At 41.0% G+C, this 100994-nt stretch overlaps 3 protein-coding genes and 1 long non-coding RNA gene across 6 annotated transcripts; 1 reads left to right on the top strand and 3 right to left on the bottom strand.

Annotated features, from left to right (window-relative positions):
- Window positions 1-11701: 11701 nt before the first annotated feature.
- On the bottom strand, window positions 11702-48329 carry SPATA6L (spermatogenesis associated 6 like). The gene is made up of 12 exons (XM_063293093.1): window positions 48291-48329; window positions 44692-44829; window positions 41114-41162; window positions 40245-40286; window positions 27872-27996; window positions 26103-26180; window positions 23247-23510; window positions 20319-20430; window positions 18137-18180; window positions 17424-17599; window positions 13583-13676; window positions 11702-11822 (listed from the first exon to the last, which is right to left on the bottom strand). Exons 1-12 carry the CDS (start codon window positions 48327-48329, stop codon window positions 11721-11723), a joined length of 1263 nt encoding a protein of 420 aa, XP_063149163.1. The 3' UTR covers window positions 11702-11720.
- A 1115-nt stretch (window positions 48330-49444) lies between these two features.
- Window positions 49445-64590, top strand: CDC37L1 (cell division cycle 37 like 1, HSP90 cochaperone). 2 transcript variants are annotated; one of them, XM_063295081.1, is made up of 7 exons: window positions 49445-49619; window positions 51323-51604; window positions 52602-52692; window positions 52997-53112; window positions 54092-54214; window positions 57883-58041; window positions 59375-64590. In XM_063295081.1, exons 1-7 carry the CDS (start codon window positions 49545-49547, stop codon window positions 59459-59461), a joined length of 933 nt encoding a protein of 310 aa, XP_063151151.1. In that variant the 5' UTR covers window positions 49445-49544; the 3' UTR covers window positions 59462-64590. The 2 variants fall into 2 exon arrangements, with proteins under 2 accessions (XP_063151151.1, XP_063151153.1); XM_063295083.1 differs by lacking the exon at window positions 57883-58041.
- On the bottom strand, window positions 51814-62582 carry LOC134491368 (uncharacterized). Its single transcript, XR_010067315.1, has 3 exons — window positions 62506-62582; window positions 59354-59438; window positions 51814-52163 (listed from the first exon to the last, which is right to left on the bottom strand). It is a non-coding gene; the product is annotated as an uncharacterized LOC134491368 (long non-coding RNA).
- A 7165-nt stretch (window positions 64591-71755) lies between the features above and the next one.
- AK3 (adenylate kinase 3) lies at window positions 71756-92720 on the bottom strand. Of its 2 annotated transcripts, none has more exons than XM_063295079.1 (5): window positions 92364-92712; window positions 87376-87495; window positions 75679-75851; window positions 74206-74324; window positions 71756-72154 (listed from the first exon to the last, which is right to left on the bottom strand). In XM_063295079.1, the coding sequence occupies exons 1-5, from the start codon at window positions 92512-92514 to the stop codon at window positions 72031-72033; spliced, it is 687 nt and encodes a 228-aa protein (XP_063151149.1). In that variant the 5' UTR covers window positions 92515-92712; the 3' UTR covers window positions 71756-72030. The 2 variants fall into 2 exon arrangements, with proteins under 2 accessions (XP_063151149.1, XP_063151150.1); XM_063295080.1 differs by lacking the exon at window positions 71756-72154 and adding an exon at window positions 72182-73348 and having other exon boundaries at window positions 92364-92720.
- Between the last annotated feature and the right edge of the window lie 8274 nt (window positions 92721-100994).

Genomic DNA, 100994 nt, shown 5'->3' with positions numbered 1-100994 from the left:
ATTTTTTTCTATTGGGAAAAAATCAGTGTAACCACAGTGTTGCCTTGTATATACACAGTATGTATCAATACTATATTAAAATATTAAAAAATATTTTAAAAACACTATGTGCATACAGCTTGATTTCTTTATAATATTAACTAATTTTACTTAAACAAGTTGCAGTTGGTAATTTTATAAACATGCCCAAAGCTGGCTTTCTCCCATTTTTGTGCCCCTAAAAGCATGAATTGTCTCTATGTTTATCAGCCTCTTATACCCTGCCCTTTTGAAAAACATTGAGCAATAAATAAGTTATCTGTGGTGTTCAATACTTCAGATGAATTCAGGCATTTCTAGGCAGGTTCTATCTCTTCTGCATGACTTCCCTCCAATCACTGTCAGTTAAGAGGCTTTGCTGAATAGGCTCACCTGTCAGAGAAAAGAAGAGAGTTCTGCAATGGGGCAGAAGCCCTTTTTGTGAGCAGACCACTTCTGGCTGATTCTCAGAGAACCTCCCTTCTCCCTGCTTCCTAGGCTACACCTTTCAACAGGGACACCCGCCACCTCATGAAATAGCATTTCAATAGCAATCGCTCCAATAGAAGATGCTATAGCAATAGCATCATGGGGAAGGGAGGCAGGAGGTTGGCTCAGGAAGTAAATCAGCATTTCTGCACAGAATCGTGTTCCTTGTTTAGTCATCTACACTCACATCCAGATGCTTCACCAATGTGTCCATAAAGAATTCATATCCCTGGGGTGATATTTTCAGGTCTAGGTGTCAGGCAGATTTTCTAGGGCTAGAAGAGCCAAAAAAAAAACAACAACCCATGAGTGCATCTCTTTACATTAGGGCAGTCTATGTTCTTTTGCCTGTTTTGTACCTACTGCAATTAGCTGGCTTAAATTTCTAGTGTTATTCCATTTATCTTTGTTGGATTTTTGAAACAAATGACCTTCATTTATACTACAGGTAGTCCTCACTTAATGGCCAGTCACAACGACCAGTCAAAGTTACGAACAGCCTTGGAAAGGGTGCTTTAAGGCCAATAAAGCATTTCCGACCATCGCAAAAGTCACACACACACCCTGCGGTCATGTGAGTGCTATCTGGGTGCTTGGAAACCGGCTTGCACTTACGACCAGTTGCCAAGTGCCCCATGATCATGTGATCGCCACTTGCAATCTTCTCTGCCGGCTTCCCCAGAAAGTCAATGGGGAAGCCAGCAGGGAAGGTTGCAAGCAGTTGCTGCTGCCTGCTGAGAGGACTCCCTCTTGTCTCTGGGGGCTGTTTCAAGAGCTCCCTGCTGAAGGATTCCTGCTCCGTGCAAGCAGGCACAAAGGATTTAGCTAAATCCTTCATGCCTGCTTGCACGGAGCTAGAATCTCAAAGGATTTCACCCATCCCCCAGAGGCACCCTGTGCTCCTTAGCTTACCACGCTGCCTCTCTGCTTGGGCTGAGAATCCTGCTTGGATCTTGGCTCCCTCTCATCTGTGGGGGCTGTTTCAAGAGCTCCGTGCCAAAGGATTCTCAGCCCCTGAGCTGAGAGGCAGCACAGTAAGCTAAGGAGCGTTGGGTGCCTCGGCAGGGGGGGGGGGTGTATCCTTCAGCAGGGAGCTCTTGAAACAGCCCCCAGAGATGAGAGGGAGCCAAGATCCAGGCAGGATTCTCTGCTCCTGAGCAGAGAAACACTTGTGCGCGGCCTGGGCCTGGCCTCCTCGGGTCTCCCAGACTCCCCCGAGGCACCCCGCACTCCTTAACTGGGACTCCATCTGCTCAACAACCCGCAAGATCACTTAACGACCCCAACCGGGAGTGCTGATATTGTGGATGTTGAGCGAAGCATTCATGTGCCATCTCGCTTAATGACAGCTTTGCTCAATGACTGAGATTCCGGTCTCAATTGTAGTCATTAATTGAGGACTACCTGTAATAGATTCTGTGAAATAAAGCAAACGCAGAGGAGGAATGGGTAGGATTTTCATGTAACAGAAAGTACTAGAAGGACCAAGCGAACCTCAGTAATAAAAAGAAGTGACTAATCGATGGTTTCTATTTATTCTGTTTGCAGTCATTAAACCATGAAACTATAATGTCACATCCCTTAATACAGCATTCAGAGACAGTAGCTTGATTAGAAACATCTCCTCCTCCATACAGTGCTCATTTCACAGTTAAGACCACTTCCTTGCCATTTGTATCATGTAGGATTTTTTTTTTTTAAATGTTAAATTATGTTAGTTAAAAATATGGTAGAGATGTTTAAGATGACCCCAGAATTCCTGTAAATCATTCAGTTGTTTGCACTCTTTTACTTCTATGCAGTTGAAAACCTACAAGTAAAAAAGGTTTTGCTACAGTTACAGTGCAAACATACATACCATATTTGATTCAATACAGTAGAATTTATTTCTGATTAAATAGAATTGCATGTAACTGGAATATTTTAATTGTCTTAAATTAATTAATGCCATTATTAATGTGGGATTGGAACTTGGATTAAGGAGAGAAAGTTAAAGTGAGATTTATGTGACTCCCTTTCTATAATGCAAAATATAGGAGAGGATAGAGAATTTATATCCAATTATTAAAGAAAGGGAAATCTGAAATAGAAAAGCATTTTTAAGATGAGATTTACTTTACTGAATTTGGGGGGGGGGGAAGGCTATAACCAGAAGAACTTCAGATATAATCAGAATATTGCACTGCCTTTTATCTGCATCTGTTCATTTTCTGTGTGTAGGATCATTATTACTGGTGACTACCAATCCCATCTGTATGTGGCAATATGCCCATCCAGAATGCTGGGGTGGCTTTGCCATATTTAAACCCTAACTCTTGGGCCTTTTATCTTTGTTCCTAGGCTTCAGATTGGAGCCCTGTGTAGTGTTGCTCAGCCCACTTCTGAATGTCTGCTGCAGCCCTTCCTTTGTGATTCACTTTGGGACCCTTCTAGAGATCAAAGACGACATGTTAATTTCACATTATCTGGCTGTGGGCATTTTTGAGAAATGGCTGACCTGAACAGGAACATGGTTGAAGTAGGTGGCATGTTGGTATCAGGAGAGAGGGCTAAGCAGGGATATCTGTGGAGTGTGGTAAAAACAGTCAAGATGAAGGCCACAACAGCATGATCAGAACTCTGTCCAAAAAATAGTGCACCGCACAAAAAAATAGGGCAGAGCTTCAACTGCATTATCACAGTGATCTTGACCACACCCTGTGGACACCAGTGGGGCTAAGGTTCATTTCCATGCATGGCAAAGAGCTGCCACAAGACTGGTTGTTTCTGGAGGAGCAGCCCACCCACCCCCTGCGCCCACGTCATGGTCTTGATCTGGCTCAGTTGGCCCTGCACCATTTATTTATTAAAAGCAACATAAATCTTGTTATGCCTGTTTTGACGTAGAGCATAAGAGTGTGGAAAGCTAACATTTACCTAACACAAAGATTTGGAGAAGGATCCTGCATGTGGCACACACTTGTTTGCCTGCCACCAAACCTGTATTTGGAATTGCAGGGAAGATAAGAAGGGGGCTGCTCCATGAGTTTTTAGGCCACACTCCCTTATGTGCTACCTCTTAGTCTATCAGGACTAAAATTAGGGAAAATCAGGAGTGATGCTTCTAAGGTTCATTAGGAGTGTTTCTTTCTTTCCTTCTATAATTTGAGCATAAACTGGGATGAGCAATAACTGCAGCAGCACATTTGGATCTGGTTATGATGCTGCTGAAATGCCTAAGGCCTCAGTCATAATGTCACCCAATGAAGATTAGGCAGGTATTGAGGAAAGGAGATATATAGATATACAGTAGATATAGATTGTGTCTCTCACACCTGCACATCCACATACTCATCTTCTGAGCAGGAAAATCTTCTTAACCTGTTATCTGCTACTGTTAAATCATAATTACATTACTGAACCAAGACAAAAGGATACTGAGCAGTATGAGTGCTAGTTAGCATTCAGTTTTGAGACAGAGAATATAAAACAGAAAGGAAGGTTCTTTTTCATTACCTCAGCAAAAAAAAACTATAGAAGAAAAGGCTTTGATCCACTTACTTTTACTTGCATGGAATGGGCATATAATAAAAGAAATCTGTTTATGCTCTTACAAGAGTTCCATACAAATAGGCAATTGTAGCTCAATTCTACACGGATTTACATAGAGGTAACATTCTTTTTTGCGAGCAGGGTGTATTCGCAGGTATAACGCATGATGCTGATTTCAGAAGTATGCCAATATTACTTTGTAATTCAGTTACAGGGCAGGGAGACGGTTTGCTATTATTTTCTTTTAATGCTTTCACAGCAGCATCTGAAGGACAATGACCGCATGCATGCAATGACATAGTGCCACAAATGCTGCAATGATATACTTGCATCAGGACATTTGACACAAGTTCATGAGTCATACGGCATTGGTGTGATTATATTGTCACATGCCTACCATATGCCACTGTGTTTGTAGTGAGCATGTGGAAGCACTTGACCATAACTGTAAGATAAAGTCAAAGCTCAATTCCTAATGATTACATAAACAGGTCCAAGTTGCTTTTTTAGCAACAACACACAAATACTTACCTATTGACTTTTTTTTCCTTTTAATTTTTAAGCTACCCAGAGTCACTATGGAGTTGCATGGCCTCAAAATCAAAAAAATAAATAAATAAACTTCAAAGCACAGACAAAGTTGGATAGGTACTACCATAGGATGAGACATCATGGCCATCACCTCCTTTTAAATCCAAAGCTTAGTTCCCATCCCGTGTGTGTGTTGTTCTTTGCCTTCACTTTTTCAGAGGATCCCCTCTATCACAACAGCAGAGCTTTTCTGAGTAGAACAAAATGGCTGATGGCACTGAAGCTGAGCCTGGGGATGGAAGCAGCTGATCATAATTAAACTTTGGAATTCACTACCATGAGATGTGGGCTACAAGCCTGGCTGGTTTCAAAAAAGTGTTGGACCTATTCACGGAAGTGGGGATCAATGGCTATTAGCCTTGATGGCAGTGTGTCTGCCTCTGAAGGCCATCTGCTTGAAGACTGCTGGGCTACCTTGGGCAGTTGATTGGCCACTGTGAGAACAGACTGCTGGAGTAGATGGGCCAGGGGTCCCAACCAGCCCCAAGGTACTGCTTATGTCCTTAATGCTATTAAGTGGATAATGTCTGTTCATCCAGTGGATGGGGCTGTATGGTACCAGTCTTCTTAAAGTCAAAATATCTCCCCAAATTTTGGTTTTTAAAAAAATCTCACTTAGTGGAAAATAGTGTTAAAATCTGTAGTAGCACAGCTAGGAAGGTATATCACTCCTTACCTACACCTACCCATTCCTTCCTTTTTTTAAACCTCCATGTAACCACAGGAGAGGAAAGCCAAAATGGCCCCAGAAGTGGAGTATATTGTCCCAGGGACAAATGTCAGAAAGGGCACTTAACTCTCCTGTAAGCAATTTGTTTGGTGGTAGAAGGAGTTAGTTGATCAGAGGTAGCTGTTCTAGTTAATCTAATTAAGCAGATCATTTGTGAGAGAAATTTCTCTCACAACCCCCATGACCTAATTGAATGAATCATGCAAACACAGCCACTGAAGTATAAGATAATGCACAATTTAGTAAGAACTATGATAGATGGATTTTCCTTTCACTATTCCTTTCACCACTGTGGCTGTTACTTCACAGTGACTTATCCAAATATACAAAAATTGTACCCTCAATTCACAGCCCCACAGATTAAATGGAATCATCAGTTAATGCTTTAATTGAATCACATATTGCTTAAAAAGATGTCACCCTAAAGAAACTCTTCTTTACAATATGGTATATAGTCTTGAAAGTCTAAGTCATTTTCTACTCCAGCTATTTGTCACCAATTTGTGAAAGAACATTCTTATATTAGCAAGCAAGAAAATAATTCTAATTCTTCCATGAACATATTCTAAAAATCTGGGAGTGCATCACGAGTTCAGCTTTGGATGTGGAATTTTACTCCTTCCAAGGTTAAGTAACTCAGCTGATTGAAATGAATTGGGGATGGCAATGTCTGTGCACTGTGAAGTATCAGAGCGGAAAGAAAGAGGCCTGCCATTCCATTAGGGTTTCAATTTGTATAAATCATTTCTTACAAGGTGGTAAGGGTGAACAATCGTTTAAAACAGCAATTTTAAGAGAAAATTACTTTGATCTTCTTCCAACTGTTGGGATGTAATTTTGACTTAGCAATTTGCTGTAAAGAATACATTTGTGTAGTTCAAGGTCATCTTTTGATTTCTGAGGAAAAACACTCCAAAATTGAAAGAGAATTGCTAATCCTCTCCTTAAAAAATTGCTTTGCGTTTCCAAATAGAATCAGGGGTTGTTTGTTTATTTGAAAAAACAAGATCTGCCTGGAAGTTGCACTTTCTGAATCTGGAAATCCTCCCACATAAATCCAGTTGTTGGGTAAACCATGGCTTCTTGACAATAAGGTAAAGGCCCTCCTTAGATATTTACAGAAACTATTGTCATGTTTCCAGCATGAGTAAAGCTGAACAAGTAGAATTCAAATTCTGAGTGAACTCCTCCATCTGTAGCCTAAATCTCAGAAGATACTGTTGTCACTGAGAGTTAAAATCCATTATTTCTAAAATTTGTCCCTTAATTGTTAACAGCAGCTGCAAGCTGATTTTGAAAGTTCCTTTAACCTATGTCCTACAGTACATAAAACATGCCTATATTCTATTAATAGGAAGTCTCATTCCCAATCAAAGAACATTGGGAACTGTACTTCTGTGAAAGGGTTCAGGGTACTTTCTTTAGAAAGGTCTGATCAGAAAGATCATGTATAAGTTGTAGCTTTTCAAGCTGAGTAAAGGTCACTGGAGAGTGGTCCTCCAGCGCTTTAGTGAACCTCCTTTTATTACCCTTCTGAACCTGCAAGAGCAGGGGATGATGACTGATATATAGCAGGCCACAAATATCATTGTTAGGCTGTGCAGACCTAACCTATCCATTTCAACCACTTCTGTTCCACATTCTTTGGCTCTGAGCTACAGCTGAGAGTGGTATAGCATTCATCTTCCATGGCAGTGGTACAGCATTCATTGTCCCTGGCAGTCCATCTCACAAAAGGAAATCATAGATGATAGTCTTGAAGGAGAATGACATGATGTACAGCTCAACGTTAGGCAACTAGATGTGCTTAAGCCTGTTAATTTCAACAGGATTTATACATGCCTCAGTCTGCAGTGGTTATAATTGTAAATCAATGATGTCAGAATGACTACTTTGGTCTACTCATAACATCTCATGGCTTGTTTTTTCAATTGAAATGTGATTCATTTTACATTTTAGGATTATAATGCCAAAGTGTAATCTGTTTTCCAAGCTACATTCAAACTGACTGAAAGTTGACAAACACTTAAGTCACTCTATCGTTCTCTGAAATGTCATAAAACTTTGCAGGTGTTTGGTTTAAAATATAAGACAATACCCTCAAGAATGAAGAGAGGGAAGAATCCAGACTTCAGGTGTTTGATTTTTATTTGGACACACTGCTTATCTATAACTGTGGTTCTTAGAATACTGACGCATCTCACCTTCTCAATTGGGCAAAAACTCATTTGGGTATGTTCTATAGAAAAGTGTAGGAAAGAAATCTGCCCTACAAATGGGCACAGGCAGAGGATAGGTTGTATAATTGCCCAGATTACTGCTTGAAGACCAAGGCTGGCTGTGGAACAGATCACAAACTGTCTAGTGGTTGAAGTGCTGGGCTAGAAACCAGGAGACTGAGAGTTCTAGTCCCACCTTAGGCATGAAAGCCGGCTGGGTGACCTTGGGCCAGTCACTCTCTCTCAGCCCAACCCACCTCACAGGGTTGTTGTTGTGGGGAAAATAGGAGGAGGAAGGAGTATTAGGTATGTTCACTGCCTTGAGTTATTTATAAAAATAATAAAGGTGGGATAAAAATTTTAAAAAAATGTTCAAGTTCCAAGTCAAGCTAAAGCAGAAGAACAAAACCAACCAGTTTTTACAACATGATCTTGAATACGTACCCATCATTTTCAAGGAGAACATTAGGAATTACTTTGAAGTCCTGAACCTGGTCGATAAGCAAAGAGAGCAATGAAATAAAGGAAGCTGGTAAGGATGTATTTAAAAAGAGACTTCCAAAGACCAAGAAGCAGAAAAGAGCAAACCAGATGATAGAACAATTGTGGAAATTCCAAGAAGAGGGAGCCAAAGCCAAGAAAGACAACAATTTTGGGAAGGAACTTAACAAAAAAATTCAGAAAACTGTTAGAAGAAAAAAGAAACAGGATTACAACAAAATTTGTAAACACAGTGAAGATGGAAACAGACATGAAAAAACAAGGGAAATCTTCCAAAAGATCTCTGAACTCAGGAGGGTCCAACCTCAAATTGGTATGCTAAAGGATGCCAATAGAGAGATAGAAATCATAGAATCATAGGCTTGGAAGGGATCTGGGAGGTCTTCTACAGTAGTCCAACCTCCTGCCCACTGCAGAAATCCTCATGCCATTCTGGACAAATGGCTGTCTAGTCTTTTCTTGAAAACCTCCAGTGATGGAACTCACAACTTCAGGAAGCAGGCTGTTCCACTGCTTCAGTCAGGAAATTCCTCAATTCAAATTTGGAGGAGAATAAATCCACACCCTCTGCCCTGTGACATCCTTCATGTATTGGAAGACTGCTGTCATGTTTTCCTTTTGCCTTTTCTTCTTTAAGCTAAACATTTAGCTGCTCTTTATAGGATTTAGCCTCCAAACCACATGCCATCTTTGTTGCTCTTCCCTGCAATCTTTCTAGTTCCTCAAGGATACTTTTTGTATTGTAGTGACCAGAACTTGGCTGCCTAATCTCCCCTTATTTATTCAAATTATATGTGGAACATATATTGAGGGAAGCTGGAAACATCAATAACTTGGGCTTTGCTGATGACACTACTCTAGATAGCTGAAAATGCCAAACAGCTGGAAAAATGAAAAAATAGGACTAAGATTAAATATAAAGAAGACCAAGCTTAAGACAACAGGGGCAGCAACCAGTCTTAGAACTGACAATGAAGATACTGTAGTGGTGGATAGTTTCTGCCTTTTACAATTGACTATCTTAAGTAAAGGAACCTGAAGTCAAGAAATATACCACAGACTACTAGGTAGAGTAGCAATTAAGGCCTTGGAAAAGACATTCAGAAGCTGTGATGTGTCTGTATCTTTAAATATGAGAATTGTGCAGGCAATGGTTTTTCCTACAACACTCTATGGAAGCAAAAGTTAGATTTTGAAGAAGCAGGATAGAAAGTGTATTGATTCTTTTGCACTTTGCAGTTAGAGAATTTTCCTGAGAATACCATGTACAGCCAAGAAAACAAATGGATTATCGAACAAATCAACCCAGAGTTCTCAGGGCACAAATGACCAGGCTCAAATTATCCTACTTTGGACCCATTATGCAAAGACCCAGCTCTCTGGAAAAGGCTCTAATGCTGGGAAGGGTAGGAGGAAAAAGAGGATGACCAGCACCAAGGTGGTTAGACTCAGTTACAGTGGTGATGGGTGCACCATTAGAAATCCTGAAGAACTAGGTTTGGGACAGATCATCCTGGAGAAAATCTATGTGATTGCTAAGGATTGATACTGACTTACTGGCTCTTAAATCATTGTCAATCAACTCTGTTCTTAAATGTTGAATGAATACTTGCAGAGATCAAGTCCAGTGAATGAAGCAAAAGACAGTATTGTCCCTTAAAATATGAAGTGAAGAATAAGAAATTTATGGTTGCCATTTGTAAGGTAGAGTCCAATATACAGATGTTCATGTCTTGCTGAACTTTCTTGTGCACTCTTAGTATTAGTGAAGTTGTAGGGCAAACATACAGCAGAGGCCTTATCTCTTTATAGAGGAACACATCCTCCAGAGATCTGGCAAAGCTCTCCTCCTGAACTTTCCAAAATTCAGGTTGGCTTTTGCTGCACCAAGAGTACCCTTATGCATTGAGGGAAAAAAGGCAACAAACAAAACAAAACATGGTAGATGTCTATCCTATTATTCCAGCTTTGGTTAATCATGCACATGCCTACTCAGAATTAAACCATTTAAACTTATTCTAAGTTATTTCCAAATTAAATGTACATAAGATTGTATCCAGATAGAACAATACTAGTGACACTGGAGAAGGTCTGTGGAACAGACACCACCACTTTCAAAGCCTATAAAGTTGGTGTGGTCATAGGGTAGATGGTAAGGGGCTTTTGCCAACTTGTTTTGTATATCTGTGATTTTAACTAATATGTAGGTGTGTTTGTATATTCACATAAAAAAATACAGATACATACACACGCATTCTTCCATCTGACTGATTTCAACAGGAAGGATAATAATTACTACAGCTCTGAGACTGATGTAATGTCTCTTTTGTCAATAGTGTGTTGAGTAGGAGCATAAGAACTTTAAATCAACTTAATTTAAGGTCTCCCCCAGTCATCTTCTACAGCAGGAGAAGCAACGGTGAAGTGACACTGGCAGCATTTCCACCACCATAATGAATAGGCTTCGAGCAATGGACTTTTCTCTGATTGAAATATCTGAGTTCTTCCAGCACCTTCTCCAGAAATGTAGAATTAATCTCCTAAGTCTGAATATATCTGAGACTGACTCTTTTAATATGTGGCAACTTCCTTAACACCTGACTAAAAATATCTGGCTATCAATCTTTACTAAACTGAGTAAGACATTTAATTTTAAATCCACTAAGTACTATCTTAAGGTAGCAATACACAACCTTACTGAAATGATGATTCAAAGTGCATGTGCATCTGCATTACTATATCTTCAACCTTAAATGAGCTGATATATTTACACTCCTTTCAAAATGTATAAATCATCCGTTTAATCAACACAACCATACAGCAGTAACTTGTGTTCAAATCAATGTTGACACAACTTCATGCTGAAAATGAACTATCCATCTTCTTCATTCTGCAGCGAAGATCTTGCCAGCAATAAGTCTTCCAGTCTATACCGCAAAGCCATGGCATTTTTTTCTGCAAAATTTTTTTTTACTAACAATTATTAGAGGAAGAAAAATAGAAAAATATTATACAAAACACTCCACTTTGAACAGATTTTGTTTTCCAAAAGACTGTGACATTATTGCTATGAATTATTATAATCTAAAGGCTGCAAGCTATGAATGACAGGATAAAAATGCTTAAAACAAAACTAATAGATAAAACATTTCACCTTTGATTATAATTTAGAACTTAAGGATCTTACCCAGTTATCTCAGCAACAGAACACACTAATCCAGACATATAACCCTAAACCTTGATGTTTTCCAGGAATGTATGTACCACCAGGATCCAGAGAAGTTAACACCACTGAACAAATTTAATTACGCACCCAAGGTCAAGTTCAGTTGACATCTGGACTTTAGACTAACTTTGCAGTATTAACCATTAGTGAGAAACAAGAGTGTTGCTATGCTTTTGTGGAAAGCAATGCCATTTTTCTACATAGAAGTGATTCCTTATTTACCAACTGTTTGGGGAGGGGGGGAAATTAAAAATATGTCTGGCTATAATATTACTCTAATGACTTACCTTATAGGTTATGTGCACAATTTTATAGCCTTGTGTATTTTTTTAAACTACCTGAAATATACTTATGCCACTGCCCCCTCACACCCCAAAGGCAAGATTGCTTAAGAAACTTACCTTGCCAACCATAACTACAAGCTGCATCTTTGTTCTGTTGAGTCACAGTAAGGGGAACTCCTCAAAGAGATGGACCTTCTTTCAAGGACATCATCAATCTCAAAATCAGTGGCTCCCTGCAAAATACTTGTCCCATTAACTTGGATCATTCATCGTGATCAGCAATGCTAAATGTTCCCAGCTAAAAACAAATATATCAGCTGTTCTAAGAAAATTAAAACAGCTTATCATTACATGTTCAGGAAGAACTGATGGATGACACTGTCCTCTGTACATGGTTGGTCAGAGTAACTTTTTATTAATGTTCATTACAAGGATGTATCATTTTAGAGAGACAACAGCAAGTAATGTCACTCTAGGTTAACTTACATGAATCTGTGCCTCCAACATAGGGCACTGGATACAAGCGCAAATAGCTTCTCTGATTCAAACAGAGCAATAAGAGGATTATGGAGGTGAGATAAAATATCTATACGATTTCTGAATTGAAAACAGCTGTGCCAAGTAGTGGGCACTCCAGTAGGAAGAAAAATCCCTTTTACATTATAAGAACCAGCAGATTTACAAACACAAATTATGTGGATTAATCCACAGCAAGTGGCTGTACCATTGCAACAATTAAGTTAGCCTTGGTCGACAGACATCTCATGAGCCTCTTTGCTACTAGGGGTAGTGGTGTCATTAGACTATGGTGGTTTTTTTGTTTTTAGCAAACAACTTATGGCAAAATTCAAAGATGTGAGTATTCTAAATAGCTGTGTTCCAAGCTATCAATCTAGGAAACAGGAATCAGATTAGCTTGCTGAAAAACACAAACCAACAAAAAACACAATGAGCTCTAGCATCTGCTGCTTTTGCTGGCTATTATTTTATTCAACGTCATCTGTCCCAAACGAGTTTTTTAAAATTTAAATGGGAAAAAGTAGCAACAGAAATTCAGAATTCCAGAAATCCAAGTAAATCCACTTCTAGGGTACTCCATTTCCTCTTTCTTCTGATTTTCTAGTTTCCTTGCTGCAACAGGGAGTTAGGATTTATGTACAGACAGCATGAGGTTTTGGAGAGGGGAAGGGGGTGTTGGTAAGAAAAGATATCTCTTCTTAGGATACTTTTTCTTTTCATTTTTTAAATTCCTACAATCTTTTTATTTCTCCCAAAAAAGCTCTTTGATGTGACCCACTGCATAGTTGATAAAATTCTGGCTATTGAGTATCCACATTCAAGGAATTCAGTTTGCCAATAGTACAGCCTACAGTCCATGGAGGAAAGGTATCATATAAATGCAACAAAGAAATAGCATTTGCCAGCCAAATGGTTGCAAAGTCTTAAGAAACAGCTGCTTAATAAATTACACATATAGTAAATCAGGACCCACCTCTTCCCTAATAGCTGATAATTTGAATGAAGTCCCAGATAAAACCAAAATTACTGTAAATTCTGTCCTTGAAAGCTACCATCATCTGCCTGCTCTAAATACATCACATGCTCCATTCTTTCTACTCCATATAAAGAGGAGATGATGGTGATGATGTACCTACAGCTAGGATAGAAGCTTGTTTTTGATTTTCCATGTGGAAGGAAATCTTCTCCTTCTCCACCACTACAGCATTCAGCCACTGGAAGGCCACCTATATCTTGCAATATGAAGTTATACAGCCTAGAGACAGATTTATCATCTCAGCAAAGGCCAATCTTGCCAAGGAGAAATTGCTCAATTTTTGAGAGGAGAACTGAAATGCAGTGCAGGGAGGTGTCATTACAACATAATCAAAGTGGGAGATTAGCTTTCTCCACAACTTTTTCATCTTCTTTTTGGGTGCCCTTTGCTACTCTGCAAAATGTCTAAGAGTACCCCAGTTAAGCACATTGTACTCACAATGGAAAGTCTTTGCCTGGCCTCATCGGAGGTAAGCAGATTCCTCACTCTCTCATTAATTTCCTCCCAGCTGGAATTGGGGCTGGAGTATATCCTGAAAAACATCAGACTAATCAAGTCACTCCATATCCATGCTGTTGTCTAGGCGATGGTCCTATCAGATAACACAAGAACTACTATGTGCTGGCATATATAATGTGTATATTGATCCTAAACTCATTCACTTGGATGTAAGATCTAATGCTATTACTGCAGTAAGATTTACTCCTGTTTAAATACGTAATCCATTAAACTGAATCCATTGCCCATATGTTCACAAACTGGATGGATTTTTTTCTACATTGTTTCCTTTTTTATAAGTTAAGAACAGAAGGATGTATGTAACAGTTGCAAACGATGTATGAAATAGCTTAGAGACAGAGGCTGTAATCTGCAAACAGAAGGTTTGGTTCTACTGGTGGCACTGTCTGGTAAAGAAGGATCACATACAAGCGATACGAAATTCCTCTCTTCGGCTGAACTGGAGTGCTGCTGCCAGCCACTGTGTCAGGTTCTCGGATCAAAGGTTCACAGAATCCTCTTATCGGAGCATCTTCCATCTTTCTCTCACTGGTGTGAACAGACTTCGTGTCGCCAGATGGGAGGGGGTGCCAGATCGGAGTGTGAACTGAATGTTATGGCTAAAGGCTTATTGCATTGGCCTCCCCAAGGCCGTGCAAGCAGGGAACATCAGAAGGGCCATCTGGCATGGGAAGCGGGGTAGCGTGCTTTAGTGGGAAGAGGGGTAGAGGGCAATTTAGAGAATGTAGTTTTAAATGTTAGTTTGAGCGGGAATTGGGCATTCGCAGCTTACTTCTTGTGCTGGTCATTTTGCTTCATTAAAGCAGTAGAAAAAGCCTTGTCTCCTGTCATTGAATGAATGCTTGAATGTGCCAGTGCTTACACACTGGGCCAACTGGACAAATAGATTAATTTATATGTCATGCCCTTAGGCAAATATAAGCAACCATATATAAACAACTGCAGACCAGTTTAATACAAGTCATTTTCTTATGACAAGGTAGGCAACCTGAGGCACTCAGGATATTGAATTCCATCTTCCATCATTCTTGTACCTTTACCTTTAATTTGGTTAAAATTGTCTGGAAGAATACTAATGTCTACAGGTACAGTAAATCCTCTTATTGGGGACTGGATCTAGGGTGCATTTGCCAAAAGGATTGTTTATCAAAACTTTAACTTACTTAACTTGTTTATCTGTATTATGGACATAAGAATTCCAAAAAGTGGTTTAATTTTCTCTTGTGAAAAAAGAGACACACAATGAAACCTGCTGCTTGAAGGATACATGAAGTCCAGGTGAATTCTTAGCAGCAGCTGTTCAGCTTTTACCCATAGTTCCTTATTCTGTTATGGTGAAACGAATGCCTTCTAGGTTCTCCTCTATAAAATATCAGAATAATGATACTACGTGGGATAAAATTGCCTTAAACTATTAAACTAGCTGAACTGTGCTAGGAAATGCTTAAAAAAAAAAGATAGGGGTGTTTCTCCATGGAGCATATTGTACATATGACTCCATCAACCCCTGCATTCAGAGTCCATTAGTAACAGATCTCCCTCACTACTAAATGTGACTGCAAAATATGTTCAACTTTGGTGTTCTGCAAATTAGGCTCACAGGTCACCAACACTTGAACAGTAAATGTCACTATTTTGCTGCAGAGATGAACGTATGCTAAAGTGCTGACTATGACCCTGAAGTACCTCTTTAACAAAGCAATTCAAATGTGTGAAATTCTCACAGATCTCTCTCTCTCTTTTTGCTATTTATACCACAAGGTCAGAATTGTTTATGGGACTTGCCTAGATCTTAGCTCATATTTTTCTTAATCTTAGCTGATCAGCATCACTGCATTGTATCGTCTAGTCAGCAGGAGGGAATAAAATGCAGAAGACTTTCATTTGGACTTTCACTTTAACTTGTCAATAGCAAAGTACTCCAAACATTGTCTCTTCCATCATATATGTTACATTGAGTCATTGGCACTATATAATTTTTTTTTCAATATTCCATTTTCCCCCAACAAAAATCTCCTGAAACAAAATTTTGATCTAAGTTTCACAGTGAGTATAAAAAAAATAGCTATACCAATTTGTAACACTGGCAAATCAAGTAAAAATATTAAAAATCCATCAGATATTGTACAAGGGACTTGGTAAATAAAATGTATTAATTGTTCTGTAAATTTTAAGAATGGTGGCACACTCTAATGAAAGGTAGACATGTGTTTTATGGTCTTGGAATCAATATAGAAAAGGCTGTATTCTGCCGGGGCTCACCACCTTGTCTCTGAGATCCTCAGATGATTATCAGAGTGAACAAGAAGGGCCATAAAGTCAAAGCTTTTCTCTTCCCTAAAGCTTTAAAGAACTTGGAATTGTGTCTGCAAAAAGATGGGCAGCAGTAAAAGTCCCTAAGCATTGGCAACAGTGTGGACAAATCTATGAGTCCAGATGAAGAGTCAAGCTATCTGAAGGACTGCCTATCTCCTAAGATCAGGCAGAGTTGGTGTACTTCAGATCCCATCAATCAGCCACACCATTTAATGGGATCTAGGAAGTGTGCTTTCTGTTGTGGCACCTGCTGTATGGAATGATATCCCTCAGAGATCCAGAACATCATCAGGGTGGAAGCCAAGTGTTTAAAGACTTGACTGTTCTCCCAGGCCTTGGGGTAGGATCCTAATGGAACCCTGTTGGTCAGGTTTTCTGTTACAACCACTGTGCTTGTCCAGACCCATGGAATTTTCTTTTTTCATTGTTTTCTGTTTTTAATGTAAGCCACCTAGAGTTATTCAAGTCAGGCAGCCTCTAAATCTCATAAAATAAATTAATAATCTGGTGGCTGAATTTCACACTAGCTGATGTTTCCAAGCAGACCTCAAAAATAGCCTCAATTATAGCATTCTGGAGGACTCTAACAAGAATGTTACTTTTAATTTTAACCTTAGCTTTCTGGACTACTAATCAACTTTATTTCTGCTGTTGAAGCAATCCTTTGATTGTTTTAATTTTTTCCATACATTTTTATCTGTACTATCTTAGCCACTGTGTAGCTGCTACTCTGGGAAGACTAATGCTAAATAAATATTTTACATTTCAATTTTAATAATTAATTTTCATATTTTTATAATGATTGTATTTTAATTGTTGTTTTTTATTTGATCGTTGTACACCACCCAAAGTCACTTCTTGTGAGATGAGTGGCTACACAAATATGATAAACAAACAAACAAACACATTTAAAAAATGAAATGAACTTTAAAAAACCTTAAAGAGATTCTGCTAGCAAATCAACTGATTGCTGAAAGGTGTTATCAGGACTAGAGAATATTAGAGTAGCTACACAGAAAGCTGGATCTGAATGCAATCAAAAGTTGCAGAGCTGGTCTTTCAAGGAGAGGTGAACAAGCATCCAAAACAGACTACATACAAACTTCCTGACCAAGAGACCTGCTGCCCTGGCTGAACTGAGCTCCAGATTACTGGCTCCTTTTGCAACTACAATGGCTCCTTGACACTTCTCCCCATATCTTATGCAATGATACGGAGGGAACAATAAGCCACTTTCCTGGTGATAGCTGCTGTCACCAGGCAGTGGCAATTTCAGGCTTCCTTGTCAGAGAGACGGAGCTTGATTACTCTAAGATTGTTACTAATATTGGTGAAGGCAAGAAACAGCAGCAACTACAGCTGTCAACAATTTCTGGGTGCAGGGACATGCTCTAGATATATGGGCTGTGGGTGCTACACTTAACATTTATCTAAGAGTGGTAACCTGTGCTGGGGAGATGCCCATCTTCCACTAGGATTGGATGATTCATAATGTTTTGGGGAAGAACTTCTGTAACAAAGATCAGGAGTGTTCCATGAATAGGTGGCAGCAGATGCCTTTGTTTCACTAGATGATGACTCGCAATCTGAACCATGGTCTTCGGCTGGCTCTCTGATAACCTATGAAGAAGGAAAGAATTTTCCAATAGTTAGGAAGCCTGATGTAGCCTGCTGTTTTTCGCACTACAGCTCCCCCAAATCCCAATCAGAATTCTGGCAATTGTAGACTCCCAACACATCTAGAGGGAAACAAGATGGAGGAGATGGAGTCAGAACAAGGAAAATTAATTGTGAAAAGAAAGAGATAGATTGATGTCACCTATTGACCATGGATGGAGTCAATGAAATCCCAGAACAAAGGCCTCCAGGGGGAAGTGGGCAAATATAACTTACTGATTTTCAGATACGTACCATAACATGTCCAGAATAAGCACTGCCTCACACAGGCCAAGTTTACAATATCAGGTTATGTTGATGCTTCACCCCTTTCCCATTCTGAATTCTAGCTGACCATTGCAGCATGTGGGGGGAAGCTCACAAAAATGAAGGCATTTTTATAAATAAAGCCATAAAATGGAATAGTTTGTCAAGTGATCCAGCATTCTGAATTCATAATTTATTAGTCATGTTTTTACAAACATTACCCCAAATATTTACCTTAGCAGATGGACATGCTGTTTTCCAGCTATCAAACGATAATGCTACAAGAAACAAAAAAATGCATTCTGATTAATGTAAATAATATTTATATTGCAGATATCATGTATGCAAAGATAGTTTAGGAAAGATCACATGATAGTTTATTATGGCTGGTTAGATCCATGTTCTGCAATACTTGGGATCCAGCTCTAACCAATCTTCAGGTACAAACTGGAATTTCAGCAGTAGATCCAGACTATGTTTACTAAAAGTGTATAAGAGAGCCAGTTTGGTCTAGTGGCTAAGCAATGGGCTAGGAACCAGGAGTCTGTGAGTTCTAGTCCCGCCTTAGGCATGAAAGCCGGCTGGGTGACCCTGGGCCAGTCTCTCAGCCCAACTCACCTCACAGGGTTGCTGTTGTGGGGAAAATAGGAGGAGGAAGGAGTATTAGGTATGTTCCCTGCCTTGAGTTATTTATAAAAATAATAAAGGCGGGATAGAAAATAAATTAAATAAATAATAAATAAATAATACAGGACAGGGTTACAGCTTCCTGCTGAATTAAAACTGCTGATTAACGCTTAGGAACAGAATAATCTATAGCTAAAGATCAAGAGTATAGCTGGTGATTGAAGCCCAGAAGTTTGGGGAAGGTCAGAGTATGGAGCTGGGTAATCTGGAACAAGTTAGGTATAGATAGCACAGAAGTTGTCTGTTTATCTGTGATATGCAGGTGTTTAGAATGACGCAATAATATGCAGGTGTTTAGAATGACACAATGATATGCAGGTGTTTAGAATGACACAATGATATGCAGGTGTTTAGCAAGACACAATGCTCTGTTCCTCTGAAATTCAGCCTGGAGTAGGAGTGCAGTATTTTTTTCCTGATCAGTAGGAAAAAGTAACATGTTGAGCCCAACAAAGGAAATACTAATGCATGAAAGGTTTTGCTCCTTTCTTTGCCAGAGTTTTGACAACAAACAATTGTGTTTTCAGGAAAAGAGACAATCTCACCTTTTTCTTTCTATCAGCAGTTGAGAAAATGACTGGGCAAGGAAGCAAACATTCCTGGGTCACACCTTACTTTGAAAACCAGGGAAAGAACAATATGTGATCTTGATGCTTATGATTAGTTACTAGCTGGCTAAATGCCACTGTTTATTCACAATTGAGTAACTCAGAAGTGCTTCCATCATCTATAGCGTCTTCTATAGTAAGGCTGATTATACATTTACAGTATCTATTTATACTGGCTTATAAAAGTATAAATTTATCTAATAAATTTAATATTTTCAATCATTACAAAAATAGTATGAGGATGGAAGAGGAATGTAATTCTATGGACACCTAAACAGTGTCTGGGACAACAATTTGCCTCTGTTACAAACAATGATTCTTTAAAGACAGATTTGGGTCAGGAGGAGAGGAGCAGATGGCAGTTTCCCAGGTATGGAATACTATGATTTGAAAAAATCCCTGTACTGGAAGACTTCTAATGAAATATACTTGCCTCTCTTCTGGGACTATGTAACAACTGCACCTTATTTCACTGATAATCCATTCCCGATTTCCTACATAATATTATCTTGCAAGCTGCAAGCTGCATGTCTTCAAGCCAGAGAGAAGACTCAGAAGATACAGGAACAAAACTTGATGCATGGGGAGCATTCTTCCTTAGCATGAACAGCATTATGAAGGGTTTGTCTTATGTGCCATGCTCTATCTTAATATTTATGCCATTAACAGAGATGTCAACCCAACTTCTCATATAGACAAGAAACAAGAGTACTAATGCACAGCTTTGCCTAAATCACAGATCTGGGTATCTTCTGGGCCATGGAGGTCATCATTAATTCCAATGACTCAACTAGTCCAGCCATGTGGTTTGTGGTTTCCTATGCACATTACTAATAGCAATCTTTGCTATAATATACAGAAAGTCTTTTATTTACTAAATAAAATTAGAGGTGCTATCTTTGCCCTAAAAGCACTCTCCTAATATATTTAGTAGCAAGTACATTGGAAAATGGTCATAAGGAGCATCTAGGTCAGTGGAGATCTGCAGAACATGTTCATCAGAAGATGTAAAAATGACAAAATTCAGCCTACATGGCATCAAAATATGACAAGGCCCTGGGATGTGAGCAGACACAGAAACAATTCACATTTTAAATCAATGCATAATAAATGACTAATACCTCGTTTCAACTGGTAATTGTGAGGATTTCTTGATGTGCTGGCACCCTGCCTTGCATTTCGATACAATAAGGGAGACAGGGCTTCATCAGCAAATGCTTTAGAAGCATCAACCTAAACATAATGAAGAAATAGTCTCAAGATAGAATTCTAAGCAAAACTGAAATAACTGAAATAAAGTTTCAGGGGAATGTGATACGTTTACTACTTATCCTCATTTGCTCCTAACATTCTTTAATACTTAGCTTTAATATCACTGCAGGTTAAAGATTAAAACAATTGGCTGTTTTAAAAACTTTAATTAAGTCCAAAAGTGTTGCAGATACTCAGGAAAAAAAATCACCTAACAAGTGGGCTGCTCTTAAGCTCAACATAAACATGTGTACGAGTCCAATGCAGGAATATTTAGGGTCATTATATGGTCCACTTCTGTGGTGTAGATAGGAAGGAGTGCCATTATTTATTTTTTTCCATTTCTTTTCAGACTCCATTTTTAACGCATTTCTTGGCTTTAATTATACTGTATATTATGGGCTGAAAACACTGTGATCCACCTATCCCCACTCCAAAGTACCCAACTGTGGCTGTTTCCTCATTGCTTACTATTCTAGTTTGTTGGTTTGGGTCAGTCTGCCCTACTGATTGTGATCACATTGTTTATTTATTCACAATTGCTTCAAAGAAGCAGCTCAGAGGAGGTTCCAATGCCTTTGGATGAATCAGTGCCCTGGCCTTGTCTCTTTCCAAGCGGGGGGGGGGGAAGCAGAATAATGGCATAGGTAAATGAACATATGCTTCCATGATCTAGTCTAGACTCTATCGGTCTCCAAATAATTGGTGACATACACTTTTATATTATCAAATGTAGAAAAGGATCATTCACTTGTTATATCTAAACTGTTGGCATTTGATTGTTTTTGCAAGGACCAAGCCATTAAGTTACTATGGTAACAAATCACTCTGGCAGAGTCAGAAGGTCAAACTTAAGTATCCTTAGTTTTGGGTGCGGAAAAGATGACCATATTAGGTAAAGCTTTTAATTGCCCTGGAAAGGTATTTGCCTGGGCTTGTTAGTTTCAGTTTCCTTTCTACACAGCCTTCCTCCCAGTCCTCTCTGAGCGTGTGTGAATGCACAAGCTTGTGAATACGTTTTTGTGCTTTCTGTAAATACATTTATTTTTATAGAAATGCCTGGTGTGTGATTTTTCTGATCTGTCGGGCCAAATGCTTTCCAGAAATCTCTGACATAAACCTATACTGTATAAATAGACCCAAGTGCATTAAGTCATTATGTGGCTTGCTGTTAATTAAATCCTGGAATTTCTTGAGTATAGAAGAAATAAACTAACGGGGTTTGATGACATCCCTGAGAATAGTATGAGTTTGTTTATAATGAATGCAGAGGAAAGGGGCAATAATCACTGCAGGGTCTGTGAACACTGAAACACTGGCTTATGAAAATCTCTAAAGAAGAAAGGAATCAATATAACTGTGTCTGTATGGGCAGGGAAGAGACAAGAAACAGAATTAATTGGGGGGGGGAAGTAAGGTGAAAATTATACTGGAGTTTTCTTGGAAAACAACACAATCAAGATCATCATACAAGATAATGGAGGTAGCTTTATACCACAATCCTTCACCTACTTACCTGGGCATAAATCTTCTTAAACTCAGTGGGAATCTCTTTGTAATAAAACATGCACTCTTCATCAGCAATCCTGACCGAATACACTTATTAGGCAAGAATTCCCACTGATAGATGTGGATCTTACATCTGAGTAAAGGCACACTGGATAGCTCTTGTAGACATTTGCAAGCGTCTTTATGTCAGTAAGAAATTCTGAGCTTCCCCAGTTTTTATTGTAACAGTGGGAAAAATGAAAGTCAGGACTTCTTCATCTTATGGCTGTATGCTAGTAAAAGGAATTGACTGAAAGTGTGCGTATGTATGTATGTACACACACACGCACACTTTCTGTACAATGCAAAAAAAACCATAGGAAGTTGAGACAAATCAAGGCTGTTTGCATGTCACTGGATGGAGCCTAGCATCAGGGAAAGGGAAAATGTGCCCTTATAACTCTCATCAGACCTAACATCATGGTCAATGGTGAGTATGATGGGAGCTGTGGTTCAGCAACAGAACCATATATTTCAACCTGAAATTCTAGGGTCTAACAACAGAAATAAAATTCCAGTGTGGACTGAATAAACACAGATAAAACCAGGATGAAATGGTTTTATTTATTTAAATAAATAAATCTATTTAAATCAGCCCAATTTGAATTTTGAATCAGCCAAATCCAGTGGGTGTTCTTTTCAAAAAATTATTATTATTTAGCCTTATAATAATTCTTTTGTTATTTAAAGCAAAGGTGTATTTCAAAAAAGTCATTATCTATGGAGGAACAAGTAATTACTGAAGTTAGACGAATGTTACTCAATGTATCATTTATTCTAGCAAATGATACCAAGCACAGTATATTTAGTTTTTATGATATATAAAAAAGTATACTTTTTTAACTTTAATGCCAAAATCTCCACTGTATTATTCTTTCTAAATGTTTAAAAAGCAGAAAAAAGAAAGAAGAACCTCCCCAAAAAGTAGTATAGGTAAACTTCTACCTTCCCCCTTCGTTGTGCTCCGATTTGTAGTACCTGCAGGCATGACCTTTAAAAACCAAACTCCCGATACGTGTTCTTAATTGTCAAACTGAAACCCACCATTCAATCAAACTTATTTTTATGAAGTGAAGCTGTGATAAGTTCCATCCATTTGTACTAGAGACTCTTTACATAGATCACCCAAAAACGAATATGCACTTTTTTTTTTTTGTACAGCTTTATGTTCATGAAGCTTTAATTTAAGAAAGGACTTTGAAAACTGCCAAGGAATATCTAAACATTCCCTTTATATTTTTGTGACTTACATGCCTCACTACAAAAGGTGGTCTGTGGTCCCCTTGGGTTTTGAACTTAACAGCTCTCAGGTTCAGGGGGGACGACTGCTGGTGGTTATCTCTGCAGAGTCCATGGCGATGCCTTCTTGGGGTTGGGGATGGTGAGCGGGACTGTAATGACCTTGTAAGTCTCTTACAGCTCCGACTCTTTGTTGCCTTACATGGCGCTGGCGAGATGCTCCTTCTTTGGGGTGTTGTTGAAGCCACCCTTTGTAACCTGGTTTTGTTGTGATCCTGCAAAAGATATCTACTTTGTAATCTCAAGAATTAGCTGGGAAGGCGATACATGATGGTACAGGGAATATCCCACTGGCAGCCGGTTACACATGTGGCTGGGTTGCACCCTCAATGCTTAAAAGAATTCTGGGCAAGATGAGAAACTTCTAAGTCAACAATGTGCTCAATGCATAGCCTACCATCTTCCCTGCTAATGATGGAAACAGGCTGGCAACCAGTGCGACTTAAAGCAGTGGCAACAAATAGACAGCAGGGCTGAACTGAATCTCTGCTTTTAGATTTGGCTAAGGCAGTGTTTCTCAACCTTGGCGACTTCAAGATGTGTGGACTTCAACTCCCAGAATTCCCCAGCCAGCAAAGCTGGCTAGGGAATTCTGGGAGTTGAAGTCCACACATCTTGAAGTCGCCAAGGTTAAGAAACACTGGGCTAAGGAGTTATATGAAGCCCTAACAACGGTCCATTAGAGCTACTGGCTGTGCAAAAACAACAGCAAGAACATGATAGGCAATCCTATTTCTCAAATATGGAGGAATGCTAACCACTTTGGTGTAGTGGTTAAGGTGCTGGCCTAGAAACCAGGAGACTGTGAGTTCTAGGCCTCCCTTAGGCATGGAAGCTGGCTGGATGACCTTGGACCAGTCCCTCTCTCTCAGCCCAACCCACCTCACAGGGTTGTTGTGGGGAAAAGAGGAGGCAGAAGCATGATGTACTTTGCCTTGAGTTGTACATAATAAAGGTGGGATATAAATACAACAACAATATACTCACAGATAAGCCAAGAATTTTAGGTTCCAAAATACATCAAAAAAATTGGGTTTGGCTTATATACGGTAATACTTTTTTAAAGTACCCATATATACGTGTGGATAAGCTGACCCTCGTATTTCTAACCCAAATGCCATGAAAAATGTGCCACCCCTGGATAAGCCAATTCTGAAAATTTAAAACGGAATCTGTTCTAGTAAACAACATTTATTGATACAAAATACGAAAACAAATGAAGTCCTTCAGAATATATTGAAAAAACATAGAAAAACTTTGAGGGTCAGCTTATCCAGGGGTGGCACATCTTTCATGGCATCTGGGTTAAAAAAATGAGGGTTAGGTTATCCACAGATGGACTTATCTGTGAGGATATACGGTAACAACAACAACAACAATATGCTCAGCAACTAAACACCTTCTGGAAATACTAATATTTGAGCTACTGGAATCTCAAATGCACACCTGAAGAGAAAACTGCATATTAACATGGGGAAACGTTTAGTTCTGAACTCTGACTGATCCCACTCATAAAACTTTTTAAAGTTTTTGAGGCCTGTGTCCTGAGTGAAAAAAACAAAAATTGTAAGTTGCTCCTTTGCTCCTTCATTTTTTGTCACAGGGCCAGAAAAGTAGCTTGTTCATACTGAGTTCTACCTGCAATCCAACATACAGAAGAAAATGATCAAGGGGTTGATTTCCAAAATTAAAAATAAATAAAAATTTCCATGGCAAACCATGGAACCAAATGACTGCACACGCCATTCTAAAGCACACAACATTCCTTTAACTTAATCCTGTTAAATCTATCAGCAGCTTCTTTGATAGTCCATTGTGAAGGACACTGTAGCAGTGAGGGGTGGGCCTTTGGCATTTCAGTGCCTCACTGACTCTGTGCCCCAAAGACAGAAGCCCGTTGGTTCTGCTCATTCTTCAGGTACAGAAATTCTGTTTACCTTAAAACGGTGTGGATGGGGCCATCCATCCCACTGCTTTTGTGATGGCCGGCAAAGAAGACTTTTGTGAATTCCGGCTGCAAGCCTTGACAGTAACAGCTAGCCAGCCCACATGCCAGACAGGCACAGGCAAGGAATCCACATTCCCAAACGAAGCATGGCTCTTGGTCACATACAGTCAGGTTGTCCCAGTTCCTCTCTGCTGAAGATAGGAGCTGGGAAAAGCATAGGGCTAACATCTCCCCACAGATTCAGATAAAAGTGAAATTTTCAGGGAAAAGGTTCTTACTGTAGCCAAGAATTGCATTACTGTACTTTTTCTTTCTTTTTTCTCTATAGAGTTAAAACTCTTCTTTTTTTTTATTTCTGTGATCAAGCTAGTGAATTCTGGCTAATTTCAAGATCAAAGCAGGTGGATTTGAACTTACACAGGGCCATTTGAAGTTGAAAACACTTCCAGAATGATCAGACATATGTCAGAAAACTTTTGATAAGGTCTGAAATATTTATTTATTTATTTTTATGGTTCAAATTTAGTCACCGCCCATCGCACTCAGGGAGCAACTCTGGGCGGCTATTAAAGGTTAAAATACCTGTTTTGAACTTGGAACAGTGCATTTTGAACTTGAAATGGAGTGTTTCTAGAAGACAATCTTCTAATTTTATTATTTTCAGATAATATTGGTAAGCTTCCTTGTTTATCGTTGCTCTCTTTTTTATGACTGCATTATGGATTTAACTGTTCTTAATAGAACAGAACATTTAAAACATATAATACGCTATATTAAGTGTAGAGATGACATAAGGAAAAAAATAGTTTTGAGCAAATGCATTCACCCCTAGAAGTGACCGTTTATTAAAATTACTTACACAATACCACTTTCCGGAAAGAAGTGGAAGCTCTGTAATAGTTGTTCTTGTTGAAAATTCTAATTTTGGTGCAATGCCCTTTAAACAATTTTAACATGAGGAATTAATATAAATACATGCAGAACAAGACAACATACAAATGTACTACATGAGATTGCAACTGTGTATTTTTCATTACTCTGAAGAACATCAGGTATCAAAATAGATGTGAATTTAAATTAACAGATAATGTGCGCAAATGCTTACAAGTTACTTCCGCTAAGCATGCAGAGGTTGCATCATAAACTTACCAGTTGCCTCCAAGTAATGTTTTTTATTCACAACTCAGATTCTAGCCAGCAGCTATGCCAAGCTATCATATCATTTGAGTCATCTCAGGGAACAGCAACATAAGGGTTGATCAGCAAATTACTTAGTTTGATTTACATATGTGTGTTCTAATTTCAAATCATGCTGAATCAATTTCTAACTATATACACCCTATTTCCTTCCAGAAGAAGGGAGCAAATAGTCTGCCAGACCTACTTAGTTATTATAGATGCCTACTTTAGATAAATCCTGGCACAGAGATGTTTGAGGAGGGGAGTTGTCAAAAAGTTGGTGGCTGCAGCTACCATCTGGGATTTTTAACTCCACCCCCCCAATGCCCCTGGCCTGGCATCACTGTTCAGGTTGTTGCCATCACTATCCTGAATCTATGATATTGCTTTTTTCTCCCTCATGGCTCCCAAGGTCACTGTTGCTGTTTTCCAACACTAATTTCAGTTTGGAAAAATAAAAGGCAATTTCAGTATTTAACAAGAATTAATACATATTCAATAAGGAATTATCAGACGTAGAGATGTTCTCTGTCAACAGCTTATAATAAAGATGAATGATTGGAGAGAATACTTGTAATGTTTCAATATATTTCTTCATAAAACAATCATGTGTTTTATAGCAAAAGTTGAGGGAGCAAATCTAACCATTTCCATCCAGGAAATCTCTACTATCACCTTTCACAATTCTGGCTGTCCAGACGACTGCTGAGAATTATGGGATTTTAAATCTGGCCCATTTCAAGGTCACCAGATTGGATGAAGGATTGGATGAAGGCTGCACTAGCACATAAGATCCAAAAAAACCCACACCAAAACTTTGGCACGTGCCTGTCACTTAAAAAAATGATCCAAATTCCAGGTAAAAAATTAAACTCTTCCAGTACAGTGTAACGGTTTATCACTAACTTAGTAACTACTGTTTTTATTATGTCAACGGAGGCTATCACTATAGTAGATTTACCCTTTGAATGGTCATAATGATTTTACTATGCAGGTAGTCCTCAACTTACGACAATAGGGACTGGAAGATTTGTCATTAAGCGATGTGGTCGTTAAGCGAGGCATCATGTGACTGCATCAGATTTTACAACCCTTTTTGCCATGGTCATTAAGTGAATCATGTGGTCCCCCATTGATTTTGCTTGTCAGAAGCCAGCTGGGAAGGTTGCAAATGGCAATCATGTGACTCCAGGACACTGCAACCGTCATAAATGCATGCCAGTTGCCAAGCACCTGAATTTCGATCATGTGACCACAGGGACATTACAACGGTCGTAATGCAAGGACCAGCTGTAAGCCACTTTGAAGAGTTTTTAATTGGCATCAGTAAATAGTGTTCATAAATTAAAGAGGTAAAAGTTGACAGATCAAATAATCCACATCAAGATCAGGTTAATGAACAGCCATTTCTGTCTTTGGTATATGTAATCTCATTTCATACGAACATACCGGGAAAGAAGGAAAAGTGTTCATTAATAGCTCTCGATCCACTCCAGGATATGAAGGAGTCAGTTTTGGCTCAGGAAATAGAAAATATCGAGTGTTTCTTTCATAAAATGCCAGCTCTTTTCCATCTGAATATTAAACAGAGAATTGTGACCAACGGAATAAGTTTGACCAATGGAATATACAATCTCATCATATTGTATCTCAGAAAGATAAGTAATTGCACTGTTCTCCATGACACATTCTATCCCACAAAGTACAACAAATAGGTTACATTCACACATAGTGGTAAGCATTGGTTCCTGGCTTCTTCAGCCAAATGGGAACAAGCAAAAGGTTCACATGTGCAGCTATTTCTTCTTTACATGAGCAGATAAACCAGCCTAACAGGGAAAGCTTTGTTCCCAGTATTGTTCCCAAGTGGGTCAGGACTATAAAGCAGTTTTAAGAAAATCAAAGACCTAAAAATAGAAGAAGATGACATTAGGGTGTAATTTGATGTTACAGCTCTCTTCACATCCATAGACCCGGTACTAGCAAAAGAATCCATGACAGCAGTTCTACGCAACACACCCAACCTAGCCAAATACACCAAATAGAAATACCCAGAATAATGGACCTCATCGAACTCTGCCTTACAACCTACTTTCAGTCTGATGGACAAATATACCAACAAATCAAAGGAACACCCATGGGGTCACCTATTTCAGGAGACTGTAGCAGAGACTGTAATGAAGCATCTGGAAAGGATAGCACTCCCACTCATACAACCCAAAGTATGGATGACACTTTCATCACAGTAAAAAAGGAACAACTGGAAACCATCAACTTCTTCAATGGAATAAAATTCACAAGGGAAGAAGAAAACAACAACACACTACCCTTCTTGGACATCCTCATCAGCACAGGAAATGATGGCAAGTTAGAAACACAAGTCTAAAGGAAAGCTACCCACACCAACCAAGTTCTCCATTACCAAAGCAACAACCCAACCTCCCACAAGAGGAGCTGCGTAAGAACATTATTCAGATGAGCACTCATGCACTGCAGCAACCTAGAACACCAGAAAAAGGAAACAGATCACCTATACAGCATCTTCCAGCAAAATTCAATATTTCTCCACTCTTATTGCATCTGCAGAATGCCACCCGACGGCCCTGTTTAAGATTACCCGATCCCTCTTGGGTAAGGGGGATTCGGCAATCCACTTACAAGACCTTGCAGTGGAGTTTTCTGAGCATCTGCAGGATAAAATTGTTCAGATCCGTTCTAAGTTGGATTCTAAGTGTGAGGCACAGTCTGGGAAGATGCTGAGGGAACGTACTTACCCTGTTATCTGGGAACAGTTTGATCCTGTTGGACCTAAGGAAGTGGACAGGACCCTCCGGACTGTAAATGCCACCACATGTCATCTACACCCATGCCCTTCCTGGCTGGTGAAGGCAGCCCAGGAGGTGACATGTGGTTGGATCCAGGCATCCTTGAGAGAGGGGATGTTTCCAGCTGCCTTCAAGGAGGCACTGGTACACCCCCTCCTCAAGAAACCATCACTGGACCCTACTCTGTTGGACAATTTCCATCCCATCTCCCACTTCCCCTTTTTGGGGAAGGTGGTTGAGAAAGTGGTGGCATTACAACTCCAGAGGATTCTGGATGAAACGGATTATCTAGACCCCTTCCAGTCAGGTTTCAGGCCAGGATATGGGACAGAGACTGCATTGGTCACACTTATGGATGATCTTTGGCAGGAGCGGGATGGAGGGAGTGCATCCATCCTGGCTCTTCTTCACCGCTCAGCAGCTTTCAATACCATCAACCATGGTATCCTTTTGGGGCGGCTCAGGGAGTTGGGGGTGGGTGGCGTAGTTTTACACTGGTTCACCTCCTTCCTCCAGGGCCGGTCCCATTTGGTGGTGATAGGAGATGAGAGAACCAACCCTCGACCCCTCTTGTGCGGGGTCCCGCAGGGTTCAGTTCTCTCCCCTCTCCTATTTAACATCTACATGAAACACTGGGTAAGATCATCCCTCACCACGGGATGAGGTATCATCAATATGCTGATGATACTCAGTTATATATCTCCATCCCGGGTGAGGTAAGTGATGCGGTGGCTACCCTTTCTCAGTGCCTAGGGGCTGTGGGGGTCTGGATGGGGAACAACAGGCTTCAACTGAACCCTGGTAAGACGGAATGGCTGTGGGTTGATGGTTCCTCTGTATCCGGGAAGTTATCATCTTTAGTTCTGGATATGGTTGCACTGCCCCATTCAGACCCGGTACATAACTTGAGGGTCCTTCTGGACTCATGACTCCTGCTCAAAGAGCAGGTGGCAGTCATGGCCAGGAGGGCCTTTGTGCAACTTCATGTTGTGTGCCAGTTACACCCTTTCCTGGATCGAGATGCCCTCCGAACAGTCAGTCATGCCCTGGTCATCTCCCACATAGACTAATGCAATGCGCTCTACATGGGGCTACCCTTGAAGAGTATCCGGAAGCTTCAGCTGGTCCAGAATATGGCCACGTGGGCAGTTATTGGTACCCCAAGATCAGCACATGTGACATCACTGCTGCGCGAGCTTCACTGGGTGCCAGTTTGCTTCTGGGTCCAATTCAAGGTGTAGGTTATGACCTTTAAAGACCTACATGGCATGGGGCCAGGTTACCTGAGGGACCATCTCATCCACTTAACATCGACCTGTCCCACCTGGTCATGCAGAGAGGGCATGCTATGGACCCCACTGGTAAGGGAATTCCACCTGGCGGGGTCCAGGAGGCGAGCCTTCTCTGCAGTGGCACCTGCCCTCTGGAACATTCTACTCCCAGAGGTGAGGCAGGCCCCTTTGCTCCCAGCCTTCCGGGAGAACTTGAAAAGCTGGTTCTGCCACCTCGCCTGGGGTGGGAGAGGCAACAGTTCTTCTTGGGGGTGGCTAGCACCATAGAACTCTCTCCAATGAATAAGATCTTCATCCCTTGGATTTTGTATCTATTTTATTTTTATTTATTTGTTTACATATTGTAATTTATATTTTTATAATTTTAATTCCTGATTTTATTGTAAACCGCCCAGAGTCCCCCTTTTTTGGGAGAGATGGGTGGTAATAGAAATTTGAAAAATAAATAATTAATAAATAAAATGGATACCCTCTCAACTTTATCAAAAAATGCCTGACCACTCAACCCACTACAACCCAACCAACGGAAGCTATGAAAAGGTTAATTCTGCCATGCATCAGAAACATCTCAGAAACTACCGACTGTTACAACCACACAGCATCACTGTAGCACATAAACTACCTAAAACTCTTCAAAACATCCTAAGTAAACCAAAAGACCCAGTAGCCCAAGAAGAAAAAACAGGAGTCATCTACAACATACAGTGTAAGGACTGTAACAGCCACTACGTAGGACAGACAGGCAGAAGACTAGCAGAGCGCATCCACGAACACCAACTAGCAGTCAGACGGCACAATCTAAACTCCTTAATCTCACAATGCATGAACAGACTCAACCATAGTTTCAACTGGGAATCTGCGAGCATCCTAAACCAAGCCAAATCCAAAAATGCTAGAGAATTCCTGGAAGCCTGGCACTCAGACAAAGCAGCCATCAACAGACACATAGAGGTAAACAACATTTACATACCATTCAAAAGAGACAATAGAAAAGCAAAAGACCAGAACACCTCCTCACCAGCAATCAACACCCATATATGCAAAGATTAACACTAGGATTAACACCAGATGTCTGATCAAACAGCACAATACACCCTAATCAAGGAACTGTTAACTCAGGCAATCAACCAAGCAGCAAACAACAGCCCAATCGAAGAACTCCCAAGAAGAGAACAACACTCCTGCCAACACAGGCAGGGCAAGCCACAGTATGTAAACTGAGAGCAAGGCCCACTCCCTCTTCACACTGAAGATGTTGCCTAGTCTGGCAATGAAACGTCTGCAAAAAAACAACAAGGCTCAGAGAGCACCAAGGACTCCACAGTTCCACCCTGAGCTACAAATATTCACTTCAATTGGTAAAACAGGGTTTGTTTATTTATTTATCACATTTCTTCACTGCCCATCTCGTATTGCGACAACCCTGGGCGGTTTACAAATGGATAAAAGAATAAAAGGTTCATTATACAATATAAAAATACATAAATATAAAAATATAAAATATAAATATAAAATCCAAGACAACCTTAGTGAAATCTTCCAGGGTCACATCACGGTACCAACCACCCCCATGATCAACCATCCCCCCTCTCATCCCAAGCAAGGTGGCATAGCCAGGTCTTAACTCCCTTTCTGAAGGCTGGGAGATTGGGGGCCTGCCTCACCTCTGGGAGTAAATCATTCCAAAGGGTGGGGGCCACAGCAGAGAAGGCCCTTTTCCTAGACCATACCAATCGACAATCTCTCATGGACAGGGTCCACAACATGCCCTCTCTGCCTGACCTTTGCTTTGGTTTACAAATTGTGGCTTGTTTAGGTACAATAACCCCAAGTCCCCTGTTCAAACATCATGGTAAACTATTTGAAAAAGGGTTTGTAGCAACACATAGCTGATAAATGCAATGGTTTCTTACACCAGAATTCCAGCTTACATACAGCATGCAAGGGCTTTGCATTAAATCCATATGCCTAAATGCAAGAAGGAGAAGGAGATGCTGCTGAAATCGCAGGGATCATGAAGACAACTTTTAAGAACACAAGAATGTCCAACTGTTGTATAGAGTCCTTTCTAACTGAAGTCAGAGTACACATCACATTATTCACCCAATTATTAGTTCAATGATAATTGCTAAAATGTGGTGCTGAACCAAACACATGACTGAGAGAGAGATGTTGCAAAGGTTGTAAATGTGAGGATTGGTTGCAAAGTTACTTTTTCATCACCATCGTAACTGCGAACCTCGCTGTCTGAGGCAGGTACTAAATGCAGATTACCTGTACTTCCTGCAAGGGCAGAGAGATCTACAAGTGGAGGTAAAAAAAACTCAAGGTGGCAGCTATACCCACATGATCAACGATGGAAAAAAGGGGCAAGACTTCAAACTGCATATTTGTGATTGCCCTCCTGACTTTTTCAACCCCATCCCCCACGGATGCACCTTCTACAATGGCCAATCACCTTTCTCCTCCTTTTACATCAGTCTCTAAATAACCACATTAATCTTAGAAGCCCAGCACAACTGGACAGAAAAGGAGCTGTATTTTGTTCTGCCATTTGCACAAAATGAAATATTCAGGAGCAGGGCAAATTCAATTAGCTGTCACTGCAACAGCATTCTTCACTGGAGATTAAGGAGGGCCTCTCACTTCAGAAGCATAAGCACATGTTTCAGATGCAGTGAAGCAAGTTACTAATTGCATTGATGTAATTTAAACCTAGCCATTGGAAAAAATGGATAAATATAGCACATGCTATTGTTTCTTATTGTAAAATACGTCATTTTTCTCAGTGACATGGGATTTAATTTTCCATTCTCCCTGTCCTCTAGGATGCATCATTATTATATATAATTGCATTTGACCCTTCATTATCTTGAAGCATGTGGTATCACCAGAAAGTATTGTCTGTTCACTTTTATGTGTTTTGTGAGCAAGGGTTTATTTTTAGATTTCAATAGCAAAGCAAAGACATTTCATTTGGGAATGGCAAGATTCACACCAATGTCCAAAATCCAGTTCCTGGAGATGGAGGCTTAGCAATGCAAACGTATACAAGTCTCCTCCAAAATAAGTCCCACTTTCATAATGAATCTTGTATATACAATTCATAATAATTGTATATACAAGATTACCCAAGTGGTTGAAATACACAAATGTAAAACCATGTGCAAACCCCAAAGGTTTCAAGAATACACAGGGTTTATTGTGATTATTCCTATACCTCATAATAACACAAAATTACATGTTCTCTTGAGAAATAGCCACATGTGATATAACCACAGCATGGGAGAATGTAGGAGAATAGTTATTCTACTCTCGATACATGGGTGCATCTGTCTGTGCACTCCAAATACTCATCTTTTGTTTATCTTATCACAAGAGTCTCTTTGTGGCCTGTGTTGTTGTAGCTCATTGGTCTAAATAAAAAGATGGAGGCCTTAAATGTGGGTCATTTAGCAGTCATTGCAATGGAAGTACCATCAGAACAGTGAGGACCCCCTTCTTATGGATTGGTCATTCTAGAGTTTATGGGGAAAGCTCCTGATAGCTTCTTCTCAAAAGCCAAGAACATGCCTTGGAATTAATTGATATGTTAAGATAATTGCCACTGATTTGGCTACCATGGTATAAAAATTAATGTCTATAACTTGAGGGGGGGACTGAAGTTATGCTTCCTTCTGTAATGAAAACTTGGCTTAATGTTGCAAAACTAGAATGTGATGCCATCTTTAGCTCTTGGCTGATTAGCTTGAACTACCACATTCTATTTATGGATGATGACTATAAAAATTCAATGTCAAATTGCCTTGTTAATTTGCAGACAACTTTCAAAATCATGTCTCAGCAAAGAACATATAATATTAAGACCCTGTTCACCATTGGTATACTTTTTTTATTCTCTTTTTCTTGGCCAATAATTTTAGGAAGCTTATATGATAATTTATAGCTAAAGTGATCAATATCAAGAATGATTAAGATACAATTATTGTATTGTGGGAATACTGGTTGTTTTCCAGTAAAGGTTATCAACACTGGATACATTTATAAGATAAATATGTTTCTATTATCCTTATGAAAACCACCATTGTAGTATATAGTAGCTACATTACTACATTTATTTTATTATTTTTATTTTATTTTACTTTGTATCCCTTTATTATTTTTGCAAATAACTCAAGGTGGGGGAACATACTTAATACTCCTTCCTCCTCCTATTTTCCCCACAACAACATCCCTGTGAGGTGAGTTGAGCTGAGAGAGAGTGACTGGCCCAAAGTCCCCCAGCCAACTTTCATGCCTAAGGTGGGACTAGAACTCACAATCTCCTGGCTTCCAGCCTGGAGCCTTAACCACTACAGCTCTTCCTGGATCAGAGCAGCTAGTACATGGTGATTCATACTATAATAAACTTGCCACTTGACCTCTGCAATGTACTCCACAAGGACTGCCTTTGTTAGATGGTCTGGAGCTTCAGTTGGTGCAGAATGTTGCTGACTTGTTACTTAGCAGTGTGCAAGATAAATCTGGATCTACTGAGGAAACCTTAAGGTATGAAAGTAAAGATGGTGCAAGCAGACAGTGAGGAATCTAAATGTTGTGACGATGTCCAGAGCTTGATCTCAGGAGTTCCAAATCATGATGTCCACACAGTGAGCCCTATTGAGAAGACTGGAACATATCCCCATTGTACTGTTTGCTATCATGTTAGTGAACATGATATTCACTTTTAACTGCATTGTGGGTCCACCTGCAATGTGCTACTAGTTTTCTGTCCCTATAAATAGCATGCTATTAAGTATTCTTTATGTACAACAGAAGTACTCTAAAAACAGCAGATAAAGGTAGAATTAAGATTACAAATTTAAACATGAACTCCTACATGTATTATTTTGGAGGGTGTGGAGAGTGAGAATTCAGACCATTGCTATGGAACAGAGAGGTGCAGGTCATGCAGCTGACTACAGCATGATATCATACTATCTTAAATGCCCTGGGAATCAGTGGATACTTTGCTGTCTGAACTGTGGAGTCTATCTTGCAAGATTCTGGGAATGTTTTTTAGGGAGAAAGGTATTTGACAGGAAACTGAAACTAGATATATTCTAATATGGAACCAGTAAGGATCTCTAAACAGAGGGTCCCAGTGGTACTTGTAAAACTGCTAAAGCAGGAACTATCCAGCTTATAAGATAAATACATAATTGTCCCAATAAAACCAACACTTGGAGCAGCAACTTGATTATTGTTTGAACTTCCTCTCAAAAACTGCATTTACTGTATATAGACCCACGTCTTTGAGTGAACCATTAAAAGGGGAGCTCTTACTTACTACCAGTGTGGACAGCATAGTATGTGACCATCTAGCACTAAGATTTTCTCTGTATATAATTTTAAACATGATTTCAGCATAATGAATTGGACAAGGAATCAAGCTACTAGCAGTCTTGAAATAGGCAACAGTCCAAGCCCAGATGCATTTCAGTGAAAACTAAATCAAGAAGAGGAGCATATTTCAGGCACAAAAAAAATTAAAGCTGCCATCCTCATTACTGGAGAAGAAAATACTGAAACAGAAACAATAGTAAACTATGACAAAAAAGTTTCCTCTCTTCTTAGAGTGGTGTGATAAATGGAATCCTAATAAAATCCAGCTAAGACTGAAACAAGTGCCTTATACTGGACTCTTGCTGAAAGTGGAGGGTCCGCAAGCTGGACCTGGGGAAGGTGAAGCAATGCACGGGATACTGAGACCAAAGAATGTAAAAGGAATCCAGAAGTTCTTGGGTATAAGACACAGCCTGGCAAAGTTTTGCACAGCTTTTACAGATCATTGTGAATCACTCTGACAACTGAAAATAAGGATGTTGGATGAGAATGATCAGAAAGTGATTTGCAGGCATTTTTTTAAGATTAAGGATTACCCCAAACCCCTATTCCCCTGTACTAAAGTCCAGCAGAACAACACAAGATAGGGCTAGGGATTCATATATTACATATTCTAACAAAGCATTCTTTTAAAGTGATCAAAGTTACGCACAGCTTGAGAAAGAACTATTGACTGTACATGGAAAGTTTTCATTTGGCCAAACAATGCAGGCCCAATAAGAACATAAACCTTGAAAATGTATTACGCAGAAACCATTGTTGAGTGCCCCAAAGAGGTTTCAACAGATGTTGATAAATTACAATGCTTTGATATATGTAAAGTCCACCAGGGGAGCATTCTGCACTGAGACAAACTTTATGCAGAACATTCCTCTCTAGCAACGAGGATTTTGTAGAGAAGGGCATAGAACCCATAAAAATGTTGCAGTACTTAACAGTTTCCCAACACGGATGACAGGCAATGGCAATACAGAAGACCATATATGAAGATAAAGCTTTACTGATGGTCAGACACTAGAGGAATGGCCAGACTATGTATGAGCTACCAGTGGAGGATTAGTGTCTAAAATGGGATCTTGTTTGGGGGCAATGAGGCTATTATTCTTGAGGCCTTGCAGTTGGACATAATTAAAAGAATGCACACCTTCCACAAAGGCATTGATAGCTGAATGAGGAGCACACAAGAATATCAATCTTAGCCTGGCATAAGTGCCCAGATGAAAACATAGAACACTTGGTATCTGCAGATCACTGAATTACAGGTAGTCTTCACTTACTGACTGGCTCCTTAAAGGCTGTTCAAAGTTACAATGGTACCCCAAAAGTAGATTTCTGACTGTGGTCCAAAATTAGGACCCTCACAAGGCCTCTGTGATCACGTGACCCGGATTTGGCCATCCCGAAACTGGCAGCCATTTTGGGTCACATGACCGCCCTTTGGTACCTGGAAGTCTTCCAGGCTTACGATGCTGCATTTCTGGGGCAGCAGGCCCAGTCAGCAGGCACTACTTCCTGTGATTTAGCACCTGGCAGAGGGAGCCTTGTGTGTGCCTTACTGTACAGGAAAGTTAAGTACTTTTTCCATACAGTATTATGTATTGACTTATGCTTGCCTTTAATTTTTTCCCAGTTTTTGTTTAACTGAAGTAGAGATTTCTATGGTGGCATGCATGTTCCATCCTCTGCCTAATTTTTAATTATATTTAACAATACTGAATGCTGGTTTGCTGTTTTTAAAACAGTTGTTTTATAAAAATCAGATTGATATACAGTGCTGTACAGTAACAAAAGCTGCAGAGTTTACTACAGCAGGAAAAAAAGTTACAGTACTGCACAGTACCTTTCAACCTGTTTAGTACTGTACTGTAGAACAAAGATTCCAATGAAGGCCTTACAGTAAAAGTTTTTAATAATAATCAACCAGTAATACTACTTGAAAATAACAGTAATATTAACTGAAAATAATACTACTGTAGCCACAGAAGCATTTCCAGAGTCATGTTTTGGTGGAAAACATATGACTATCACACTCCGCCCCCCCACAGTACTGCAAAGTAACTCCTGGTTCACTTAACAACTGCACTGTTCACTTAACAACTGAAGGAAACCACAAGTCCCGATCTTGAATCACTTAATGACCACTGTGACTCGCTTAACAACTGTGGTAAAAAAGGTCATACAAACTAGTCTGGACTCACTTAACAACAGTTATGACTTACAACCAAAAATCTGGACTCAATTTTGGTGAGAAAGACCCAATGTCAAATACTAGGTCAGGTAAGCTTAAGAGTTGCTTCATCCACTGTGTAATAGCTGATGTAATAGTCTTGTATAATAAGCCACCATTTATATCTGAGGAATTTAATGCTTTCCAGACATAGTGGGAATCACAGTTTCAAACTACTTCACCTGCTTATTCTCAGAGCAATGAAAAAGCACATTTAGCTATCAAGGTAACAATAATCAAACAAAGCCAAGAAAGCTGGAGCTTATGTATACCAAGTCTTCTCTGATCATTTTACATGCTTTCCCAGGGCTTAGATCAGAGTCTGACTCAAGAACTGATGGGTTGGTGAACTAAGATTTGTGAATATCAGAGGGTCATAACAAAGAACTTGGACTTTAGCTGAGCAGAAAGTAAGACACAGTCAATATTATAACATATTGATTAAGTGTCTTTCATTCTTAAGAGCAAATAGGCCAGTAGAGGTATATTCAGTAAAGAAATAGCACAAAGAGTGGAAGAAATCAAAAATCCATTGACACTCATTTATGGAAACATCAGAGACAAATTCTGAGGTGGAATCATAGGCAATTGTGAAGCCACAGCTTATCTACTGCTGATGTGGGATCAAGATTATGGAGAATGACACCTGAAAAGGATATTTCCCTGCTGGATGCACAATATGTAGTGGGCCCTGACACTCAATTCCCAGTTATCAAGACTGGAGATTTCAGGACCAGAAAAGATCAGCCCAATTACTTTTGGCTGTCATGAATCTCAACATTGCCAGGAAAGGTTAACCTTTCCTGCTGCTCCATGCAGTAAAACTTTGGCTGGGTTACTTCTGTAGAGATGTTTAATTTCATGAAGGCATATAAAGAAATTTTGAAAATATAATTACACAGGAATGTTACAGTTAGAAATAATGTTTTTGTTAAAGTGGTAGAAGGAAGGATGTGTCAGTATGGTTAGAACCAAATGAAAAAAGGTAGAGAAGCAGGCAGGAGGCCTTGCTCAGAAGGCCTATTCTGCCACCCTGTGTTCACTTCCAAGAAAGCTATAACATACAGCAAGCATAGTTGCTTCCCTGAAGTTTAAATTATGCACTGCTATCTGGGAACTTATTTTGCCCAGGATGATCTCCAAACTTGGGGGCCAGTGCATACAATAGAAATATTAAGAACATGTAATAGCTGGAAATATAATGACATGCCTATAATGCCTATTCCCTAAATGGGTGTTGTGGTAGAGCAGCCATGGCTAATCACAAAACACTAATTTCACAGTAGCAAAACCTCAATAAAAGCCAACGTGGAGGTCTGAATCCTGAAATCCAAAGCAGTTCTTAGTATCTTCATGAATGGGAAGATCACTCCTAAATCAATTTTCCAAACAGATCCTACAAAATAGACACAAATACTACATACTACACAGAGCAAACTCACAGAAGTGCATTCAGAATATTTATTCCCACACAGAAAAAAATCTCACCATCCTTCTGCCATGCTTTCTTCTCCAATTTTCTCAGGATTCTACTCCTCCCTTCACAACCATTTCCCTTCCATAGCCTTAAAAGCTTTGCATCCTCATGATTATGTCCGCACGCTAAAATTGTCACAGTTGCCTCAGTAACTGTTCACATTGGCCGCAGGTTTCCAGGCAAAGTTGGCTGCTCCCGTTCTGTCTTTTAGTTTTAACAGAGATCCAGAATGGATTTCAGTACCAACCACAGGTCTCCAGTCACTATCATTTTCCAACAATGCTAGGGGCATACTAGGGAAATAACTACTGTGGCTGAAGAGTTGGCCTTTGTCTTTAAAACATGCACCAAACTGTTAAGATTAAAAAAGAAGCTTTAACAAAGAAGAAAGTATGAGCTTCACAGATTTCTGAGGAAATAATACTTTTCATATATAAGTTTCATGCTGGGAAACCTCAGTATATATAACTTCCCTCCAAGATCATCTCATTCATAACTAACACTAGTGATAAATATGGCAACACCAGAGATCAAAAAGCTCACTTCAATATCTCGTTAAATAGTAATTCTTCCATTGCAGGATATATGGGGTTGAAAAAATATTTCTCTCATTTACCTGAAGGTATCAGTTCAGATAATCGAATTTTTGTCATGTCTTCTGAAAATGACAGATCAAACATGTTATTCATGATAGCTAAGCAAATGTAACATTTCTGTGCAAAAGTGCTGAAGTCTCTAGATCCTATGAGGCACATGTTCCTAGCTCTTCATATGGTGTTCCCCATCTTTTAGTCTTCAAGGCCTCCCTTTCATTTTAGTTCACTTTAACAAATGATAAATATTGAAAAAATACTCAAGATATCCAAATAAGACTTATTCCATCTATTGATATTCTAATCTGTTATAGGAGGGGAATAAAAGGCCTTTCTTGAAATATTCACAAACCGTATAGTACATGGTCTTCAAACTTGTCCCTGAACATCACAAACAAGAAGGAAATACAAAAAAAAACACACAGAAACTCTTTTTTTCTTTACATTCTGTTTTTTAAAAACTGTACTTCCAATTGTGATTTCACTTTGCAATCCAGGTCCTTAAACCATGGTTTGATCTCATTATTAATAGTTTAATCAAATCAATCGCCCAAGCTCTAATGGCATTGGGAACTGCCTAATTTAAAAGTAAAACGGTCTGCTTTTGATCCTATGCACTGCCACACAAGAAGAGAAAGAAGGGAAAGACTCTGTAAGACCCAGGCTTTGGCACATAATAGGAAAATGATTTTTCTTAATGTCTGAGCCAAATCATTGGCTATATATAATTTTGTATCTCCTAGGTCTCTCATAGTATCTCATTACTTTATTTTTTATACTGTTTTAATTTATTTAACTTCTTTAAAAGAAACTTGTATAATTCTGGTCACTGACCATTCTGAAAGTAATCTATTTTACATGTATGAGAAGGGATATATTTTGGGAGACTTACTTTCTAGCAGTTCTACAACAGTAATAGGATCTGTAGCATTTTCAAATATCTACAAAGAATAGAAGCAAAACAAAAAGGACAATAATAAAATCATTAGAAATAGCAATTTGTTCAAGAAAATTTTATCTGATTAATATTAATCCTTTCAGACTTTATTATTCAATTGATTAAAGTTAAATGAACATAAATATTATCAAAGAGTCAATACAGAAGCTTTTGTCCTAACAAATGAAATCTAAAATACCTTCCAGTGCCATTAATCAGATAAAATAACAATTGCTAAATAAAATAGTCTGAATTACTAAATTTGATTCTGGCTTGCAGACACGGTGATAGGAGTTTGCCCTCATTAAACATTAAAGTAAAGTAAGGTTAATTCTTATTAATAAAGCATGCCAGCAATCCTAAAAAGAAGCACTGAAATACCCATATTACATGACAACCTTTGCAGATGGGTGGGAATTAATATCTTTGGCCAAAGTTGAGCCATGCTAAAAAGAGAGCAAGAGTCTTTACTCGCCTTGAAAAGGAGTGGCTTTGAGGACACAGTTTTTGCCTCCCACTCCCATCCTGCCTCCTTCAAAAACTGATGGAGATGGAAGGGGGGCTGTGGGGAGCAGCTACCGCATCACTGCAGGAGCCATTGGGCAGCTTGATGCAGAAAGCAGCATGAGAGGCCCAAAGGCAACCTGGGAAAATTAGGGTGGCAATCACTATACAGTAGAGGTCTTGCCTGATATTTATATTCAGCAAGTAGGGTCTTGAAGAACACGCACTTGAAATGTTTGCAAAAAAATACTTCAAGCCCTGGATTCCAACAAAGAGCCCAAAGACATCTGCAGGTGGGGGGTGGGGGTCAAAAAATTCAGGATGGCAACCATGACCTCATGATCAAAGTCCCAGCTGTTTTTTTACTTATGTTGCACACACAACTTACATAAAACCACATGGGGCTTTGATCACACAGTTGGTGCTTTGATTACAGAGTTGAATTTTTGATCTCCACCCCCCACCCCGACGCTCCTACTGAGGCCCACTGAAACTTCCCTTGGTGCATGCTAAGCTCTGTGTCCCATGTGATTTTATTTTAATTTATTCTACTTTTAGAAAAATTGGATGGTAACATACTGCAAAGCAAAATACCTTCCTCAAGCATTATCTGCATGTTTGGCAATGCCAATAGCCCCCAGGTAGAACTCCAAGGCTTCATTTTCAGAAAATAAGAATGTGCACAACTTTGTTTGGAAATGCACCTTCCTACCCAGAAAAAAGAAACAAGGTAAGCTGAGCCAGTCAGGATCACCTTGTGAGGCTTAATGGAGTAGTGGGTGCAACTTCAGCAGTTTTTCTTCTGTTAAATTGACCTACTGTGGGAATCATGGCAGCTGCTTGGTAAGATTGCCAGTTACAACCCTTAAAAGTCAGATGACACCCATCCATTACAGAAAGGTTGGGAACTTTTGGAGTCTTTTCTTTTTAGAGAGTGCCCTGATTTTAGGAAGTGTCTCTTATTTCGTATTATCATTATGCCATAGAGCATACTTTACCAAACCCCATACTATTGATAGTTTGGGGTTCCACAGGATTCTTTTCCATTTCCAGTCTATTTAATGCAGTGTTTCTCAACCCTGGCAACTTTAAGATGTCTGGACTTCAACTCCCAGAATTCCCCAGCCAGCATGCTGGCTGGGGAATTCTGGGAGTTGAAGTCCAGACATCTTAAAGTTGCCAGGATTGAGAAACACTGATTTAATGAATGAAATTACTGAATGAAATCATCTGGAGATTTAGCCAGCAGTGACCCCTTGCTATCGTTTTCATGAAATCCAGACAAAAGGGCTTAATCAGTTTCTGCCCACAATAATCATCTAAGTAAGATTGTAAACTGAAGTTGATTCCTGATGAGATAGAGGTAGCATTAGTCCAGATGAGGGAAGTCCAATTTATTCTGAATGAAACTGCATCCTCAAAAGGATCAGGCTCATAGCTTAGGGGGCTGGTAGACATGTTTATTATTAAAAGCTGAGGTATCTTCTGGGTCATGAAGTGCCCTTTACCATTTTAGGCTGATACACCAGTTACAAACTTACTAGGATAGATACCTCTAACTTCAATACTCCATGCTACAGATCTCCTATATAGATCACTACAATATGTTATACATGGGGCTGCTTTTGAAGATGACCCAAATATTTCACTAGTTCAGAATACAGTGGTAAAGATAGACACTGGAACTGAGTGTTACTACATAATATCCCCATATGGCATCACCTTCACCAGTTCCCGCCTTGTTTCCAGGCCCAACTGAAAGCACTTTACCTATAAAGCCGGTCTGGGACCATCCTCTTGTACCTGAGCCTTTATATCTTCAGTGGAAGCCCTGCTCCAAGTGTTCTCCAAGTGAACACTTCTTCAGTGAATTGGTACTGAAACTTGGCCTTTTCAATGGTGACATCCAGCAACTCTCCCCAAAGATGTTTTCCTACTGCTTATTCCACTACCCTTTTGGCACCAGGCAAAAAACTTTCTATTCTCCTATATTTCTGCAAATATTACAGTATATTTTAGGCCATGGATGTAAGATCACCATAGAGGTAATTTTCAGCTACAGAGATTAAAATATCCCCCCTAGTTTTTTTTTATTTTAGTCACCCTAATTTATTATTGACTGTGCTTTTTAAAAAATGACTGGTTTAACTGTTTTTTATATATTTTTTATATATTTAAATGTTTTTTCTTGGGGATGGCTAGTACCCAAGAATAGCCCTCATGTGTTCATGGACTGAATTGGAACCTCATTGCCATCTGGATTTTATTGCATTTCATCTTTTTATCTTCTATTTATATCTATATTTAAGGTATTATTTATAGTTTTATTTAATTTTAAATTTTACTTTTATTGTAAACCACCCAGAGTCCCTCCTTTGGGGGGAGGTGGGTGCTGATAAAATTTGACAAATAAGTAAATAAATAAATTCTTTGTTTTTATTGTTCATCACCCTGACAGCATTTACTAAGATATCAAAGACAGGGGATAAGAGAAAAGCCAAGGAAATCTAACCTAATCCATTTTATGTCTACACCATTCACTGTGCCTTTCCATTCTTTTCAACCTTTGCAAACCAAGCTTGTACCTTAAGAAAAAAAAATCTACCCACATACTAGATGTGCAAAATAGATTTCAAAATATTCACACATCCCACATGATTATAGCAGGTGAATGTAAACTGCAGACAAAAGGTTTCCACTAGGCATTAAGAGAAACTTCCTAATGTGAGACTTATTCAACACTTCATCAAACTGCCTTAGAATAAGGTAGATACTCTTTAAGGGACAGCTGGATATCTGCCAGGGATGTTGTCATTGTCCTTTGCATTACAGATCCTGTCTTGACAAGGGGTTGGGTGGGACAGATGATCTCCTACACCTTTCCAACAAGACAGCTACTTGGCTGCCTTGCTTGTGACCTTCCAAGAGATATCTTCTATACCTTTTGGTCTGATCCCCCCAAACAGTACTTATACTCAAATAAGGAAGAAGGCCATGATACTGGGGGTTTCTGTTTCTTTTTAGCATACCTTTTCAAACCACATCTTCTCATGGAACAAGAAAGGGAAGACTGGAGGAAGGCAATCTGTCTCCTTGCACTGACCCAGAATACAAACACTGAGATAAACATCTTTCTTCTCTGTCAAGTACACGCCAGGACAAGATACCTTTGATGAAAATGAAAAAGAAAAAGAGATCACAATAATCATGAGGTGGTCAGGGTACTCAATGTAAAATAAATAGGATATGCGTATTATCTATTTCCTACATCTTCTACTATTTGCAAAGTTATGAATAGCTGTAATGGGACACAGTAACACAGACCTGGGATTGCTTCAATACTTCCTTGGAAATATTTGCCATGATAGAGAAAGAAGATCTGTCAGATAAAGTAGGTGGGGAGCCATCCCACACTTTATATGACTTGCTGAGACCTTACATAGGAAGTGTTATGCAAGGCTGCAAGATGCTGTATGGATGTAATGGTTATATTGGCTGAGGGTAATGGATGTTCTGCCTACCGGAAGTCATATATTATTCTTCCATCTGCAAGCGATTGCTGTACATCTCTTTAAAGTAAGTGCTTTTAACAGTTAGAGGTAAGGGTGGAGTGAACATAGGGTTAGGATTCTAAATGTTTTAGGCTAAAAATAAATGCAAGGATTAGCATTAGAGTGAGATTTTGTACATAGTGGTACTTTTAAATTGATATTAAGATTAGGGTAGAGTGCTGAGGCAGTGCTTTATTTGTTTATTTATTCGATTTCTATAGCTGACCATCTCAGCAAGTGACTCTGGACGGCTTACAACAATAGAACTATAGAACAATTAAAACAATTACAATTAAAACAATCAAAATACCAAATAAGTATAGATGGCTGCCAAGCAAACAATGTATGGATGTTAATATAACCAAGAAACTGGACCATTCACATGCTTGGGGCCCCAGGCTCAGGCACATAATCAGGTCTTCACAGCCTTATGAAAGGCCAACAGGGTTGGGGACATCCTAATTTCTGGAGGGAGAATGTTCCAGAGGGCAGGTGGAAAATTTAGGAAAATTTTCTGAGGGACTAAAGCTGAGGTTAGGGTTAGGGCTAGGCTTCCTGGTGAAGATGGAGGACTGAAGCAATGCTTGAAGTACATATTATTTATAAGCCTAAGGATGAGGACAGGGCTAGGGTTAGGATTCCTTGAACTAGGAGAAGATAGCGATGGTTAGGGTTAGGGTTGGGCTTCTATTCACCCAAAAGTGAACTACAGTAATCGTTCCTAGCTGCAAGTTATACATAAGACTACCATTAAGCATAAAAAAATTTCTAATGCTCCCTATCACAGTTTAATGGAATTTATTTATTTATTTATTTATCTGTCTATCTAATTTATCCCCGCCCATCTCCTCCCATCGGAGGCCTCTGGGCGGTTTACAACAATCGATTAAAACCATCACAATAATACAAAAAGTAAAATACAGTAAAAAATACTATAAATAGAAATAAAGAATAAAGAATTTAAAAAGGTTTATTTAAGGTTTATTAAACCTTAAATACGTATGTAAAAGTTTTGCCTATCCATTGCCCCAGCATTCAGTCCTCACCTTAACAGAAATCCAAGACTATCACAATCCATAAAATTGCATCCTGGTTTGAGTTAAGATTCCTTGAAGCTGAACTAAACTTTAGTATGAGGGCTGGAATTAGAATGAATTCTTATGGGGAATGGTGGTCATTGGTTAATATTACAATGGGAATTGCCTGCTGGAATAAGCATTAGTATGAATCTTTGAATTGGCTTTAGGATGAAGTTACAGGTGAGGTTAAGATTGGTCAAATCTTAGGCTCAAATTTTGCATGACAGTGAGCATTAGAATGAGTCCTTATGCTTAGTGGTAAATTTATGTGTATCTTCCCCCTAGGAATGATTCCTCCCCTTCACTTTGGGGTGAATATATTTTTATGTATGGGTTAGGGTTAGGATCAAGGTGAAGTTAGGGATAGGACTGCAGGCAGTGTAAGCTAACAGTAAGCATCAGAGTTAATGTTAAAGGGAGTTTTAATGCATAGAGTTTCTTTAAATTCATATTATAGTCAGGCTGAGTGCTGGAGCAATGCTTTGGGAAAATATTCTGATGGGTCAAAGGTTAAAGTTAAAGTTAGAGTTAAGTTCCCTGGAAAGATGGTTAGCATCAGGATGCAATTTTATAAATAGTGGTGGTCTTTGGTTAATTTAACATGTAGGATTTACAAGTGGGACAATGGTGACAGAAAATGTTTTTTTAATGACTGGTAGGTTAAGTTTAGGGACGTGGTGGCGCTGCGGGTTAAACCGCTGAGCTGCTGAGCTTGCCGATCCAAAGGTCGGCAGTTCGAATCCGTGTGATGGGGTGAGCTCCCACTGCTAGTCCCAGCTCCTGCCAACCTAGCAGTTCGAAAACATGCAAATGTGAGTAGATTAACAGGTACTGCTTCGGCGGGCAGGTAACAGCGTTCTGTGTAGTCATGCCGGCCACATGACCATGGAAGTGTCTACAGACAAACGCTGGCTCTTCGGCTTTGAAACGGAGATGAGCACCGCCCCCTAGAGTCAGACATGACTGGACTTAATGTCAAGGGAAACCTTTACCTTTACCTTTAGGTTAAGTTTAGGGCTAGGATTAAAATGCTAAACTTAGCCTAAAAATGAGTGTGATGTTGTGGTGAAGGTTTAGGGATAGCGATAGTCTTAGATTTATATTAGTGTTACAAGTGAGAGATGAGGCAATACTAATAAAATATTTTTATTGACATTGAGGAGAAGTTATGGTTAGAGTTCATTTATCTTGAAGTCTATGGTTTACCCCTCTAGTTAACTCTAAACCTAACCTCATCCAAACGCCCATAAAAATATTTTCCCTACCTGTTGTCCTAACTCTAATTCTTAACTGTAAAATGAATCTGCTTACCACTATTCATAAAAACTCACTCTGTAACCATCACAATAGTTTTTAGCTTAAACTTCAAGAAACCTAACCAGACCTTAACTTCACCTGAATGCTCATAAAAAATATTTTTCCTAGCCCTTTTCCCAGTGCTCAATCATCCTTCTTCCATTTCCTTGGTCCTGGATTTTGTATCCACCCAGAAAAATAACATCTTTCCTTATAAAAGGGTATAATCTATGCCAAGGTTATTTTACAACTATTAACTCAGGTCCAGACCAGCTCATATTAGCAGTGCAAATAACACATAGGGCAAAAACTAGCTTTGACTTTTGCTTTTCTTCAATGCATTTTTGGATTAGAAAAATATCTGAATCAATAATAACAAATGCAAAGATGTCTTGGAGTACCTGTAAAGTGACAGCAGAGCTGGACCATGGAGAGGCCGAGTTGCCAAGTTTCTCAAATTATTGCCTTCAGGTTTGAGCTGTGACTTTTCACCCTTGCAACTTAACTACAGTTTTGCAGAATAGTATGGCAACTAACAACATGAACCTGGTATCAATTATTCCCCCCACCTCCCGCGCATGAACCACTGGACTACTGAAGGCAGAAAAGGAACATTTCACAGTCCAGCGATGGGGCTGAAAATATTACCCGCTCCAGCTACCTTTGCAAGATTCCCCCTTGCTGGCTTCGAGCCCCTCTCACCGCATGGATTTGCAGCTCCACCACTACTTTCAGCGGCATCCCCACCGGCTCTCTCCGCCCGAGGTCTCAGCGCGAAAAAGGGGCTCGGGCCACCTGTCCCGGGGAGGGATGGAAGGAAAAGCGTCGCGTCACCCTGGAGACGCCAACGTTCCAACATTCCCGGCGAGGCGGAGGGGAGGGGAGGGGCCACTTGGAGGCTTAAGTCGGAGCGGCTGGGTCGCCTCGCAACTTCAGGCGTGGGGCAATCTCTGACCGCGGTGGAGATGCGCGCGAAGCATTCCTAAGTTCTGCGGCGCGAGACTCGCGTTTCGCCGCAGAACTCCTGCGTGCTGAGTTTCTCCTCGCCCAGCCTTGGGGAAAGGCAGTTGCTACCCCCTAGCCGAGCCGTTTGTGGTTGCGGGATAGGGCTCCAATATTGACAGATTCCAATATTGGCAGTTCAGGAATGCAAATGCAGATATTGCATCTCGACCAAATTGTGAAAGTTATTTTAATTATCCTGTCATTTCAGTTTCGAGCAATCCAGATTCCAGATGTTTTAAAATGAGCTCAGGGTTCTTTTTCTTTTCTTTTTTTTTTGGGGGGGGGGAGGGAGTGGATTATATTTCTTCCAAAAACAAGGGGAAAAAATTGGGCCATCATAAAGCCTTCCCAACCGGGGGCCTTCAAATTTGTTGGCCTACTTGCTAGTTGAGGATTGATGGGAGCCCAGCCCACCTGGAGAACACCAAGGCAAGTGCCTGAAAGGCCGATTTATTGTGCGCAATACGTGTCCGTGTATTTTTTGCAGCAGAACAAAGAATCGGCAATCCCGTGCAGTGATTTTTTAAAAAAACTTCGTGGATCTTACGTACACACACATATATGTGGGATTGCTTGTATGGCTGCTATTAAGTGGGACCAAACTTATCATTCTGCGCCCTCTCCGGCAACAAATTATTATTGCCAGAGCGTTCGCTGGAGACGCGGACAGAGAATCCGCGGCACCATTCACAAATTACTCAAACGCGCGTCTTCTCAGGGCGCTCCTCCGGTCTCCTAGCAACATTCCCCCCGCCCGTCAATATTGAGCTCGTCACGTGATAAAGTCAGAGAGAAGAGGGAGGCAGTGCGGTGAAATCATAAATAGGAGACGCTTCGTTGTTGCCGGAAATGACTTGCATTCTCGCTTCCGGTGGGATCCGCAACGGTTTCGGGTAGCCGCGCAAGCCAGAAGAAGGAGGTCTCTGCCTTTTGGTCGGATGCGGCGAGAGAATGGAGCTTTGGCCTCCACGTTCTCGTGATTTACCCTCGGGTCGAGAGGAAGACCTTCCTCAGCCAAACGCACAGGTACGGTCACTTTTTGCGTAGCAACGCCGCTTCTTTCACCACAGAGAAAGAACACGATGCCTTAAGTTTGGTCTCCTCCCTAATAGTGGTGCGCCCATGCTCCGTCGCGCTGTGTTCCTGGCCGTCGCCTAAAGGCGAGACTTGTCCGCAGGTGGAGCATGAATGTGTCTCAGCCTGGGCATTCTGCTCTGGCTACCACCCTGACCTTATTTTCTTTAGGTTGATCCTCCCTCTCCTTCCTTCCTTCCATCCATCCTCTCTTCTCCTTCCCTCCCTCGTAATCTCGGGCATTTCAGTGTCGACCTATCATCATTAAATGGACTTGGCTTAATGAAAGAAAATCCATATTTGAGTCAACCTCGTGAGGCATCAATTACTTAAAGGAAACTCCCCATAATTGTTCTGTATGGATATTGTATAAATATCTGTATTAATTGTCCAGTAATCTGTTGAAATAAAGTGCTCCTAAGAAAATTCATACCATCCAATTCTGTTCCTGTTTGCATAGTGAGGCCTACATCTAGTAAGTGTATCATGCAAGCTATCTCTATGTATGTTTGTCTATGCAAGTTCTACTCTCAGATGAGTGTGAAAAATTGCATCTTGAGGCTATCATCTCATTTTCACAGTTAGGAGATAGTCCTATTGAACTTCTAAGTAGAGAAGTCCATGGTTGCAGCGCAAGGGTCTTTCCTGCAGCTAAGTGTTATCCCATCTCCCTTGAATTGGCAGAAAACTATACTGGCATGAAATATGCTGTCTCCATTGATAATCTGTATCCTGCCTCTGTTTCAAGTCACTGCAGTCATCTGATTTCCCTCCAAAGTAATGATGACAACACCCCATAAATTGTATAGATTGTAGAGGTGCCTTTGGACTAAGAGGGGGAAAAAATCATTATTAATGCAGCTAATGACAATTTAAGCTTATCTCATAGGGACTAATGAAAGTAACATCCTGGGGACATGCCAGAAAAAAGATGTCAGAACATGTTTGTGCCAAGTAGGGAAAGCTTCTCCACTGCATGAGGCACTTAGCTTGACACTGTTACCTTTTCTTAAATTTTCATGTTCTTTAGCTGCCGTCTACCTAGAAAAAGTGCAAGCGTATGTATTAAAATGGGATACTTTATACTCTAAGCCCTTGATTATATTTTTTTCAAATGAACATTGTAATTCCTTCCTGTGAACAAAGGTAGCTCAACTCTGTGTGGAGTGAGTTTAGTTTGTCAGAATGATTTAAAGAGCCCAAGTAAATCCCATCATTCACTGATTATCATTCTACAAGTTTAAAAATATTTATTATATTGACTGGAACAAGGCTTTTGAGTGACTCTTAACTATGTGATAAAATAAAGAAAATGTAACATGGTACCTTTATTAGTATATGTGCATAGCAATTAAGTACATGTAATGAGACATTGGGAACCACTATTGAAATGGTAATAATCTGATTCTATTGTGCATATATGTATGTGGGTATGTATACATACACACGAGTATGTGAGTAGGGAATGGTCAGGGATAGGATAGACTGAAGCACATCCATATATTTTACTGAGTCTCATCCACTTGTACCATTTGTACCAGTTAGTTTTGTATGCAATCTCTTAAGAAATCTTAAGAATTAGTTCATTTATCTCAAAGATTCATATAATTCTGCCTGTCTTATTTCCAAATAATAATGGAATAATTGATTTGCAGACTTACAATGATGGAATTGAACTGGCTTGCCAACAACAAAAGGAATTTGTAAAGAGCTCTGTAGAATGCAAATGGAATTTAGCAGAAGCCCAGCAAAAACTTGGAAGTTTAGCATTACACAATTCAGAATCCCTGGATCAAGAACATGCCAAAGCACAAACTGAAATTGATGAATTGAGATGGAGAGAAGAAGAATGGCGGCGGAAGGAGGAAGTATTAAGACAGAAAGAAAGACAGGATTTATGGAATACAGATTTTGTTAGCAAAGAGGTATTTAACAAGGTATGGAATAATCCAGATTGTATTAAAAATTCTGTATTCGGGTTTTCTTTGTGTCTGAGTTTCTGAAGTAATAACTTCAGGCATACCTAAACTCTTCATAGGATTGGGCTGCTAAAGTTCTTGTCTTCTGAATCTTACAGGTAATTTTGTAGAGCGCTACTATGATTATTCAGATCTGAAGCCAAAAAAATCAAGATAGATGAGAGGAATGATCTGTCACCATGGTTAACATGATTTATTTCTGTTGACATTAGCAATCTAAAGTAGTTAAATTTTGGCTTGCTTCCACAGTAGGATTCTTTAATATTGCTTTGTTGCAATCCAACTAGAATGCCTTCCCAGAAACCATAGCACATAGGATATACTGAATCTTCTCTCCAACTCTGGAAAAAGAGTGGGAAGAATGCATTCTAGAGGTATTATAGGAAAAGCATTGGAACTTGATTCCAAATCAGCATTGTATGTGAATCGACATATTCCATCCTTTGAAACCAAAATTCCACTTTCCTCCACTTCCTCCTTCGATACCACTGTCAGCAATGCTGCACAATTGGTCTAGCTGGAAAGAGAAAATCAGGCATTAAAACAATCCAGAAATGCCACAGCCTAGAGATTAAGAAGTTTTTAAAGGACCATGAAGAAATTATTAGCTTCCAATACACACTGAATAAGCTTGTGTTGCATTTACATCAAACATGTAAGTACATACCATGGTTTAAGACGCTGGAAATTATTATGTGGAATCAAACAAGTTAGTAGAAAAAAAAATTGAGTGAATGAAAGAATTCAGTTTCAGACTGTGCTGCTTAATCATAATTAGAGTGACTTCACTGATCTAAATAAGTAACTCCTGTTGACTTTAGTGAGCCTAAGTACACTTTTCTTAGTATAAGTCATCCTGGATGCACCTAATTTGAAATAACTGAGGACTATTCACTATGATAATTAACAACTTTCAGATGTAACATCTTAGTACATTATATATTTTGTTTGCCAGAGTTTCATTAATCAAAAGAAAAGGAAAGAAACAGAAGATGATGCATCTAAATCATTTATGCAAAAGCACGAGCAGAAAATTAGACATTTCGGTAAGTTTTTTTTTCTTACGAATCTTCATTTCATGACCTGCATGGACATTAATAATATATTTCTATTTTAACAAGTGAAATATTTTGCCTAAAATCCATAGTTAGGCTTCTTGAGATGGATTTTATATGACAGCAATGTTGCCCTTGTGTAACTGAACTCAACGAAGTAATAACGTCTCATTATGGGACGGGTGGCAGTAGCAAAATGTCTAAATTGTTCCTGCCAGCATAGATGGGACTCAGTCATAACCAAGTATCTTGTCAGTTTTAGGACAACTATTTGTTGCATCTCAATGTTTTTCAGGAATGTTGAGCAGATGGTTTGATAGTCAGAGGTTTCTCTCTGATCACCCATACCTTGTCTGTGAAGAAACAGCAAAATATCTCCTTTTATGGTGTTTTCATCTAGAAGCAGAACAGGTATAATTTCTATGTTACTGTGCTATAATTGGAGCAAAGTTTTCTTTTTTTCCTATTTCACCTTAAATTGCACTGAGGTTGTCCATGTTGGGAAATTCACTAATTTCAGTGACATATTTTCTTCTGGCCTTAAATATTTTGACTTCCTAGTACAGTGCAAAGTCATACTGTTTCCATATAGTGCTGAGACCTATATATTCTGCAGAGGTTGATCATATGTTTAAGATGATTTCTTACTTGCTAACTGAATCATCATAAAATCATCAGTTACACTGCAGTCAGATTTTGAAGTCATTTATATAGTATTAGATATAATGTATCATAATTGTACATAGTCTTAGTTTTTGGAAGGATGATGCTATTAGTTTTTAAACCTAAATCTCAAAATCAACTACAATATGTATCTTTGCTATATTGATGTTGAACAACTGATTTGTATATTTTTAAAATATAGTGTTTGTTTTAAATTAATAATTGACCAGTGTTATTATTGTCCTCCAAAAGCTTTGAATTGCCTTTCTTTTATTAAGCACCAGCCTTGAACAATTTTTTTATTCTGAGCTGCAAACTATGACTGCAGTCTTAATAATAATTCAATTGTCATGTGTTTTCAGAATCAAACTGATTGAGCTACTTCTGTACAACAACTCATTGGAAATGTTGATCTACATATGGGTCTATGTGTGTAGCTATAGCAGGTCTTTCTGTAAACATACTGTTATCTAATGCTGTATTGACACTTTCAAGTACTATTTATAAAACTAAGAATTTTTAAAGATTGAAGGTTATAGGAATCTTGTATTCCACATCACACCTCCTTGGCAGCTAACTAATAGATTTGGATTATCAAAAGGAGTTTTCTTGTGCATGGTTCAGTTTTGCTCCAATTAATATAGGCCTCATTGAATGGTTGCTTTATTAGCCCACAAAGTAGTATACTGACTGTTTCTTATAGGTTGTTTTGATTATCTTTTTATAGAAAGGAGCTCTAATGGAACAAGTAGCTCACCAAGCTGTAGTAATGCAGTTCATTATAGAAATGGCCAAGAGCTGTAATGTGGATCCCCGAGGATGTTTTCGCCTATTTTTCCAAAGAGCTAAAGTGAGTGGTGCTTTCTGTTCAACATGGGGGGGAGGGTTGAGGGTGGGGCTGTTTTTAAAAGTTTTTAGAAATCTGTCTTAAAGCCTGGCCAGACTTCTCCTTGGTTGTTAGATGCTAAAATGCCTTGCCAAAACAGTAGTTTGGTGATTGTTACTGTTATTATTTCAGTCAATAAATATGGCCACCCATATTTATTGGGTGGCCATAACAGTAACTTAGGGTGGCTAATAACATTTTTAAAAAATCAATTAAGAACACAATCATATATGTATAGTGGCAGCCAAGGACAGCACTTCCTGGGTCCATGAAATTACATTTCCTAATAGACGAAACCCGGATCATGCCCCTTCTGTTGGACCTTATATTTTTGTCCATCTTGCTCCTCCTGTTAAAGACAGTTCTCACTGAAATCATGGACATTGTTGTCTCAAAGGGTTTTCCTGTATTGCTTAGTTTCTCATAGTGTGATAACAATCTTCAGCAAATACCTCTTGAGAGTAACTGTTTTAAAGGGTATGTAATGCAAATCTGTTAATAAGAATGATGGGTTCTATCCAATGAAACACAAGTATATTTATATACATCATTGGACTTTTCATTTCTCCTTATCTCTCTCTACTTCCTCAAGCACAACCCCAAATCTCTTCTAAAGGATTCTTCTTCTTCTGATAGAGAGGCCCATTTTATAGTGTTTTGTATTTAACAAAATAAGTGTAGGATTATATCCTAAATTATGTATGACAAGATGAATGCTATTTTCATATATATGGATTACACAGTGACCAAAATATGAGAGTTCATTCATCCTGTTGAACAGATTGTAAAGGCTGAGAAAATCTGCTTTGTCAGCAGTGCTTGGCATATTTGCAGATGGTCAGATTGGATGTATTCCCCACTAAGAAAATTCCTTGGAGACGTGGTGTTTAAAATAGCTGTGTAAATCTCTGTGACACGTCTTTACTTCTGAGACTTCAGGAAGTTTAAAATTTAATTAATTACTAGCACTTATTTAAATTAGTATTTCTATAATCATGTAGATTAGCTCATTTTTAATGCAAATCATATTAATAAAATGCTGTAAGACCTTTAATTGCTGTAGGGTATATTCTGCATTCTGAATGTACACTTTCAGTTTAGTCTCTTTGGCTGAGCGTAGCATAGGAAACTGATGTCTAAAAATATTTTATCTGCTGATGGCCTTGCACATAGAGGAGAATTTTATTTTATTTTATTTATCATATTTATATAGCCACCCATCTCACAGAAAAGTGACTCTATGTGGCACACAATAAAAAACAATAGTAAAATCAAAATATTAAAACAAGTACAATTAAAAAGATATCAAGCAATATTATTAATAACAAGATAGTGGAGAAGAATTGATGTTAAAAACAATGGAACCATCTCATTAGATCACCATTTTCTTGAAATCCCCAAGCCTGCTGACACAGCCATTTTTTGAAGGACTACTGAGGATATCAAGGATGGGGCCAATTTCACCTCGGGGGGGATGATGTTCCACACGGCGGGTGCCACGGCAGAAAAGGCCTGTCTCCTGGGTCCCACCAGATGAAACTCTCTTGTAGATGGGACCCGCAGCATACCAGTTCTGCGGACCTGATGGGGTGGGCAGATGTAATTGGGTGGAGGCAGTCCCTCAAATAACCTGGCCCTGTGCCGTGAGGGGCTTTAAAGGTCAAAACCAGCATCTTGAATTGAACCCAGAAGCAAACTGGCAACCAATTCAGCTTGTGGAGCAGAGGTATAACATGTGCCACTCTAGGGATACACATAACTGCCCATGCCACAGCATTTTGCACCAGCTGAAGCTTCCAGATAACCTTCAGCAACAACCCTATGTAGAGCACCTTACAGTAGTCTACCCATCCAGTACCAAAGATGACAAAGTCCCTGAGCCAGAGGGCCCCAAAACCCAGAGCCATTCAGTCTTGCCAGTGTTCAGCTGAAGCCTTTTGTTCCCCATCCAGGCCCCCACAGCCTCCAGGCACCAGGATAGGACATCAGCAGCATCACGTAATTCGCCAGGGGTAGAGAGGTATGGTTGAGTATCATCAGCATACTGATGATACCTCACCCCATGGCAATGGATGATCTTACCCAGCAGTTTTACGTGGATGTTGAATAGGAGGGGCGAGAGCACCGAACCCTGCAGAACCCCACAAAGTAGGGGCCAAGGGCAGGATCTCTCTTCCCCAATCACCACCGACTGGAATCATCCCCAGAGAAAGGAGGAGAACCAGCACAATACAGTGCCACCAACCCCTAACCCCTGGAGCCGATCCAAAGGATATCATGGTCAATGGTATTGAAGGCCACTGAGAGGTCAAGCAAAGCAAGGATGAATGCACAGTCTCCATCCTGCTCCCACGGCAGTTCATCCAAAAGCACAACCAATGCTGTTTCTATCCCATACCCAGGACTGAATCCTGACTGAAGGGGTCCAGATAATCCGCTTCATCCAGAGTCCTCTGAAGCTGCTGCACAACCACCTTTTCAATCGCTTTCCTCAAAAAGGGGAGGTTAGACACTGGACAAAAGTTATCCAGTATAGTGGGATCCGGCGATGGTTTTTTGAGGACGGGGTGGAGCTGTACCTCCTTAAGGGGTGAAGGAACAACCCGCTCAAAGAAGAATTGACCACTGCTAGAACCTACCCACACAACACCCCCCTGGCAGCTTTAGTTAGCCAGGAAGGGCATGGATCTAGAGCAGGTGGCCATGCTCACAGTCATAAGGACCCTGTCCACTTCCTCAGGTCCAACAGGTTCAAACTGTTCCCAGATAACAGGGCAGTTTAATTCCAAGCTGAGTCTTGCTATAAAATAAGCTTACAAGAAATCTTCCCAGCTATGAAGTAAAACATCATGGAAATCCATATGATAAACCACATCCAGCTTTCTTGCAATACCCAATTTACACATTAAAGAGAAAAGTTAAGAGAAATATTGAGAGAAGTTGATTCTGTCTTTTATAGCTGAGCACACCTCAGTATTTTAAAATACTTCTATAACAGATTTGCTATGCTATTTGGTAAACAGGTTTTATTTGCTATAAAAAAGATTTATATGTAGTTTGCAAGTCTAATGGTATATCCTAAGCTTGAGAAAGAAAAGAGCCACTACATAGATGGTGTTTTTCTTCATGTGGCAATTTATTACTTACGTCCTCCAGAATTGCTATGCTGGTGGAAATTATAGGCATTGTAGTACGAAAGCTATGGAGGGCAAGAAGAAGTCTGCTTCTAAGTAATGGTAATTTTAAAGGATGTGGTATGTTTATTCAAAGATTCTGTGCATGCGAGAAAATCTGCTTCCTATGAATCTTATAATTGTACCGAACATTTGTATTTTAAGCTACATCGTTCTCAAAAACCACAGGAGAAGCTGAATAAGATTTTCATCAGGGTTTCACCATCTGTCACAGTGATTAATCCTCCACCAAATTAAGATTAGCTAAAGTAAAATAACCTACAGAGATAGAACAAAAAAAGAAAGTATAAAAATATGAAAAACTATGCTCATCTATGTATTAATATAGATCCCATAGTTAGACTATAGTTTGCTTGGCTACAGTGTCTTATTTTTTAGCACAAGATACCGAACATGAACTTGGAGAGTTACTTAATTGCTTTTGTGTTTGTTTGACAGACAGGGGATGAAGGCTATTTGGAAGCTTTTAAAAATGAACTTGAAGCATTCAAATCAAGAGTGAGGATTTGTTCACAGTCCCAGAATTGTCAAGCTATGCCTGTTCAGAATCCTTTATTTCACACTGATCTGAATTGTATAGGAGGGCTTGCATCTCAGGTAGCTTTTGTTTAATCATGTTTATTACTGGAGTGTCAGAAAAAAATTCTTTACTTCCCTCTCTTCAGAATATGGCAGCTGGTAAGATCTTTTCTCCCACCCCATGGTAGAAAGCTAATGTTTATTTGAATATTAAGTAATGTATGTATGTATGTGTATGTATATGTATGTGCATGTATGTGGGTATGTATGTATGTATATGTGTGTGTGTATATATGTATGTGTATATATAACTTTCACCAAGCAGGTTAAATGAAAAAAACAAAAAACTAATGTTTACATTGATTGATTGATTGATTGATTGCAAAAAACCCTCCTGCCTTGGCTTCCACTATCTCTCCACCTCTGCCCTCTCTGTTGCAGTCTTATCCACTGCTTTTTAAGAGTGGCCCCTGGCTACCACAAAGTTGCCTATTACAGCAAGAAGCCAACCGTTCTAACCATTACAGCAAGCCTGATATTTTTTTCAGTTAGTTCAGTCCATCAGATAATTCATTTAAGCTGTAACATTTTAGCTGCCATTTCCACTCACGTCTCCTACGAGGTGTTAGCCAGCTCCACTAGTGTGTGTGTTTCATAAGCTAACGTGGCTGATTAAAATATTGAACAGGACTATTCCCAGAACAGTTTGTGGAGGAATTCCTCACATTACCCAAGTCTAGTGTGTGCCGAATGATCTATGCTTCAACTCTCTGCATTCCCAGACAGAGTTTCTTGGTGGGTCATGTCAGTTCCTGTTATTTAATCAATTCCTGTGCTAAGGTAACTGCTTTATTTTTAAAAGAGCAATTACTTGCTTAGCAGTAATTCATGAAGGAAACCCATACTTGACACACAAAGTCAAGGAAGCACTTTGAGGTACATGGCCCAACTTTTGAATATATTTTCCCTTGTGAAGGACTAAAGGAGGTAGGAGAATGACACTGTGATAGCCTCAGGAGGGAGGGATTTCCACTTACTCCATGCTTGTTTCCCCCTTTCCAGTTTGTTTTTGCAAAGGGCTGTAATACTGAATACATGTGTAGAAGCTGTCAGAAGCTTTAAGTGTTATTTTCATTCATGGCCTGCTGGTTTTTGGTGGGAAATCACAGGACTTTTGGTAATGTAATCTCAGGGGTTCTGGGGGTGGGGGGTGGGGACATTGCTTGTGGAGATGAACTTATCTACCTTTAGCCCAGAATAGCTTGAGACGTGAGGACAATGAATCTTGAGTAAAGTGTCCACAAGTTCCCTACATGTTGTCATAATACAAAGCCGCCACCGCACAAAACAAACATTAAAATTAAATATTTGTCTGAAATTGATTTCTTACATGTTGTGTTCTTCATTGCAGAACGCAGAGTCACTTCAAGGCTGCAGTTTGCAGGGCTTAGTGGTACACAGAGAGGAGGAGGAACCTAAAATGATGGATACAGTATAGGACTCTTAAGACTGAAGCCAAGTACAGTTCTTTCAAAGAGAAGAATACGGCAAATTTCTTAAGACTTCTTTTTATGGGTGCTGCACTTTATTTTGAATGGGTTTTGTTTTTGTTTTTGTTTTTGAGAGGGTAATGCAGAAACACATGTCATTTCGTTTCAAAAAATGTGCTGCTATCTTTCTTTCTACGTTTCTTACTTTTAAGAAAGGGATGTTCTTGTATTTTGCTGAATGTGAAACTATGTTTTCTGCTATTACTAAAATCTTGCCTTTTAATTTTAGGAATCAAAATATGAGAAATCTGCACAGTTGCAATGTTTACAATTGATTCTTTCAGGAATCTGCTTTAATCCTATTAGATACTACCCAAGAGTTGCTCTGGATACTAAAGATCATTGTAATGTGTTCTGTTGCTTGCATACTAGGCATTCAAATCTGATTTTATCACAAGTAGCAATAAATCAGTGATTGCTATCAGTGTTGCATATCTGGATGGCTCAGACAAAAGCACTGGCCATTTATACTACAGGGATCGTTTTTACTGTTTTTGAACAAGAGCCTTCTGTATTTTATTTTGATTCTTACATATCTTGATGTGTAAGTGGCCATAATTGCCTCGAATGGAATTATAACCAGTGTTTTCTGGAGGTACGTTCACGTGTGTCACAGAAAATTTAACTTTTCTTAAGTCTTGGAAAAGAGAACTATATGACAAACATTAGTCACTGTTGAGTGTTTCAGATCAGGTGCCAAATTCTGATTAAATTTCTTTTTTCAGTTAGATCTTACAAACATCAGCTTACAGCCTTTTATTTGGTAGATTGTTGAATGCCTCAAAAGAAATAATCAGTGACCATTTTAAAACCAAACCAATCAATAGCCAAGAAATTGCTTTGGCACAGACTTGATTCTAAAAAGTTGTCATTATAGACCAGACTGTTATCTTTTTCTTATGCATTGTTTATGAAGCCCAAAAACATTTTTTCTGCCATCCTGTCCAGCTGTCACTGCTTCTACATTAATCACCCTTGATGTATCAGTATGTTAAAATACAACTGTTGTAAATGCTTTCAGTACATAATTATATTCAATGAGTTTCAGTCTTGAAGCATCTCAGTTCTAGAGCAAGGAAAGAACTAGATTCTATCCAAAAGGCCATTAGGTTTGCTTGTTCTGCTCCTTTGTTGTTATTTTACCTTGTGAGTGTGAGCAGGACAAAGCATATTTACCCATGATAAAGTCCCTAAGAAACAATATTGACATGCAAGGTAGAGTGGCACTTGCACAATCGGGTTTGTTACTTTCTTACCATCCTAGGAAAATTCTCTCCTTTAAACAGAACATTGGCAGTGGGAGCTATTGAGGTAAAAATAACTGGGTCTCAAGTCATGCACGCAGTCTTCCCAGAATTGGCAGTTTCTTTGGATCATGGTCTTTGAATAGAATGTAATTTAGTGTTAGTTTTCTGACTAAAGAAAGCCATAATCTCTTTGGGTCTCACTTAGTACCGTGACCTAGCATTTATAGTTAAAAAGAACAGGGGATGCTTATTTCTTTAAATGCCATAAGTGTGAAGGCTGCTCTGTCACTCTGGATGTTCCCAAGGATAACTTCAAATAGTGAGGTGTTAATAAGAGTAAATCATGATTAGTTATTTCACATTTGTGCAAATCTAATCCAGAAAGGAAGGTAGTCAAAATGAGACTCTGGAGACTGCTTTTAAAATAATATTCAATGTTTGATTGAGATGATAGTTTTATGCATCAGCAACTCCCTTGATTACCTAGAGTGTATACTGAGTAAACTTCTTAATTTTTAGGCCTCAGGATCCATGAATAATTTTTTTAAGTGTAGCAAGGGAATAGCCATGCTGGAATTGGCTAATTAGCAACCAGTGATGTGTGACTTGGGTCCTGCTTATTTTAATTATGATGAAGTCTGGATTTAACAAATTGGTTCAGATGACAAGATCAGATAGGCCTTGATAATATGAACTGTATAGCATAATGAATCTTATTTGCAAGAGACTAAATGCTGAAAATCTCATTTAAGACCCTAATTTATGGAGAAGCTATATAGTATGATTTAATCAGATTTTTGTTTTGTCTGAAATGATAATGTGTGATTCTGATTTGTCGCTGATTGAGAAAAAATGGTTGATTATGCTCACAGAATAATGGAATGGAGGAAAGAAGTCTGAGGAGTTGAGAGTTGAATTGAAGCATCACTTTTTAAGTTCAGCAAGTAATGTTTTTAAATGCTTTCTTACATTGTAACAAGGTATAGTAATATGTTTTCTTAGTGATCACCTTATACATTTCTCAGATTTCTGGCATCTCTTCTTTCTGTATTTCTAAGTACCTTTGGATGGTCATGTTTTCAGGTCTGTGAGAGTAGAAAAATATGGTTGGGAGTAAAGACTGGAGTTCTTCTCAGTTGGGTCTGCTCTCAGGCAAATTAATCTGTAGGCAAAGTGGTTTGGAGCAAGCAGGAAAAAAGCCCCAAGTGATTCAAGCAAAAAGACAAAAAGTAGCTATTCTGGGAAGATGCTTCTTCGAGTTTCTTCTGAAACTCAAATATAACAATTAGGGATGGTGAAACAAAACTAACCAGTATTTCTTTCAAAAACAACAACAACCCTTCAGTGGAGCACAGGGTCATTCTGTTGGAATTCCTCCCTAAATAGTCTTAAAGCAGATATAAAATGGCTTTTAGAGGGTTCTTTGCTCTCCATCTGTTTTAAGGATATTCTTTTGGAATCTGGCAACTCTAATCATCAAAACATTGATTTCTAGCCTAACAACCTGGCTGCTATAAATCATAAATACCATTTCTTGCATTAATTGGGGATTGAACTTTTCCCTTCAGTTAAATAAACAAAAAATTACTTCACCTGAAACTTGAGCCACAAGAAATGGAAGGGAATATTACTGTTATTTTGGGAAGGAAACATGAGTTAGAGATCACTGAAGTTAAAGAAACAGGCAACACATGATTGAAGTTCTGTAAACTTAGCAGATTTGCTGCCTTGCTATTTTTATTTACCTGTGTGGGCTTTCCCATTTCTTCTATGTTATCCTTGTTAAGGATCATGGAATTTTTCAGTTCAAATGCTTGCAATCTGAAATAAATATACACATTTCAGAAGCTCATCCAACTAAATTCAGATATAGTCAGCTGTTAACTTGTTGGATTTTCAAAGGAATCTTCTTGAGAGGGTTTTGGTTTTTTTTTAAATATACTTTACAAATGTATCTGTCAGTTGCCCTAAATATTGCCTGCTAACTTTAAGCCTCACATCATAAAAGTGGTGACTTTCTGAAACCTGCATTCCACTTGAAAATGGACAGAATTGACTGTGTTTTGATTGTGCGTTGCAAAATTTGCAAAAGCCAGTCTCCTGAAATTTCTAATGGAATTCTAATTCAAATGCAAGTGGGCTGAGATATTTAGGATTTTTTTTAAAAAAATACATTTTTAGTGAAAGCAATAGAAAAGACTTCTCCATCTGGTTCCTTCTGGATACATTGAATTGCATTGTTTAGAATTTCCAGTAACTATGAGCATGCAGATCAGCAGTTTTCAGACCAATCCCAACACAGTGTCAGCAACAAGTTTGTGAAATGGCCTTTAGCTACCTATATTAATACTGTTGTGCATTTAACCTAACATTGCAGAATCAGTGGCAAGGATCAGACCAAATTAGATGAAAACAAGACAGCAACAAGGATATTAATTAAAGTTGGGATGGTAGAATGTTTTTACATGAAATGTTGAATGTACATGAGAAAGCAGTATCTACTTTCATCCATCTTATTATCTCTGTTACTAGAAAGAACGTTCTGAACTCAGCTTATTTCCAAGATGGTAGGTGAGCTGGGAATAAATTTTTAAAGCAGTGGGGCACAAGGAAGCAAGCTGGCAGAAGAGAAATTGGTTCCATTTCATGTAAACGTTCAGACCAGCCATCCACTGGGTTTAGACAAATGGCTGTGACTGCCTAGTCTGGCCCCCTATTTTTCTAACGATTAAGAGTATAGGTATTTTAATGTTTGAGGGCAAAAGTAACAAGTACAAAATCTGAGCATGAAAAAGTGCTAGTTAGCTGGCTTGCAAAATGGGTTGGGAAATAATATACATCTCTAGATGGGAAGTCCTGTTATGGGCACAGCTAGAGGAAGAATTAAACTTCTGTAAGTTAAGAACTGTGTTTTATCTGGCAGCATTGTTTTGCCTGTGTTTTTTTCCATGCATTTTTTTTTCTTAGAGAACTATTGGTGTATTCACCTTCTTATCTTAACACCTGTTTTTCACATACCAATCATGTTTGTTCTGTTGGTGATTGTTTCATTAGTATGGTTTTTACAGCTATTGTATAACCCAAAGGTTCTGAAACTCTGGCCTATGAGCAACTTTCTGTTACTCTGTACAGTTTTGAGACAGATGAAGTCAGTGTCTGTATTCTGAATTTAGCCCTCCATTTGACTGAACTTTTGGGTAACAGAGAGAGGCTGTTTTAAGCAAGGCTCTTACCTGTGTGAGACGGGATTTTGATTTCTTGCCGTCTTCAAATTCAAATACAGAAGGATCAACAGTGAAACTGATCTCAAAGCTAAAACTGACAAAGGTTATACCTGACATCGTAGTCCCTTGCTCACTAAAAAGGTGTGTCCATTAAAGGCAAGATTACATTTATTAAAATACAAGTTATATTTGTGCTTTGATTTGTAGAATAAACCATTTTCAGTTATCCATAGCCACCCTGTATATTTCAAGTACTTGGTTGAGGGGGAAAGTGAGAACTGCTGATTTACGTAATTGAGTTCTAGCCAATTTGCCTTGTAACTTCATTAGATTGTTCTAAAGCAGTGGCTCCAAGTCTTGGCAACTTCCAGATGTGCAGACCAACTCTTGTGATTCCCCAGCCAGCATGGCCCTTGCTGAGAGTTCAGGGAGTTGAATACATCTGGCAGTCACCACTGCTGGGGAGCACTGTTCTAAAGCCTTAAGAGGAGGGCAGTGTGGCAAATTTTGCTTCATGATCTGAAATAAATTGTAAACTAAGATTGCCCCATATGAAGTTTGGAATTAAAATGTAAGTTGCTATTAATAAAATAACTGTACATTTGCTGTAATGTGTTTCATTTAATCATGACTTTAGGATTTATCTAGAATCTTTAATAAAGGAAGCACATTTCTTTTGAGAAACATGCAGTGTAGAACCAACTCGTGAGGGTGTTTGTCATGGCAATGCATTGCTTCCTCTTTCACCCTAACTGCTATAAGCCAGTTGGGGCTGACCCATGTTGTTTTGACCTTGCAACCTACTTTAAACCTTTGTGACCTTTCCCAACAGCTAAAGACTTCTACTTTGAGCTTGCCGTTTGTAGCTAATTAAAACCACATGGTCTACAGACTTGTCTGGTACACCGGTAGGCAATGTACCTAATGTTTTTGGGGTAGGGATGGGTGAAAAAATCCAGGAAATCCCAACCCCCATGTGCTTTGTATTAGGATTTTCTGGATTTTTTTTCCTTAGGGTTTCTAAAAGTTTGAGGATTAAACTTAACCTTTTCTTTAAACCAGGTTAAACCTATTCTATGCCCTACATTAATTTGTGTTTCCTATCTGCAAATTTCAGAAAACTGCCACCAATTTTCAGAAACAGTGGTAAGAGGTGGCTTGAAGGACTGCATGCCACACTTGGCTCTTCAGTTGTCCACTCCTGGCCTAGTGGCCACCTCCCAATGCAGGAACATATTGCCATGAACTTGTCCTTTCAGAAACATGGAATAGGCAAATTAGAAATGGTTGAAGAAAAACAGCAGGGGAAGGAAAGAAGTCAGTATTCTGACTGTATCTCCTGCTCTTGTCTTCACTCCCATCTAACTTTTTCTATTGCTTTGTAGTTTTCCATACGCCCTTAACTATCCCCAACCCCCCAGAACAGAAAGCCCTATTTCTTCTAGTTTCTCAATTCTGCCCTCTTCTTGCATTCACATCTTTGTTAGGTCAGTGAACAAAAGGATTCAAGGCACCATTTGCAAAAGCTGAGACATAACTGATAATGGCTTAGAGATTATTTTGCCCAACAAGTCTCCAGCAATAATAAGGGGGAGAAAGTGTGGTAGTTTTGACACAGCTGAAATTCTGTGTACTATGTCAGCCAACTCAATTTCTTCCAGCTCAGTATATTTTGCTAAAACAAAGGACAAGAAGCTGAACTTTGTCTTGTGTCCCAAAGCACAATGGAAGGGCAAGTTGCAAACATTTAGGAATATTTCCTCTGGTCTGAGGAAAATATGCCTACCGGACACTAGCTCTGGGTCGTTTTGAAGAGCATCAGATTTGGCTCCCCTTCTTTTCTGTAGAAGTATTAATTTTTTTACTACTATTACCCATTGTTTACAACTCTGGGGATTTAGATGCAGATTCAAATATAAGAGTAATCTGCATTGTGCCTAAGCTATGAAGAATGAAAGGTATTGTGAATCCGAACAGAGTCCAAATGCATCTGACTTCAGCCTCCTCTAGAACTTGTATCATTTATTGGTTACAGCTCAATAACTTAATTCATAGTAATTGTTTTCCTAGTATTAAATACAAAAGTTTTGCTCTGGATCACTTTCCATAATCCTGGAACAATGCAGTAACAAATAGGGTACATGTTGTATGCAGCCAGTAGCAGAAATAAAGCATACTGTTGGCAGCATACTGGGGTGGACTAAGATTTCAGTATGTGCACAATAGGGAACGAAGAGCTCCATGCTGTGGTCAGTGAAATAAAATCAGATTGGTCTGATAGTAGCAACTTCAGATAAAACGAATCCAAACAGCCTGGATGTTTAGTGAAGAATGGAAATAATAATTCCTGGCAAGCATCTACATAGAGAGGACAATACAAAATGATGTGTTCCATCGTTTCAATTATTGCTCTGCAACATGGGCAGAGTCTTTGTTCAAAGGGATGTTTCAGTATCTCCCTTCAATAACAGCTGTTGGAAGGGCATTGAATCTTGCCAAAGATAAGGCCCTTCCAAATTTTGGAATTGTTATGCAGCTAAGATATCTGGCTGGTTGGAGAAGATGTGCAGAATGGTCCAAAAAATGTTTTTAGGTAGAACTGATAAATCTGATTGCAGCTCTAAATCGATGGCCCGTTGTCTGAAATCAGCTAGTGCACATTCATAGCCCATCAGGGTGATGGCTGCCCATGAAAAGCTGTATAATTGCAGTTTGATGTGTATTGCCCGGCACCAAGAAGACTGAAAGCTATTGGTCATAATCAAAGGGGCCAAGCCAACTGGAAAAAAAGAACGCTTAAGCCAGTAAGAAAAGGTGTAAATCCAAGCAGAAGCTTCTATTTTTAGTAGGCCTGCTTCACAGCAAAAGACAACATTCGGAACGCAGTGAGGTATTTGAAAAATAGATCTTAAAAACTTGAATTGAACTCTTCCAGGAGAAAGCAATATGTAGGGGCCCAACTGAGTTCCAAAAAGGAACTGAGCTCGGATCTTAGCTGAGAAAACTTTCATTGCTGCAGGTATATGCTGAGCTCCTTTGGAGAAACGGAAAGATTGTAATGCTAATGTTTTTTGTGCATTCAGGCTGACGTAGTTGGCATGGAAGTTGCGGTTACCTGTGGCATGGAAAACAATCCCCAGATATTTAAAGGTCTTAACTTGCTCTATTAAATTATTGTTTAGCCGCCAGACATGTGCCTTAGGGCGCTTGGCAAAAACCATGACTTTGGTTTTCGAGTAATTTCCAGCCATTCTTCTCGGCAGAGCTCAGAAAGTATAAAGAGTGCCCGCTTCGGGCCAATTTATGTCTTCTTAATCCTAATTAATTTGAAACAGATTGGCAGGGAACACATAGATGTCCAAAGTTGGTTTCTGTAGACCAGGGGTGTCAATCTGTAGCCCCCAGACCCATTTCACATTTTGCATTACCAAATTTCCTTTAAGATTTACATGAATACATGATTCTAACTGGTCAGGAAACAGCTGTTGATTACACTATACATGTGATCAAAAGATGGTGGGGAGTTAAAATAAGACTTGGAACAACTAGGTAAAATAGATAAATGTTAAGTCGGTTTGAAAGAGAAATGGATATATAAAATAATGAAATAGCAAACAGTAACTGTATTGGACAATTTTCACCCAGTTTCCAATCTTCCCTTTTTAGGGAAGGTTGTAGAGAAGGTGGTCATGCAGCAGCTTCAGAGAATCCTGGAAGAAGCGGTTTATCTGGACTTCTTTCAGTCAGGTTTCAGGACTGGGTATGGGACTGAAACAACATTGCAGTATTCAATGACCTCTGGCTGAAGTGGGGTGGTACATCCATCCTTTCTCTACTTGACCTCTTGATGGCTTTCAATACCATCGATCCCGGTATCCTTCTGGATAGGCTCCAAGAGTTGGAAAGAGATGGCACTGAGTTGTGGTCTCTTCCTTCCTCAGGGCTGGTTCTAGTCAGTGTTGATCGGTGGGGAGCGGTCCAGCCCTTGTCCCCTGCTGTGCAGTGTTCCACTGGGCTTGGTAGTCTCTCCACTCCTAACATGTACATGAAGCCACTGGGTGAGGTCATCCAACAGCATGGGGTGAGGTATCATGAGTATACTGATTATACCAGTTTTACATCTACATCCCTGGCTCCCAAATGATGCCGTGAAGGTTCTATCTTGGTGTCTCAAGGCTGTGGGGTTTGGATGAGGCTCAACAGGCTTTACCTCAACCCTAGCAAGGCCTGTTAGGGCTTTCTGATTCTAGGGATTTTCCATCTCTTGTTCTGGGTGTGGTTGTGCTACCCCATACAGAACCTGTGCACAATTTGGGGATCCTCCCAGACTCACAGTTCCTGTTTGAGGAACAGATGGCAGCTGTGGCCAGGAGCCCCTTTGTGCAACTCGTTTGTGACAATTTCGCCCATTCCTAGACTGGGAAGCTCTGCTCATGATCCCTCACATTTTGGTCACCTTCTGAATGGACTCTTGCAATGTGTTTTAGATGAGGCTGCCCTTGATGAACACCCAAAAGCCATAGGTGATACAGAAAGCAGTGATGCGTTGTCAGCCCTTCAAGGTAGACCAGACTAGGAAACCAAAGTTACAAATGCTACTATACTACTATAATACTACTTTTATTATAAGGTTGCTGTCCTGACAAGCAGGAACCACGCCAAGACAAGGAATAGGTCTCTAGTGTTTTATTACTGCTACAGTAGAGAGAAAATCCTAACAAACTGAAGAAGCATGAGAAAACCCATACAGATAAACCCCAAAAGTCAAGGCGGGTCTGTTCTGTGTCTCTTTGAATGACAGCTCAAATTCTCGCTACTATGGATGCGTTTTCCCCCCTGGATAGGGGCCCCCTCCTGCTCGCCATCAGTGTTCATGGCAGTTAGAGTAACAGAATTTTGCAAGTCTGAATACACTTCCCCCTCCCTTCATCTTCATGAGAACTAGGGTCACATCTGAGACGCTTTCACAAATTACATTTCTGCCCCGGACTGTTTTCTTTTATCTGACCAATATCCTGGTTGCAGCTCTTCCTCCTGTTCCTCAAGGTTATTTCTTCTTCCCATTACATGCATGTCCTGTTCAGATTATGAGGCGGCCAGGCAGGTTTATTATCAAAATACTCTTTATTACATAACTATTTACAATAATAAGTGCTTCAAGTCGAGAGAGAGACTGGATCTGATCAAGACCACCCAGGTAACAACGGAAGAGCCAGCAAGGTTGCAGGGGGAGACTGCAGTAACAGCGCGGAGCAGAATTCGCTGATGAGAGCTGGAAAACTGGAAGAAGCTAGAGTGTGTGGCACTACTGGAACTGGAGATGATCATCTGCAATCTGGAACACCACTTGAACTAGGCTGGCACCAGAAAGCTGGGCGAGACCAAACTGGAACCGCGAGGCAGGACTGGACTGGACTAAGTGACTCAGGCTGGGCTGGAGACTCGGAACAAGGCTGATAACTCGAAGCAAGGCTGGACTTGGCTGGTGATTCTGGGCTGGGCTGGAAGCTTGGCACATGACTAAGCTGGACTGGAGGTTCTTGACTAGGCAAAGGGCTTGAAACACGGCTGGACTGGACCACAGGTTCTAGACTAGACTGAAAACCCGATTTGCAAGAAGATAGAGCTGAAGTTCCTGAACAACACTGAGCAGCCAGGAGGCGGCTAGGCTGGACTGGAGATCCAAGGCAAGGCTGGAGGTCGCAGGCACGACAAAGCTGTACTGGAGACTCGGAATGAGGCTAGGAGCTGGAAGCACAATAGAGCTGAACTGGAGATCCTGGGCAAGGCTGAGGACTTGAAGCACGATGAAACTGGGCTGAAGACTCTGAACACAGCTGGAAGCTCGAAGCAAGGCTGGAAGCACGTCTGGAATGCGCACTAGGACGACAAAGAGGTCCGAAGCTGGACGCAAGGCTGAGGTTGCTGGGTTCAGCAGGGAGAAGATCCTCTGTGGCAGCAGTTGCAGGATTCAAGTCCTCTCCGATAGGAAACACTGGCGCTGATTCCCCTCTGGCTACAGACGAGGTTTCCAATGCAGGTAAGGACTCTTCTGCTGGAACTGCGAGCTCGAAGGATCGGTTGTCTCTGGCAGCTTGCTCTTTGCGCGTCTGCCTTTTATGCCAATCCTTTCTAGGTTTTGCTTTCCCAGTCTCTGCTTGGTAAGTTTCTGTTTCCCCTTCTGACTCAGAGTTTCATTTTCTGAGATGGTGGCTGGAACCTCACAACGCAGACAGTTATATGCTCTCCTCAATCAGCACGTAACACCTCTACTCCACAAGCTGCATTGGTTGCCAGTATGCTTCCAGGTTCAAGTCAAGGTGCTGATAGTGACCTATAAAGCTCTTCATGGCACAGGGCCAGGTTGAGGGACTGCCTCTCCCCAATTATGCCTACATGAGTCATTAGGTCCAGCAAGAAAGGTATGCTCTGGGTCCTGTCTACTTCAAAGTGCCAACTGGCAGGATCCAAGACAGCCTTTGCTGCCATGGTGCCCTCCCTTTAGAACATCATCCCCCCCCTCCACCCATGAGATTAGGCTGGCCCTGACACTGTTGGCCTTTTGTAAAGCCTTAAAGACAGTGTTTTGTCATTGGGGATCCGGCTTTATGGCAGAGTCCGTGCAATGGTTATGTTTATTTGTTGGTGGCAGTTCTGTGTTTTTTTTAGCTTGGCTGCTGATTGTGTGTATGTTGTTTTTATAGTTATGTGCTTTGTGGTGTTTTTGTTGTTAGCTGCCCAGAGTCATGAATTTGAGATGGTCAGCCGTTTAATGTTTTCAGGCAAAAGCTATGGAGCAAAACTTGGCAAACTTTCTAAAGACAAATCAGCTAGTAAGAGAAGACTGTTCTCATCTACTAACCTAGGTAATTAGGAATGGTGTTATTAAATCTATACACCAAACCACATATAATGGATAGCCCAGTAAAATACCCATACAAATGCCAATTCCCAATCAAGTGAGGGTATAAATGCTCTTGCACTGGGGTGATCCTGACTCTCTGTTCCATTAGCATGGAAGGCAGGGCACTGAATCTAGGCAATGGCTCTCTGATGAACTGAACAGTGACAGAGAGACCAAAGAATCTTACATCCAGTTCGGTGCCTTCCTTTCTTTCAAGATGATGGGATGCTATCTTGCAGGACCAGGGAGCTAAGGGTTTACGGTGCAATTTTTCACATTTGGGGAAGCAAAATGGCTGCTGTAATCTTAAAGTACTAACTCTGCTCCAAAACCCTAGGAAAAGGGAGGCCTTCCCACTCCACTGCCATCAACATCAAAAACCCCTGCAGCTGTTGGGAGACTGAAAAAACAATGTTGAATTCTAAATTCCCAGTCAGAAAAAAAAAATGTCCACCCCTGATGTAAACACTGTAATGGTATGAAGTTCACTTCCAGGACTACTAACCACAAGATCTGTCAGTTGTAGTAGCTCAAAGCATTGGACCACTGTGGTCTGTTTAGTACCCAGCTATTGAAAAGAGTTGACTAGATGTTTGAAACAAAATGTTCTAAACGAAGTTTTCATTCTGGATTCTTAATACAGATGTTTGTAGAAAAGTATCCAAAATTGTAAACTTATTCAAGACTACTCTTTTATGGACGCCGCATGCTCCAACAACATGTGAAGAGTACAGGACAGACTATCCTAATTGTTTCTACTATGATCTTACCTAGATCCTATTTGAAGTGTCCTACGTAAATTTTCAACATGGGACTGATATTTCAAACTGCTATCCTTTTGTTGACCAAATCCATGGATACTTTAGATGAAATTTGTTAAAAATGAGTTTACTGTTAAATACATTTTACAAAATCCAGGTACATCCAGTACAAAAATAGCAGTCAATCATCCTACCAGACTTTGGCACAGAATTAAAATATGGTCATTTTAGAGATTTCAGACAGCTATATATCAGGGTGGCTCATAATTCTGCAACAAAATCCCAGTCCGCTCCTGGATTTCTATGATTCCAAAGACTGTTAGAAACTGGATATTTAGCCATACACTAGTAGTTTCCATATATTAGTAAAATGTATCATGTTCAGCTTGGTGTAGCAGCCCCCTTCTTGCTCACTTCAGGCAGCTTGGTTCGGAGGAAACTATGAACATGGGGCCAGATTTTGTTGGTCTCTGTTCCAGAAAAAGATTCCAGCACCCCTTTTTGGCTAGAGGGAAGACAAGTGATACATTAGTTATTTTTGTATATTAACAGTTCTTCTTTCAACTCTTAGATCTTGAGAGAGTCTAGAATGGGAGCTCAACTAGACCAAAAAATTAGGAATTTATGGATAAATGTATGCAAGCTTTTATAAAATGTGTATTTGTTTTTGCACTCTCATATTAAATCCTTTTAAAACCTTCCTCAGTTTTGCAAGCTGTTTCTATATTATCTTTTGGCCTTCCCTCATTTCAAACCTACTGTTTTGTTCATAATGGACTTGTCAAGCTATATTACTTTATTAGTATGATTTGCATCAAATCCTATTCTGTGCCTGAATTCTATACTTAGAACACATTACTTAGCTCAGCAGGAGATGGACATTTGAAGATGGCCTTGCAGTCAGAAACTTGATTATCTGGCATGTGGGAGAGGCCTTTCTCTTGTAGAGCTTCCAGATCATGGAATGCACTCCCTCCCCAAGAGGAGTGTTTGGCTTTCTCTCCCAGGATTTAGGAAAATGGCTGAAATGCATCTCTTTTGCCAAACTTTAATGATACAAATGTTAGCGCTTAACTTTGATTTCATTTCTAGCGGTTTTATGATAGTGTTTTCTAATACATATTTTAATTGCTGTAAACCACCTTGACTGTTTACCCAAACAGAAAGGCAAAGTATAACTTTAATAATCAATAAAATAGTAACACAACTCAAAACGGCCCTGCTGATGGAGAATAAGGACACAGGATACATCATGACTCTGATGCAGCAGCTTCTGGAGAATAAGGACACAGGATACAGTGTTAAAGCTATAGCCTCAGGGAGCAGTTGGTGACCAATAAACCATTTCTCAGTAGCAACGGTCTTGCAGGGACCAGTTAGGAAATGACAGAAGCTACTCTAACCATTGGCCAAGTCCTGTTTTGGTTCCCGGAGCAGCGTTCATACCATACTGTTTTGGGGCTACACAGATCCAAGCCACTCCGTAAGATGGGTGCTTTGACTCTAAAGTACTCTTCCTATAGCTTGCCCCTATGACACAGAAAGGCACACAAGCAGCACACATTCCATAAATGTATCTTCTCTCATCCCAGTTATGAAACGACAGGAATAATTTTACCATCTGTTATATTTTGTTCTGTTTTCAGCGTCCTTTCTCCTCCAGGACACTGGGCATTTCCTCTGGTCAACGCTTTTAATTCTGACTCAAGAAAATATGTATCAAAAGAAAAGAATGCATGTCTAAGTTCACAGCCTGAGTACAGGCAGCAATGAGAGAAAGCAAGATGTTTCTTATTCCTTTTTCCCCCCTTTGATGTCTTCAAGTCAGTCTTGGCTCCTAGTGCCTTATATGGACAAGTCATCTAGTTTTTTTCAGAACTAGTTTGCCATTGCCTTCTTCCTAGGGCTGAGAGAGAGTGATTGGCTCAAAGTTACCCAGCTGGCTTTGTGCCTAAGGCAGGACTAGAACTCACAGTCTCCTGGTTTCTAGTCCAGTGACTTTAATCACTATCCCAGACTGGCTCTCTTCCTACTAATACAAAATCAAAAAACTCCACCTGAAAATATGAATGCATGGATATCATCAAACATGAGTATGGAGGAAGAGTTATTGGTAAGGGTGCAAAGGCAGGAGATAGTACTATTACCCTTCATAACATAACACACAGGCAGGGCTTAAAGAGGGATTACAGAAGTGCAAAATCAATGCATAGTGATGAAACATCCCTGTGTGATCATAAGCAAAGTTAGCCTCAGATTAACTGGTTTGGATTCAGATATATACACTGATACCATAAGAGCTTCTTTTCCCCTCATTTCCTAGACAAGCCCGTGAGGTGGAAGACAAAAGTTCGTGCCTAGGCTTCTTTTCTCACTGTTTGTGTAGAGCAGTGTTTCTTAACCCAGACAACTTTAAGAACTGTGGACTTCAACTCCCAGAATTCCCCCTAAGCATGAATTTTTGTCTTCCACCTCATGGGCTTGTCTAGGAAATGAGGGGAAAAGATATTAAAGAGAAAGTATCAGAATAAATACTGCACGCTGAAATGTGCTTACCGATAATACTCCAGGACAGGTTTGGTTTCTGCTTCATAAGACTTCAACCTCTTCATAATAGTTTCTGGTTTATCATCATCACGCTGAACAAGAGGCTCCCCTGTATGGTCATCACGGCCCTGTTTATGGTAAAAGGAAAGTCCCTACTGTGAAAGATACCAGTTTATACACTCTATGAATTTTGTTCTATGGAATCTGCATGCTATCTGATTTTTGAATTATACTATAAGATACTCCTGCCTATATTTTTTTATCACAAAAATTATCACAAATTATCACAAGCTTTATATGAAGTTATAACTTCATATAACAGGCAATATCCTTTATATTTAATAGTCAATTAATATTCAACATCCTTGCAATGGTCCAATAAATCTCCCGGGCAATTAAGAGGCATGCTTAAAATACTGGGCAGGAGAGAAAGATGGTTTCTATGGCAATTAAAAGGCTATATGGTATGAAATGATCTTTCAAAAAGTTATGTCCAATCTTGCTCAATGCATGCTAAATTTGTTACTATTATTAAAATGTTTTATTACTACTAATTTCTACAAAACACTATTATGTATAAGAATATAAAAGCAAAACTGCAAGTTGGTAAAAAAAAATCAAAGTTATGAACAAGAATGGCCTTACGCAGGCATTGCTGACATCCCCTTCCTCCAAGGTAAATTGTCTGTTTTTAGATTTTCTTTCACTTGAAATGAAAGAATTTAAACACAGTTATCAGTCTGATTCGAATACTTTCAGTGAAAGTGTTGCTCCAATGTTTGTTACTATGAGTTCTGACTGCTTTTTAATTAAAAAAAATATAGCACTCATGATATTCTGAGCAGTCTGGCTCTGTAGTATCTGCAACATTCCAAGATGATCTCCACAAAATCCCAAAATGAGTACATTTAAAAAATAAATAATAACAACTGAAATCTCATGTCACTTCATTTCAGCCATTTTAAAATGATTTTTATTTTTATGTCTGAGACTCAGCACCAAAAGGTTCCTGACTCAGCAGGCTGACAGATGCTTCTATTTCTTTTTTTAAATACCAATAATAAACAGTTTTTGGAAGTGAAAAGTGCAAATTTATGTTCCTACATAATGAGGATTGCAAAAGATGAGCAATTTTCCAACTAAACATGAAGAGGCAACACAAAGTTTTCTAGATATTGTTGCTAGGATTGACAGTCTACTCGGTCCCAGCAGAAGAAAATCAATTCTACTCTAATCCTAGCCTACCTCACAGAATTCTTTAAAGACAACACAACTCTATTTTGATTATAATCATAATGAACTTTTTTCAGGGGTTAGCAACAGATAGGATCAACCAACATTTAGCACACATTTCCCCAGCTCTGCAGCTCACTGGAAAGTACAGAATTCAATGTGCAAGTTGGGGAAGACTCATTGTTTGAGTAGTAGATAGCTTGGAATATTTGTTTTTGTATGGCTGCACTAGATACAGACACAACTTACAGAGACTTTGGGAGGGTTGAATTCAAGATTATACACCCTGCCACTAGCAGGATGTATCCAGCGTGCGGTCAGACGTTGTTTGATGGTGTCAAAGGGTACATCTAAAACAATCACGGTGTCAATTGGGCACACTTTATCCAGCGATTCAGCCTGTGGGACAGTCCTGGGGAAGCCTATGGAGAAACAAAATGCCACTGCAAATAGCTAAAGGCACAGAAACGAGCTCTTAGTAAGATGAAGCCCAATCAGACCCACTAATACCGTTGCTTTTCTCTTACTGTGCATAGCTCAGCCTGTTTACCTTTATTAACTGGAAACATTTGCTGTGCTCTGCACCCATCTTCCAAAAATGGAACATGCAGTTGGATTATTCACATTTACAGAGGAATTGATCATGTAGCATTGCATCATTTCCTTGAAAATACGGTACTATGACAGTTTCTATTTCTATGTAACACTAAAACTGAATAATATTCAATGACATTGTCCTAACAGCCAGGAAACACGCTGAGACAAGGAACTGGTCTCTAATGTTTTATTGCTTGTACATAACAGGAATCCTAACAAACTGAAGAAGCGTGGGAAAAACCCAGCCATATAAACCCCAAAGGTTAACGCGGTCCCGATCTGTGTCTCTTTGAATGGCTACCTAATTCCTCAGTGCTACACATGTGCTTAACAGTCTGGATGGGAGCCCCCTGCTCGCCATCCTTACTCATGACAGACATTTCAATTAAATCCCCTCAAGAGGATCCAGACAAAAAGGTACCAGGGGCTTGAATAGGCTTCCATATCCCTTGTTTAACAAAGTTGTGGTACTATAAATGTTGACATTTTTCTTTTGTGTCTTTCCTCAAAGTTTGGATCCAAGCTCTTTTATAGCCTATGCTTAAGAGTCCAACATCGATGTGTGTGTGTGTGTGTGCCTTTAAGTCAGTCTTGACTCCCGGCAACTGCCTAGACAAACCCCTGCAGTGTTCTTGGCAAGATTTCTGAAGTGGTTTGCCATTGCCTGCTTCTTCCTAGGGCTGAGTGTGTGTGAGTGGCCCAAGGTCCCCCAGTTGGCTTCATGCCTAAGGCAGGACTAGAACTCACAGTCTCCTGGTTTCTAGGCCAGCACCTTAACCACTACACTAAAATGGCTCTCCCAGCTTGGATATAGTAAAATCAAACGGACCTTAGCAGAAACTTAGTATGATATCTCAAGCACACAATATTGGGAAGCAAGTGCCATTGAACAGAGAAGGACCTATCACAAATGTCCATGGAATGGCATGGAAGTTCATTCAAAATCCATGGAACTTGACAATAGATGTCCCTTAAGGATGGAGCAAAGAGCTATTTCAGCATCTTGTATACAAGCAAAAATTAGTTGTGTTTATTTAACGAAATGTACATGGAGCCATCCTTTACATACCCATTTAGGAATAAGCACTTAAACATCATCAAGTTCATTCAAAGGAATACTCTTGATTCACAGCTTGTAAACATAAGCAAGACATGAAAAGTTTCATGCAGGAAAAGGTACCACCACCACAAGATGCTGCTAGTGGTGATGGTAGTGATGATGATAACAATAACTATAATAATAATAATGCAGGTGGTTGTCCTTGCTTTCAAGCCCTTTCTCCTTTATATATTCAGCTTCAAAGGAATGGTAGAAATATCCTGAAAGAGGAGAAAGTGGCAACAATGACTATCATAGCTTAACATGGGCCCACTCTTGAAATACTAATCTGGCTTGTTTCTAGGCTATTCCACTTCCTAAGAAATAATGAATCATTATTTAAATACAAATATTCATTATCATAATTATACTTAGGTTAAGTAATATAAATGAAATGCTAGAGGTTTAATACAATGCGAATTTTATGCAACAAAATAACTGGTTCATTAGCTGATGATGGGAATAATTTTTTACTAAATAATCATCAGCTGTAATCATAACAATGAGGAACAAGGAAGGAAGGGGGTATGAACAGCACATTTTGGAACTAGAGTGAGAGTCAAGTAGACAAGCTCCACAAGAGCAGCCTTACTGATCTGAATCACTCATCCTCTTCACAGTTTCTCTTACAGTATGTGTATAAACAGAGTGAGCTTGGCAAAATGACTTCTTCCTTATGCCCTCTAAACTCAGTTTTCTTCTATATTCAGTTATTCACAATTGACTTCCCTATCTCCAGCATTCCTTGCAAAATATTTGAGAGCATTTAAAGCCCATCATCCTGTATTCATTGTTTCTTCCAATCCCTGATGAAGAACTGATGAAGAAGCTTTAAATTGGCTTCTTCTACCTTCACTATTATGATTTATGCTCTATGGAACCAAAACCATGTACTACTAGAAAGCCTTTAAGCACGGTGCCCTGTCCCACAAGTCTAGCCATTACTCCTGAATTCTCTGTTGATTCTTCTTTCCTGGATGATAAATCTGTGTATGCCCCAGGACTGATCCTGAATCCTCTAAACTAGCCAGCTGTCCCCAAGGAGAGCTTACCCTTTAGCCAGTGTTGAAACATTCAACAGATAGTCTAATTGCTTTCCATATTTATTTATACACTAGATTTACATCTCACTTTTTCTTCTAGAATTCACAGTGGTTTACATGAGGATGTCCCTTCACTTTATACCCACAACAACTCCATGAGGTAGATTGGGCAGAGAGTATGACAAGAACACCAAGTTTCCATGGCTGAGGGTGGCCATGAACCTGGGTCTCCCCAGTTGTAGGTCAACATCTCAACCACTACAATATACTTGTTTTCTTTGTATAAAGAAAGGAAGAGGTCACTATCTTGTCCTTTCCTCAGGTCCTATATGTGCCAATTAGTCCCAATTAGTCCCAAAAGGGATGCGGTGGCGCTGCAGGTTAAACCGCTGAGCTTGCCGATCGGAAGGTCGGCGGTTCAAATCCGCATGACGGGGTGAGCTCCCGTTGCTAGTCCCAGCTCCTGCCAACCTAGCAGTTCGAAAACATGCAAATGTGAGTAGATTAATAGGTACCGCTTCGGCGGGCAGGTAACGGTGTTCTGTGACTGTCATGCTGGCCACATGACCACAGAAGTGTCTACAGACAAACGCCGGCTCTTCGGCTTTGAAACAGAGATGAGCACCGCCCCCTAGAGTCGGACACGACTGGACTTAATGTCAAGGGAAACCTTTACCTTTTTAATCCCATACTATTAACAGAATCAACTCACAAAGTAAGTAATCAACTCACAGACAAAGTAAGTAACTCACTGCAAACTGCCATGCAGACAAAAAGATGTTTATTATCTTTTCTCATTTCCCAAGTAATTATTTAGAAGACATATATAGTTTCAGAAACCGGAAATAATAAAAATGTCATGAAATCCAATTTAAACTGATTGAAAAACCCCATGAGGGCTGAACTGAGTTTAGTAGCCTCATATCATATGTGCAGACTTGTACTCCCTTGACTTAACATATTGTCAAGATCTGAGTGGGAGTCCTACTGAGATCTGCTTGAATACAAATATAACATTTTTCAAATATCCAGATGCACCATATAGTGCAGTGAGTTCATGGAATAAAGAGACAGGGATGCTGAGAGAAGCACCAGCACAAATGGCCCTGACACACTCTAAGTGTAAGGATTGCCTATCCTAAAACACCATCAGACTCATGAACAGGTTCATAAAGATATCTGATTTATTAAAGAATAGTATGCAGGATCACAAAGAAAGCTGAGAATGGAAAAAGCGCGCCAAATGCAAACTAAAAAACCCTCGGTACAAACGAGATCCCTCCCCCTGTATAATCTTCCCAGGCTCACAATCCCAGGTGCTCCTAACAGCTTCTGCTGGTCCGTGGGAAAAGTCCTTGAGCAGAGCACATAACCCAAACACATTCCATTGAAATGAACATAGATACAGAGCTTGGCACAAGGTTTCACAGCAGCTCCCTCCCAACAGAAACACGTGTCAGCACCATGGCATGTGAAACATTACGATGTACATTGAAACAGTGAACATGACATACTGCCCCCCAAAAGAAAGAAAACATTAAACGGAAGGTTTCAATGGGTAAGCCAAATGGAAACGGTTAACTAAATCAGGAGCATTAACGTGGCGAGCAGGCACCCATTCAGGATGAGGAAAGTGTTTCCAGCAGATCAGGTACTGGAGGGTGCCCCGAAGCTTGCGAGAATCAATGGCCTCCTTGACTTCAAAGTGCTGTTGCCCATCAATCATGATCAGAGGAGGAGGAGGAGGTTGGGGATGCCAGCAGGAAGAGTGGTGGACAGGCTTGAGCAGGCTGCAATGGAAAATAGGGTGCAAGTGTTTCAAATTGTGAGGCAGGTCCAGCTTAACAGTAACTGGATTGGTAAGACCAACAATAGGGAAAGGACCAATGAACTTGGGAGCAAGCTTTTTCGAGGGCTGTGGGGACTTGATGAATTTGGTAGAAAGATAAACCTGATCCCCAATTTTGAAATCGTGTTGCAAAGAACGACGTTTATCAGCTTGGAACTTGTAAGCAGCCTGGGCATCAGCCAAAGCCTGTTGAATCACCGGCCAGGAATCAGCCAGCTTAACAGCACAGTCAGAGGCAGAACAGGACTGGGGAGGGGCTTGTGGCAGCTCAGGGATGGGAACAAAGTCGTGACCAGAAACCACACGAAAAGGGGTCTGCCCGGTGCTCTGATGAGCAGCATTGTTGTAAGCCACCTCAGCAAAGGGCAACAAGTCCACCCAATTGTCCTGATGGTAATTTATGTATGCTCTAAGGAATTGTTCGAGGGCAGAGTTCAAAACCTCTGTAGATCCATCAGTCTCAGGATGCGACGAAGTGGACAACGCCTGCTTGGTGCCAATCAATTTTAAAAATGATTTCCAAAACTGGGAAGTGAACTGTGTCCCGTGGTTGCTGACCAAACGGGAGGGTCTACCGTGGAGATGGTAGATGTGGATGAGAAAGAGGTGGGCCAATTGCAGGGCCGATGGGATGGATGCACATGGAATGAAATGGGCTTGTTTGGAGAAAAAATCTTTTACAACCCAAATGAGAGTTTTCTTCTGACTGGGGGGTAGGTCCACAATAAAGTCCATAGAGATCTCGTCCCAGGGACGGGATGGGCTGGCGACTGGCTGCAGAAGCCCCTGTGGTTTACCCCCTTTTCGCTTTGACATGGCACAAACAGGACAGGAAGCAACATAGTCCTTTACATCACGCCTTAATGTTGGCCACCAAAATTGACGGTGAACTAAATGCAAGGTTTTAACAAAACCAAAGTGTCCAGCAAGCTTGTCATTTCTAAGCTTACTTAACACCTGTTTGAGAAGGCGTTCGTGTTCCTCCTCGGATTCAGTGTAAATGAGCACATCATCCAAATAAACCAGGACCCCTTTAAACAAATGATCATGTAATATTTCATTAATCAATTGCATGAAGACCCCGGGTGCCCCTGCTAACCCAAAAGGGAGGACTTTGTACTGAAAGGAACCCAATGGGCAATTAAAAGCAGTTTTCCACTCATCTCCAGCTCGTATGCGGATGCGAAAATAGGCTTCACGAAGGTCGAGCTTGGAGAAAATCTTGCCCTTTGACAAATGGGCTAACATGTCTTTCATTAGTGGTAGAGGATATTTGTTGCAGATCGAGATGGAATTTAACCCCCGATAGTCCATACAGAGTCGAAGCGTGCCATCTTTCTTTTCCTGGAATAGCACAGGGGCCCCAACTGGGGAATTTGCAGGTTCAATAAACCCCCTTGACAGATTTTTGTCGATAAAATCCAGTAATGCCCCAAGCTCCTTCTGAGTCATTGGATAAATTTTTGGCTTGGGCAATTGAGAGTTAGGAACCAACTCTATGGCACAATCAGTTTTCCGATGAGGGGGTAGCTGATCTGCTTCCATTTCTCCAAAAACGTCTGCAAAATCTTGGTATCGATCAGGCAAGCCCTCTAAATGTGCCAAACTAGGGTGCGGCGTGGCAATTGAAGCCCTTCCAACCCCTGCTCTTGAAGCCCTCTCTGCGGCAGGGGCTTGGTAAAACCCATCCTTAAAAGTCAGAGTTCTGTGTTCCCAATTTATATGGGGGCTTCGGTAAGTCAACCAGGGAATTCCCAGAATCACTAAGGGGTTGCCAACAGGTGCTACTATAAATTTTAAAGTCTCACGGTGGCTGCCCATTTGCATTGTGACAGTTGCAGTGAAATGGGTCGCCGCCCCCCCCCCCCGCCATTGAACCATCCAACTGTGTGAAGATCAAAGGCTGCTGGAGGGGAAAGCTAGGCAGGTCCAAAGCAGCAACCAGATCAGGGTGAATCAGACACCTGGAACACCCAGAGTCAACTAAAGCCCAGACCTCTGTAGTCTTTGTGCGGGAGCTCAATTTCACTTTTACTGCTAGAGTGAGACAGTCAGCACTCACCATAGCATCTTCGCGCCCATCCTCCTCCACCTGCCTGCAGGCACTTTTCATGGCAGGTGGCTGGCGTTTCCCGCCGGTTCCTTAGAGTTGTCTTCAGCCTCTCCCGAGAAGTAGGGTACTTTTTCAGTGTCGGCCGCCCCCTTGGCTGCCGTCATCCGCCGCGATGAAGGCGGCGGTTGGGCCGGCAGTTTGCCCGCTCGGTCTCCAGCCTTGGCTTTTGGGCAATCAACTGCTCGATGCCCTTCCTTTCCGCATCGGAGACACTGACCCTTCGCATAGCGCCGATCTCTCTCCTCTTCCCAGGCTCTATAGCCTGGCCAGGTAGCAGTTGTGGCACTTCGGGGTCCCCTCATGGTGGCTGGTTGCTTTTCAGGTCATTTGGTTTGCATGTAAGTATGCTGGGCATGCTCAGCCTTGCTGGCCAGACAGATCCATTCATACAATGTCTCTGGGTCGTCTCTACACAATGCCCACCGCAGGACGTCCCTGTTGAGTCCCTCTTTAAATCGTTCTATTAAGGTTGACTGAGACCAGTCGGTAATTTTCCCAGCTAAAGCCTTAAACTACAGGGCATAATCAGCTACAGACAGTTGGCCCTGGATAAGATCCTTCAGTGCCTTTTTAGCCCTTGCTTTGGCTAGAGGATCCTCAAAATGCAGCTTTAATGCCCACATGAATTCCTCGAAATCCTCAAGCTCAGGGGAGCTAGCCTCACTTAACTGAACATACCAGTCAGCTGCTCGCCCCTTCAGCTTGGTGGCAATGGCAGTTATTTTAGCCTCTTCGGAAGGGAAACAGGGTCCAAACTGTTTCATATAACTTTTAGCATTAGTGAGGAAGAAAGACAACTTAGTTGGATCCCCGTCAAACTTGACAGAAAAGTCTTTCACCCCTGCTCCTGTTGGAACTGAACTAGCGGCTGCTTGAGTGGTTGGGCCCCAGGTTACAGTAGTTCTCCTGTCTCAGGGTGGGGACACTGATGGACAAGCTCTGCGGGGTGGAGATTCATCCCGGCTCCGTCTCCAGCCCTGCTCTGCCGGTGGTCCGGGTGAGGGGATGGAGGATGATTGCGTGGAGCTGGAATCTCCTTTGCGCCTCGGCTGCCCCCCCACATGACAGAGACAGGGCTTTTAGCATGTACTCCATTGATTCTAATTTGGCCTCTACCACTCTTAGCCTTTCAGGGGTTTGAGATTCCTCCCTCGCTCGTGCGTTAGGCTGTCTCCCTTCTGATACCGTGGTAGATTCTACATTTGGGGCCAGCGGGAACTGATACTTCCAGGATGCCTGGGACGTCCCTGGCTGGGGTTCTCCCATTTCATCCCAGGTGATCAACTCTGTGGGCGATTCGCTGGGTGCCGGTTGCTCTGGTGCTCTCCCATCTTCGGATTCCTCTCCCTCAGGGCTGGAACTCGAATGCTGCCATGAACCTGAAGGTTCTGGGGTGAGGCTCAGTTCTTCACTCCTGACCGTTGACTCGGGCATCAAGCTAGTTGGCTCCTCGAGTCTCCCGGTCGTGGGTTTGGATTTGGCCATCGTTAACTGTTTTCCCTCACAAGAAACTAATCTTGGCAGGAGCTAATGGTACAACTTTGGTGATTCTCAGCTTTATGTAAGGATTGCCTATCCTAAAACACCATCAGACTCATGAACAGGTTCATAAAGATATCTGATTTATTAAAGAATAGTATGCAGGATCACAAAGAAAGCTGAGAATGGAAAAAGCGCGCCAAATGCAAACTAAAAAACCCTCGGTACAAACGAGATCCCTCCCCCCATATAATCTTCCCAGGCTCACAATCCCAGGTGCTCCTAACAGCTTCTGCTGGTCCGTGGGAAAAGTCCTTGAGCAGAGCACATAACCCAAACACATTCCATTGAAATGAACATAAATACAGAGCTTGGCACAAGGTTTCACAGCAGCTCCCTCCCAACAGAAATGCACGTCAGCACCATGGCATGTGAAACGTTACGATGTACATTGCACATTGAAACAGTGAACATGACACTAAGCCCTTCCCCATTTTCCAAAATGTGTGTTATTAACTTGCTGTAGAAATGACAATGAGGACCTATCTAAAAACTGTCCACCCAAGTTCTGAGACTGCAACAAAAAAAGTCCTTCTTAAACTGGCAGCTGAAGCATTTTCCTGACTTGAACTAAGGTTCATAGACAAGTTATCTATATACTACTAAAACTATTGTCTGTTTGTAACCTTCAATTGGGTGAAACAGTGCATCATAGGTCAACAATCTTTGAACCAAGGTACCTGAAATGAGCTAACTTACTGTCATGAGTACTGATGGTGAGCAGGAGGGGGCCCCTATCCAGGGGGGAAAACGCATGCGTAGTACTGAGGAGTTAAGCAGCCATTTAAAGAGACACAGATCAGACCCGCCTTAACTTTTGGGGTTTATCTGTCTGGGTTTTTCCCACGCTTCTTCAGTTTGTTAGGATTTTCTGTCTAATGTAGCAGTAATAAAACACTAGAGACCTATTCCTTGTCTCAGCGTGGTTCCTGACTGTTAGGACACTTACAGAATGCATCCAAAATCTGGGACCCATTACTACTGTGGGATTAAAATTTGGCAAAGTTGTGGCCACTTCAGCGCCACACACCTTCTGACTACACTTCCCAGAAACCCGTAGGTTGCATGACAGAAAAGAAGATGGGAGAGCTGTATCCCTGCTCTTTCCCGCCTCCCTCTGGTCCCTGCACCCAATCGCCTGGTGGCAAGGCCCAACATGCAAGTGACAATTGGCTTTGGAACTGAGGCCAAAATTTGAAATCTCTTAATAGTGGTGGGTGGCAAGGGAAAGATGGGGGACCAACTCAGAAGCCTGCTGGTGAGGTAGGGCTGGCTGGGGGCGCTGACGGTTGACAGATGAGCCCTCTCCCTCCCTGGAGGGAGGGGCCCTTGGGAACACACTGGGATGGGGAGCAGGGGTGCAGTTTTCCTTGTGATCCACAGCTCCCTTTGTTTCCCCTCACCCTAGCAAAGTGGCAGGTAGTTCCACGGGTCAGCTGAGGAGAAGGAGCAGTGATTTCCAATGCTCCCTACCAGCTTCCCACAGGCAAAGTCAATGGGGGAAGCCAGCAGGAAGTTGGAAGTTGCTCCTGCTCCCATTGCTTTTTTGCCTGCCCATGGTCATTCTGTTTCTCTGTTTAGATAAGTATCTCTGAAAGGATGACCCAATGGGTCACAGGTTGTCTGGTTGTTCAACAAAAACTATTCCATATAGAAAACGAAGTCTTTTAAAATGTGAAGGTACTGAATGATCACTTCAAAAATAAATGTTATAATTCCATTATGTTGTGATGGCCCATATTTTGGCTCACCTAGAGAAACTCTATAGAGCTTTCAAGAACATTTATGTTCCTGGCCTTGCCGCAGACCATTTCTATTGTAAGGGGTACTTTTCTTAATTTTCTTCAAAACTAAAACATAATCCCATTAATCCAGGGATATCTCTAAAGGATCTATTGCTTTTGTTTACTACCATCAAAACCTTTCCTGCTTTGAAAATTCTTTTTCTCCTCTACTTCTTTATACATGCATCTATGGTAACATAACTAGGTGGAACATGGGGAAGATACAGAACCACATAGTCACTTCATTAATGTTTAAATAAGGAATCAAATTAATTTTTATTAAATAACTTAAACCCAGTTGTAAAAAGGTTCCTTTTAATATTAAAGCATATTTGGAAACTGTCAATCCTTGCCTTCCTGGGCACTAAACTTATGCTCATAAATCTGTCACTCTGAGAGGTGAAAGCTTTGCTAGAGCTAAGACTCCAAGCTTCTCTTACACCCATCCTCCACCCATACTTCCCAAATCCCTCCCCTCTCACTTTCAACCTTTCCTTTAGTGTATAAACTGAGAGGAATTGCCCTGATTTATTTATTTTGATTTACATGGCCGCCCGTCCTGTAAAACACAACCCTGGGCAGCTCACAACAATAATCAAAACAAAAGCAATAAAAAACTGGAAAACCAAGAAAACCAGGCACCTGACCCACAATCTCCAATCCATCATTGTATACAATCCTCAGGTTCCAACCTATCCCAGCACCTGAGGGAAAAGCCAGCCCTTCACGGCTTTCCAGAAGGCTAAAAGGGTGGGGCCTGCTGGATCCCAGTGTAATGATTGCCTATTCTGACATACTCAGTCTCACAAGGGGATTCTTTATGAAAACTGATTTATTGAAAGAATAGTATGCAAATACGAAGAAAGCTGAGAATGAGCAAAAGCATGCCAAATACAAACTAAAAACCCTCGCTTCAAAACCAGCCCCGCCCTTCCTCCCTCCTAGCAACCACCCCCTCCCAGGTGTTAGCAACCGTTACCCACCTCGGCCTGAGAAAGTAACCTTGAACAGAGTCACTAACCCAAACATACATTCCACAGTTGCAGTAAGAAGATTACAGCCTGGCACGGCTGGAAATTTCCAACCCGCAAACACGGGCTAGAAAAGTGACATGCAAAACGTTACGATGTATACAGAACATTGAAATGATGAACATGACACCCAGGGGGAAGGATGTTCTACAGAGCTGTCCAAGGATGGCCTCTTGAGAAAGGAGTACATCACAGCCTCCTTCAAGGCAGGTAGAACCACCCCCTCCTGCAAAGAGGCATTCATCACTGCTTGGACCCAACCACATGATACCTCCTGGGAGGCCTTGACGGAAGGGCACAGTCCAGAACACAGGTAGCTGAGCTTACAGCCGCAAGGACCCTGTCCACTTCCTCAGGATCAACTGACTCAAACTCCTGCCAGGTAACTGAGTTCAGACATGTCTTGGTGACTTCCAAAAGACCTGCCCAGCCAGGGTTGAACTCTGAGCAAAGTTGAGCAACTTTCTCTGACAGATTGTAATGGTATGTGGGAATAACCTTGGGAGGCAGGAGAAAGAGAGTAGCCAAGAGAATGGTCAGATGAGCTCATAGCAGGAATGTAAATGAGGCAAGAGCTCAGAAGAGATCCTTCCTAGTTCTGGGGCTGTAAAGGGGACAGGGGAGAGCAGACTTGCAAGACTGATGTCAGCGTTACTAGGTAGACCAGACAGGAAACACAACCAGATGAGCTAATTTTACCTTATTATAAAGCTACATTAACAGAATCTTCCAAGGCTAGGGCCCCTAAAAGCTACCAGAAACTCCTAGATAACAAACAGTCTGACTGTTCTAATACCCTATCATCATCAATCAACACCCTGTGTTTAATGTACAGGATTCACTAGCTGGAAACTACGCTTCATTGACAAAAAGGTGCAACGGAGCTCTCACCATCCAGCAGCACGTGGTTCTGATCTAGTGTTTTCAGCTCAGTCAGCATCAGCTGTGTCATGATGTCATCAGGAATCAACTGCCCTTGTTCAATATACGACTTAGCCAGTACACCAATTTCTGTGGAAAGAAGAATGAACAGAAAAATCTTAATGGGATGGGATCTTCCATGCAATTGTGTTACAGTTTTTGTTTTATTTTGTTTTGCTCTCACTAAACATTCATCTTTTCTTAGTGGGAAAGGGAGCAATCAAGGAAGAATACTCATTTTCCCGAGAATCAGGGCTTATTATACAACTAGACCAGAAGGCTGCTATCACTATGGATAAGCACATTCAGTTAAGGTTAAAGAAATACAGGCCAAAAAATATCTTTGCGCTGAAGATGTTGCCTAGGCTGGCAATGAAACGTCTGCAAGAAAACAACAAGGCTCATTGATCACCAAGGACTCCACAAAAAATATCCTCTTGCAAAACCAAAACCATACTGCACTCTTGCTCAAAATAAGCATTCCTCAAATTATTAACTCTTTTGAGTTTCAGTATTTGTAGAAGACATATCTCTTGTTCCTCTTATCTTCCATAGCTGAATTCATTGCTTTTTGGCTCCTATGGCTGATTCATTCCTTTCCTCTCCTCTCACATTTACAGACTGTTCAATTCCATCTACTGCCCCACTCAGGTCACTTCATTAAATTTCCATTTTGTTTCATTGGACATTTTCCAGATCAACTACTGAACAGGCTCTTAAGGTTGTTTATGGCAATGCAGCTTGATTTGGAAATGTTCCAATAAACTCAGGATGATTTTGGCTTCCAAATAAACATTGATTGATCAGACTAGGTTGCTAATGAGTTATTGGGCTTGCTTTGGTACTTAGTGATTGTAAGGAGAGCCCAGATACTCTCTATACAGCAACCACACTAGCAAACTGGGTGTCATAATAACATATATATTACATGTTTCTTTTCAAGTAACCTGCCTTTCCACTCTACCACTGTTTTTAACTGCATCCTATTTCAGTTATAACAGTATCATTTTCCTCTGATTCTGGCTTAGCAGGAAAGCAGCAAGCCAGGGATCACAATTAGGAGGTAACATTAAACCAACTATAAAGACAAACTATAAAGCTAGCAAGTCCCACATGCATTTTGTTGCTTCCACCAGCAGAAGCAGTCAGGCAACTTAGTGTGATGATTCATCAGCAAAGAGCAGCAGGTGTGTACAATAGTTTCACACACAAATTCTTGGGAGCACTTTTCCCTGAACTCAGTGGTGCTTCTTCCTGACTGCTTAAGTTTAATTCTTAACATATACTGAATTTAACAAAATGTAAAAATAACCTTTGAATTAGCATATAAGCCACTGCACACCATTCAAAGTCCTAGCATGAAGTAGGAACTTTGTCAAAGAAAAGCAGTATTATTTTCCTCATTTTCCATTTCCTATATGCTAATCTTTCACAAAACACACAAACTTGAAAACCTCATTATCACCTCACTGCCTTACCAGAGAAAGGAGAGCTTGTGAACTCAAGCAAATAACATCTTCTCTCCTGCTCTAAGAAAAATCTAAGTCCGCGCTCCCTTGCATTCCTCCTCTACTATTAAACACACTTTCTGCAACTGCTAACATACTCCAGAAGTAGCAGGACCCTAAACTCAGCAAGGTCACTTACATCAGCCTTTAAGCGTCAGTGCAAGTGAATGTTTAACTTACATGAACTTGGAACTATTTAAACTGGCTAGATGCCTCCAGGGTGTGGAGAGGGCACACTGCTTGAGTGCTCAGTCATAGACTATCAATTAGAAAGGCCTCCAAAGAAAAATTGTAATACCACAATTTTTGCTGAATTGTTCTATTATTCTTTGTTGATTCATAATTGTCTGCAAGGAGAAAAGAACCCAGACCTTCTGAAAAAAACAACAGCTTCAACCAGTATGCAATAATGTGAATCCAAGTGCCTGTTTCAACTTCAGTTGATCCTGCCTCCCTCCTTAATACTATATTAGGAGCACATGGGGCCACATGGAACAAAGTCCTTAGGAATTTGGAGTGGACCCTTTGCAATGGGGCAAAAGAACAATAAGGTCCCAGCTAAGCATCAAACAGTAATTGCATATGCACTTTTGCCAAAGAAAGCTTTAGTGCTGCTAAGGCATGCTGGGCCCCTCTGTTAAAGGACCATATAGCTGCCACTGTTTTCTGTGCAAGTCATTTTGAATGACCTGCTTGTGTCCAACTGGTGTTTGTGACAGAAGCATTACATCGTCTGCATACAGTAGGCTTGCAATAGACATTAGCTAATTTCAGAGGGTGATGCTCTAATTTAATTATTTTGGCCACAAGAGGGTTAATATACAGATTAAACAACAAGGGGGCCAAAATACACCCCTGTCTCACTGCTCTTTGGGTTGGGATCTCTTTAGCATAAAGGCCAACAACAGCAGGCATCTATCTATCATAGAAGAATTTATGACTCTATCCCACAACTTTGTTTTGGAAATGAGATCAAATGCAGACCTAAAGATAATGAATGCAGGGTAGAGCCTGTCTTAGATTAATATTTTTCAGCCAAATGTTGCAGTATTTGGGCATGGTCATGCCTGCTTGCTCATCAGCCAGTATATGCTTTAACAGTTAATCCAATCAGCTGATTTGTTGTGTTGATGTTTAGTACAGAGCATACTTATTATGCTTGGAGGCTGATGGGCTGATAGCAGGCAGTTCACAAGTACCCTTTTTATAAATGGGCACTCTGATAGCTAGACCCCAGTCACTGGGTATTTGTGTGGTGCAATCAGTGTAGATAAGCGTTTCTCAGCCAGGGTTCCGTGGAACCCTAGGGTTCCGTGAGAAGTCACTAGGGGTTCCCTGGGAGATCACGATTTATTAAAAAATTATTTCAAATTCGGGCAACTTTACATTAAAGAGGTAAGTTTCATTCTTTATTTTAGCTTAAGAACACTGTTAATGCATATATACAGGCCTACACATGAAACAAATATAATAATGTTGTAATTTCTGGCCTATATCTGAGCCTGAATGTGCAGGGGTTTCCCAAGGCCTGAAAAATATTTCAAGGGTTCCTCCAAGGTCAAAGGTTGGGAAAGGCTGATGTAGATGTATAATGGAGCAAGTACAGATATCCATCATTCCAAATTATGGTGTAAGACCCCAGCAGCAATAAAAGCATTATCTGGGGCGTTGCTAGGCTTGAGTTGTTTTATGAGGGTTATTGCTATTTCAGAGTTTGTAACTGGGGCCCAGCCAGGGAGCTGGTAAATATTAGGCTCTATTTTGGATTCAGGCAAGTTTTCTTGTATATATAATGTCCTAAAAGGGTCCCCCCCCATACTGTTACCGGTAAGGTAAGGAAATAAAAGGGGCCTATTAATTGAATGGGAAGCTATCAGGTGCTAAAATAAGGCTGGGTTCCTGGCTTATGATGCCGCTATTAAATGTAGTTAGGAAGTCCTGGTAAATTCTCTTTTCTTGCTTTGTAATAGGTGTTTATACTGTTTTTTCAGATCCTGGACAGACTATAAAGCTGAATCCTCTTGATATATTTTAAAATAATTTATCAGTTCATTCTTAGCCCTAGACATTCTCTATCAAACCAGGACTGAGGGGTAAGCTTTGCTTTTGCAGTTTTCTCTCTTCCTTGGTATTTGAGCAGACAGTACTGGCTAGTAACTGACTACACGTTTGGTAAAATACAGTTTCCAGGACAATCTTCAACTATTGTAAAGTAAATCTGTGATGCTACCTCAGAAGAGAACAACTCAGATATTGCCTCTTTGCCCTGATGAGCCCATTTAGCACAAACTGGCCCTGGCCCTTGATCAAATTCCATGTTAGCAATTAGATCCAATCCCAGAAATAGGTTATCCAATGCTGTTATCTCTGAGATACTAGGAAGATTATCACTGTCAGGCCAACTATCTAGGTAGAATTTTTATATAAAGGGAGCCAGATCCCTTGAGATTATAGTGTAATCAATTAAGGAAAGCCTTCTCCCAGCCCAATGATAGAGTTTGCCAGTGTGCCAGGTTGAAATGTCAAGATGGTGCATGCTAGAAAACATGCTGAGTACACCCCCACACTGTACACACCTACTGTTACCTCCCCAGGATGCTTAATGGCTTGCACTACGAACACCAGGAAAATATGAGTAGGCCTATGGCCTAAACTAGGTTTCCGAGGATCACAATGAACTTCCACTGGCTGTGCCACAGACTTGGTCCTTCATCTGTTGAGCATCGAGGTTTGGTTCAAGTTCTTCAATGGCCCAAGTGAAACAGACACCAACAGAGAAGTGATGCATTAAAAAAAGCAGTATTAGCCACATTTCACTTCAACATTGGTGTTTTAATGATGGCTGGGAAAGGATTATTGCTGGGAAAGGATTATTGATAGTGATCGTACTCACGACTACATACACTGCCCAAAATCAGTTGACTGGGGTGGTAGAGAAATACTGTAAAATAAATAAATGTTGGCCAGGAGAAATAAAAATCCAAAATCTACATAAAGAGAATACTGTTACTAGGCCTGCCAACCAAAGGTTTATAAGATAGTTGCAAGCTTTTAATTCCAGAAAGTCTTGCAACTATTTTCAACTATTTTGAAACCCTTCACTTTCAGAATCTCAAATCTTGATCAACTAGGTTCATATTTAACACGAAGCTAGGGGCTGAGCATGTGGCTTTGCATATTTTGGCAAATCATCGTGTATTCAATAAACCATGGCTTAACACAATAGGTGAACAAAGTCACCTGAATACCAGCGTTGCCCAAAACAGGCTTTCATTCCCCACTCTTAACTTTTCCAGAATAACAGATATAATTGTGGCATGCCTGTGCCTTTCTAGATAAGAGAGCAACCGACCGATATCTGCTGTCTCTGAAATCGATTAATGGTTTTATATACTCGCGTCCGCCCTTTAACTCCGCCCCGCCCCCCACGTACTCGCTCGCCTTTCTTACCAGTCTTCCTGTTCAAGTTCTCCCTCAGGATGTCCCCGCTGGAGAGATGTTTCAGGGCGAAGTGCTGGACGATGCGGGAGGACACGGTGCCTTTTCCAGACCCAGGGGCCCCCATGATCAGCGCCCGCATGAGCACCGCCCGCACCACCATGGCCGAACCGTTTTGCGGGATGGGGCGAAAGCAGAATCTGAGCGTCCCCTCGGCTTGCAGCGGCGCTCGCTACGCCCAAAGCATCTTCTTCTGAAGGCGACCGCTGTCCTGGACTAGGTACGGCAGGTACCAACCCGTGAACTAAAGAAAATGGGTGGCTCTGCAGCCTGGACGACGAGGCAGCCGCGGAGTAACTCCTCCCCCGGCCGCGAGCCCAGCCTCCGAGTCTGTAAACAGGCCTCGCTGCAAAGGAGGCGTCGGCGTGGCTCTGTAACCCCGTTTTGAGCGCTTCAGCCTACAACGTTATTGGGTTTTTCTTGCCTTTTGCCTAAAATTGCAAAGACAGCTCGGCCTAGAAATTACCCGCTTCGGGTTTGTGATGTTAAGGGGGAAATTGTCTTTTGATTATGTCCTTTGATTATGAAGGAAAAGCAGCCCTTTTGACCACAAGAGGCGAAGAAAGAGTTACCAGGGTCGCCTCCCGCACCTCTGCCGCCGCCTTCCCGCTTTGATTGCTTCGTCTCTCACAGTAGGGAGGTTTTTCTTCTGTAGAAAAAATGCAGGTGCAAAACAAGCACCAGGTTTTTTTTCTCCTTCAAATACGGACATAGTTTCAGTTATAATTTAGCCTCCCTTCCCCATAAACACACACACACACAGTTCAGGGAAAATGAATGCCACATATGTCACACTTGAACAGTAATTCTTCATCAGTCAGGGTTATCAAATCTGCTGCAAAGGGGCGACCAATATGGCAACAAGGAATTCGTTTTCAGTATCTCTATCCTGCTACATTGTGTTGGGCCAGTTCTGGCAAACCCAAAATAAACGGAGAAGGAGGGGCAGTTGCTTGAAGAATGAAAAGTAAATGGGTGAATATAATCAAAGGTGTTTGCAATATGTCTACCCAGCTGCACATTATTGGAGCCTGAGATCTACTATCTGTGTTCAGTTATCTCTCAGAGCTAACTTATTAATTCTCCATGAATTTGACTGACCTTTCAAGTCAGTAGGTCACTTTGAGAATGTCTGTCTCCAGTTCTCTCCTTTTACAACCTATTAACCAGCTTGTTGTATAAATAAGATAATTTAAATATAAGCAACACCACCTTATAACCATAAGCATAAACTTTAAGGGAACATTTGGGTATTTCACTTCTAAAGCTTGTCTGCAAAATAATCTATTACTGTAAATATTTGTGCATACCACACAACATCTATAATGGCCTCCCTCCTATCTCTCTGATTGTTACTGGTAGAACCAGATTAATCCTAGGAGATTTCTGCTTGATTATCTAGAATCGTGTTTTTCAACCTTGGTAACTTTAAGATGCTGGCTGAGGAATTCTGGGAGTTGAAGTCCACACATCTTAAAGTTGCCAAGGTTGAAAAACACTGCTCTAGAATTACCTGCTGTTGTTGTATCTAGGGAGAGACAAAGTTCTATCAAAGTTGTTTCCCATGTTATTTAACTTCTGCATGAAGCCCCTGCAAAACATTTTACATAAATTTGGAGCAACTGTCATCAGTGTGCTGATAAAGCTCAGTTGCATTCCTTCTCTGGATGTTCTGGGTTGGAAATCTCCAGTGGATGCGGAAGAACAAGCTGAAAAGGTAACACAGACAAGATCAGATTGCTCTTAATACCCTGGGCTGGACTTACATAGTTTAAGCTCCTTACATGTGACGTACCTGACTCCATTACTGCACAGCTAGATTGCATGTCTCTCACGTAGCCTCAGGGCATGACTTGTATTTCCCTATTCTCTTTGTACTCACTCCCCCGCCCTGATAGAACTGCTGAATAAAAGGAGGTGGGGGCGTGGCACCAGGAGGCAGTACCAGCAACCTCCTGAGATGTAGCGTCACTCGCCACAAAAGAATCCTGTGCCTACCGTTGTTTTTTCGACCTCACCCTTGCGAGGGAATCGTTGGCTCATTCCCCCCCAGGGAATCCCATAGACCGAAGGGCGAAGGACTGGTCGCGTGACGCGACAACTGGGGGCTCGTCCGGGATCCCTTCGGTCTCACGGTGTGATCTCTGTCTAGAGGTGCACTGCCTTCACTCTCGTTACTACGCACCTGGAAAAGGCTCTGCAATCGTAAGTAATGGGCTCCCCACTCTCCAAAGTTTCGTCAGTTCATAGGGACGAACTTTATGATTTAGTGAAGAAGGCTAACTCTTGTCAAAAGGCTAACGGTACGACCATCTTTCCCATTTCAAAAAAATCGGTGACTCAACTCCTACTGTACATGGACAGACACTGCCCTGTCTATCCTTCAGAGGGGTCGCTCAAAGCATCCACTTGGGAAAGGATAGGAAAATATTTTCATGATACCCCACGAGCACCCGTGCCTATTCTGACTGCCTGGAAGGCTGTTATGGCGGCCATCAACACTCTTTACCCTCCCCCGTCTTCCCCGGAAACTTGCCCTTCTTCTCCCGGCCCAAAAACCCCACCCCCTCTTGCCGCCCATCTCGATGCTGCCTCACCACCACCCCCTCCATACCCAGCCGTTCCTCCTCCCCCTTCAGCTCCAACCCCCGGATCCCCTCAACACCACCCCCTAGGAGGCGCCATCACTGAACTCCTCTCCTCCCCCCTCTCATTGGAAATGGAGAGTCCCTCTGCCTTTCCCATGACCATCGGCCTAGGGGCGGCGGGAGGAAATTTGTATAACAATATTGAACTTAAGGTTTTGAAACAAATCAAAGATGCTGTAACCACCTACGGCTTGCACTCTCCTTTTACTAGGGGAGTTTTAGACTCTTTAGTTACTGCTAACACTGTTATGTTATTGTATGATTGGAAAATGCTTTTTTCTATGCTTATGACCCCGGCGCAATACGTTGTGTGGCAATCTGAATACGACAAAGGGGTGGAAGTAGAAATTAGAAGAGGTCTTCCCGCAGGGGTGACCGCAAATCAATTATTAGGAAAGGGACAATTCGCAACCTTAGTCCAGCAACAGAACTCCCCCCGTCGTTGTTTTGCTATTATTCACATGTGCGCCATGAATGCTCTCAAAAGAGTGGATGATTCCGACTCTCAATCCACCCAAACGTTTTTGAAAATAATGCAAGAACCAAATGAACCATATGCTTCCTTCATAAGTCGCCTTCAGATTGCTTTAGACCGACAAATTGATAATGCCACGGCTAAACATGAGCTGCTAATGAAACTTGCTTTCTCTAACGCTAATCATGACTGCCAGACCATTCTGCAACCCGCAGTCAATCAACCGGGTGTAAAGCTTGCAGACTTCCTGCAACTCTGCAGAATCGTTGGTACCACCTCTCACAAAGTGAGCGCTCTCGCTGCCGCCATTACCACCTCGCTGCCTTCTACTAACCCCTCCCCTCAGCTCCATTCCCCGGAAGCCCTCGCAATCACTCGTCATGGAAATTGCTTCAATTGTGGGAAGCCGGGCCACTTTAAGAATCAATGCCGTGCACCCGGGGGAGGTGGGGCGCCCCCTTCCACTCAAAGGGGGCCGCCCCCCCCCTCCAAACCTAAAACTCCTTGTCCCAGGTGCCGCAAAGGCTATCATTGGGCCTCGCAATGTCGCAATAACTCCTCCCCTCACCAGCCTTCGGAAAACTAGATCGGGGGTTGTCAGCTAACCCCGCCCCAAAGGCTGAATTACCCATCACCAGCTTCCCTGTGGAGTTGGCAGAGGATCTTTTGTATGACGATCCGGGGGCTGTCCTTTCCCTTCCTCTTGTTGTCACGCTGCATAAACCCCTCCCTCCTCTTACCCCTGCTTTGCTTATTCCCAACTCCTCGCTTACGCTTGAGGGAATGGTTGCTGCTCCCTATTTGTATGATTCATCAGATTTGACACAAATTGCTCTGGCAGGAGTGGGAGATAGGTGCTTTTCCTTAAATAAAGGAACAATTGTCGCCACGCTCATACTTCTCCCTTCTCCTGATATGCCATCATTGTTTGCCTTGCAGCAACCAGTCCAAACCTCTAAACCCACCCTCCTTGTCACACTAAATGGTCGCTCTTTCGAAGGCTTGATTGACACCGGCGCCGACGTCTCTGTCATTCGTTCCGCTGAATGGCCCTCCTCCTGGCCTATCGCTGAAGCCTCCTCGGTGCAAGGAGTAGGCGGAGCACAGGCCGCTAAGGTCAGCTCTCATTGGCTTTCTGCTGTGACTGCTCATTCTCATATTACAGCGTATCTAAAGCCTTATATCTTGCCTTTGCACTGTAACCTATGGGGCCGTGACTTGCTTTCACAGTTCCACGCTTTTATTCAACTTCCCTAATGGCTTTACAGGACCCTTCAGGGTCTCTCTCTCTCTCTCTCAAAACCTCTGTGCCGGTATGGGTTGATCAATGGCCACTCACCAAAGAGAAACTGGACGCCTTACATATCTTGGTCCAACAGCAGTTAATTGAAGGCCATATCGAAACCTCCACCAGCCCATACAATACTCCGGTATTTGTCATCAAAAAGAAGTCTGGCAAATGGCGCCTCCTACAGGATCTTAGGGCTATCAACACCATCCTTCAGCCCATGGGACCTTTGCAGTGTGGACTTCCCAACCCCAACTTGATTCCGGAAGGACACGACCTTATTGTAATAGACCTCAAGGATTGTTTTTTTTCCATACCTTTGGCACAAAAGGACAGAATTATTTTCGCATTTACGGTACCGGAACTTAACAATTCAAAGCCTACTGCTCGGTACCAGTGGAAGGTCCTCCCACAAGGCATGTTGAACTCACCCACAATGTGCCAATTTTTTGTCGATAAAGCATTGCAACCCTATAGATCCCAATTTCCGCATTTTCTTGTGTATCATTATATGGATGACATTTTAGTCGCTGCTGAGGGCCCGAAAGGGACAGTTCAAAAAACTTTTCCTATTCTTTTAACCACCCTAGCAACGGCAGGGTTGCACGTTGCACCAGAAAAGGTCCAGTCTCGTTATCCAATGCAATATCTAGGCCACAAAGTTTTAGCCTCCACTGCTGCCCCACTTCTACCTATGCTCACGCTTCCCCAGCCGACCACCTTGGTCCAATTACAACAATGTCTGGGGGTCATTAACTGGGCCCGCGCATACCTTGCTTTAACTACACCCATGTTATCACCTTTATTCCAAGCGTTAGTGGGTTTGACAAACCCAGCTGACAAGGTATACCTTACAGAACAACAATTGCACGCCCTACAACAGGTCAATGCCGTCCTTACGACCCAATGGGTGGACCGTGCGCTCACTGACAAACTACCCTCTCTTGCCATTCTTTCGACACATCAATTGTTAACTGCCATCATTGTCCAAACGTCTGATAACAAACATCTACATATTTTAGAATGGCTACACTTGCCGCACACACCTAAGACATCCATCATCACCAGAGCAGCACAAATGGCCTCTCTTGTTGAGAAAGGCCGGAAGAGGATTAGAGCCCTAATGGGACTGGATGTTTCCACCCTGTACATTCCCCTTAAGGTTACTCAATGGGAACCCCTCCTACAAAACTCCACTGCACTGCAGGATGCCTTGGAGGACTGGTGTGGCCAGGTGTCATGCCATCTTCCCCCTGATCCTCGATTGCAACTGCTGCGAACAGTACCCTTTACACTAACCTCGCCGTTCGTTCAGCAGCCACTCAAGGAAGCCCTCACTGTTTTTACAGACGGCTCCAAAACCATAGGGGCTTGTACATGGCAAAATAATTGCAAATGGCATAAACGCCTAACAGGCCCACAAGCATCTGCCCAACAGGCTGAGTTAGCCGCCTTTTTGCTAGCCTTGTCTCTTTTCCCAGAACAGCCTTTGAATGTTATATTAGATAGTATGTATGTCACTCAAATGGCTGTGGCCATGTTTGATGCATATATTTCCCCTGTTACCCCCCCCTCTCTCATGACGCTTTTTTTGCAGCTTCAAACTCTCCTGAAGGACAGAACATCCCCTTTGTTTGTAGCGCATATTAGAAGCCACCAACAGCTACCCGGTTTCCTGTCCGAAGGCAACCACATGGCAGATGAGGCTTGCAAAATTATGGCCTCTTCCCCTCTTCCTCCGCCGCTTTCAGCAGGGGACAGCCATGCTTATTTCCATCAAAATAAAAAAGCCTTGGTGCGCCAATTTGGCATTACATATCAAGAAGCTACCGCCATTCTTCAACAATGTCCAACCTGCAGTTTGCAGGCAAAGTGCATCCCTGAGGGAGTTAATCCCAGGGGTGTCCATGCTTGTGACACATGGCAGATGGATGTCACTCATTATCCCTCTTTTGCACCTTGGAAGTATATCCATGTATCTGTGGATACCTATTCGGGATTCATCCTGGCAACTTTGCAAAGAGGAGAAGCCACGAAAAACGTAATCAATCATTGTATTCGCACTTTCGTCACATCGGGATGTCCCAAAACTTTGAAAACTGACAATGGCCCCGCTTACGTCAGCACTCCCTTTGCTGAGTTTTGCCGTAAGTGGTCCATTACTCACAGATTCGGTATACCATTCAACAGCCAAGGTCAGGCTATTGTGGAAAGGGCTAACCAGACCCTAAAGAATGCCCTTGATCGGCAAACGGGGAAAAAGGCCTTAGGCCCCCCAAGCCTCCCGATGTTACAAAATATCCTTAATCTCACCTTGTTTACCTTGAATTTCCTTAATCTTACCGGTACCCCCCCTGCTACGGCTGCATCTCGACACTTTTCCAAGCCAGTAGTTCCCTCTTCCCGTCCCCTTGTTTATTTTAGGCAACTGCCCAGCCCTGAGTGGAAAGGCCCTGCGCAACTCGTCACCTGGGGAAAAGGCTACGCTGCTGTGCAACTTCCTGATCGAGTGCTCTGGGTTCCTGCTCGCTGCATCCGGCCATATCATGGGCAGCCTCCTGACAAGCACCTTCTTGACCCTCCTTCTCTGTTATCTCTCTTCCATCTCTGCTCCCCTCACAACGAACCCTAAAACAACCTCTCTCATTCGAACCCATCGTTTACGCTACCCTGCCACCATTGGCCGCAGCTCAGCATCCAACGCCATGGAATGTCTTCAACGCTCTCCCATCAAAAGAAAAGGCACCTTCTGGCGCTGGTTTCGCAACAACACTCTTCTCCAAGATGGCGATTCCTACTCCATCACTTATCACTTTCGCCAAACTACCCTTGCTATCACCAACGTACAGTTGACCGATCTAGGACAATATCACTGTGAAATAACAAAATTAATTAAGGGGTTCGCCACCTCATCTCGCCTTACGCTCACCTTATTTTTACTCTCCCTTCCTGAGCCCGCCCGTTGGCAGGGACGACGCCTACTGGCATTTGACGCCCAGGGATCGCATCGCCCTTACAATATCACCTGGACAATCCGCGATGCCTTGGGACAGATCCTGAATACCTCCTTTTGTTATAGCCCAATTATATCTTGTTTCCCTAACCTGTATTTTGACTTTTCAGAAATGCTTTTAGGAGTGACAGCCTACAGGAGGCTGGACGGCTTCCCAGAGCCCAGCCACTCCACCGTTAAAAGGTATCCCCTGTATGTGTGCCCAGGACATGACACCAGCCCTGATCACGTGCACGACTGCGGAGGCATAGCAGATTACTTTTGCAAATCTTGGTCCTGCGTTTCCACTGGCTACATCTACTGGACCCCTCCATATAAGACTGATTACATCACCCTCACTCGGTTGAGAAAGGACATTAGGTGCACCGCAACCAAAAAGAATGCGGCAGGACAGGGGGGTTGGAATAGATGTAATCCGGTTATTGTACAATTCACTGCTGCAGGAAAAGCTCAGGGGAATGCCTGGGACTCAGGTGTAAAATGGGGAGGTCGTATATATGCCGGATGGCCCGGGTATCATTACGGCAACATATTCTACATTCAACGACAGGTCACTCTCCCTCAGTCCCCACCTGTTGGGCCCAATGCCGACGACATTCACTCCACCTTTCTTAAACCCCTCACCAAACAAAAAAACCCCCTTGTCTCTCTTCTTAACTCCTCCTTTTCCCTTGTTCACACCGCTTCTAACACATCTCGATGTTGGCTTTGCTTGTCTTCCTCCCCACCATTCTATGAAGCAGTCGGTTCTCCTGACCCTATCCGAAACTCTACCTCAGCCGCCTCCTGCCGCTGGCAAAACACCACGTTGACTATCACCTCTATAATAGGGCAGGGCTGCTGCCTTGGCCGTGTTCCTGCTAACTATATTCAATATTGCCTTAATTCTTCTCATGATCACTGTGCCCTCTATCTTCCAAAAAATCGCTTGAACATCAACGGTCACACCGGCCATGGTGGCTACGGTGTACTCTACACTACCTCTGGTAATATCTCTGCCCGCTTGACAGGGCAATACTTTATCCCTGGGAACAACTCTGTTTGGGCATGTTCTTCTGGCCTCACCGCATGTGTATATGGTGATACCTTGTTACAAACTAACGCCTTTTGTATTCAGGTGCTCCTACTCCCCAAGATTTCTATCTATTCCCCTGACGAA

The sequence above is a fragment of the Candoia aspera genome, chromosome 2, assembly GCF_035149785.1.
Source record: "Candoia aspera isolate rCanAsp1 chromosome 2, rCanAsp1.hap2, whole genome shotgun sequence".
Classification (NCBI taxonomy): Eukaryota; Metazoa; Chordata; class Lepidosauria; order Squamata; family Boidae; genus Candoia; species Candoia aspera.
This window is presented reverse-complemented; position numbering and strand designations above follow the sequence as displayed.

What these genes read in the sequence shown, in the direction of transcription:
- SPATA6L (XM_063293093.1), bottom strand. Translation starts at nt 48,329, where the DNA reads ATGCCGCTGAAAGTAGTGGTGGAGCTGCAAATCCATGCG. An exon ending in TTTCCGGAAAGTGGTATTGT is followed by an intron (nt 23,511 to 26,102) that starts GTAAGTAATTTT and finishes TATCTTTTGCAG; the next exon opens with GATCACAACAAAACCAGGTT. An exon ending in CAGCATGTCCATCTGCTAAG is followed by an intron (nt 17,600 to 18,136) that starts GTAAATATTTGG and finishes CCTTCTTCATAG; the next exon opens with GTTATCAGAGAGCCAGCCGA.
- CDC37L1 (XM_063295081.1), top strand. Translation starts at nt 49,545, where the DNA reads ATGGAGCTTTGGCCTCCACGTTCTCGTGATTTACCCTCGGGTCGAGAG. An exon ending in TTCATCTAGAAGCAGAACAG is followed by an intron (nt 53,113 to 54,091) that starts GTATAATTTCTA and finishes ATCTTTTTATAG; the next exon opens with AAAGGAGCTCTAATGGAACA. An exon ending in TAGGAGGGCTTGCATCTCAG is followed by an intron (nt 58,042 to 59,374) that starts GTAGCTTTTGTT and finishes TCTTCATTGCAG; the next exon opens with AACGCAGAGTCACTTCAAGG.
- AK3 (XM_063295079.1), bottom strand. Translation starts at nt 92,514, where the DNA reads ATGGTGGTGCGGGCGGTGCTCATGCGGGCGCTGATCATGGGGGCCCCT. An exon ending in TCAACCCTCCCAAAGTCTCT is followed by an intron (nt 74,325 to 75,678) that starts GTAAGTTGTGTC and finishes TACCATAAACAG; the next exon opens with GGCCGTGATGACCATACAGG. An exon ending in CCTGTCCTGGAGTATTATCG is followed by an intron (nt 72,155 to 74,205) that starts GTAAGCACATTT and finishes TCTTCCCTCTAG; the next exon opens with CCAAAAAGGGGTGCTGGAAT.